Raw genomic sequence first — 144179 nt, 5'->3', positions numbered from 1 at the left:
ACTTGAAAAAAAATATGTACCACCAAAACCTCACTTCCTATTACAAGAGTGAGTGCCTGTGTCCAAATTACTAATCCTTCTCAGTTTGATGAATTTGAACAAATAAAATAGTTTCAAGAAAAGCTATCAGAACTTTTCCCTGTTCACTTCATCAAGAAAGGACAAAGAGACCAAAATCACACCACAAGACTGAAGATTCAAGAGGTCTGTTCTAACACAGACATCCCTTGGAGGCCATACTGGGATTTGGCCTCCCTCCCACCTTCCCTCTGGACATGCTGACTGTAGATGAGCTGCAGGATGGACTGCAGAGGAGGTGGAGAAGACAATTAGTAGCAGTCTTTGAAGGACCATGCAGAAATGGGATTTTTTGACCATCCTCACAGCTCAGGATACACCCCAAGATACAGCCTGGTCTGGTGCTGAGCTACAGTGCACAGACTCCATGGGATTCCTTTGGATTGGTTTGGTTTTGTTCTGTTTCCAGAGCTAACAGCAAAAACCTTCACAGGGCTTACATATAACAATGCTTAGAGACAAATTCTATATGTAGAAATCCCAAGAGCTCAGTTTTAGGAAAAAAAAATCTATTTTAGCTGAGAAGTAACTCATATCAGTTCTTATGTTACATTGAATAAAGTTGGTCCTTGGTCCCCAGCTTTCCTTTTGGAATGTACTTCATTATCTCCACTTCCTTCTCCTTCCAACTCCTTTCCAGCCACCACCTTCCCTTTCCTCCCTCCCCTTCACCACATTGCTTCTTGCCACTGCCTGATGCTCTCCTTGTCTTCCATCCTTTGTTCTCCTGACCCCTGCTGCTCCCTCCCTCTTCATCCAGCTGCCCAATCTGGCAGTGTCAGCACAGGGCCCAGCCTAATAAGCCTGAAAGAGCTTATTAATTTAGGCTCCATGCCATGCCTCCACACTACTGGTGTATCCCTGGTATCTGGGAACCAAAACATACAGTGAAGCTCAAAACTCGAGTGTCAAACTCAAACACTTCAGAATTAAAAACTGAATTGGCAATTCCTAAGATATTGATTCTGCAGGCAGGCAAAATTTGAGTGCCAATCTCTGCATTTCTCCAAGGCATCTGAAATAACAACAGTTCCTATTCCCCCAAATCATAGGAATTCAAATGCTTGATTATCCTACCCATGTTCAAGATGTTTCATCTTCACATTGTGTGGGTTTCACGTAGCTTAGCTCACCAACTCCCCAGCTATTTCAGGTCTACCTACAAAAGGATTTCTGTATGTGTGAAAAGCATCACAATTTCACTGCACAGAAAAGGTTCCAGGGAAGCCTTGATATGCACAAAAAAGGGATTTTTTTGAAAGAAAGAGAAAATATTTTTCCTTTTCCTTTAATGTTGTATGGACACAAAAGAAAAGATTTTTTTCTAGACCATATTATAAAAATGGAAACCATGAATGACTTGACACCACATATTAAGCAGCAAATTAAATATCAGTTTGTACTGGCAAACCTGATACTGTTTATGTATTTTATATACCTTATTTTAACAACATAATTTGCTCTTCATTAGCACTTCTTTATTAATTCTTAACATCATTTTGATATCATAAAAAAAAATCACCACTACTGGCAGTGTCAAAAATAAATACTAAATACAATGCTAATATGATAGAATGGAAAATTGCTAAACAATAAGATGGGCCTCTAAGAAAATTTGATATAGATTTCCTGTAGTTTCCCTGCACTATTTTCAACCCTTCTCACAAGGGATAGAGCAAAATGGCAATGAAAAGTGAATTTCCTGCTGTTACAGCTACTTTGGATGCTCATGCTTCTGTTCCTGTGGAGCCAGCTTGGATCAATTTCAAGAAAATAGCCTTTATCTACACTTTTGCACGGAAAACACATTTCTGTTTTGAGGAGATGCAGTATTTGTCTGTGGTCAGTATTTTAATCTACAGCATAACATTGTTGTAACTTGCATAAAATTAAAGCATCACATGTTATCAGAGAAAGATTTACAAAGCCACTGAAGAAAAATTTCCTTGCATTATATAAAAGAGGTAAAGAAATATCTAGTTCAGAATATTTAATATTGTTTATGCACTGTACATACACTGTTACATACACCTAGTAAAGTTTTATCTGTCCAAGGAGAAGCTGAAAATTAACTGAAAATTACTATTGTCACAATATTGGGCCTAAAGATGCTTTCACTGTCATTTGTAGATCATCCATGTCTTCTGAGCTGGTCAGGATTGAGAGACTGTGGACTTAATCCTAATCCAGTGACCAGATGTGATAATACTCACTCATTAGCATTATACTGGAGGTTGTGGCCCACTCTTGGCACGAGGAAGACAATTGATTTGTTTTGGGATGCAGGAAAAATTGGTTTGTTTTGGGATGCAGACACACAAGCAAACTAATGCATGAAGCAGCAGCACACCAATCTATTTACTACTCTTTTACTGAAGAGTTTGTTATTATTGATGGGCTATAAAGACACATGTACACATTGTGCCATGGTTAACCTCATCATAGCCTAAATTTAAATATCCTTAATAAAAAAATAAAATCCCACAGACTTCAAGGGTGCAGACACAGGTCAGTTTGAAAAAACACCAAACAAGGTATCAGTGACATTTGAATAAGACCACATTTCATCCTGCTCAGGGGTAGTCAATACATGCATTATCTGACTTGTACTGCTTCAAATTTGTTGCATAAACATGGAAAGGCATTATATAAACTCTATGTTCTAAATGGGCACATCTGTTCTATAATTAAACAAATCACAGCATTTCTGCAAGAAGAAACACTCTAAAAGAATCATCAAATCAGAATTTGAGCTCAGACTTTCTTACGTGACTCTAGATAATTAAGACTTGATCAACAGTAGCCAAGCGAGGTCCTTGTTTCAGTGCCAATATAAATTTAAAAGTGCACGTGGACAGACAGACGAATTCCTGAATTATAAGGCAGCATTTCTTATCTGTTGTACATGACTACCAAAAGCATTGCTCCCATTTTGAATGCCAGCTTTCTGGAGCAGCAAAAATGACCACACAATGTGGCATCATTCTCAGTTCTAGAGCACACAGCAATAGCTGTAACACAGAAATGCAGCAAAGCAAGCAACTTCTTCAGCCCGCTTCATACAATTTCACACCAATTTCCAGATATTTAAAAGGAAAAATTGTAGCAAATAATTGCTTTTATCATTTTTAAAACTTAGATGTGGCTCCTGATAAAGAGTTCAAGTACAAAGTATAGTAGGTATAGTTTCCTCTCTGTACGCTCCATAAATCTGCTTCTTCAATATACAATTCAAAAAAGCCCCAAATTGCTATTGCTATCATGATAAACATTGGAAAGTTCTGCTTGACCTTTTATTAACATTTTTCTATACCAATATGGTTCTTGTGCTACAAGCACCCTAAGGAATTATGAAAAATACTTTTTTCTCTAGTTTAGCCCATGTGCACTTAATAGGCTCACAAATATAATACCATTATAAAAAAGAAAAACTGCCAACACTGCTAAAAAAATTGTCATAACACTAAATTATTATATAAATATAAAAGGAGTATGTCTGTAAAATATTCACTCAATGAACATCCCAAGGTGATGATTTTGCTATGTTGTTTTTATTCCTGGGAGATCCATAACACATTTGGATATGCCACATGTCACCACATGAATCAGGCAGTTAATGCATGTGCTTTTTAGAAGCAGAGATGTCTTCCCAATAGAACGTGCTATAAAAAAAAGAATGTTGAGATTCTGCTGCTTTGTCTGATAGGCATAATTTAATGTCTTGCTTATAATGCTGCATCTTAAGGAAAAATGTGCACTGTCCCATGTAGTTATTTACAATATATTACTAAATCTATGCAAATATATTTCCCTGAGCTTGGTATTATATAACAAAGGTCAACAATGTTTGAAATATTTTGAAACGCATTCCCAATATATTTTGTATATAGCACTAATGTCCCATGTACAAGCATATATCTTAATATATTTTCAGATATTTCTATTCATTTTATTTTGTTGTAGATTATTACAATAGATATGTGGGGGGTTTTGCTTTCAGACCACAGAATTTGGATACTTTTGTTAACAATGTGTCATTTCAATTATCCCATGCCAGCACTACTTAAAATGAATTTTAATAGTCAGTGTTCAATATCATTCAATAATAAACAGATACTCATTGAAGAAAAATTAACAGAAGAAAGCTATCAGACTTATGCTTCTCATGCAGTTTATTTCACAATTTCTTGCATTCACATTTGTTTCCACTAACATTTGAACAGAAGATCCCCAAATGCTATTTATCTGTCCCATTTTAGGATAAATACTTCTGCCTTTTGTGAAAACTCCAGACATACGATTCCATTTACATATCCTTTTGTCACTTCTACCTTTACACCCACATTAACATTGAGGTTTTTCCTACAAGGGAAATTGTATCAAAAACAAGCAGATGATAAAAACTTGTGCATCTCAGAAAGCAGGTGTAGGAGTTATAAAGGGAACATGATTCTCTCTCCCCCCAAAAACACGTGTTTGGGACAGCATTCATTTTCCCTGAAGAAACTTTTTTTTTTTTTAATTAAGGATTTACAAGTTGAAATACAAAGTGTTCCTATGTAGGTACAATGCACTGAAATGCTGCACAATTTGTATGTTGCCCTGTCAAGTAACTGACATATTTCCAAACTTTACACACCTGTGATTTCAAAATAAAGGTTCTAAAAATTGAACATAGCCAAGTTGTAAAAAATTCATTAATACAGATATCTTTCCCAAGTGAAAGCTCTATCATGTAATTCTAGCAGAGCACTGGATGAATTTTAACATTCATTAGTGGTGTTACAGAGCAGCACAACTGAAAAAGATTCACAGGTTTTCAAGGCTGAAAGGAATTTCGGCTTTTACCTGCTCCTACTTACTTTTGCCAAACACTTCACCAAGAAATTCCTAGATCACATCTAACAAGCTGTATTACTTTAGGCAGTGAGTAAAACCAGGTTAAAACTAGCCCATGTTACTGCACAATTGGGATACTGCAGTATTTTTTTGATCATGTTTCCATTTCTAATGAATTTCTGGCGGTCACCTCTGTGGGAGAGCAAGACAACATTGTATAAAGCACATTTTTAAGTGCAAAGCGTATCCTGGGTCAGCATTTCCTCTTGAGTTTAGCATGGACTGGTTGCCTTACCCACTCACTCCTAACTCCCAGACCATGTCGTTGGACCATTAAATCCTAAACATAGCACTTAGCTCAGTGAACACCAAGCAAAATGTAGCCATATTCAGAAATCAAACTGGGGGACCCAGCAGCGTTGCTAGGCTGTTTGTACAGTCATACAGCAGGGCCATATCTCAACTCCATCCCTAAAAGACAGGCCAGATACAGCACAAGTCACTGTGGTCATCAGTGAGTAACAACTTTGTGTCCTGTGTCCAGCAATGGGTGTAAGAAGAGGGTAAGAAGAAAACAGGACCAGTTTGAGATACTTCCCCCTAATCTTTTCCCTGCCTTCAGTTTTTCTCAGGTCAGAATTTCCTGTGTATCTACATTTCCACTGAAGCCCTCTACTGCCACTCTATCTTTTCAAAGTATTGCCAGGCTTCTTATAAAATATTTAAGGCATGTCATGTCATTACTCTGTTGATGTTTTCATTCTCTGTGTGCAGTGCTAGTTATTATTAAAATTAATATTTTAATTTCTAGCATGTTTCTGTCATCTCTGATGGGTTTTTACTCTACTGGTTCACAACAGTTCTTACCTATTTCATTTATTTCAATATTAACCACTTTAACACTACCCAGTTTTATTCTTCAACTGGCAACAAAATAATTTCAAAAACTAATTATATAGTTGAATTTTAATTCTAATTCCACCAAAGTGTAAGAACTGGAAATCTATTCAGGGCCGTATTTTCCATAGAACAGTCACTTATTTTTGTGCATGTGGTAGAGGTTGCATTTGCAAATCAAATAGTATAGTATGCATGTAATTACTTAATCAAAACTACATACACAGCCACTGTGCCTGGGAATACAATGAAACTTAACCCTGTTTTCAGCATAGGTATTTCTCACAATGTCTGCAAGTCTTCCCATTTTGCCTTAACATGCTCACAAGTACTTTCCATTTCTCTCTCCTACATTTCCACTCATCTGAATTAGAAAATAACACAATCATTTGAATTGATAATATACACTCAAAACTGTGTTTAGATCTAGAATAGTCCTGGTCAATCAAGCATTGTGATTAACTGCCACTGGACTTTTAAATATACCAGAACTGTGCCATAACACTGATAAAGAAAGTTGATGTTTAAAACTGTGGTACTATTGAGCAGTATCAAAAAGAAACCTCTCAAAAGCTAAAGCATACTCTTACAAAAAAAACAACAAACAAACAAAACAGACAAAAACTAAAGCAGTAAAAAGCTATTGATATTGCCTTCAACTGGCAGAAATTTATTATGAAATTGTTTCTGGGAAAATATTTTACATTGTGCCCATGATATTTGCTTAGAAGATCAAGATCTTTGTTCAAGGATTGGAGTTGGTTTCTCAGCACTATCTTTCTCTCACCTGTACATCACCACAAAATTCCACAGGGCTCACTGTCCCCACTTAACAAAGGTCAGTACTTTCTTTGGATGTCAGGGAGACTTGCTAACAACACTATCTCTAATTCCAATAAATATTGACAACTCTTCTGTTCCACTTCACACTGTCCCCTCATGAATACACACACAAGACTTGGGAGGAACACTTGATTCATTAAGATCACCTTACAGAAACCATCTGCACCCCAAAAGGACTACACCCCCAATAATAAAGCCTTTTTGCCTTGATTTTCTCTTTGATGTGCTATTTCAGAAGAGGTGCAAAGGCAGATGGATCTTTGAGGTTTGGGACAACTGCTTCCCTTCTCCTTCCATACCAAACCTCCCCTACCTATTCTGACACTTTCACACTGCTTGCTGTCTTTCAAGGGTGCACAAAATTTGCAGATTCCAAAAGTCCATTCAATAAAGACAATCAACAAACCTAAACATTAGATGTTTTTGTAGAGGGTTTGGACGAACATCATCACAAGCAACAGATTGCCTTAACATAGGAAAGTATAATTTTCATAGTCTAAGAATAAATCAGCCAAAAATTAACTTTCTGTTGCAACATTTGTTGGTGAAGGTATGGTGACCAGAACCTATTGGTATATTTAAATAGTGAGTCACTTTGATATCATACTTCAAGAGTAAACTAATTTAGTCAACTAATCTTGTTTATTTCCTAAATATTGTTAGTTTCTATCAGTCAGATGATTTTTCCAGACACTTACATAACAAGCATTAAAAAGATACATTTAGCAGCTACAATTGTTAACATAACAAAGGCTACAGAATCCAGAGGTTATTGCATTCTCCCAAAAGTACTTAAATAATAGCCTAAAATCTGAAGAATTACTTTAATACTTCAATAAAAATAACCCAATTCAAAACATTTTCAAGGAAACAGAGCTCCTTGCTCTAGGCTACCGAATAATGGCTGAAAGAAAGTATATAGCTTGTCACTTCTGATTAGAGAACTGTGCCTCTGTGCTTTGAATGAGAGGCATGTCTGGTAATAGGAAGTGCAGATATTAAATTTAATAAAATAACGTGGAATACGATATATATGAAACTTGACCAAGTATAGCACAAAATGTAACATACATTACCCTGCTCAGTCAACTACTGTGGCCTAGCATCTAATGACTGACTTAATTTCTATTTTCCAAGGAGAGTACTACAAAAAAATATAATTTTCAGATTATACAAATATTTTATCAGACTACACAAAAAGTGTAACCAAAATTGCCTTACAAATCTGTGTGAATACATAACAGCAGCAGAAATTTGTTAAGAACTACAAAATATTCAGCCCTAAGAATCCACAGAAAGGCATTAGGTCTTGTACATAATTAGTTACAGAGACCCTGATGATAATACATTACAGCATCATATTACTCACAGCATATTTCTTTATTTCCAGGTTTAAGGATTCCTTCTGTTTTGGGGTTTATTTGCTGGGTCTTTTTTTGTTGTGTTTTTTAATGCACAATCAGGATACAGCATTTCCATACTACTTATGAAGAAGGAAGTGTCTTATCTCTGTTTATGTCTTAATTCTGGCATTCCAATGCAAATTCAAACAGCTTTGTCTTTCAATACATTAACCCTCAGCATGTTTTTTCACAATTAAATAACAAGCTCCACACAGTATTTTCCATTCCCTTTCTAAGACAGAACTATGCTACCTGTGATATGACACATAAGGGATTTTAAAGCAATTCCAAGAGCTAATCCCAGTAAACCCAGAATTAAAGTTCTTGTTTTCATATTTCACTTTCAAAATATTTAGAACTTTGACAGATATGACATTATGTTTTCATTAAAACAGTTGATTTCAAAATGCTGCACTGTGCAAAAACACCATAAACAGTTTATGATGAACTGCCACACTCTTAATTAAAACAATAAATCCAGTGCACAATATTTGTGCAGCCTCTGGTTTGACCTTTGCCTCTTGCTATCCACTACCAAAGCTGCTGCCTCATTCTGTGCACCAGATGTAGAAGGTTTTAAACCATGATCTGAAAGGCAGTAAAGATAAAATAAGAGAAAATGTGCCATTACTCTTTGCAGTTATGATTAATTCAGTTCATATTTTACAATCTGGTTATGGAGTAAAACTGCAGACTTTACATCAAGCATTTGCCATTCAATATACCAAATGTATAAAAATGCCTGATACTTTAGAAAATGGCACAAAGCTAATTCACAACCACCACATGAAGGACAGAAATAGGAATAATAAAAAAAGGACAGTAATTAGCTATCCATCTAAAATAATGAAGCTATCTCAGCCACTTGGTCAGTCTTGGCAAGAAATGCATCTGTTACAACAAAAACTAATGCTCTCCCTTATCTCTCTACTACTTGATTTTAAATTAAAATATCTTTTAAAAACTATCAGGTCTGCTCCACAAAGAGAAACCAAAGGTTATTAATTACTATGACATGCTGTAATGATCACAGATTTGTTGTGTGTTCCTGGAAACAAAGTCGAATGCAGAAACAACTCAAAGACCCAAGTACAGGAAATGAGCTTGGATCCTGGAGTACAAGCTGGTGTAGGCAGAAATCTTACAGAAAAGAAGATAAATTGGAAAGTCATCATTCTGCAAACCCTCATGGACTTATCAGTTCGTTACTTTAATCCACTACCTTTGTATACAGCAAAGCCTGCAGGAGTAAACATCTGCTTGGTAGATTCATATGTGACATTATTCATTGCATACTTAATATTTTCCTTTTCTGTCAAAAGAAATCAATTGACCAAATGAAGGTAATGCAGTTCATGATCACATTTATGAGAAATCGGCATGGATTTTTTTTTCCTTAGGATGAAAGAGGAAAAACACTGTATGTTGCCAAATTACCAAATTCCAAATTCAAATCCCTCCATGCCCAAAGTAGTTAAGGCCTCTTTTCTCTTAATTCCCCACACAGTGCTCTAGAGAGTGAGAACCTTTTCTTGCTAGTTCTTTGATTTGTCCACAGTCAGAAAAAATCTCTCCCCATGGTTAACTTACAGAGATAGTCATTCTGCAGTTGGCAAGACACTGGGTGTTTGAGGAGGTGCTGGAGGGGTGATCAGGAGTCTGGTTTTGTTTCGAATATTTTTATTATTTTTTACTCCTAGATTTCATTTACAAATCAAGAAAAAAAAATTGAAAAAAATTATAGGAAAACACACATGTAGGACTTTCCCTGGGTTTGTTTCCTTACACAGTATTCATTATGCATTCAAAATCCAAGTGCATTTCTATATAAACCAACGTACCACTTTTCTGCATCATTCAAAAACAGCACAGAAGCTCAACTTCAATGAATGGGTTCCATCAGGACACAAAAGTGAAACACACATATATCTAGTTTCCTGCCCACTGAGAAACCAGAAAGTATATTTGAAAAGGCAAGACATACCAAAAAAAAAAAAAAAAACAACACACCACTGCCTTAAGAACTCCACTATCTTTGTTAGTGTTGGTAACTATTCCTTGGATTTTTATTTTTTTTTGGTAAAAGGAAACACAAAATAATTAGATGATAATCAATGAGAATTAGATGAGCAGAGGAAAAACCAAACAAGCCCAACACAGACAATTTCAACTCCTCAGAAACAGCATCTAAACATTTCTTTAACAAAAAAAAAATAGGAAACATGCAGTTAATGCAGACTTTAATGTTTGTGTCTTTTTGTGAATCTTCCCACCTATACTTGGGCAGAAGACTATAAAAAGAGTTCACAATGAATGAGAGCTTTTAAATTCAATGTGAATTAAGCTTAGAAAGAGGTATTTTATTTTCAGAGCTTCACTTGTTTTATTTGTGTTATCAGAGGTCCCACAAAAGTGACTAAAAACACAAGTAAAAAAATATTAACATGAATTAAAAAAACAAACAACAAAATCTTTTAATTTTAAACCTAACTCAAGTGAGTTATTCTTCCAGCAACTTTTCCAGACCAAAATTTTCATGGTTTCCATATTTTTACAGGGACAGTGGAGAAAGCTACAATGTTTGAAGTTGTTAGCTAATTTCTGAAAAGCACAAAATACTATCACAGACTAAGTAAGCAACAGGAGAAGTGTTACAGACTTTGTGACACACACAAGGCTATATTTCTCAAAAATAGTAACCAAGGAGGAAAGTATTTGCACACTTTTACATTTACCTGAATTCTACTGCATAAATACGTAGTCTACTTTAAAGTGGTGAAAATCCCTCTTCCCTTTTCTTTGGTTGCTTCACATGAATATATACCTTGTTTTAATCAGGCATTACTAGCAAAAGATTTGACATTCTTGCCAGCTCATTGCTTTAAAAATACACAAATTCTGAGTACTGCAGATCCCTCTGCCATAGCTTTCATGGAAACTTCCAAAGATAAGGAAAAGTCTAACTCGTCACCAAATAACCCCTATTGTATCAAACAACCCTTTCGAAATCTCTCACACAAAAGACATGAATTTTACACCAGCTATACATAGTCATAAACTCTGCACACATACCTCTTCTGTCACAAAGGACTGGATGTTTTCCACGAGCAGGTAGGAAAACAGGAGCACAAAGGACTCACCAGAACTGCTATAACTGCAGAAGTGAGACACGCCCATATAAATAACTTCCCCCAGGTGCTCTCACTCAGCCTAATGAGGTTCTGGAGCAGGTGTTGGAACGGGTGAGGAAGGGAGAAATGCTGGGCAAGGGGGAGTTGATGTAAGTGAAGGTTCAGGCTTTTGTCTTAGTATTAAACAAACAAACATCAAACATAAAAACCCAACAGAAAAATTCCAAAGGCGTCACAGAGTTGGTGTTCTCTTCAAAGCAAGAAAGACTCTGTGAGTGTGGTTTGGGCCCGGGTTGCTGTTATTTCACCTGGAACCTTTCAACTGCCCCACCTGACACAGCAGGATCCCATCAACCACCTTGGCTACACAAACCCATGTCAGAGGAGCAGAGCTCCTGCAATCACTGAGCCAGTTAGGAACCTGGAGCCAGAGTAATACACAGCTGCTGGGACAACTTCCAAATAACTAATTAATCCTTAATGCTTTCACAATCCTGGAATTATTCCTACATTGTATCAACCATGATGCTTCATGAACAAATATTAAACTTGCAGGACAGCACTTTCAAGATGTAATTACATTCGAATGCAGCATTTTCCAAAGCAGAAATCTTGACCCTGACAAATTTATCTGCCAAGTTAAAACTTTCTAATCGACACCTATAAACATGCCCAAGTCATGACTGTTGTTTCTAATGTGGTCACCAAAATGCAAAACAAACAAATGTGTCCTCCTGCTATGGGTCTATTGCAAAGAGTGAAGGTTAAAACTTCCAAAAAACAGGTGCAAGAGATTTGAATGTTCTCCAATAGCACATTTCCTATAATCTAATTCTCAAACACACTTTAGTTGAAAACTAAAACTTTTTAGTTGAAACATACAAATTTCAGGAACTTCCAAGTTTTAGGTGCAAAAAAAATATAAAAGTTTCAAGACACTGAAAACAATTTTGTTTAACTGGAAAGACTGGGCAAACTTAAATTAAGGGTGATGCATAGGTTGCTATAACAAAATTTGCGTGCCTACAGCAGAAGAGTTCATCCTTTTAGAAAACATGGTTCAATAGAGTACGTCACATAGGGCAAAAAAATTAATAAGCTTTAAATAGGAATTTTGCCTCAAGATCCATTCCACTCCAGCCTCTGGTAGATGCTTTTCTGAAGTATATCTTTATTTATTTTGTGCAACAATTAATTTGTCTTCCTTTTCCTTCCTGGAGGAAGGAGTTGGTCAATTGTGATAAGATTCCCAGTGTAGGTACCCTCACATGAAATGGCTTTGCACTGCCAATTAAAGTTGTGGAGCTCTGATTTGGAAGGAGCACTGAATACATAACAGAAATTAATCCTGGCACATCTATATACAGCATACAGATTAATATAGGAAAGTAAAAAAGCAAGCAGCAAAACCTTCCCCATCCTCCTTTTCAACCATGAAATATCTGCATTAGTTATCTCCTGCTTGATCACATTAACAGTGCATACATGTGCAAAGAAAAGTCATGCCCAGAAGGATAAAAGAAGTGAGACCAGTCCTTGGCAGCTCAGCTGTAGGACAAACACAGACCCAACCACGACTGCTCCAAACTTACAGCCCAACCACCTGAAAAGCTGCATCAAGTCAGGCAAGGGGTATAAAGTAACATCAGTCAGTACAGGGAATTTCCATTGGGTCAACTGACAGTCAACCAGCTGGAAATGATAGTTAAAGACTCAGCATGATGCAAGACCACATTCTTGCAACCCTTTTAATGATCCCTTAAAAAGAAGGAAATGCATGGAAAGAAAAAAAAAAATCACTTTCCTGTTCAAAATACCTTACTTTTCTCCTCAGTACTATCTTTCCCACAGAACATTATTCTAACACTTCAACACATCAACAAAGTAATCCGTGAACTGCCCAAAATATTTAAAGTTTCAATTTTCATAACTGCCCATCTCTTCAGTGGAACCTGCAGATGCTCAGAGCCCTAGAGCAAGCATGCTCCTTTCTCCATGTGACATTGGAATTAGAGGTGTAGTCTGGACTCCAGTGCCTGACTTTCCCTCTAAATGGAGAAGCCTTGAAAGTTATCACTCACAGATTACTACATTTAGAATAGTCATGACCCCAGCTGGCTGAATAAAACAGTTCACAAATGTTACTTCAGTCCATAGATTCAGAAAGATGACATCTGTTGGTCTTCAGCAGAGAGACATTCTGTGCTTTAAAAGGAAATATATACAGTGTACTATTAACACTGCCAGAAACAAATCAATAACAACAGGTCTGTGTTTTCAAAGTTCTCCTGGAACTAAAAAGATTAGGCATTTTTCTTTAAAATAATTTCTGAGGGTAAAACATATTAGCAATTATATAAAACTAGTGGAAAGATATTAAATGTGCTCAATAGCATAAAAATTCTGAGTTATGTATTTCCAAAGTTCTTCTATAAGCCAAACATTCCTATTACCTTCTTTATCCTGACTTGAATAGCAAATATTTAAAGAATTGGAGGAGAGTAGATTAAGAAAAATAAAATATAAGCTTGAGTCACAATGTTCTTTAACCTTCGATCAGAGACCCTGCAAGAAAACTGGGCATGTGAAGATCAGCAAGTGAATGATAGTACCCATTAAGGTTTATGCTGCAAGGGCTTCAGGGTTCATGAATAACAAAAAATGAGCTCAGTGAAGAAAAGTGGTTGAATAAAACTGAGAAGAAATACAGTATCCAGACAAGGCCTAAGAAGTCCACCTTCCTGTGAAGTCAGGTAATGCTGTTTTCCTATTACAAAAGTAAGAAAGTAGTATTTGTTTAATTTTAAAGCAGAGAAGAGAGGGAAATCTACATTTTCCAGACTATTGTAGTGAGGTAACAAGCCTTTTCTTATTGTGAAATGTCTTTCAGGCATGGAATGGAGGAAATTCAATGAATTCTAACTCAGTAAACACACAAATATCTGTAGAGTTAAGGAATTTGTATTGCAACAAATGAATAGGAAGGAATAAAGCTGAAATTTCTCACAGCCTATATAACCAAGTGTTTCTTTTACACTCAATAGACAAACACCAACTTCTAATGAATGTAAACAGCATAAATGTTCCCTGAAGAGCTGGCCATCCAAAACAGTAAGTAGTAAATGAGTAGTATAACCCTGTCTGCCTTCCTGCTCAATTGTCAGCTTTAGGAATACTCCTGGATCAACTAAGACTTGCTGAGTAAATCTGCAGACCTGTGGGAAATCTTCAGGGGTCCCAAGCATCAAATCTACACTTGGATTCATAGAAGTTGGTAGGTGATTACTTTGGTAGATGTAGGTGACTGATTTAAAAACCCAGCTCTGAGGAGACCATGTGAATAACCTTGACTTACTTCACAGTGGCAGCCACAAGTCTTTGTAAAAGAAAAAGATGTGCTTTTCTGATAATGTCAGAATGTAATCTTCCTTTTTAAGACTATGGAAAAGGACTCCTGTTTGCCAAGATGACTTAACTAAATAATGAACTGTTTTCCTAGTGTTTTGTTTTTTTTTTTTTGAAAATATACATCACAATCTGAAGCTACAGCAGTTATACATTAAAAGACAAGAATCTTGCAATAAGATTGTGACTAAAATTCTCCCTGAATGAACAATCAATATCTTTATGATGCTGACCCAGGAAATCCCAAATGCTACGCTCAGAACTACAGAAAACCATTAATAAATACATTATCTTTGTAGATTAAAGGAAACAGTTTCTGTAACTCATGTGGAAGGGGTTGATCCCACTCAGTATTTATATGTCATCATAGAGAATCACAATGAAGTATATGAATTTCACTCTGAATCCTGTTATTTTCTTCTTTAAGAGCTCATTTTTTTCGATCTGATTTGAAATTCTTTGCATCAGTTTGTAAAGTGGAAATGCAGAGCTTTCACCCAAAAGAATTATACAGAAACTGTTTAAAATAAAGACAATTGGCTAAAGGAAACCTAAGACACTAAATCACTTTGATTGTGAGTCTTAATTTGTACTGCAGCACACATAAGCAGTGCCAAAGGTGAACAATTCAATACAAGGCACATTCAACTTCTGAAAATTCTGAATTCTGGTTTGAATTCTGTGGGCATTATTCAAGAAAAAATATCCATATTTCATGAGGAATTCTTCTTGAGTTATCCCTGAAAATAAACATTGTTGTAGTTTTTTTTTAATTAACAGAGACTCTAAGACATTTCTCCTAGAGTAAATATCCTGAAAAATCAGTGCACCTACACATGGAAAAACTCTGTTTTTAAAAATCACAGACAATGAGCTATATTTCATCTTTTAAATATGTCTTACTCAGTTCCACCACTGTGACAGTAGAAAAAAATAATAGTGATACCCCTCTATCTAATTTTTTATGTCTTTCTCAGTCCATTATAGTACTAACATATCCTCCCTCTCAACTTTTTTTTTTTTTTTTTTTAATTTGTGGTAGCACCACTGGGAGCAGGTGCCTTGAAGTGGGGGCACATACCAAGCCTGACCTCCCTATGAACAGCTCTGAATTCCCTGATCTTGTTATGAATATTTTTTTCTTCAAATGCAAAGCTGCAAAATGCATGAAAGCTAAAGTAATTCAATTAAGTATCTATTCTGAGCTGGAAAAGACCATTTTGTTAGAACCAGTGGAGCACTAGTTTAACCCTGGTGCTCAGAATTCCCAAGCAAGTCAGCACATTAAGCCAGCTCTTCAACTTAAGAACAATTACTGTCATTTATCAGCCTGAATAGCAATAATGCACAAATCGACAGCTTTCAAGAGGCAAAGACCGAGGTAGGTGTAATGATATGCAAAGCCACAGCACTCCACATTTTGAACTGTCTTCAGCCCATCAATACATCTCCAAGTACCTACAATTTATCAATACAAATGTGGTACCCTATGAAGGCAGGACCAAAAAGATAAATATGAGCAGGGTGGAATAAAAGGTTCAAGAATGTTTGAATTTTATAATGGTGAAGTGCAGATCACATTCTTACAGCATTTTACATGCAGTGACCTGATCACATCACATTTCCTTCAGCAAGAGGGAACTAGGATAAGAGATAATCTTTCTTTCAGGTAGTTGTAAGCAGCAGCTTTGCTGCTTTATTTTCTCTTTTTTTTTTTTTTTTTTTTTTTTTGTGGGTGGTTTTTTTGTTTGTTTTTGGTTTTTTTTTTGTTGTTGTTTTTTTGTCCTTTTCTTTCTATTCTTCTTTTTTTCCCTTGCCATTTCTATTTCAGTCATGCCTCTATTGAATAGTTACACAGACGTGGTTACTTTTATTGAAATTTATAATTAACATATCATTATTTTTTTCTTAAGAAAGCACAATATATACAGAAGGCATCATTTGAGTCTTATTACCTTATAAACTGATTTTAGTAACATCTGAAGTATTAACAGAATGCTTGAAATTATCTAATAGCATATATACCAAATGGCATTCTGTTCATGAAAGTCTCTGAAGACTATAGAACTGAATTCCCCTGTACCTGATTTAATTGGGGTGGGTGGTGTCTTTTTGACTTTTTTGGCATTTTTAACATACACAGCTTCTTTGTGAATGGGACCTTTCAACAACAAGAGCCATTGCAATGGTCAGGCATTCAGATTCCCTTTGTCATGCAGGCAGGTATGGGCATTTGGATTAGCAGCTCACATGTAAAGAGAATAAAGGCATTTCTATGTTTTACCATGAGAAAAAAAAAATCAAGATTATAATTATTTCATCTGCCAGTCTGGCAGTTCTACCTCGAAACATCTGGTTTTATAATATCTTTTCATTTTCTAGTCCTTACTTTCCAATTTATACACCATGCAAACTGTTTCATGTAGTCCTACCCTAATTCAAGATTTCAAGGTGCTCACTTGATTTAAAAGTCTGCTTTGAAATGTGTTTTGTACAGGGATCTCACTATGCAAGTTATTTTTCCTAAACTACTTCTATCTTTAAAAACTTAACCGTGTTACAGACAATGCTAACACATCCAGATGGATAAAGTGAGGAGTGAGGAAAACTGCGAGAGGGCTTTGCCACAGAGAGAACAGTAGAAAAAAGTCTTGTAGTTAAAGAACAGAGTTCAGGAGCTTTGGGGTTTATTCCAAGCTCTGCTACGAACTTCTCACATAATCTTGAACACATCACTAAAAGCTGTGCTTCCTCAGCTCCCCCAGAGACAGGGCAGAGCTTTTCTAAACACAGGGTAAAGCTTCTTCAGGGGACAGATGACAGTTATTGATCAGTGGAAAACACAAGATCATGATCCATGAACATTTGTGTGGTATTCCTCAGCAGGGGTCTGGAGCAATATTGTCTTCAGTTCAGCCTTCATGAGTCAGAATTTGCACAGAGATACAATTCATCATATGGTAAAGCTCAGAGTTGAGAGGATTTAACAGGAGCTTTCATATTATTTAAAATACAAATTTTAAAAAGCAATACAATTTCCTCATGGTTTACTGTCTTTCTAGAATTCATTCATCTTCCTCTGACTGTTGGGGGCAGGAGTATATCCAAATGCTTTGAGTTTATTTTTCACATCCTTTTTGCTCCTGACAGCTTCTTTCACCTATTTTTACCTTCTCACTAGGTAGGCTTATTACATGTTCCTAAGCACAGGAGTCTTTCAGACAGCCCAGACTGCCAGCTGCTGGAAAGGGGGCACATGGAGAGGACATCAGCTCCTTGGGAATGCCTTAGAGACCACCAAGATGTCTCAAATGGCAGAATATGCCAAAGTGTGGGATGAATTGAGCCTAAGACATCCTTTTCCTGTAGCCCTTTGTCATACTGCTGATTTCAATTGTTCACCAGTTTAGTAGACTTGCTAGTTAGTAATAGGAATATACACTCAGAAGTAATTCACTATCAAAACCCCCAATGAACAACAAAAAAAATAATAATATGTAGGGTCATCTCAGCAAAACCAGAAGAGAAACCTACAACTGATAAGGACAGCACAGCTTTGAGAACTTGAGAACTGCTGTTTTGTAGCAAATGACTTCTATATTTGCTCTACTATTCTGCTTTCAGCTCAGTTACCACTGCATATGGAAGGATCCACCAGAATGGAAACATAACAGTATTATTTTCCAAGAAGGTGAATGGGAAACTGTCTAAACACAACACAATGAATGCTTATTTTGATTTATATCTCTCTTACTTATTACTGGGTTGGTAACACTCATGATTTTTCATGAGTCTTCTGTTACTTGGTATCCCTTCTCATCTAACCACTCCCATGGTGGTATTATGATATTTTAAAAATCTCATTTCTATTTTTTAAAATTATGTTTCTAACATTCTGTAATTCCAAGAAAATGCTGCAAGTTCACAGCGAAAAGTTTCAGAATACTAAAGGAAAGGAAACAAACCGAACTTAAAGCAAATAGTTTTACAAATTGTTTAAACCAATGTCACTTTTTATCTGAAATGTAGTAGTTGTTGGTCTGGAATGTTCCTGTAAGTAATGGCTCTAAACCTACAGTGATAGACAACTTTCATCCCTGGAACTTTTCCTTCTAACACATCTGTGTCCAACCTTGCAACTGTTATCAAGCTCTATTGCTCTGGTCTAATAGGAGCATCAGAAATGCAAATTTACTATAAAAATCCAAGGCATAGAACATTACATTGATTAAAAAAATTAATTATTCAGAAGAAGAGGAGAATATTCTCAAATAAATGTGTAACCTGAACAACCTAAATGACATGTTATTGTGTCAAATCCCTTTGTTCATTTCTTATGTTTAAACTGACTGAGAGTTTGATCTTGCTTCTTCTGAATTCAAAACAAAACTTCCATCTTTTTCTTTGAAAAAGTACAGAAAGATCTTCTGGAGTGAGGTGATATTTTCCACTGAAAAAATTTCAGATTTGTCTATTCCTTGGCTGACCTAATAAGCAGAAACAAAACAGTGAGAAAAATTGCTAATAGTTACAGTTTTAAAGACCAATTTACTTTAAAAAACCTACAGTGTACTTGCTGGGTTCTGCTTGGAAAAGTCCAGTATCACATTTTGGCTAATTATCTAATTAAACTGCAGGTTACTCTGAGTTCTCAGGACTCATAATGGTTTGAAGGGACTTGGAGGTCTGGGAACTTTTCAAGGCTTCTGACACCACTGTAGAAATAAGAAGAGGGGACAAGGATCTACCACATCTGCTTTCTTCCTCCTTTCACTGAGATCTCTGGAAAGTTTACACTCTGAGAGCCAAACAGGGGCTCCTTAACACAGGGCAGACATGGAGCCAAAATTCCTCACTGCACAGCCCACAGCTACAAGGAATCTCTTTTGAAGTAACCCAACGTGATTTGCCACACAGACAAGCAATAACCTCTACACCCATTTTCTCTGTAGGTACAGCAAAGGACTGACAGATCAGCAGCTGCTTTGCAGACCCAGTAACACAATGAAAAAGATGCAGGTTGGCACCCAATTTGTAATAAAAAGGGGAACGAGCTCTGAGAATTATTCCAGGATCAATGGGAATTAGGTATGTCTATACTTTTAGAAGATGCCTATCCACACCTTTATATAAAAGTGTATTATTAAAAATCTTGTCCCAGCTGTGGTTTACTACCCACCAACTTAATTAAAATGTGAATTATGGGGAACGTTATCTACCAATTTTTTAGTAAAATCAAATGAAATACTGATATTAATGATTGGTTAATGATCACAACTCTGTAAATAAATGTATTACGTACTTAGTACATAACAAAGACAGTGGGGAAGCTCTGCACATGACAAGACCTGTGCTCTGTCTATTCACAGGACAGAGCTGAGAGTACTTGAGGTCACACTAAGGTGTAGCACAGAGCCCTGAAGAGCACCTGGTTCTTTTTGACAGAGTCAGGATTTCTTACTTGTTTCAAGGTTTTTAAAAATCAGTAAAGCCACAGGATACTCAAGGAACCAGAGGAAGAACACCTCTAAACACTAAGTCCAGCTTAGCCATGTTTTGGTTGCCTTGAAGACAGCATAGAGGAAACCTGGCCATCAGCATGGCTTGAGTTCCTAAAGATGGTTTAACCCTACTCTTAATTCCATCAGTAACACAGAGGGAGTATGTTAGGAGTAAGGCAGAAAAGAGGAATTTTGGCAGCAGAAGTCCAGCCAATCTCCTCCCAAATAATGGCCACAAAGGACACAGTCAGTCAAACACAGCTGGATCATCCTTGGAGTTACCTTAATTTATGCTAAAATTTGATGCCAACTTATTGTAGAATTTTTCAAAAGGGGATTGCAGCATCAACTGTTTCAAAGTACCATGAAGACTGATTTTATTTAATAAAAAAGAGCTCAGCTAACCATTGTAATTTCTAATGGGCCTTCCAGCACAATGCTCTTCATTGGAAATGTGGATTTCCTTTTAAAAGAAAGTATTCCAAAATATGGATATTTAATATAAAATCTCATACTGACATCTGGGCTTAAATTGGCAGGAAAGATGTTACAGCCATTTTATCCTTTTTTTTTCTTTTTTTCTATTAACTGTATAACAAGTATGAAATATATACAGAAGATGACATGGAAGACAAAGCAAGCAATAAAAAGGGAGCCAAACACTCTCAACCTGAAGAAAAACTTCTTGACTCTTGTTACTCTTCTCTTTGAAGTATCCATGCAGTAATTTATAAGAACTGCAAACTCACAGACTGAAAAGAATAGAGGGCAAATCAGGGCTAATTCAAGGATTCGGATCCAGTGATGATATATTTAAACATGCTCTAACCCAAAGAGGAGGGTTTTCTTCAATGTCATCTTATTACACTGCAAGGGAGGAAAACAGACAGTTCAATCACAAAATCATAATGCTTAAGCAGCATGAAATCATAAAGCTAGCAACAAAACAGGTGAAGCATGCTACATTTATGATTCATATGCTTCCTTTCACCCTAGCACAGTATTGGTTTACTGATGGCCCTAAATGGCCAGTCCCTGCTGGTCCCCCCAGCACAAGAGGAGGGAGCAGTATTATCCTTTTGGGTGTACTTACTGTGCTGCACTCCATCATATAAAAGTAATGCACATGAATACTTAAACTGTTTATCCAACTGTACACATAGGTTACAAGATACCATAAATAGGATTGTTGTTTAGACATGTACATAAAGCTCAATGCATACAAATAATCTTTACTGTCACATTCTAGATCCACTGAAATTCATATGCTGCTATAATATAATTTGGTAGGTTTACTTTGCTACAGACATCCAAATTCCCTTAAAAATTGAGGTGAACTAAGATAAAATATTTGCAAAATCATATCTAGAAAAGAAAGTCTAAATGGGAACTCTCTTTGATCATTTAGTTGTCTCATAATTTTTTAAAATCTTGTGTGATTTTGAGATCATCAGTGTTGATATTCTCAAGAACTTGGAGAGCAAGCACAGCTTGCAAGAGGTGTCTCCTTCAGATTTACTTGAGTATAATTCCAGAGTAGAAAACTCAACTTTATCTTGTGCCTCCAGATGGTTAAATAAGCATTTCCAACTAAGATACTAAACTGAAATTAGATCACAAAATAAACTGGGACATTTCCTTTCTGCACTAAAGCTGAACTCAACACAGAGGTGAGGGAATGGAAAGGACAGCTCTGATGGGCTGGAAGCTTCTTCAGTCTCTGCAGCAACTCGTGTCGGTGAGTAAGGAATTAACTTGGAGAATTCAGTCCATCTTTTATTAACCCACATCTTCCTGATACGAGTCAATTCCTAACAAAAGGATAGTATTTTCTGGAGCTATTCATAAAATAGCTGAACTGGGCTCCCAAATGCCTTTTCACAAATTTTAACCATGTCTCATATACTGACGTTTGTTCATTACCAGGTAAATAACACCTGCTATACTGCCATCTGTTGTCAATCAATAATCCACAGTCTCAAAGCAATTTCTAAATTGACTTCAAGATAACACCATTGTTCTCAAAAATTATTTGAAACAACTTTTCCTATTTAACATGAGTGTAAAAAGTTTTTTTGAGACGTCCTTACAATATGCTTTAGTATAGGAACTAATGGAATATTTATTTGCTACTGATATTTGCATATCATTTTCAGAATGCTAATTCTGAGACACCTTTTAGTATTTTCTACCTTTGTCCTCAAGTAAAACTCAATGAAAAATTCTTCAATTTCTCTTTTCAGCCAGAAGACAGAGTCACTGATCCTTAGAAAGATCCTTCTCACACATACTGCTTAGTTCCCAGAGCTATGTCAGCTTCCAACCAAGTAAATGTTAATAACCAAGATTAAAGTTATAAGTTATTCAGAATTTTGAGACATTGATTTTTGCACAGTACAATGCTGTTGTCTCAGTTGAAAGTCTAATCCATCAGCTTATGACAAATCTTTCTAGAACATATCGAGGGTGGAGTGTTTATGAATGACTTCTGTCATTGTAGTCAGTATCTTTCCAGTCTTCACCTCAGTGAAACTTCCACAGAAACAGGGGCAGTCTTCACATACAGTTTACTGATCACTCTTCCTGAGAAGTGATTTCACCACAGTTCATCAGAGGACTGGCAATTCTGGAACAGGAGCTTGCTTACTAATGTGAGATCTATTGCAAATTCACATCAAAGAGTACGTCACCCAAGAAGCAGTGTTAAAAAAAGCAGATAACTCATGGTTACATGTTCTCCACCTACAGGTGTTCCAAGGAAATGAACATGCTGCTATCAAACAGCTTGAAAACAAGACTGAAGATCAACATGAGAGTCACCAGCTATGATTATAATTAAGCCATCAATTAGCAACATACTACTGAACTTCCTGGAATGACTGAGCAGTAGTAAAAATCTGGTTCATGAACTACAGATATCCCAAAAAGACAAATTGAAGAGGCAAATGCAATAAAGATTAGGAGTAGCTGACGCTCTTGGAGTTCTGCATGCACACAGGGACCTAAAAGTTCTGTTTTAAAAGGCTGAACGTGAAAAGCAACTTATCAGCCATACCACGAAATTTGGCTTCCACAGCACTCTAAGCAGATTACAGGTATTCTAAATTATTAATTCTAAATTATTAATCACAAGCAAGTATTTCAGCAGTCCTATCTGACTATACCTGTAGCTGACATAACAGCATTCCCTGGCTATTTACAGACGAATTTGGGCCCTGTCTGGCATCAACAAAATAGAGAAATCTAAAAAATCAGAGTTATCTTTACCTTCTGGAATAGCTGTAAAGGTGGAATATAGCTTTTTTTCTTGCTTTAAAGCACAGAAAGCAAATCACCACCCAGAATTCAAACAAATGTGTCAATGAGCACAGACACCCATGTTGTCATTATGAGGAAAACATTTTGCAGTTACCCTGTGAATAAGTCTGATCACTTGTGAGTTCCAAAAAGTAGATGTAAGGGAAAAATGATTATATTTCATTTCATCAAGATTTTAACTTAGACTTGTTTGCAGAACATTTTTGCATAATAAGACATGAAATGCTATAACTGAATACATTCTGCTCTCTCAACTTTTTTCTTAAAAATACAATGCAATAACCTCTTACACACATACCAAAATGTATTTTCTCAGTTATCAGGTATTTGTTTATAAAGTTTTCACAGTTACCTAACAGGTATAAGTTTCATTCACAAAACATTAATAATTTAGGTTCTAAAACTTTGTGTTACTTCCCATAAAAGACATTCACCCACATTAACAGTTCAGAAGGTTTAATCTGTTATTGCAGCATTACCAAGGGTTGTGATGGTAACTCCAGACAAGTTAGGAAAACTGCACTGCTATTAATTATTACTTACATGACATAGTAGTAAATTAATTGGGTAATAAAAGGTACTGCTATGATTTATCAGAGTATTAAAAACTCATTCAATGCATTTATTTCCTACTGAACTACTGAATGCAGTATTATAAAGCAAGGATTTTTACCTTTTGATTTTAATTAGGTGATCTGGTTCTGGAGAAAGTTAAATGGAATTCTTGTGAATATAAGTGAGAAGAGAGCATCAGTTATCATCAGAAAAACAAAAATTGAGGGTAAATATGTTAAAAAGACATCATCCTCATCTCAAATTTATGCAGCTGCAGAAAATGCACCAAAAAAAAAGATACTTCAGGAAGTCCAGCATCTAAGAAACTCAAAAAAATCCTGCACAAATGACAAAAAATATAAACAAAAGGAAAACAACTGCTAACCAGATAGGTTTTTCTCATCATTATTTTTCCTAATTTATGAAAAAGTAGTAACTAACCATGATATTGCATTTGAGTGTCAAAAATCAAGCTTATTTCTGCTTCATCACCACTCCTTTAGAGATTTTTTCAGACATTAGCCATCTCTATAAAAATACAAAAATGTAACTGATATTTGCAAACTTTTAGGTAATAACATGCTCGCTATTGTTGTACAAAAAATTAATGAACTATTTTATAATTCTTATCATTAATACTGGTTTTTAAACTACTACTTTTGTGCTAAAAGTGCAGAAGCAGCCAATATGGTATAGAATGTAAAGACTCGAAATACTGAGCTCAGCACTTTTGCCTGCCTGTAAAATGCTCACAAATACATTATGTGTAAGAAAAACAATGTATTATTGCATAACATACTTAATTGCATCTCTCCCTGCAGGACTCCATCGAAACACGGCATGTTGTATCTTAATAAAAAATATTTTGTAGAAGGAATTTGGAAAAGCAGAGACCTAGTAAACAGATAGCCATTGCACATAAAGTTACAATGCATTATGTATTTAATAACCTGAATTTTTCAGTTGACAGTGCAATTTTTAGCCAACCTGAATGGACAGTAACTCCACATGCTTATTTGTAGTTCTATCTTTACCTGCTCTTATAAAGAAATAAGCTATTAGCCCAAATGGCAAGATACTGTTTCCATGCTCACAAATACTGTCTAAATATTTCTTCACTTACAGACATATTTACAGTTCATTGCTTTCCAGGTTTGAATTTATATAAAAGTTGGAGAAGAGGGAGGTTTTCTGAACTAGACTTTCAGGGGAAGTGGGTGACTTTGTTCTCCAAAAGCACATTATCAGTGTGGAGGAGAGGAACAAAAGAACACAGCATGGGAGGACATCTCAAGGAGTGGCTTCCCAAGGCTGCTGTGGGGACAGCATCTCTCATTCAGTAATTTGATAACAGTCTATGCTATTTAGGTCTATTGTCTTCTGAGAGACAAACTTTTCTATCCCCTACGGTCTACCAGAAAAACTGTGAAGTTTTCCTTTAATTTCCATAACAGCAATTGGGAACCAGCTCTTGTTCAATGGTACAGGAGGATTACCTCCCAGTTTTCCTGTCACCATTTTCTTCATTACTTGAAACGGGCAGGGACAATCCAAGCAGCACCTTTGCAGTGGTCAGAATGGTGTGCTGTGAATTTTGGACTGCTGTGAATTTTGGACTGCTGTGAACAGTTCCTTCAAGCATTACAATATCAAATACTATCAAAGTTGGTTTCCCTTTGAACACCCCAGCTTGGGCAGAAGGGCAAGATGGGGAAGAAGAGACCAGAATAGGGATGCTGGTGGGTTGGATTTGTATTGGTGCTCCCAGGGTTTCTACTCAGTGGAAGCCTTTTCACCATACTCTGTACTTACCCATCAGCTGTCCTTAATACAGGGTACTTCTGCAGTATTTCAGAGGGAGAGAGCTTGGGAAAGCATCTGATGTTGTCACAGTCAATGCAGAAAAAAGCCCTCACTCTCACTGTGCTTACCTAGAACAAAGTATGTCAGTCTTGTTAAGAATCTCACAGAATCTTTAAAAAGTCACTGCATCCTTACAGACAAAGCCCAAGCCTGTTAACATCGGCAGCATTCTTACACAAATAAATAAATTAAGAGGTGATAAGTATAAAGCTAATCAGTGCATTGTGTTGGGTGGCAGCCCAGGGGTCAGCACTGGGGGTGCAGGGGGAGGGTCTGTGAGGAGAGGAAAGTTCCAGACAGGTCCAGATGGTTCCACAGCCACCCCAGCCCAGGGCACAGCTGAGGCCCTCAGTGACACCGGTGGCACCTCTGTGGGAACAAGTTTGAGAACGGGAAAAACTGCCCAGCAGTGATGGGGAGGTGTGAGGAAAAGCATGAGGGAAAGTGGGAGGAGCAGCTCTACAAGCACTGAGCTTGGAAAAGTCCCTGGCTGGGGCTGGAGTGGGTAGAGGAGTTGAGAAGGAAAGAGTGAAATTGCACCTTGGAAGAAGAGGAGGGGAAGGTAGGAAGGTGTTGTTTTAATTTTGTCTCTGTTTCTCACTGTCCGAATCTATTTTATTTGGCAATAAATTAAATTAATTTTCCCCAAGTCAGGTCTAATTTGCCCCTCCAGTAACTGGTAAGACATCTCCCAGTCCTTACCTTGACCCATCTCATTTTCTCCCCGTTCCATGGAGGAGAGAAATGAGAGAGCAGCTGGGTGCACAACTGGCTGCAGGACAAGATCAATCCACCACATCCCCAAGCTGATGAACATCACCACTGGCTGCCAGTTGAAGGGGCAATATGACAAAGAATGAGGGAAAACTAAAGGTGGTAAACATAAAGGGAATACTAGATTTATTTGAAATGTTATCCTTACCTGGGTTATTACTGACTGTAAGTTCTGCAGTCAGTCTCTGACATATTTGGATATTTGATCACACATCCATACTGCCAATATTTATTTCAGGGACACATTTGGGCCTCTGTACTCATTTAGCTCTATTCTCAGCACACAACCAGAACCCTAAATATAGTCCTAGTCTGTCTGTGGGTATCATGCTGTGTAGCTACAACAAGCCCACTTTACTGTAGTAACCCTTTCTTCTACCCCTGAATTGTGTAAGCACTTGGAAGGATCTATATCTAAAAATGCTCAATTTCTTTTATTGTATCAAATCCTATATATATATCTATTTGGAGGGGAAAATGTGAATAAAACTGTATGGATATCCATAAAGAAACAAGCTTTTAACTAATATTGTATTAATCTGACAGGGATTGTATATATACAAGGAACAAAACCAGAAACAAAATACTTCTAAAAACATATTTTCAGGAGATATATGCTGAATACACATTATGACACCTCCAGTATGCTATATTTTAATATATTTTTTCATGAGATGCATTGAGTATTCTTGAAATCTACTATCAGCTAGCCTTCATTTCCACTAAATTTCTTCCGGTATCACACAGTTATTTTATTTTATTTCCAAACTCTGCTGATGCTGCCTTTACTGCCAAGCCCACCATCTTCCCTCATATATTGAAAGTGATTTTTTTTCCCCCTAGTTTCCTCCCTTCCCCACCAATTTCACACTTCGATGTCTCCTTTCCTTAAGAAACCATAAAATTCTACCGAGAATATTCAGGAAAATTCTTGTCTTGCAATGACCCTCCTGGCTCCTGAAGAGCACCAGTCTCATTCTGACACGCTCCAGTTGTGTAGCAGTTGTGATACTGATCTACCAGTCCCCAAAAACACGGCTCTCGATGGTTAACATAATTGAGCAAAACACGTCCACTCTGAAATTATTAATACTATCACAGGGAGATTAATTTCCTTTTGATGTTCTTCTATCAGGAACTCTACTTTGATTCATTGATGTCACAGAACAAATTAGTGCAGTACATAGCCAACAGTATGATATTAAAATCGGACATTATTCTGCTGCTGATATCAAACAATAAAGTAGCAGATGGCTTTTTTTCCAGCCATGGCTTTCATGGCAGAGTAAAAGCTGCACAAACCAAAATGATATTTTTCTGGAAGTTGTTCTTGTTTGGTTGCATACCTGGATCAAAATCTTCAATATATGAAAAGACTACATTATATGACAAAAGGTCAAACATCCAACAGGTATAGAGAAGATAAGAGTTGTCATAACCTTCTATGTTTTGGCTCTTTAGCTTCAAAATGGCAACAAATCACCACACTTCGTGAAAAAAAACAAATGCTGAACAACTTGTGTTTACTTTTAGACAAAAGTAAAACATTCCAAGCATTCAATTTTAGTAACGTTGTCTTTTTACACACAAAACTTATTTATAGCACATGCTACACTTGTTCTGAAAGAAATTATTCCTTGATAATTAATTGAAAGCAATTATATTTACACTACCATCAACACTGGAATTGTCAATGCAAGCATTACTGTTCCAATGTAGAACATGATGTGGTTTGTTTGGCTTGGAAACAGTCAGTGAAAATGAGTGTGAGCTTTCAAAACACAGAGAAGTACAACTTAGTGCTCCTTCCCCATAAAGCTGCAGAATGCAGGTCCCTTTCAGCTGTTAAAAGATTGAAGAATGACTTGGAGTAGAACAATAATGTCAGAAGAACAGTGAAGTGCACACCAGACAGCCATAAGAACTTCATTTGACTTGTATTGGCAATTGATTTAAATGGAATTGCAACTACCCATCAAGGTCAAGAGTGCTTTCTTGACATTAGGGACCTCTGTGTCAACTGGAAATGTACTATGGTCATCTATTTTTCACAAGCATGTTCAAATCATTAGAAATCATGTTTTGGAATTATTGTTTTAATGTTCTAGGTAATGTGATTTTGCCAAACAGAAGTATTGCTAGCTGAATAGTTTGCAATGTGTTATTTGCTATATAAATTATTCCACAAAATAAAATACCTTTTTATCAGATACTATACAGCTTAACCAAAAGAGATGGATCACACCAGGTACTTTCCATTTCAGTTTAAGAATAGTACTTTTAAGACAGCAATGTTCTGATTTCAGGACAACAAGATCTTGCTTAACATTAGTGCAGAACATTAGGAAAATGTTATACTAACACTTGAATAAATCCTAAAATACAGGCTCCGAGTCAAAATCCCTGGAATATCCTGCAACATCTATAGCAGATTGTCCTCCCACTGAATTTGAGGACAACCTGTGCCAGGGCCTCACCACTCTCACAGGGAAGAATTTGTTCACAATATCTAATCTAAACCTACTCTCTGTCAGTTTAAAACCATTCCCCCTTGTCCTGTCACTACATGCCATTGTAAAAAGTCACTCTCCATCTTTCTTCAGGTACTGGAATCATATAAATTAGTTCAAGAAGCAGTGAAGCGTGACAAAGAGAAAATGACAGTACAGATCAGAAGTAAAAGACCAGATCTATGTCTTAGTGAAGTAATAGTATTTGTATTGGCTTCAGTAACCACTGGCACAGCCCAAACAGCATTTGTGAGTTGTAGTCTCTGTTGGCTTGTGGTTTGTGATTCTCTATTTTTTAAACCTAATAACACGTCATTCTGGAGCTATAATTCAACTTGTATTTTTGTTTATATACTTCTATACTTGTTTATATTTAATATTTCTATTTAATGCCTTGAAAAAGCTGTCAACAAACAAAACAAGTGAAACATGGGTAAAGAATATGAGGTTAAACAGGTCTAAATGTCATATCCTAGACAAACATAAAACTATAAAGACTGAATAAACCCAAAACTTAAATAATCAATATAATCTTATTTTTCATTGAATTATACTGATTTATTCTAACTATTACATAAGCAATCTTTAAGCAGTTATTATGGCTCCTTTAGCATCAGCCACATAAAGAGATCCCTTCAAACCATTTTTTAACTGATGTATAAACACATCATTACCATTATTTTTCTGCATTTGTTAGGGAAACTGCTTTTGACTATTGCTGCTTCGCCATCATTACACTGGATAACAGACCCCTCTTTTGACTTCAAGCCCAGACTCGGGTTAGTCTTGCAGAACAGCAGCTCCTGAGCAGCAACGCAACCCACCCAGCAGGATCACTGGGGAGTACCTCAACAGGCTTCCCAGCCAGAAGTTGTTCTAAAAGTTTGCAAAAACCTTTTCTTCTAGTGCCTCCCATTTGGACTAATTAGCTAACAATAATTTGGTAACCTAATAGTAATTGACAATGTAGAAATGCATAATAACCATGTCCTGAAAACTGACATGAGCTGCACTACATCACCCAGCACACTGCCTTTCATACAACTATTTCATTACCTGGAAGCCTCTTGGTAATGAATATGCCATTAAAAGGGTTTTTTAATTTTCCTGTTTCTCATGTTGTAATACTCCAATAAATTTCTCTGACTTCCAACATAAATAAGTTTCATTATTCCTCATTATTAAAAGAAACAAACACATTCTCCTTCACTGAAAGGGTGTCATATAATTAGATGACCTTCTTACATAAAATCATAAATGAAAAAGGACCTGACAACTTGCATAAAAATATTTAATCAGACATTAGGACATTAAATATAGTTAGTCAAAACACAAGACATTATTGTACTAACAAATGCTTTCAGAAATAGTCTTTTACAATACAAGAGATCAAAACAGATTTTAGTTTTACTACACCATTAGACAAGTCCCAGATTTTCAACAATTTATCACCAGTTTCTTCATTTGGTTCCTTTAAACATGCTTTTAAAACATAGTTGATAACTAGTAAAAATTGTATACAATGCAAATGACATTTCAGATAAGTTTTATTGACTTAATGCTCTGGTAATAAAATTATAACAATCAGTATTATTTTGATTTATTGTAAATTTTACTTTCACCTTTAATGGACTGGGTGCGTGGCAGAATTGAATGTAATGCTGCTGCCACCTCAAGGTCACTACAGAAAATTGTGATGGTTCTTTTCGGTCTACTTGTATCTAATGAACAGAAGCAAGATTTAATAACTAAGAATGAACAGACTCCTTTGTTTTCATCAAGTTGTTTGATGCTCACTGTGTGCAGGTTGCACACAAGTATTTTGATGAAAAACTGAATTTTCTCTCTGTGTACATGGAAGTGCACACACACACACACGCACAGGCACCTGCAGGCACACACAGTGCTAATGGCTGGAGAAAGAAATCTTTGGATGTCAAGGAATGTTCATGAAGTGAGCCAAACCATGCAGTCCTCATTTCACACAAACTTCTCAACAAGAATTTGGCTTAGAAAAATAGAAAAGGGAATTCAAAATTCAGTCTGTTACTTTTCCAGGGTATTTGTTTGCTTGCTTGTTGCTTTTTTAAGCTTTCAGATGAAAATCACAATAGGATGGACAACTCCAGCTTTGTCACACTCATGTTAGCATTTTAATACAGATTCTGAGGGGACAAGGGCACAGTAAGTTCTGCAGCACAGATAGGAAAGTTGTGTCAAATGAAGAAAATTAGAGCCATGTATTTACTGTGAAATACCTGCAGTGTTGTGTGTTTGGATGGATGCTCAGAAATGATAGAAGTTTGTACTCCTGAAAGTTCTACAGGAACATAACAAAAGCCTCATATCATCACACACATTTAGCAAAATTTATCAAGGTTAGGTTAACCTGACTGCTACACTGAAAAATGTCACACTCTAAAATGACAATCTACTTCTTAAAACCCACCTCAAGCACCTCTGTGCTTGATTAAAAAACTCTATCTAATCCCATTTGGCAAAAAAAAAAAATATTGCAATTCAAGTGAAAAAGTCTGGAGGAGATCAATCTATGGAATTTAAGGAAAGTTGCCAGGACTAGCCAAGACCATTCACTGAAGGACGGGCCCACAACTCCCTTTAATGATATGAGAAGTACCCAAAGGCACTTCTTTCTTTAGTTGACTTAGGTTATCCAGTGCCATGCTGAGCAGGAAGTCTTAATACCTTTATTCTGGCCTGCACTCTTAATTGATACTGAAATTAAGTCATGGATATACCAGAGTTTCACACCTGACAAATTTTTGGAGGTATTTTATCCTAGCATGTAGTTCAACGCTAGAAGTTCTTTCTCGCACCAGAAAATAGTGTATTTTAATCTACACTCCCTGATTTAACAAGGAGGAAAAGTAATGCGTTTTAACTGCAAATGTAAAAAAAAAAATAGCAATTTAATCAATTTTCGTAATAGTAGCTATATTGGAACTCCAGGGAGTCCAAATCTTTTTAGGGGATCTCCTTTTACACACGAAATATTAATTTATGTAATGTATGATCTGATTCCAGGCTTACTGCAGCTTATCATTCACAACTGAATTCTGTTGAATGTGTAAATACACACTGAGGACAGTCACTGGGGCACATATGAATGGCAAATGTAGCAACTGGGATCAGTATGTACCTGCTATAATGCAGCACTTCACGTACAATAATTTCTCTTAAGAATGCAAAGGACACTTCTGTATTTCCACTGTCTGTAACAAAAAAGAAAGACTGGTAGTTTGCTGTTGTTGTTGTTGGAGGCTTTTGTGCATATGACTCCCCTTGCTACAACTGCCAGCAATAAATCACCTTCTGCACTCCCTTAGCTGGATTACGTACCTAAGAAAGCACTACTTGGAGCAAGAGCTGGCAAAAATATCAGTATCAATGCAAAGGAACATAAAGGCAAAATAATAATGGCCATTACAATGCAGTACATCATGGGGCAAGTCTCTATGAACTGCCTTGATATTTTCTGTATAGTTAAATAATTTTTGTCTCTATTTTAAGCAGAGTTCCATGACCAATTCAGCAGCAAACTCCAGTCCAAAATTTCTTTAGATTTTCACTGATTTAAAACAGATCTGTCCTCTGTACATGCACACAGACCACACTGCATATTAAGAGATGTAAGAAAACTGCACATTCTGAGGGCTACAGAGAAACACCTCTTCAGAATCACACCTGCAAACGCATCATTTTGCACACAAACAGACAAAATGGCAGGAAGGTCCTTCCTCCTCCCCACTCAGCTACAGCCCAGGTTTATCCTCTTCTGCTTTACGCTCACTGCAGACCTTGCAACCAGAGACAAATGTGCCCATTGCGGCACTTTGGCCGAGTCAGTAAAAATCATCTGCTAACATACTAATAGTAGTTAGGGATGTGATTTTGGGTGACATTTTTATGTAAGATTTAATATAGAATGCAGTTCTAATTATGTTTTGCCAATATCACTGACAGAAATAAGCTTTCACTTACTTCACAGATGAAACCGGCAGATACAGCAGTTGTGAAAAGCATTGCTGTGCCAGTGCAACTTCTGTATAAATTCTAAGTTATGTAAGTTGCTGTTGGTATAGCTGTATTGGAAAAATAACTTTATTTATTGTAGAGAACATTTCAGCCCCTTGATTTGAGCCAATGTGAAGTTTTCCATAATGCCTCACTGTTTTCAGCTCATCTGGTTGTCTCTTCTCCTCAATACCAAGTCTGTGTGTTGAAGATAGTACAATATATTCCACAGAATGGCACGAGGAGAATTTTGCAAAAAAATTATATTCTCTTATTCCTGAGAAAAAGTTGTAAATACAAGTGAAGAAGCCCATGAGAAAGAAATATAGAAATTTTTTTTTCCGTAAAAAGCAATTCCAAATAAGTGACTTATGGTCAAATAACTAAGATTCAAGGGAATGAAAGTAAGTTTGCAAATAATAGGACAGATGCTGTTAAATCATCTCTAAATTGCAATTACGTATTTTACGTATACACTTACTTGCACACATAAAATTAGATTTACACAGAGCTTAGAGGTGGCCCTGAATCACAGGGTTTAAATCTGGAGTCAAGCCTATGTCTACACTCCCATAAAGCTGGGGGAAGCAGGGGATTGAATACAGGGATTTTAGGTTTCATTTCCTGTACAAAATAAAGTAGATGTGATTCTAGGAGACAGAGTGAGTCATATAAGAAAGCAGAGGCAAAGAGATTTCCCTTTAATTCACAGAAAAGTGTACCTAAAGTATAGAGTGAAAAAATTTCATCATTTGATAGCATGCCATGAAAAAACACAACGTCCAAAGGAATGAGAGATTCACTGATTTGCAGTGTTAGCAGTACTAAAATAATTAAAAGACAGATCAAAGGGAAACAAAAGACAAAAAAAATAAGTTAAAAGTGTCATGGCTATTCTCTGAATATATGACATATATCAGATTCACAGCTTTTTAGCAAATACTAATAATTTAGATTTAGTAAACATATTATGAACCATCTTCTTAAAAATAGGAGATGCATATCTAAATTAAATTATTATAAATCAGCCCCTAGATGTCATTGTTGCAGCTGAAATATCACTTAATACAGAACTTTCCTAATTCTCTAACAGAAAAGGCTGTGTAAAGCAAAATAAACCATCTAAGTAATATAAATTCTGCGGGGTTTTAATGCCTCGATGCCAAAGCACAAAGAGCTCTGAGGCTACAGCAAAGAAGATAACTAACTCTAACCAGACAAGAGGATTGCATACCAGACTTGGGTTCTGTCAGCAGGTGAGCATAATCACCCCAAAGGATATTACATCTCAGCCTCAGAGTAAAACCTCACATAGCCCTTCCACAAGGGAAGATTCTTTGTAACTCCAATCAATGCTTGTCTCAATACTAAAAACATTGTCATTTCATATTGTTAACACATTTCTGATTGTATCTGGAACAGCTGTACATGTTCTCTCTCTATATATATAAAAACTCGGGTTTTTAAAAAATGAGTTTTAAATCTTGAACAGTTTTGGTTTTCTACAATATCTTGTAGCAATACATTCCAGAGGTTAATTACACATATACAGAAAGAAAAAAAAAAAAAAAAGAAATCTAAAACTCCCTGTACCTGTCTTGAAAGTGCAACCATTTGAGTTCACTGAATATCTAATTAGTCTAATAATAGGAGAGGCATATTTAAAGTGTAATTTATTTTCTCTGTACTATTTATTATCCTTATATATCCATCATGCTCTATTGTATTGTCTCTCAAAATTAGGCAATACAATGTTTGTTCTTCCCTGCATAACTTCTCAGTACTAACAATTCTCAACCCACCTCCAATATTTTCTCTAAAAACACAATGTAGTCCTATTTCATAACCAAATAACACAATAGCATTTTTCCTATTCAGTGTTCTTCCCATTCTTTTCTCACTCTCTGCATTTTCCTAGATTATATATCACATTTGCAAACTTCTGCATTTAGAAGGTCAAGATGTCCTGTGTAAGGCTCCATTTCACAGTCAGGGCTCCCACAATGCCAATCTGATAAATCAAAGTAGCCAATACATGTACACCTTTGTAAATATGTGCAAATTCTTCCAACATTTTCTGAGAAACCTAACATTTCATTTTTCATGTGCTAATGAACTGTATTTTATGCACTCTAAATGTTTTTTTCCAGAAACAGGACAGCTATGGGCAGATAAATCTAGAATGCAGATACAGACAATATAAAACACATTATGTCATCCAAAAAGAATGAAAAAAACCCCCAAGTCTAGGGTTAGGTGTTGCAATTAGTCTATTAAAAAAGCAGAAAAATTCTTAGTGGCCAACAGTGTTGCAGTGCTGCTGCAAATTTCACCTTTTTATGGTGGACCTACCTCATGATAAGGTCACCCCCAGGCTGCCTGCAACTGTAATGAAATATCAATATAAAAACCTACTTCTCTAAGTGGCTCTCCAAGTGCTCACACAATACTGATGGCACTGCTCACCCAGGTAGGGATGTACAAGGCAAAGCCTCTGATCCAGCCAGTGCTCTGTGCAAGATTCACTTCTGTTGTACACAGAGCTATGAAACACCTTATTTAATGTCCACTCAGTAAATTCAGGGACCCCATTGATATAATTCATTATAATAATATGAAAATTATAAAGCTTTTGGAATGGTTTTGGAAGAGCCAGGCATGAAAGTGCAGAAAACTCATGGGCTAAATTGAATTTTTCATTGACAAGTATGTAACTCATTGCTGGTACAGGTCATTAACGAAAATAAGCCTAATTGTTAACCTTGATGATTAAAAAGAGTTTGAGGAAATAAGGAATAAAGAGGCACTGTACAGGTTAAGTTTCTACATGTAGATTTCTCTTACTGTAAAAATGCACACAAAAACCTGTCTACACTTTGCATGGATTTACTTCAAGATTGTATCTTTGCTGATGTAGCTTGAAATCCACTTGGTGTTTCTGGACTGTGTTACTATTTTAAATTAAGCTTATAATGTTTACCATAAAGCTCATGCCACTGACAGTCTGTACATATTTACAGTACTTAGGAAGCAATTTTGTATAAACTTTTACCAAGAAAATCAACATTCTGAAGGTATTATACTCAACAGAAGGGTTTCATCTCTATTGCTCAGGGAGAGTTGCCTTATTCAAATTTCATTTGGTTTCAAGTCTCCTTCAGCTTGAATGCAATGAAAATGAAAAATAGGAAAATAACTTTGTGAATTAAGAAACCTTTCAAATTAATGTAAAGGTGTAAAACCTAAATCTGTCTTTTTGTACAATCATACCTACACAGAGAATGAAATCTTTAACTTAGTCCAGGTTTAATTATAACAGAGAAGAATAACAGAGTGTATGGAGATGATTACTCATTATCAACCCAGTATTTTTAATCCAGACATATCAGATCCTAGCATATTCTGATTGGAAAAAGGAGGGTGAGAGTTCTGTATCTACAAGAGTGATTCAATTCAGGTAACTGGTTAATTAAACTATGACAAATACAGAAGTGGAAACAAAGCTTTTAAAAGAGCAAGGTCCATGAAAAATAATGACTTTTCCATGAAAAGACTCTACTTACTATGGCAGAAAAAGCTGAAACAAACTGCCATTGTTATTACTACTGTCCTTGACATGGTGAACACTATACAGCTTTAATTTTTTCCCTTTAATTAAATGCAAGAATATTAAGAAGATAGGTTGTGTCCTTGCATTTTCCTGAGAGCAATTTATTTTTTTAAAAAGTCTTATCAAAATCTTACCAAAGTTATCTTACCAAGTCAGAGATTGTAAGATAATGTTTGGAATGTCTTAAAACTTCACATAATTAAACGGAGCTTCATAAGTCAAGGAATCTAAGAAGTAAAGTAAAATTAGAGATACTGATTGAAAGGATGGCCAAATCCATCTCTTGAATAATACCTGATTTGCCAGTATTTCAAAAAGATCATATCTTTATGAAACAATATAAAACCATTCACAAGACTCCAGATGTATGAAGAAGTGAACTTTCTACAAGTTCCTGCAATTTTACCAGATCCCTCCAAATCCAAGGGTAGACCCATCCACATCAATACACTTTGAGCCTCTTTCTGGAAATGAACATTTGATTTTACTTGCCATCACCCAACAAGCCACTTCTGAAGCTCCTTATTCTCCTGGCTTTTTTATATGAAGTATCTCAAAAACCCACAGCAAGTAACATTTCTGGCATGTAGCTTCCAAGGTTGCCCCTGACAAGCAGTGTGTGCTCAGAACTCTGTATTTCTGCACACTTAAAGATACTAAACTTTCTCGACAGTTTTCTGCAGTCTGTGCTTGGAAACATTTGCACTGATTTGCCATTTTAGACCCAAAATGTGGGGGTGGTTGTTTTTTTAACTATAGGTGTTGACCATCCAAAGCTGTGCTGAAAGAGAACACCTTTTGAGAGACTGTGCCATTTCTTGAGTGGCACCGTGCTGCCCAGCTTGGCCCTGGGTATGGGAACGCCATGGGACTGCTGGCCAAGGAAAGCCAGGAGATCACCAAAGCACTGGGGCTGCAGGGCGAGCACCTGTCACCCTGACACCAGTCACCCTGACACCAGTCACCCTGACACCAGTCACCCTGACACCTGTCACCCTGAGACTGACTCAAGCCTGAGTGGCTCTGCCATTGCTGCAGTGTCAGCGGCACCGTGTCACACACGGGCTCTGTGCATCACACACTGGCACTGTGTCACACTGCCACACACGTGGCCATTGTGTATCCCGCACGGGCACTGCCACGCACGCCAGGGCTGTGACACTGCGGTGGCTGCAGTGACACCCTGGCAGTGTCCCACACACTAGGGCTGTTGCACGCACTGGCACCGTGTCCCACACGGGCACTGGGTGTCCCACACGGGCACTGGGTAGGCACACACGGGCACTGTCCCACGCCGTGTCCCACACGGGCACTGGGTGTCCCACACCGTGTCCCACACGGGCACTGGGTGTCCCACACGGGCACTGTCCCACGCCGTGTCCCCCCGTGCCGCTGTCCCCACGCCGGGGCAGTGACAGCCCGGTTCCCATGGCAACGGGAGGCGGCGCTGACGCGGCAGCAGCGCCCACCCGCCGGTCACCTGACGCGGGCCCGCGGGTCACGTGATCCGGTCTCCATCGTCGCCATCTTGAAGCGGCGGCCGGAGGTGAGGAAAAACGGGATTTTCCCCCATTATTCCCGGTCAGAGCCAGGCGGGACCAGCCCGCTCCGGCGGGCGGCGGCGGCGGGCGGGCGGCGGCGAGCGGGCGGCAGGCAGGGCGCGATGCGCGGCGGCGGGCGAGCCGGCCCCGGGGCGACGCGGCGCTGCCCATGTGCGGAGCCGCGGGCGGCAGCGGCTCCCGGCGGAACCTCCCGGGCCGGGGCTGCCTCCGTTCCCTCCCCTCCCCTTCCCGCCCTGCCCTCCTCACCGCCTCGCCTCTCCTGCGGCCAGCTCCCCGCTGCTGCGCTGATGGAGCCGCGGCGGCGGCACCTGCGCGCTGTAACGCGGGGCCGCTTTATGCGGATCCTCCCGGAGGGGAGGGCGGGGGTCGGGCCGGGCCGGCCCGCGGGAGGGTGGCCCGGCCGGGGCGGTTTCCCTGCCCTCGGGAGCCGCGATGCGATCGGAGCGGCCACTCCGGGTCAGGTGGTTGTGCAAAGCGTGGTTTGGCTTTTCCAGCCCCGGAGGCGTCTTGCCCTGCCTCGGTCCTGCTGCCCGAGTGGGTGTTCCCTCCGGTCTGGATCCTGCCCTCCAGGACCCTTTGTCAGCCCCAGACCCCCCGTTTTAGTTCCCGTGTAGGTCGTGTCAAGGGTGCGTGCTGGTACAGGCACTTGCCAGGCTGAAGTTTTGTGCCCTGGGAGGTGGAATCATCTGTACTGAAAACACTGAATTCCACATAATTTGTGTACAGATCTTATCGTCCCTCTGAAAAGTCTGCAGCAGTAAGCATTAAACTCAGTCCAAACAAATAGTGATGGAACATATATATGTGTTATATATCCGTATATACCATAATTGTGCATCTGATACCTTTGATTAGTCTCAGAGCATCCCAAACCAATGCATCTCTTTCTTTGCATTTTTGACATAGCAACACTGTATGGCAGCATATTCCTTTTATGGTTTGTCTAGCATTTTTCCTCTTAGTTTTTATGCTGTTTTCAGATGAAAAGGCTAGGGGAAATACTTGCCTATTTAGCATCACTTAGCAAAGTTTTAAAAGTACCAAGTGTAATTTAAAGTAGTAGTATAAAGTCCTTATAATTTTCCTTAACTTGTTGTCAAAGTATTTCAAGAAGACATTATTCCTTTGAGCACTTCATTCAATCTGCTTTCAGAGGACAAAGCACATTTATTCACTTTTCATAATGGTTTCCAAACATGTTACAGCCAGTATGAAACAAAAAGCAAAGTGGTTTTGTGTAAATGAATAGGGTGATTTCCAAATGATAGTTCTCAACTTGAAATACTTAACATGAGGTGCAGATGACACTAAAAATCTAACATGGGTTATATCCATAGTCCTGATGATAACCTGACTTCTGAGTTGAACAGCAAATAAAGGTAACTTGAGTAGTTCTCCCTGGAATTCTTCTGTAGTGGAAAACATACAAGACAACCCACTCTCATATGTCTGTGCATTATATTGCTGTATAGTAAATCCATAAGTAGAAAAGAGTGGATTTTATGGGTCTGTAGGACCAGTTCTGGAAGTTCTGGTTTGGCCTTTACCTTTCTTGCAAAAAAAAAAAAAAAAAAATCACATGAAAGAATTAGGCATAAATTTTCAAGGATGACTGATAAAGATCTGTAATTTTTATGTTCTCAGTTTTATATATAGTATATAAAAAGTATATAAATATATAAAATACATATATGTGTGTGTGTAGTGGATCTTGAATAGGTTATTTGTATACATTTTTTCAGGAGTAAATTTTAATGTAAGACTTTCTGTCCGGCTTCTTCACATCCCACCCCCTGCTCTGCCCACATCACAAGATATGTTTTCATGTAAATTTATATATATTGGCTTCTAATTTAACCTCCAACAGTACCACATTATTGCCTGTGGTTTATGGTTTGATATGTTTAAAGGAAGTGTAAGTGGAAATAGTTACTGCCTACAGCTTTCTGTCCAAACAGAAGAGAATTGCTCTTTTCAACTTCAGTACCAGTTTATTTTCCTACAATTAAGGAATTGTAGAAAAAGCTACAATTAGTAGGTTTTCTAGAAAATTACATTTATAATGAGTTGTATGATCTGACATTTGAACGCTCTTTAAAATAGTCACAGTTAAATGACTAATGCAAGTAAATGCCAGAATTGCTTTATTCTCCTAACATTTGAAGGGAAAAAAATTGCTTATTTTTGTAAATTACATTTAGGAGACATCAGTGTATCAGAGTTAGGAATACATTTTTATATCATACCATGGTTTTTAGATATAAACATGCCAGTGACTGTTGATTGGTATTTAAGTGTTTAACATTCAAATGTGTAGGCCTTGTAAAGAAAAAGGGAATAGCTGTAACACTGTTAATCATCAGCTTATACTTGAAAATAGTTATCTTGCCCTTGTACAACTTGGAGGCAGGCTGTTAGAGGCTCTCTTGGAATTATTCTGTCAGCTGTATTGAATAGTATCCATGAAATGTCCTCAGCATCCTTGGCCTATTTCTGTAGCCATCCTGAAAGTTTTCCTTAAGTTGGTGGCATTAGGCTTCAATATTTAGTAGAGAGAGAAATCTACATAGTACTAGGTTGCCTTTTTATTACTGTGCATGTATAAATCCTAATTTTTCACAAACCCTTTCTCCCAGGTATTATGGAAGAAGGAAGCAGTGTTGCAGTCTTGGTGCCAAATATTGGGGAGCAGGAAGCTGTGCTGATTTCGGAGACGGTCATTGGCCCAACACTTCAGAACAGCGAAGATCAGAGAAAATGTAAAACTGATCCACTCATCCACGTTATCCAGAAACTGAGCAAAATAGTTGAAAGTGAGAAGTCACAAAGATGCCTTCTAATAGGGAAGAAACGTTCCCATCCTGATGCTTCTGCGCAGTCTTTGGACGCAGAGGATCTTTGTGAAATCCCAGCTAAAGCAATTGAGCTGTCAGTGATTGCTACTAAAAAGACTGAAGAGTTACAAGCAGATTATTTTGTGACTGAATGTCTTCCGCAAAGCAAAAAAAAGGTGACGTGCTACCAGTGTAGTCTCTGTAAGTTTCTATCACCTTCGCTCTTAACACTACAAGAACATATAAAACAACACGGGCAGAAAAATGAGGTGATATTAATGTGCTCAGAATGTCATTTTGCTTCCAAAAGCCAAGAAGAGCTTGAATCCCACTTCAAAAATTACCATGAGAATTGTGGTAAAAACAGCATCCAGACAAAATCGCAGCAGTGCGTAAACGTCGCCAGTTCATTCCTGCAAGGGCCAGTGGAAGGGAGTGTCAAATCAGGGACTGACCAGACAGGAAATGTGGACTGTAAAGATGTAAGACAGTCTGCTCCTGTGCCCGAGGTGGGCAGGAGGAAGTGGTACACGTACGAGCAGTATGGCATGTACCGGTGTCTCATCTGCCGCTACACGTGTGGCCAGCAAAGGATGCTCAAAACGCATGCCTGGAAACACGCCGGGGAGGTCGACTGCTCCTACCCCATCTTCGAGGAGGAAAATGAAACTGCCAGCTTGTCAGAGACAGTTGTAACTCCCACACCTCACAGCGTGGATACAGTTGTCCTTTCTTTGGAAAACAGTGAACTTGATATCCATAGCGAACCTTCTCTTCAGCTTCAGATTTGCAATTCGGAGCAACTGTCGTGTAAGTCACCCATAGGAACAAATGTAAAAGAGGAGGAGATATTAACTGAGTCTGTGGTGAATTCTCCTACTACAGAGGTTGTAGAGGAGACTGTATCCGACACAGAACCGGACAATATGATAACTGACAGCCTGCTGTCATCAGCACAGAAAATCATCAATTGTAGTCCGAACAAAAAGGGTCACGTTAATGTAATAGTAGAGCGTTTGCCAGGTGCTGAAGAAAGTGTCTTGCAAAAGCCATTCTTGATGAACACTGACATTGACACAGAAAAAAAATTAATCTCTGAGGAGACCCACATTACCTGTGAAGAACCTGAAGTTTATCGTACAGATGAAATTCAAGAAGTAATAATCGGATGGAATAATACTGACAAGAAAGATAATGAATTAAGCCCTAATAAAAATGTAACAACTGATGAAAATGTGCCTCCCGCACGAAGGAGGACAAACTCAGAGTCTTTACGACTGCACTCCTTAGCAGCAGAAGCTCTTGTTACAATGCCCATCAGAGCTGCAGAACTGACACGGTCCAGCTTCAGGGCTCTGACTGGGGAAGATGCTGTGGATGCAGGTGCAGGACAGGGAGGAGCTGATGGCCCATGCGTGGCTCATTCTAAAGTGGTATCCTCGCTTAAGGATCCTTCAGAGGAGTATAGTGGCTTAAACCAAAGTGAATGTGCAATAGTGGAGATAAAGAAAGAGAGGCCAGAGTTATCAGAAGCCCCAATTAAAATGGGCATCAGTATGTCACTGCTCACCGTCATCGAAAAGCTGAAGGAGAGGACAGACCAGAACGCTTCTGATGACGACATTCTGAAAGAACTACAAGACAATGCACAATGCCAAAACGCCAGTGATGCAAATATCCCTGGCAGTAACCTGGTGGAATACATCCCCAACGTGGAGCGGCCCTACCGCTGCCGCCTGTGCCACTACAGCAGCGGCAACAAGGGCTACATCAAACAGCACCTGCGGGTGCACCGCCAGCGCCAGCCCTACCAGTGCCCCATCTGCGAGCACATCGCGGACAACAGCAAGGACCTGGAGAGCCACATGATCAACCACTGCAAAACCAGGATGTACCAGTGCAAGCAGTGTGAGGAATCCTTCCATTACAAGGTAAAGTTCTTTCCTGTGCCTGCCTGGAATAGCTAAATAACCTAATTTGCCACTTTTTTTAATAACTGGTGATCCCTCTCTAACTTAATTCAGTCTGACATCCTGGCTTTGTTGTAATTACAATTAGGGATTACTGCCAGCAATATACAATTCAGCTATAATTATTCTGGATTACCCACTGAAATAAACTTGCTTCCTCACTTATTTTCCTGAGAATCATCTTATGGACATAATAACATCATGTTGTTTCTCTGCCCACATGTAACAACTACAGGAGGAAATGAAACTATCAAAGAACTTTATAGCTGAAACTTTAAAAGAATGCTCAAACATGCCTGCCAGTTGTGTGCAAATGTAATCATGGCATTTGGGAGTACCATGACACGCACTGAAGCAGAAACCATTTTCTTTTCTCCTCTGTTGTTTTGTTGGTCTGGATGTTCTACAGAACTTTGGTTTGAAGGATTATGTACTAGAGCAGAATAATATACTTCTGCCATTTTCCTAATTGCTATTTTAAGCATTAATGCTGGGGAGTGTGTCCCTGTGTACTCAGCTCAGTATTCAGGAATACAAAATAGATTGCATCAGTATAGAGCTCTACAGCTGAAACTCCTCTAGGCAATCCTATCCCACATTTACTCTAGTCTGAAAAAATATACAGGTAGGGTAGCAAAAGGCTCTCTCTTCCCTCCCTTCCCCAAGCAAGTAGAAACAGGACCAATGTATTAAGTCACAAGGCAATACAAAAATTGAGTTAATTTTCACATAAGTCCCAACCTCTAATCTAATACTGCTTTGGGAGTATAATAATTTTGGAGGAAGAACAGTGGCCAGTTGTCTGGGGGAATGAGGGAAGAAGGAAATCTGTTTTCTAAATAAACACAAATCATAGAATGCTCTTGGTCATTGTCATCAATCCTGTTATGTTCCTAATCCATGATACTTGTTTTATTCCTAGTAAAATTACCTAAGGGATAATCTGTATATATGTTAATGCATATTTTGTAACAGTTGTCATTAAAACGTGAGTAACAATGTCACAGATCATTGCAGTATTTCAAGTGGTCACTGTATGTTTGTAGTGTACATTTAAACATGGGAAACGCTTTTTTTCAGAGCCAACTGCGAAATCACGAAAGAGAACAACACAGTCTTCCAGAAATCTTTTCAACAGCTACATCTAACAAGCTCATAGTTTCCAATGAAGTAGATGACAGAGAAGGTACTGTGTATATTTACACCTGAAATTGCAAAAGGTCACTCATAGCATTACTTCTGTTTGCTGTATTTGTATAACTGGTTTCAAGGTCTCCTTCATGACGAAATGTTTTCATTCCTGATCATAACCTTCAGTGTGTGTCCTTTTCAGTGTAAAAAATTTACCATAGTCAGATTTGGGGTGGCATTTGTTGTTAGGTAAGATGTTTTTAGCCCCTATAATTGACCCTTTTATTTCTTGTGAAACACAAGTGATACAGAGCATTACTCTGAATTTTCTCCTTCCTTCAGCAGCTACAGTATTTTCCAAATCACCTACAGTAAACAATAGAAAGCCTTTTTTTTTTAAAGTCACCATGGTAATGTAGTTTGCTGTCAGCATATACATACAATTCCATCCCTTCTGTGTTTAGAAATTTCTGGTAATGTCCAAAATGAGTAATATTTTTAGCCCTAGAGAGGGAAATGTAAAGCATCCTAAACGTGCAACCTGTGTCTGTAATAGTTGCCAGGGTAACAGTAGGTATGGATTTTCACAGAATCACAGAATATTAAGGGTTGGAAGGGACTTTAAAGCTCATCTTATTCCAACCCTGCCATGGGCAGGGACACCTTCACTAGACCATGTTGCTCAGATGTTTGTTTAACTGTGTATCTGCTTATAATTCAGTAGTGTTTGTTTTAAAAACAACAGCAATAAAAAAAAAAACAAACCCTTGATGAAAAAACCTTAACCCTTGTTAAGATAATCAGGGGAAAAAAATAACCAAATTCTGTAGGAGAAAATGTGTCCTAAAAATCCTGTGAGTATCCTGAAGACCCAATATTTATCACTGCAATGTAAATGCATTCTCTGGTGAGTTACCCTTACTGAAAATATTTACAGCATTTTTATTTTGAAGGCAACACTGTAATTATTAACACTTTGAAATTTTAGAGCACTGTGGAAAAATACTGGTAATTATATAGCCTCTGAACAACTGTGAGCTGAAGTGTTTCCATTTTGTACACATAGCTCTTTTCTGTCCTAACTGTGCTCTCTTGTTTGTTTAGACAGCAAAATGTGCACTGTAATAGTACTTAGGTTGCAGTAGAAATTTCTGGGTCACACTCTCTCCTCTACAGCTGGTCAGTGAGTGCAAAAGCTATTGAAATTGATGCAACTCCTTGTGAGAAAAGGGACTAACCAGCATGAACCAGCAATGCTTTTCCAAAGCAACATGGTCCATGTCAGAATAGAATGAGATCCACAACTTTTGCCTTCTGTTCTCTTAGCTCTCACTCTTTTTCTGGCTTTCAGTATACAAATTAGAAATTTAAAAGCTAATTACCTTATCAGCCTCAGGTAGAATGACCCATCCCAGCTCCTTTCTGCTCTCATCAGTGCAGAAGGCATTTACATTCAGGAAGTTGATCTGTAGTGCTTCGTATACCTGAGCCTGAGAGAGCCATCTGAAGTCAGGAGAAGATGGGAAAATGGCTGGGGAGGGTCTGCTCAGTAGTGGGTACAATTTAGTAGTGAGAACATTTCCCATTAAGTACTGGGGTTTTTTTTCTTCAGAAGCAATAATATAAATATTGTAATGGAAGTGATAAGAAATAAAACGTGGTTAGTGTAGCTAGTTACAGCTTGGACTATTACTTCTGACAATGTTTTTTTTGCTATAAACCAGTGTTCTTAAAGATGTCATGATACAGGAATATAACTATCATGCAATGCCTGAAATATGTCAGATTTTATGAAATACTGTACCTTTATAGCTAAAGTCCTGTTAATGTGACTGAAAATCAAAAGGATTATCTGCTTTTGAAATTAGTGTGTTTTAATGAGGTTGTTTTACAGTTTATATCCTGATTCTGTAACTAAACTTCCATGAAAGAAGAGCTCCTGTTCAAGAAATCTGCCTGCTTTTAATGTAATTACTTCAGAGATTTTTTAAAAATATTTTTTACTCATTATTATCTTATCCAAGTGTTACAACCAAGCACTTGAATTGATTGTTTACCCTACATGAAACTTAGTAATGTGGCTTGAATGAAAACAGCTCTCCTTTTAAACTTTTATTAACTCATACTGTGGAATGCTTAAATTATTTCAGAACCAATTTATAATCAAATTGCAACACCACTGCAGTACAGCAATCTCTTGTCAAACAGATGTCATCCCTATAAAGCGACACAAAACAAAGAAGTTTATGGCATAGCATCTGTTTATGTGAAAGATGCCTGAGCTGGAACAGTTTCATTTCTTGTTTATGAAATAGTTAGTCCTAAAAGTCTCTTTATTCATCATGGTTGTACAATAAATTAAAGGGGAGCATTATGACACTGGATATGATCAGATTGTAAATGTCTAATAATGAAGGAATAGGGTAATAAGCAGCATTACAGGAGCACCTGTTACTGCTGCTACAACAAAGATCTGTCATTTCCACGTTCATTTTAAGAGACCTGATATTCTCTATCCAGAAAGCAAAAGAGGCCCCAAACCCACAAGAAATAAACCCGTGAAGGGGATGAGGGACATGACTGCTATTTTGTAACAGCAAGGGATTATTTGATGTATTATAATTTATGTGCATCTCGTTGAAGGAATAAATACAAAGTAGTGATTGGTATAAATAATTGCTCCTAAGAGTGTGCTACTGGGTGTGAGCCACACAGAACTATGCCATAGCTAATTTGTTTGCATAATGCTTTAAAAATCTCATTAGGCACTGTTAAAGCTGCCTGCCCAATAAAATACCAAATTCATAACAGAAAATGGATTTGGAAGCAGTTTATTCTAAAACTGCAGCATTTAAGATGGAAAACCCATTCAAGTGGAGCATGGAATAGCTTCACACAGCCCCTGCTCTCCCATGGATCTGCAGCCCAGTGAGTGACCTCGATTCATTTGAGGTCTTCTACATAAATGTGCTTTCATAAAAAATTAATTGTAGAAATTTAAGTTCCAAGCATATAATTAAGATTGTTTCTGTAATTTACATTAAAGGAAAACCAAAACTAATAAATTTTACTAGATGAGCATATTGTAGGAAAAAAATCCGATATATTTTGCCCTGAGGTTGGCTTGCAAAGAGTGCCTGTTATATATTCTTTCCATATTATTTTGTATAAGAATGCCAGAAGAGTGAGCACTGTGTCATGCTTTAAAGTAAAAATAGGAAATATATTTTCTGTTATTGTGATACACACAGAATTATTCAAATTTTATTTCAGACTGTCTTTGTATTCAGATTGCTATTTTATTTTATATGGTATACTATATATTCTTCATAATAATCCTCTGGGTTTATCATCCCTACCTAATTACTTGGCATCTTGAACCAAAAGTACTGAATTTTGTAGGGCAAGTTTAATTAGTGGTCACTTTTCCTTTCTGCTTCAGTTAGCTGTGTGACTATATCCCTCAGAACAATATTTCTAAAACTTTTTTTGACATAATTCAGTGCCTACCTGGGGAGAAAAAGAAATGTCTCCTTAAAAGAGTTTTACTGTAAAGATTCTCAGTTGTTGTTTTGATAACGAAAAGATTCAGTTAAAAAAATGTTTAAAAAATAAAAAGTGCTGCATGATGGGCTGGAATGGGAAAATTACCTGCATAAAAAATACCATCCCTCTTCCCAAATGTTAATACCTTAACCCAAACCAGTTCCATTATTCAGTGAGGGAGCAGGAACAGGGCTCTTTAAGTCTACACACTTACGTCTCAAAAATATTCCAGCTGTGCACTTGTGGGCACACATTTTCCTATGCTAAAGGAGTCATTAGCCTTTGTCTCTGCAACCATTAATTTTTCAAGAGTCTTTTTCATTCTAGAAAGAAAAAATGATTTTTGTTACAATTGCTTTTTAGTAATTTGGAGAAGTTCCAAATTATTTATTAAGACATCTGGTCATTATCTAATTTTTTTATCATCTCATATCCCTTGGAAAGTGTAAGTGTATGTAGATGATAAACAGGATTTAGAGGTTTTTGGGAGGCCTTTTGCTTTGGTTTTCTGTGTTTGACAGTTTGAAACTCTTCCTTTCTCAATCCCCATCTTTTCCTTTGATTTGATGCATTCTGCAAAGCAGTGAAACTGCCGGGTTCAGCAGTTCCCACATTTCATCACCTTTTGCTGTAAGACAGGATTTTACCCAACTGCAGGAAGAAGGGAAGTGTCCACATAAAGAATGTGTTTTCCTAAAATTTTAATAATTCCAGTAAATGGCAGAGCTAATGCAGAACAGCATGGTAAAATAAACCATACCTTTATTATCTCTATGTCCGTTGCCTGTTTAATACTTTAAAAGCATTAAATATTCATAGATATTCAAAACTATTACTCTAAAACGTTAATTCATGTTTCATAATTCAATTGTGATGAAATTCTCATCTGAGAACTCCTTACAATGCAGCTCTCTAAAATGATGGATTTTGTTTCATATAGGCAATAAGTCTTCAGTTCAGAAACTGTACAGATGTGATGTGTGTGACTACACAAGCACAACCTACGTTGGTGTACGAAATCACAGACGAATTCATAACTCTGATAAGCCATACAGGTAAGTGTCTCAATTACTGCCAACCTCTGACAAGGTTACTGAATTGCTCATGCAATTCTGAAGACATTGCTAAAGAAGTGCAATTACATCATTTTACTGCAAATTTGAAGGAGCCACACTTGCTGGTTGACTCAAACCGTGTAATTAAGATTTGCTAATTTTTCCAGACTGTACCTTTTGCTGCAGCAGTCTATGGCTTGTTTTCAGTTTGAAGCATTCACATGTGGAAAGGGAAATAATTACATTGTAATATTGGACTTTGGCCAACAGTAATAAGACATTTCTCAAAATCCTTGCATGCTTAAGTTCATTTTGGATTTGCTTTGTTGCAAAATGTTCTTCTTTGTCATATTGCTGCTTTACACACTGGCTACTACAGAGTGTGGCAAAATTCTGCCCTTTATCTTGTCACCAGACCCCTCATCTTTTTCACAGGTTCAAACAATATTAACACACTCACTTAGGGTGAGATTTTATGAATTTTATGAATTTTCTATAAGAGATTTATATAGAAACTTGGATATCTAAAATAATGTGTAATATTATAGCTCAGGTCCCCAGCAAAAAACTAAATCCTGCACTTTGCTGTTGGTTGCTGCATAAATTCCTGCAAATTCAATCTGTGCTCATTCAGTGTGGATCTCTGTCCCTCTCTAGTGGCTAGAAAATAGATCAGACTTAATAGACCTTTTGAGTTGATATACTTCTATCTTTTTAAGACAAGTTCTGGAAGCTCAAGACCTTGAAATGCTGAGTTCAGCCAGGGACTTTCTCTTTTGGAGAAGCAAACCCAGAAAACATGTCGTATTTTGATTTGTGCATTACAACGATATCCCAGATCACCAGCAAAAATTTGCAAGATGTTTGCTCAGAGAGCAAATGTGGAATACAAAGAGATTGTTTTTCTCCTCAGAATCTTCCCTATTGCCATTATTTATGACTTGGTGAGGTTGGAACAGCAGATGCTGTAGAGTGTCTTATACATGGTAGTTTTTGAGTTGGTGTTAGTTGGGCTGTTTTGATTTAGGAACCCTTGGAAATTTTCCATTGGTGATACAGACTGCTGCATACTAAATATAAACTACTGATGTGGCTTGCTTTCCTTCCTATTTTTTCATAAACCCCTTAAGACAAATATGAAAAACTGGCAGGGTATTCAAGCAACAGCCTAAAATATATAATGATCAAGTATTTATGGTATTTGTCCTTCTGAAACATGTATTCCTCAAGCCCTCCATAGTATCAAATAGCAACCTACTATACTGATGCCATTTTTAGAGCTGTAAACATATTTTATAATTTGTTTGAAAAAAATCGCTGGAAATTAAGCTGCACAGCCTCAAATGATGTGTTTTTGTAGATTTGATACCTTCTGGATTGTAATAGTGCACAATTAAATCCTTTAAAAAATAAAGTGAGTATTCTCAGTATCCTGCAGTCTCAAACTGTTCCACACTATAGACCAGACTTTATAAATGTTAGACATTTTACCATTTCAAAAAAACCCAAACAGCTATAGTCCTAACAAATACATAAGAGTTTTAGCTGAGCTTGATGGTTGCCACTTAAATATGTTCTACACAGGAAGGTTGTGTGGTACTATATTGATATTCATGAATAGCATAGAATTTGTGCAATACTTTGAGATCCAAATCTGTGGATCTAAATCTAAATTCAGAACTGGTTTATGTATTGTTTTTATACAAAGATATTGCATCAGAAGTAAGAAGAAAAGCAACATAATTTGGACAGTGTGATGAGACACTTGTCTGAGGGCACTTGAATCTAAATGTGTTGATCTTGTCCCTGATTTCTATTTCAGCTATAATGCCCTGAAACTTAGCCATTTCATTACTAATTATATAGTTTGACTTTTAAAATGGCATGAGAAACATTGCTGTTGCATTAAGTAAACCACAGACTCTGGAGTAACAAGGCTCATGTCTAAATACAGTGTCCCCTGTAGCTCTTACAGTCACATTGTGCCTTTGCTCAACACAGCCAGGTAACCCGGATCAGGGCTGCATCCAGCCACTGCATCCTCATCCCACTTACACTGCGTGGTGCTTGCCCACATCAGGAGGGGTGCACAAGACAGATGTCAGGAAGGAACATAGTCCACATGCCCAGGGATTCCTGCTGAAAGGTGGAGGCTTTTTTGGGCTGCATAAGATTCTCACTGCCCAACAATTACAGGTCAGCGTCATCACTTGGACTTCTGTAAATATTGTTAGCCTTGAACTGTAATCTTTCTAGGTACCTTTGCTTTCTCGTGTTTTCAGAACAGTGTTAGCAGTTAATTGTCAGATTAGTTCACTTCTTGTTGTCTCTTCAGGTGTCGAGTCTGTGACTTCGCCACCACAAATATGAATAGCTTGAAATGCCATATGAGGCGGCACCCCCAGGAGCATCAGGCAGTGCAGCTAATGGAACAGTACAAGTATGTAACGGCTCTCGTTTGGCAAAAAGCTGTCATAGTACTCATTTTGTTATGTTAAGAAACAAAGCAGGGTTTAGATTCTATTATCCTCCCTCCTAGGCTCATTCTTTGTTCCAGAATGTTTTTTGGGGTTGGCTTTCTTTTGAGGGAGAGATTTGCCACGACATTCCCAGGCAGTGTTTATGCTGGTTGGTTAAACATGTCCACGACTTCCCTCTGCTACAGTAATCAGCTTTTTCTCCCCAGAATGTGGTGGATGCATATAAACTGCCTATTGCAAGTAGTTTCTGGACCATGTTAATTACCAAAGCATGCCTGGAATTGTTTGGGAGGATGCACGTGCCAAAACCATGTCGTGGCACTTCTAATGTTTAACATTATAGATGGGTAAATTCCAGTATCCAGGAATGTTCTCTGGCTTTGTTTAATACCCTAGTCTAAGCACAGCCTTTGCATATACATGTGAGTTAGAATCCAGGTTGGCATTACCTAGTTAAGAATTAGCATGAATAGTCATTATGTTTAAATCATTATGTTAAGTGATGAGTGTCCTTTACAGTTTGTTCGTAGCTATGTGTGGTTTGTATATATATGAGAAAGTTGGCATAAATATGTGTAATTGTCTACTACTAATTTGCAACAAAAAAGCTGGGAAAGAAAATTGGGAATATTCTGAACACTTCTTAGTGAAAGATTTTTAAAGGCAATAGGGAGAATGCAAATAAAGCACATTCACATCAAGGTTTCTTCTCAAGAAAAGCTGCTTCTACAACTTAAAAATCCTTCCACTGCCTTTTCCCCTAAAATGGTCCAAGAAGCATTAAGTCCTATTTGTTCTGCTGTCATACTATGCACAGTATTGCTGAGTGCTCTTACTGTTACCAGAGATCACTGAAAACCTCCACACTTTGGTCCGTGAATCCCCAAGGAATTAGTCTATCAAAAGCTGTGAGATAATTGTTTCCTTGGTAGATCAATTTAGGATACACTTGAATAGTAAAGTTTAATAATTCAGCATAAGTCAACCTGTAGGGTAGATCATGCTATGGAACTGAAAGGCTTCTACTACTAAACTCAAGGTAAATAATTTTGTTTCTCTGAGAATGTGTTGCATATACTTTAACTATATATTTTAAGTACATGATCATTAACTGGAGTGCATCATGCTAAAATTGTTGGAGTTTCCGTGTCTCATTTGAACTGTACACTAAAGTAGTCAACAGTATTTGGCAATATTCTCACAGTATTCTCAGCAAAGTAAATCTTATTAGTAAATTAATAAGTGTAAATTAATGAGTAAATTAATTAACTGAGTAAATTAACGTACTTCAAAAAATGAGAGAGTAATTAAAAGGAGATAAAAACAAACACTGGACTGCAGCTTCATTCACTGTGTTACCAACCCACTGACCAAGCTGTGTTAGTGGCACAGAAAAATCATAGGTATGATAAGACTAGTGGATACATATGCATGTAGAATGGAATTAAGATTATTTGTTGAACTTTGTGTTTTGCAAAAAAAAATTATTTTGGCCTAATTTTATCTGTAAATTAACTATAAGATCTGCCTTCTATCTTATTTTTAATGATTTATTTTTGTAACAGCCTCATTAGGGACAGTAAGATTGTCAATCTGAGAATGAACTGGCCTATCTTTGAAAGCATCCATTTTCTTTGTAAGGCTTCAAATTAGAAGGAAAAGAGAAAAATAGGATATTACATTCCAAACCAAGTCACAGAAAAAAGTGAGCTAGAAGGACATGCCTGTTGTTCCCCAGCAGGACAGAATTATCTTGCTACATAAGCAAGGTAATGTACCGTGCCTTCACCCAACTTGGGAGATTTTTGCAGTTCTCTGCAATCTTCTGCTGAGCAGAAATAGTTTCCAATATATATGATTATTTGCAGGGCATTTTAGGAGTATATCCTACTGTCATTAAGAGAAGTCATAAAACCTTATTGAACTGTAGTGTATAACATGTTTTTGTGTAAGCCTTCTTGTGTTTCCAGGTTATATTTCTGAAAAGGTCTGAAAAGTTTACAAAATCTGACTAGTATGATAGTGATTTTAACAGACTCATCATAGTGTACCTACTGTGTTCTTGCTTGAGCAGAAAACATCTTACTCCTCACTGAGGAATGAAATCCTTTCCTAGCTATAATTTATTAGCTCAAGGTCACCTTTGATTGCTTCTGGCCTTTTCCATGTGATTTGGGAAACTAAAAGCTTCCAAAGTAGCAGGGAGCTGAGCAAAGGAAGAGCTACATCATCCTGACTATGTGTGAGGTTCTGCTGTGGAGTGTTGTCATGCATTCATCTCCTTTTTGCTGAGGTGATTTATTTATCATCTTAGGAAATGTGTAAAAAAACTCCTCTGTTGTACATTCATATATGAAAAAATTCATGTGGGATTTGATCAGTCTTGGGTTATTTGTGGCCATAAATATACACTACATCTCCCTGTAAATAGGACTTACTCTTCAAGGTTTTGTTCTTTATTGTATGAGACAGTGTTTTGCAGGGAAATAGATAATTTAGTCTGGTGGTACCAAGCTGATGGAAAACTCTACAGAGAAAATGGTCACCTGTCTGACTCTTGATCTGTGAATATGTTCAGAATCTGACCAGACATTGATCTCAAGAGGTCCCTTCCAACTGCAACAGTTCTATGATCCTTAAATAAACTAATACATGCTGCAGCAGCAAAGACTTTATTAACTGCAGTTGACATTATCAGTGTTAATTACACAGCTCCTGCTTGGTTCAGAGCAATGGCAAAGAGAACTCACTACCTGCCCGCCACATCCCACACACCAATGCATGCCTGGTGTCTGCAGTCATCAGAAATACTGCATTTTTGCAGTGCTTAAACAGTTTTACCAGGCCAAGGAGATAAGATTTTAAGCTGTTTAAGAAATCAGAAGAATCAGACTTAAAAATTCTCAGACCCTAAAAACAGTCTTATATTTCAGGATGAAACTTTGCAAAATAATGTGGCCTAGTTATAAAACTGAAAAGGGGCACCAGGAAGAAGATTCACATGGATCTCTCTCTACTCATCCTTTTGAAAGAACTAATCCATTACTAAACTAATAAAAGTTAACTTTTAAATGTTTCTCTTTTTCCTTCTCCATTTTTCCCCTAGATGTTCTCTCTGTGGATATGTATGTAGCCATCCTCCATCCCTGAAGTCCCACATGTGGAAACATGCAAGTGACCAAAATTATAACTATGAACAAGTGAACAAGGCTATTAATGATGCAATTTCACAAAGCAGTAGGTATGTTTGATTTACTGTCAAGCCCTATCATCTAAAATTTTCGTAAGACCCAACCCTCATCCAAAATAAAGTTCCTAACAAAAAGCAACAACTGGTACATTTTGATACCTGTTTCATTTTTTACTATTATTCCAGGTTTCAAGGACAACTCACTGACAAAACCTTATTAGAAGGCACAGAAGAAAGTACAGTACCTATAATAGGAAGTTCAGACAACTTGGTGTCTTTTACAGAGTCTATCAACCAGACTACAAATGAAATTTCAGGTTCTGATGAGAATGAAAAACCTAACTTGATGACTACCTCATGCAGTTTAGAAAAGAACTCCACTCTACCCCATCTTGGCACAGAATACTGTGTTCTTCTCTTCTGCTGCTGCATTTGTGGTTTTGAGTCTACCAACAAAGAAAACCTGCTGGATCACATGAAAGAACATGAGGGTGAAATCATAAACATCATCCTAAATAAGGACCACACCACGACTCAAAATACAAACTAGGTGAAGCAGTAAGTTAAGAGAGGATTTTCTAGAGTGAATATTTTCCTGCTTTGCTACTTTTTGCCTGAGAAACTTGCTAAAGAGAAGAATTGCTAGCAAAACTTGATTTCCCATCCTGAGTCCTTGTTTCAGTAGGAGTACAATATTTTAACCAGGGACTGATGAATCATTTAAGAGATAAATATAATGAGTGGTGAATAGAATGATCCATTTGAACCTGTTATTTCTTTATATGGTGCCAAGAATGTAGGATTGTTGGTTTTTCTTCTTCTCAGTTACTCATCAGTAATAACGCATTAGTACAGTACATTAAGACCCAAAGATGTGAAAGCTTTGTATCAGTTGAAAAGCTTTTCTCTTCCTCCCTCTTTGTTGTTTTCCAAGTAATTCAGCAAAGAACTTTCTTACCCTTTTTTGAAACTGGCAACAGACCAGATAAATATTTTTCAATATAATCTCACAAACCCCACTGGATTCTGGAAGGTAGAGCAGCAGGAGTTGAAGGGCCTAGAAGCATTTTGCTAATAATTTGATTGGATCCTCACTAAAAAACCTGGTATCTTTCCAACTCATATTGTGTAAAAGATCCTTTATAATAACAACCTGTTGTTTCATCATGGTTTTCTTGACACATTCAGCAGAACTGTTTAAAAAAACCAACCTTATAATGTCACTTTCCGTTTGTGGTGATTACTTTGCAGTATGTATGAGCAATGTTTTTAATGAGAACAAGATATGAATAATAATTGCCACTAAGTGATGTAGGTTCCAGAAGATGTAGGTGAGCACAAACTGGGATTTTGAGAAATGCCTACATGCTTTGGCAATCTTTGAAATCCCACTGGGTGGCTAAGTGTCTGTCAGAGCTATAAATGTAGAAATAATGAGCTGAAATATAACCTTCCTGTAAAAAACCTTATTAAAAAAAAAAACAAAACAAAACAATTAAGCCAAAACTGTATCCAGCCACTTACAGAATAAAATTTACCAGTGCATCTAGCATGGATTCAGAAAGGGAATTAGAGATTACTTTGTTTTCTAAGAAACACATAGAAATCTCTCCCTCTTAAAACCTTTAGCTTCTAAAATTACAGTGTGGGGGGTTTTTTGGTTTGTTGTTGTTTTCATAGTTACAGCAGTTTGCAGTCCAAGGCATTCATCTGTGTATCAGTTTGGGATATTATTACACTGGTTAGTTACCTGGCAACTTTGCTGAGGTTGTTTATAAAGTTGGCTACTTCACTTGTTTGAAATATACATTTCAATCAAGTGAAGTAGTAGCACTTCCAGAGAAGCCCTTTAGCAGCCAGATCTAAACTTTCTAATTCAGGCAGGTATTGCTGCCTTTAATGAATGGCAGATGCCCAGCAACGTGCCCAGTTCCTGACATGGGGGTGCCCTTGCCTGATTTTTAGTAGCTCATTACGCAAAAAGTTACTTACTCTTAGCAAATCAGTGGTTTATGGTTCCTTTATTTATACATTTCTGCTCTCAGAAATCGGCTCCAGCTGTAAATCTGAGAGGGTGGCAACATGTACTGTCTGTCTGTTGTGTTATCACTGACTGAAGTGGCAACCAGGAAGAGAAAACAAAAGGTCTTTGTACAGCCTCATGAAGCAGCACAAGATGTAAAGGCCAGGGTAAAAGACCTCAAGTACATTTAATGATATTTGTTTTCACGGGATTTCCTCAATTTGACCTGTTCTTAAGGTTAAATAGGTATTATTATTTTGTTTATAAATTAGAAAGGAGAAAGTACATATTTTACTTTAAATATTGGTCAGGATATAAGGTCAAAGCATTTCTGTGTTCACATATTTGAGACATTTTACATACATATGTGAAGTACACAGTATTTTTAAAGTTATTTTTCATATTCCTACAGGTGGATTTTACATTTGAAAAAGCACGATTCATTTACACTATCTCAAACTCAATCAGAGATAGTAAACTTTTAGTGGGATACTCATACTGTCTTACATCAATATTTTACCTTCAGTATAGCATTCATGTGAAAATCCTACATTATCTGGAGTACATCTCAACTTTCTCATTCAGAGATCCCATTTGTTGGAAAAATTAAAGAACAACGAGATCCATGGTAATGCTAAACTACCAGTCAGTATTCACAGTAACAATATTTACCATGTTATTTTTGTGGAAAGGGATGATTATTTTAAAGTTGCTCAGCTAGTGAAAGATAAAAGTGAAAAACTTGCACTCATAAGCTAAGAAGGAGATGACAGTGAAGCAAGACTTAAAAAGTGATTAACCTTGAATAAAAACGAACAGCTTTGGTGCCTGGGGAAGCCACACTTGCAGCACTGTGTACAGTGCACCAGGAATCAGTGTCATGGGATTACTGAGTAGGACATGTCTATGCCCAGTTCTTTGCCATCTTGTTGCTTTTTTCTTTTTGCACATGTTCCTATAAAATAGTAGAAAGCTACTTGCCACTAAAACCTGTTTCCTGTCCTAACAAATGCCAACAAAGAACTCTTTCCCCCATACAGAGGTTTATTTTTTTTAGCTGTCTCCACGCTGCTTGCCTTTAGTTACCCACTCAGTTCCCATGGACTCTGTCAGAAGTTCTGCATGTAAAGTAATCATAGGCTTAGTTTTTCTGAAAGCAAATTGTTCCTCAGGTTATCTGCTTTTGAGCCCGTGCTTGGCTTGGCTGCATGTTTGGGAAGGGGGTTTAAGCGCATTTCAAAGTCACAAAAACTGCAGTTTTCCCCTTTCTTTTTTAAGCTTTTAAAATATTCTTGGATCTTTTGTCACAGCACTATCAGGTGATCAGCTACTCACGTGCTGTTTGTTTAAATTAAATTTTATTCTGTGATATGAACTGTAACTTGCAGCTTTGTTTTAAATGCCTGTACTACCACTGAAGAGCAAACTTCATTCAGACTGGGCTGTACTGAAAAATGGTTGCATATTTCATCTTCCTGATTTAAGCTTGGAAAAATAAGAGTGGGATTCAGTCAGAGTTATTGTATTTTCCTCTTTCATAAGCACTTATTTAATCATTTGAAGAAATGTACAGTTGGTGCTCAAAGTAACATTTGTTAAGATATATTTAATAGAAATTTACATTTGCATTTGATATTCATGGACATGGGTACATGTATTTTTTTAAGAAAAGGTATTGTAACACTATGGCACTGCTTTTATAGCCAAAGTATAAAAAAATTTAGAAAACTGACATGTAAAGACTGCAGTTAATTCTGATACTGTATCTTATTAAATAGGATGAGTTTTGTTTTATAAAGTTATCCAGCACATTAAGCTGCATGCCTTAAGCTCTCTCTAGGATTGTGTTCCTGATAGACAACTGTTCGGAACTATGAAGCAAAGTCTGTAGTACTACTTTAACTACCTTCTGGAATACTGTACAATGTTAGAATAATTTATTTTGCTTTACAGGAGTTTGTCATGTATTGACTTTAATATTGTATTTTGGTAATAAACTTTTTTTTGTTAAACACTTTAGTCACTTTTATTTGATCTGTATGAAATATGAATGTGGAAAATTCAAACACTGAGCCAGTGTTTGGAGAGAAGGGAATCTGTTTAAATCAAAAAGTATTTGAAATACTTTACTCCCATTTCTCACCCTTATGTCAACTTATTACAGTTTTAATACTGTTAATACAAGTAACTGTGGTGATGAAATAAGAGACTGTTAAGCCAAAATACTTCCAAGTCTGCTTGCAGTGAGGAGGGGACAATGCTGAAGGACATAACTGGAATTTCAGAATTCACAATGAAGCTACTGTGAGTTTTTTCCCCTAATTGAAATAGAGTGAAAACCTTGCACAACTTTTTTCAGGTAAGTGATTGATCTTTGCTTATCCATCACATAAGCTAAGACATATATTGCAACCTAATTTTAAATATACAGCATATTTCTTGGCCTTGCTGGAGCTTTTCCTCCCATCTTTTTCAGGGGGATAAAAAAAGTCTAATTCAGTTGCAATTTCTGGAGAGAAAAGAGAGAGTATGGTCAGAGTACCCATTGCTGTATCAGCATGGTTTATATTAACAGTCAAGCTTTTCTTGTTATTGTCATATTCTTGTTATTGTTATTATTATTATTATTATGGCCCTGGGCCAAATGTGTTGAAATAAAAGCTGGAAAACTGCAAATGGGTTTGGATGCAATGCTACAGATGCTGTGTCAGGCAGTTTTGTCACATTTTCTCTAATGCAAAACCTGGGAAAAAAGGTGTCTGTAGCAGGATGTGCATCCAGGGATTATCCTGTTGACTGTGCTAAAATACCTTCCTCACTTCAGCTTAATAAAGCACGAGAGCCCCATCAGAAGTTTCTCCCCCCATAAATAACCTGGTTGTGTGTGATCACAAATGGAACTGGACACAGGTTGTTGGGACAGAGCAGCACTGACTGAACCTTTGATGATTGTGACACTCCCAGGAAATTGGAGAAAATGGGCAAGAGCCCACATCAGTGGGATTTGAATGACTCTGTCCTATGTCTTTGGCAACTAGTTATGGTTGGAACTGCTGCAGAAAAGTTAATGCACCACACTACTGAGGGGTTTTTTGCAGCCCCTTCTAGGCATAATTGGAAAAGAGCCGTCACACCGAGCCACTCAGGAAGTGAAACACCATGAGAACTGACCTGACCTAAGAGTAGCTTGGTAACAAAATTCAGAACTGGTAAAACTAAGATTCTTTTACCCAAAAGCAAAACTTCAGAACGCTGACAAACAGTAAAAGTTGGAAAAAAAGAGAGAAAACCTAGAAATTTGGTGTGTTTGCCACACACCACATGGCTGCTGAACAGCAACTAAAAACATTGCAGGTTTAGACTCAAAATTTACTTTGAGCAGAATCTGAGTCTTGTGTTTCACAGTAGCTCTTTCTACAGTATTGAACATGACGAGCTAAGAGAAAACACGTAAATAGTATACACAAATGGAATTTAAAGTTTCATTAATTCCCTGTACACTATGGTTTGTAGATGTCTGGCATTTGTTGAGATTATGGGTAACCTGGTGCTAACATGAAGACTTTGCTACTTTGATCTAATTGGAACAGGATGAGCAAACAGAATATTGTTAAATATCCTTTTGCTCTAAAAAGGCAGCATTACAACAGTATTATAACAGTATTGTAATGGTATAATAATAATCAGTATTACTGATTGCTTGCTGCAGTTCGGTGAATTTTAATTTACATTTTATTATACAGTTTTCAGATACTAATATCAATCTGGAAGCTCTTTAGTTCTTCTGTATTTTCACAACTTGAAACATTAAATTTCTTATCAGCGGACATGTTGCCTAATGCATTGTTTCAGTGAGAATATAAATAACTCCCATTTTTTTCTAGTGCTGCACTCAAGCACTTATTGCAACAGGAAATGACTTGTTAAAATATACAGAATTGAGGAATAATGTGGTTTTTGTTTTCCCTACAATCTAATCTTCTGCTCTTTGAAACTTGAACAATAGGTGTTAGTATTTCAAAATTAAGGTGATAGCTGATTAGTTATTCTAAAATGACTTAAAAGTAACATTTACTCTTAGATACATTAACAACTATGTAAGGCTGTTCAATGCTTTTCTATAACACAAACTTTTCAGCTCTAATAACACTCTTTTGCAGTGTAGATTGTGTTATTAGTTCAGGAACCTCAGTGGGATTTGTACTGCTGGTCCTGTGCAATCATTTTCACAAAATGGAAAACTTCTCCACCTGACCATAGTAACTTACCACATAAAAATCCATTACAGCCATGCACAATGTCACAAAATACCACAGAATTCAGACAACTTCCCCCTTCTCAGGGATTTCTAAAGCTCTTCACTGGTTATGTTTTCTAACCAACTCTGCAACTTTTTGTTGATTTACTTTGCGTTGGCCTCTTTACAGGTAGTGGATAAGCAGAACTTCCATTCAAGGAAACATCTTCCACACCTTTCTTAGAAATTTAAGTACATTATCTGACCTCCTTTACACAAAACCCTACAGACATGTCCCAAAAATGTACCACCTACCTTATTGTTCTAAATAAATAAATAAAAACAAAGTATGGCTGGTCTGTTTACTGTAAATTGATTTATAATAGAATTTTAAACTATTTTGAGAGCTTAATCAGAGGAAGAAATTCATTGTTTGTCCTAAAATACTTGTAAAACATTCTAAGTGTGCAAAGCAAGTACTGAAAAATGTCAGTGCCTTCAAAGCTCTGAGTTACCAGAATGATTACTACTTACAGTTTTCTTGGCATCTCTGAGTATGCTTCCTATGAATTTCATGCCTCTTTTTGCTCAACGACTTTTTCACTCAGCCAAGGTTGTGGAATGCAAAAGAAAAGAAAAAAACAACACAACTCAGTATTGCAGTACTGTAAAGCGGTGATGGAAAATAAACTAAATACTGTCCTGAAGAAGAGAGCTCTACCCCTGTCTGATCCACACAATTTGCACGGATTATTGGGAAATCAGCTTTCTCTGATAGGATCTGGGAGGTCGGCACGTTGGTTATGGCTTAATGGGGGAGGTTTTTTGAAGACTCTACAAGTAACAGTTACAGTAAAAACATATTGCAAAGGGAGGTTGTAGAACAAATGTTAAGTAGAACAAATGTTAAGTAGAACAAATGTTTGTGTTGCCATTACCTTCCTACTACGAAAGGTCTTTCCCCCCTCCCTTAAATGTTTACGGTGCAATTAACCAAGACACACAATAGAGCGTATAACGAGTCGAATACAGGGCGCCCCTCCTTAGGATTCTAATTTCAATTTTAAAGTCAGGTATATGGGATACTATACTATATATATATGGGGCGAAAGTGGGGGTAGGAAAAATAAAATAAATTCTAGGGCCCTATTTTAGCACGGGCGCTCCCCGCGGGGCGAGGCCCGGCGGGACAGCACGACCCTCGGCGGGGAGCGCACCCCGCTCCCGGCTCCCGCTCGCCGCTCCCGGCGGGATCTCCGCCGCTCTCCCGCCTCGGGAATTCAAACCGGCGCTGGAAGCCGCGCCGGGGCGGGCAGGGCCGGGCCTGTGACGGGGCTGTGCCCGCCCCGCGGCCGCCCCGCCCGGCTGGGCCGAGCGCTCGGCGCCGCGCCCGCCCTTTCCCTTCTCCTGCCTTCGCCTTCCCCTTCCCTGCCCGCCGCGGGGCCCGGGCGGTCCCGCAGCAGCAGCAGCAGCAGCATCAGCGCCGGCCGGAGCGGCAGCAGCGGCCGCGGAGCCCCCGCAGGTACCGGGCGCGGGGCGGGGGTGCGGGAGGAGCGGCCATCGGGCCGCGGAGGCCGCGGGGAGCGCCGGGCCCGGCCCCGCTCCGGTCCCCCCGCGCTGCCCCGGGCACGGCTCACCTGGGCTGGGGCGGGACGGGACCTGCCCTCCGGCACGGCGTGGGGAGACCCGGCCGAGGCGGGGCGGGGACGGGCGTCTCGCCTTTATTAATTAATTAATTGTCAGGTGCTCTAAGAAACAGCTGTTTCAAACCGCCTAACATACGCGCTCGCACAGTTTACCCCCCCGGGTGGTTTCCCAGGTGCTTTCCCCAGATAACCCGCTGCTAAAGCTTTAAACGAAGTTGTGTGGTTACCAGCCCAGTCTCACCGGCGGTGACACAAACACCGGCTGCCGCTCGCCGGGGATGGAGCGGAGTGTTGCAGGGTGGGATGGCACTGATTTCCAGGTGTGGAATGGCAGGATGAAGCAGTTCTATGGATTGGAGCATCCCCGGATTGCTTGAGGGCACCTGGGAGTTGACAGGGGAATGACTGCCTGCGCTTTTTGCCTTTCTTGTAATGTTTCAAAAATCTTGTGGTGCTTTAGCAGCATGAAACATCAAGTATGTTTTTCATGCTGTCTCCTGTTTTTTTATAACACGTGTTCCCCTGGTATCTTATGCCCCCCCTTCCTTGGGATTTCCTGAATGCCAGGATTTAAAGAGCAGGGTTTATATTTTACCACAGCTAAAATACCCTGAAAGGACTAATTTTCCTATGAAAGGCCTACACTTTTTTAAAAAGGGGAACCTTGAGTGTGTTTTGAGTCAAGGGCTAAAAGTGAGGGCAGTCAAAATAATAAAATCATTCTGAAAGCCTGTTCAAGAGTATGTAAAATTGTGAACTTTGGTCATTACAAATGTTTGCATTACTTTCATTTGCACTGAGTGGTACAGATTATAAAAAAAGCCCCTTGCATTTCTGTAAGATACACTTCAATACAGTAGAATTCTGTAAGTCTGTGATGTCAGTAAGATGTGGTTCTGTTTTCACATATTTCATGCAGTGTTAAATGAATGTTTTGGTAGGAAGATGCATTGCTTGTATGTGTCCATTTAGGAGTCAGGCTGAAGAATAATGAATTAAAGTGACTGACATCATGACAACTGTAAGACAGAGGAGGGTTGGAAAAGGCACAGAAGCAGCTGAAGATCAGCCTTCAGAGGAGACAAATGTGAAGCCTGATGGGAAAATTCCATCTGGTGGGTAACAAAAAGAATTGTAACTTTATGGCTTTTTTAATAGTGTTTAGCTTTTGATACCTGTCCTAAGCACAGGTTAGAACTGGGTATGTACCAAATGCATTGTCATACTTAAGTATCACCAAAATCAATTGGATTGGACAGAGATGTGCAGATTGATGTCAATGTCATCTCTGTTTTAAAATCCTGATGTAAATTAGTGAGAACAATTTCAGACTTTATGTGCCATTGTAGGTTCTTAAAAGAATCACAGTTCAAATCATTGGTAACCTAAAAGGATTTGAAGACAACTGATGAGATGTACTTAAATACAAGCAGATTGCACATAAAATCTGAACTTAACTGCAAACTTTTTAATTTATAGGACACTAGGTAGGTAACTTAGACGTTAAATGTCTGAATGCCGGGGTCTGTTTGAGTAAAGAAATTCTGACTTTTTTTATGGAATTCTAGCTTTAGAGCTGACACAGTTTGTTGGTTTTTTGTTTGTTTGTTTAAGTTATTTTAAGGGATGTTTCTGTATATGCAGTTTGGGCAGAGGAAAGGAAAGTTACCTTGTCGTTTCCACACAAACACACTTAGGGTAAATATACAAAGAGAAGGTGATCCTAGTTCTTATCTAGTCCAGCCCTCAGTTCCATGGAATTGCATAGCTGGACCTTGCTATGGAGATGTCACACAGAGTATGAAATAGCCATTTCAAAGATCAAATTCCAGATAACTAAATCCTTATTAAACCTTACATGAAGTTAAAAAAAAAAATACAAAACCTCAGCAAACTAAAACCCGGGAATGTAAGTGTACAGTAAATGGCCTACCTAGAAACACATCCTCTCTTTCCTGTGATTCCATCCCTAATCTTATTCCAGTGTCAGCAGGAGGCCATCTGCAATTCAAAGCAGGACACCATTATCAAAGGCTGCTTTGGCTGCTGTTCAGTCTCTTTGTGGGTATTTAGTGAGACTTCTGAACCTTCAGTCCTGTATTTTACAAAAAACAAGCAAACCCCAAAAAAACAGGGAGCCGTTTTAGACATGTGAAAAAGATGTTAATTTCTCACTTTGTGTTCTAACAGTCATCCTGTGTTGCTTGAATTGAAAATGTTCTCCTGGAGGATATTTCAATTTAGAATTACAAATTTGGTATGGCATTGATCTAAACTTGAATAGGATCGTGGTGTTCTGAAATTGTGACTACATTTTACCAGTTAAGGCACCCTCTATTTCATTTTGCATGTAAATAAAATACTCTGAGTTTGCTGTATGAGAAAGTAAAAAACACATCTCCATAAACACGTGTTAAAGCCAAGTGTCCTGTTACCTGCAGACTGTAAAACTGTACTAGGAAAGGCAATGTATAAATGACTTTCCAAAATTCCTGTAGGTTCATTTGTGTGTTTCACAGTTACAGACCGAATTATTTTTCTTCCAAGATCATACAGGTGGAAAGCTATGGAACATACTCTCAATAACTGTTGGTGGAATTGTTGCCATCTCCCTTGGACTTCTTACTTCTGTTTATGTTGCTACCCTGCATGAAAATGACCTGTGGTTTTCCAATATTAAGGTAACAGTCATTTCCGTAGAGCGTTAATTGAAATTTCATTTCTTTATGTATTTGTCATAACTTGCTCAAAAAGGTAGAATATTTCATTTTTAAAAATTCAATTTTAAAAAAAGCTGTGCTCTCCTTCCCACCATTTTTTCAATACTTCATCAGTTCTATAAATACCTGTCCCCAATTTTTCTCTAAAAATATTGCTACACAGCTCCTGTCTGAGTTGTAGCTATGGTTCTTCCAACCATCGATCTTTATCTGGAATAGAATTTCAGCATTCTGCTCAATGTTTCTCTGCAGTCATCTTTCTTTTATCCAAAGCAGTCCAAAATTGAAAAAAACCCACATAAAAACAGTTAAAATAAACACTATGCAAAATCCTGGCAGATCGTTCTTTAATTGTATTTATACTGTGACATTGTAATACAGTTTAGGGACAGTCTTTTACCAGCCAATACTACTTTTATATAATGTTATCCTAAATGTGCAAACCTCAAAACGTATTTCAGCCATTCACCAGTGTAAAACCAACCATTCCCAAGATCCAGGACTGACTAGTTTTTTCCTATAATCATTGCACAGAAAATAATGCTGCTGTACCCACAGCTAAATTTAACCAGAGAAAAGAACAGGTGAGTCATTTTCCTTTCAAATGCCTAAAATTCATTCTGCCAGGTCTGTGTATTATGTTATTCAAAGAGTACATCTATTTAACTGAAATACTTGCATTGCAATATGTCTTTCCTGTACTACACAGTTTTTCCGTCCCAGAAACATTTATATTCCCCTTATAAAAATAATTCGCACTTGCTGAAACAACTCCTGTTGTATTAAACATTTTGTACCCGCCTTCATCTTTCTTTGAATGTATAGATAGATGGTATACAATATCTTGAAAATACACCTCAGGTTTGCCTTTTGCTTCCAAGAGCACATATTGAATAATTTCAGGGTGTTGTATATTTTGAAGCACAAACAGACATGGGTTTGTGGCAATGTGTGGACATAACAGATACAGTGTTTTTATTCTGTCAAACTAATCCAAGGAGCATAGGGTTCACTGAGATAAGCAATTCTGTATTGTAATGAAATTGTCCCCCCTCATGTCATTTGATAATTAATTGTTTTCATTTTAAGTGCAGTTACTAGAATTCTAGCCATTAGATATCACAACTGAAGTAAAACCCTCTCGTTATTTTCAGTCTGGATTCTCTCTCTGTAGCTCTCATTTCATCCCATGGAGTTGATTGATAACAAGTAACACTGGAACATGAGCAATTTCAGCCAATTTGATGGAAAGATTATAAAAAGCATGAAGTTCATCTGCCAGCAGGTTAAAGGAGAAAGAGATGCAGATACTCTCTGGTCTCACAGTGTCCCTTCTCCACCAGAGAACGCACATGGCTGCAGTGCTAATTTTAAACCTGGTGTTGGTTTATGAGTAGTATGGGAAGAGAAGATTTCAAATGAGGAGTCTGTAAAATTCCCTGCAAAGCTGGGATAGGAAGGCTCATCCCACCATCTGTAAAACAGTGTATGGACACCTCTGTGCCTCTGTGTGTGAGTTGACAGTGTAGTCTCTCTGGGAGTTTGTATTTTTTCCAGCACTTCTGAATTGGCTAATCTTGTTATTGCAGCACATACTATATACTAATAAAGACATGAATAAACTATTCATGGAACAATTGTGGAGCAATCTGAGACCCTCAAAAATTACATGGAAAATAAATGGAAAATTTGTTACTGAAAGATGATACAAAAACTGTGTAACAGTATGTTATCCCATGAACTGTATTCCTTTCAATAAGCTACAATTAGTCAGATAATAAGAATTCATACACAAAAGGGTCTGTGTGGCAACTAAATTAACATAGTGAGATGTAGCAGGAGACCTGTTTTGCCATATTTTCTTTTACTCCTCTCTTTGTACAGCAGTAGAAGGTCTGCAGCGTTTATGTGACACTTTTGCACTAGGCAGATGTTTTTACATACACTATTTAGGTACAAAAGGTGGAATATTTGTTCTGAAGACCCTATTAATACATGAACACCACAGTTGCATACTTACAAAATCATACAGTTTGCCAATTGTACTCAACCCTGAAAACTGGAAGTAAAAAGAGTTCATTATGTGAAGTCATGATTCTTAACTCCTACGTCATTGAAGTGAGAACTTGCACACACACTTGCAGTGATTGCCTTTCTGTAATTTCAACTGCAATTCATCCAAAGCCAGTTCAGTTTTGGGTGTCTTTCAGCAATGGTTGACCCAACCAGAAAAACTATTTGGTAGTTGTTAAACTGTTTTGTTCTGTTTTGAATCTGGCTTTCAACAGTGCCTTGATTCCAGCTGCTGCAGTGTGTGTCTTGTTCTTATTTGCTAATAAATACACCTGCTACTATCAATTTGCCGTGGTCATTGGAGAAAGATGTAAAATTGTTTTCTTACCAGAAAAACTGAAAGTGCACATCTTGAGGAGTGATTTATGCTATGAAGGAGATACATGATTGCTGCTTTTTTCTTGCCTTATTTAAAGCCTTCCTGAAAGAATGACAAAAATAAAAAAAAAAAAAAAAAACAGAAAAGAATGCAACATACCATGTCACACAGTCAGAAGTCATGTTTGTGTCCCCTATCAGCAGGAAATAATCACTTATATATATGATGAATATCTCAGGTTATAATCACTTATCTTGACCAAACAATTTTGAAGAAAAAAGTTTGAATCCCTTCTCGGAGATGTTAAACCAACAAAGATTTCTGTTTATGATGGTGAAAGTCAAAACAAATTTCTTATCCAAAAATCCTTTCTCAGTTTTCTGAAAATGTTCTGGCATAACACATCTGAAGTGGCTTGTCTATTTTCAGTGATTTTCAATAGCAGTTTAGTGACTGCTCCTCCAGTGTAGTATCTTTTGGAGCAGAATCTGCTATGAGAATAACAAAATGAGGGGCCACCTCTCCCATCAGCTGTTGCACTGCTTGTTCAAACATAAATCCTGAAGAAACTTTGAGCAGGAATGAGCCAAGGCCACAGAGCAAATTAATACTCTAAAACAAACAGATAAACTTCAAAACATTCATTTGTTCTTCATCCCTGCTGAGTAAACATTTAAACAACTATTATTGAATTTCTCTTTAATAAAATGGCTGCTTCCAAGAAGCCAGGTGTAAAAATATAAAATTTTAAATTTTTCAGACATGCAGGATAAGAATCCTGGGATTTAGTTTATGAAGTACTCCTATTTTTACATTTTGAATGCAAACCAAAGATGTTTGCCCAGAGAAACTGAGGCTGCCCCATCCCTGGAAGTGCTCAAGGCCAGGTTGGACAGGGTTTGGAGCAACCTGGGATAGTGGAAGGTGTCCCTGCCCATGTCAGGGGGTGGCAAGAGATGAGCTTTTAGGTTCCTTCCAACCCAAACCATTCCATGATTCTGTGAGAAAAAGGTGGGGAAACAGGAGGCCAACTAATTAAAACTGTATAAAGTGAGATGTGTAAGGCACGAAGAGAAGGGCAAGTCCAGAACTTTGGTGGTACTTTTCCACAGAAGTACCTGTTGAGTTGTTATGGGTACTTTTACTCTGGATCATAAGTCTGATCTGAGTAGGAACATGGCATCCTAACAGATGGGCTGGGGGTTAACCAGCCAGAGACCATGTCCAAGGATTAAATACCTTTGCTGAAGGTGTGTTCTCAACTGGGAACATTGACAGCAGCTGTCTGGGTTCACTGTCCACCTGTACTGACAATTTTCAAATATTCCTGGTCTTAAATTGAGCAACTAAAAAACAGTTTCAATTACAAAAGTTTTGCTTTAGCTATTTCAAAAAAGAAAAGTAATTATTGCCTTATTTATGCTCTTTATTTATTATTTATACTCAACTCAGACTTTGGCTGCTTGCTCAGCATTCTGAATGACTTCTTTAAGCCAAGTTCTAGAACTCTGCACTGCCCATGAAAGAAAGTCCTTTGTATTTTGCTGTAAGTGCTTAATATTATTAGGATACAAGTGCATAAATTGGAATAATATGTAACTGTGTGTGTATTCTGGAGGACAGTGGTCTTTTTTTTCCCTTGGAAGACAGATTTGTTAAAACCTCACTAAGTGAATATACAGAATATACTAGAAAGATAAGTGTGTACTCTTACAATGCTTACCCATAAGTCTGTATGTTTTTATTGACTTGGAACACAAGGAAAAGTATAAATTGCTGTAGAACTGGAAAAGTATTGTGGGTGAATAAAGCAGATGTTATCTTAGCATGAAACAGATGTAAAACTCACTAGTGTTTGTCTCATAAAGTATAGCATTTGGTTGAATACAGCTGGTGCCAGGATTACAAATTAATCATGTTTGAATGCATTTTTGCTAATTAGATCCCCCTCTGTGACTCCTCTCTCCCTCTTAATAAATTCCAAATGTTAACATTCCTTTTTTTTTTCCCTTCTCTCTCTTTTTTTTTTTTTTTTTTTTATGGACACTTAAGAGTCAGCCACTTTTTGGCATTAGGAAACTTTTTAGTAGTGATGACTTTAGAACTTGTTCAAAATCCAGCATTCTCGTCTTGCTGAGTGTGTGGCTATTTGGTTATTTGGTGCCAATGTCAGTTCCTTCTGCTGGTATGATGATGACTTGTGTGTCCTGGGGCAGCTGGAGAGTTTAATTGGGAACTTAGATTGAATCAGTTGTGGTTTTATCTGTTGACGTTTCTCAGACCAGAACTAATCCTGGTTTGTCAACAGTTGACTTCAATAAAACACGTGTTTTGAGATAAGATTCTATACTAGGCAGTAAAAAATAGAGGAACATGATTTTTTTTATCCAGCTTTGTATTAGCTCTGAAATAGTATTGATTCTGTTCCAGCAAAAGAGATGGGACTGTATAAGAGAGATGAAAGTCCTGGGATTCTGTGCAAGGTTGCATTAACCAGAGTGGCATTCATAAAAGTCTTCAAAAACAGTAACTTTTTGTTACTTCAGAAATGTCCTTTTGTAAAGAAAGATGAACTAATAGGATTATTTTTAGAAATCTCACGTAAATTTCTTAATGACTTGCATACACCACATGCAGGAATTTCATTGGATTTTCAGATCTCAATATAAGCTTTTTCTAACTGGATATAAATGTTTTCTAGCCCACTGCTTATGAGATATGTTTGCTGGGATGTTTTTATATAAACTACTAAAAAGCTCACTAATAATAGAACACTTTTGTATCAGATGCCTATCAGGTCTCTTCAGATTGGTTGTTCATGCAGTCTTTGTTTAAATGTGGTTGCTGAAGGCCCAAGGCTTGTTGAGTTTCACTGGGTCTTCACAACTAATGAGTTAACAAAAGGAAGTGAATTCCAAAGCAAAGAGCTTTCAGATCTCACTGGACTCCATCTGCTGCCATATCAGCCAAGAAAGAGCCACAGTTTGAAGTGTACCTGGTTTCGATGATCTGAACATTTTAAAATTAAAAATAACAAGTTCACCTAGACCTAAAGCCGAGTCAAGAGTCCCTTTTCCTTTAACCTGTAATTTAAGAATGAGAGTGATGACAGCTGGCTTCCTGCAAGAGCCAGCACTGAACAAGTGGGCAGCAGCATCCTCTGCCAGCTGAAATATCCTTGGCATTTTGGTGCAGCCCCAATAGAGCACACTGGATTAGTTGAGCCTTAGGCTGGCAAAGGCATGGAACACTGTGGGATAACTACATCTGAAAGAAAAGGTTAAATCACAGAGCAAGCATATGCAGCTTTGAAGTCCAGCTGTTGGCCACTGCACCTATCTAAACATTAATATTACCAAAAAACGAAGATACCAAAAATCTTTCCAAGCAGCACATCAGAATCACAAAAGCCATATACAGTTCCCCAGTCAACAGAGTCATTTATGCCTCAGCCCTTTGCCTCTCACCCCAATTTTCCATGTATTTTACCTTTGGGTGAACTAAGTTGCGTGGAATCCCCAAAGCCTCTGTGTAGGTGAATTTCTCTGGTGCAGCAAGAATTTGAGTTGAAGGCAGCTTCAAATGACTGTGAAAAGCAAATGGAAAGTGAATTTACTCTTGAACTTTCACTTGCAGGAAGTGGAAAGAGAAATTTCATTCAGGACCGAATGTGGACTGTATTATTCCTACTACAAACAGATGATTCAGGCTGCTTCCATACAGCAAGGTATTGTAAACTGTAAAGTAAGTTATTAAGGAACACCATAACTATGAGATAGTGTAACAATTGTACTAGAGACAGATTTATTCTGTTTGTATGCCAGGGAGCCACTAAGCTATGGACATAATAATTTTCACAATGATACACTGGTTTCTGTGCCACACCTTCACATGCTGATGAAGGCAGTCACTCTGAGGGACACTTTTTATACCTATTGAGGTTTCAGCCTTGCTGGTTTATTTGGTATATTACTTTCATTTTTATTTTTCTCTTGTTTAATTTGAACTATTAGCTGTTTATGGGAAGGGACAATGGTTTTTTGCTGTATGCCTGGGCAGTAAGCGACACAATGAACAGCTTCCAAGGAAATCATACAGTGATGGGGCTTTCTGTGACAGTCTCGTGTTTTCTAGATACTTAACTGTTGTTCCCTAGCAATTTTGCTTATTCTACACATTTGTCAATATTAACCTCACCTGTGATCAAAGTAGGGACAAGAAAGTTCTCAAGATCCAGTGCCACAGATTCTATGCTAGGGATGGAAGTATAAAAATAAATGTTTTATACACTACTAAATATATAGTACTTGAATTAGCACTGTGAGTCACATTTGAAGTGGGGAAGCTGAAGACCTCAGAAGGTCATGTTGATTCAGAGGTAATGTGTTCTGAATCACTGACTCAAAGTTTGCAGTTTCTGATGAGAGATCCTAAAATACCTTTGAAAAAGTTATTCACTGTTCAAATGAAGATGGAGGAGGAAAATGACAATCTCCTATTTCAATTTCTCTTTATCATTAAGGTTTACATGGTTTAGTATATGACAATAAAACTGAATCTGTGAGGACAATTAACATACTTGAAAGAATGAATGTTTACCAGGAGGTGTTTCTCAGCATTCTGTATAGGATTCTTCCAATTCAGGTAGGCATTTATTTATGGCTTTAGATTGTAAGTGCATTATGAAGATTTCGCAGTGAATCATAGCTCCCCTTTGTAGTTATTTTCCAATTAGAAATATTCCTGATTCCTTTTTAATTTGTAAAAGCAAAACCTAATTCATACTAAGTATAATTCCCCCCCCACACGAGTGTTTTAATGTCAACATCAGTATTCTTGTGTTTTACAGCAATACCTAGAGCCTGTTTATTTTTATATCTACACTTTGTTTGGACTTCAGGCAGTTTATGTCATTGCTCTGTATGTAACAAGCTGGCTTCTTAGTGGAACATGGCTTTCAGGGTTGTTGGCAGCTTGCTGGTATATTACAAACAGGTAAGTGAGATTAAACATTCACTCTTTCTAAAACTGTACCTCATTTCAAAGGTAAGGCAGTAAAGCTTTAACTGTATGATTAATTGGACAAAAAAATGAAACTGTAAGGCCTCTCTCTGATAAGCCAGAAAATGGAAAAAAATATTTGTTAGAAAATAATCAGAAATGAGCTGACAATTGCACACTGGGTTTTTTAACTTTCATGAAGTTAGAATAGAAAATTTTGGCTTAAATTGGTCTCTGAAAGTGGACTGCATCTACCAGATGTGTCTGGAGCTCCAGATGATGTGCCTTATCATCTCCAGCCTAGGAGCTCTTAGGTGCGACAGAGATCTGCACGTGTGCCCTTCAGGTCTCTCCTCACTGCCCCACACCCAACCTCCAGGGATTCCTTCAACAACCTCAGCTCATCAGAAGTTCAGCTTCTCCCTTCCCTTATTCCTGTATACATCTCCTGCAATAAACCTCACAGAAAAAAAAAGATGGTAATTGAGCTGTTCTGGTGCTTTATCCCTCAAAGAATTCTCAGTTTGGAGATAAAAGCTTAAGAACTGGCTTTATGCCAGAAATAAGCTGCTGGCATGAAGCTGAGACTGGTGACACGGGCTGTTATCTGCAAATTAATCAAGACAATAAAAGTGCAGTGTTGGTTCTACCAAAATTGTTTGATATGTTAATCAGCAGCTCTGAAGGAAGTTTATCTGCAAGCACGTCCATTACAGAATAATTGTAGGTGTGTAGGGGCAAAATGTTTCTTTCTCCAAATACAAAAGCAATGAAAAAAATAAATGCAGTGTACAGTATCTCACATGTTTCTTTGATGAGGTCATCTTTGCCATTTGCAGAGTATTTGGAGCAAATTTGTTTTATTCCACTTTCTGATAATGCATGAAAAATGAAAGCTTGTTATCCTTTACACAAATAGAATAAATACATGGAATTGATTTGGATAAAGACTTTCTGTCCAAATAAAGCATATCTGAGGCTAATAAGTAACTCCATTTAGACACTTCTTTCATCCAGCTAAGCATGTCTCAGATGTCTTGCTTACTTTCCTTTTTAGCAAACATTTTCTCTACACAAGAAAAAAGAAAATTAGTTTTTGTTTTTAACTTTTCATTCAGGATTTGTAAATAACTGCTCTTTGGGGAACTTTTACTAACTTCACATCCTGTTGGTGTTCAGAAGTTTCAAAAAATGACCAGAAGGTCTTAACCAGTTTAGCTATATTCAAATTCATTGCATTGGGATCACAGTGAAGAAACTGATACCTGTTTATAGTATTATATGTGTTTGCAAACCAAAAAATGAAGTAAAATAACCTGTGGTGTGAAAATCCACGAGCTGGATTTTGGATTTTAGTTTGGGGTTTTGGTTTTTTCATTTTTAAGTTACCCAAACAGTTCTCCTTAAGTGTTAATTCATGGTATATTTTTTTGACAGTACGTGCTGGTAAAGTACAGCATTTGAGTTACAGATACAATGGATGACTGACAGAACCTTCATAATGATTTTTTTTTTGGAGCCAAGCATGTTGAAGGAACTAAAGTATAGAGCCTCCCTTTTTATAAATTAGTAGTTTAAATACCACAGAGATGCCTGTCATTGCAACTTCTCTGTCACTGAGCTGGTGTTTTCTTTATTTTAAATTTGTGAAACTCTTTGTTTTGTACAGGGTAGATACCACAAGGGTAGAATTCACCATTCCTTTAAGAGAGAACTGGGCACTACCATTCTTTGCTGTTCAGATAGCAGCCATCACATACCTACTCAGGACTCATTTACAGCCTGTTCAAGAAGTGAGTATTTCTGACGAGTATGACACAGTAAAATTAGTCACAGAAAACTGTCCTGGTCTGCAAGAATAAAAGCAACTGGGTGATGCAGTTTCTTAGACAAGCAGTTGTTAAGTCATTGCTCCTCAGTTTGATCAAGGAACTGCTATTTATTGCACAGTAAAACATGAATTGCATGTTAATCTAGGGGCTGAAACTGTTTGAGATCTCACTGTTTTCTTGCAAGTGGTATTGCAGGGATAAAATACAGGCATAAATCAAGAATTCATAACTCTAATAAATGTTCATTATCCTCCAAGCAGTTATTGCAGTTATAAAACTCATAGTAACATTTTAAAAGTAGATTTAAAATGAAACCAAATTAAGGTGGGTTTTGTTGGAGTTTTTGTTTTGCGTTTTAGTGAAGGAAACTATAAAGTTAAATAAAACCTCACTCCCTCCTTCCAGAGACTGACACTTATGGCTGTGTTCATAGCAACGTTTCTCTTTAGCCTGACTTGGCAATTTAACCAGTTCATGATGCTGATACAAGCATTGGCATTATTCATACTGGACTGCTTGGACATGCTGCCCACAGCAAAGGTAACTTTATGTTTGGAAATAACCAGTTTTTGTTTCTTTACTGTCATAAAACTAAGTTTTGGAGGTTTTTTACTAACCAGTAGCCTGGACACCCAGATTAGGCATTGTGCTTTTTTACTTTAAGTGTAAAAATTAATAAACTCTTCTCTGCAGATGTAAGCCAAAGTTAACAGTTAATGTGACAAATCAGCTACATTAAAAGTTGGCAAATTATCATCTTCATCTGGAATTCTTCCAAAATTGACTTACCACACCACTCTTATTCATATTAGTTTTCAAAAAAGTGCTGCTTATAACTGTTGGAGTTTGTTGGGCTCTTTGATGCTCATTTACAGCACTGCACTAATGCAAGACTGATCTTTGCATTGGGTAAAATATGCATTTTGGTACCCCTGTATCAGAAAATCAGCAGTTTAGTGTTTGCATTCAGCTGAACATTGGCAGTAGTTTTGCACAGCTCAGAAAGGACTATACTGAACTATTATTACAAAAGGTGATGTTTGATTGCTGAACTGCCCTGAGCCTCAGCTTTGAGTCACAAAGACATCAGAGAGGCTACAGAAACACTTCTTTAACTAAAGAAACTACAGAGCATCTTCCAAAGTATATTAAGTAATTAATGATTTCCTCATTCTGCAGGTACTTAATGTATCTGCTTGATTATAGGATCAGGCTTCCTTAGTTCCAACATGGGCATAAAACATTAACCTTGCTAGTTCAGGAGATAAAGAGAATATAATAATGGCTTTAAATGTAATGATTTAGTGCAATATGATGCATTTTTTGCAAAAATAATAGGCATTGAAATAAATCATAAAACATTAATAGAAAACTGTTAAGTTTTGTAGACATAAAATCTCATTATTGTTCCAGGTTACGTGGCTCTATGTCATTCAGATTTCTGCATTACTGCTCGTCTGTGTCCTACAGTTCTTTAATTCTATGATTCTGGGATCATTACTTATAAGTTTTAACGCTTCTGTCTTGATAGCAAGAACTATCCAGGTAGGTACTGAAATATTTTGTGGTACTAAATAAAGAGTGGATAGATGTCTGTATATACATAGATATGTATATATGTAAATGAGTAATTTTTATGCATTATAACTTTCAATTACTAATACTAATTAGAGGAATTATATAGTGTAAAGCAGCAAAAACATTGCCTGATCAAATAATGACTTCAATTACAGTAACTGCAGCATAACCAAACACATCAGACATCAGACACCATAATTCTGTGATTGCTATTAACATTCATGATTGTGCAAGCAGCAGTTTGGATCCTGCAAACTATTGCATAAATGGACTTTACACCTGTTTCAGCAGGACTTGGCTTGAATTTATGGATCTGCCTCCAACAAATATTCTGAGAGAACTGGGCACACATTGAATTCAGTTTACTGAAATCTCTTTTCTTTCGGAGATTGGGGTTTTTTACTGCATTTACAGTTCTCTTTTTTCTGATACTTACATCAAAGACAGTCTCTGACCAAAATGTCTGAACTTACAGGGACATTCCTGTTGTCTCTCATTTCTGACCACCTAAAATCAGGACTGTATTTTTTATGTTAAAGACAATGTCTGTGCCTATTCCCAGTTGCCTGTGAGCAGCTCATCTGGATCCGGAGCTTTTAACTGGAAAATTGCTCAAAACCCTATCAGCTGCCAGAAGATCCCTTTGCCATGTTTAGGTGGAAGATCTATCTAATGAAGAGGTGTTTCATAAGGCACATGATACTATTGAAATTAAGGAAATTAATTATATAAATATAATAGGGCCACTGCCAAAGGAAGGTTTGTTGGCTTCTTCCAAAACTGCCACATCAAGAGTCTGGGGAGCTTTTATGATGTTTTCCCTTTGGTTTTATGGAAGAAATGTATCTTTATACTTGATTCTGTGTACATTTTTGCTTACATGAAGCTAATACAATTTGATGCTGATCAGGCCTAGCAGACCGGCTGTTTCAAACAGCCTGTGATGTTTTTGTTCCAAATACGTACAAAAAAAGTACTGAAATACTAATATTTTCTTCTTTGTAGAAAAACCTAAAAAAGGGTGGCTTGCTTAATAGGCTTGGGAAACTTATCCTCCATGTTCTGTTAGTCTTGTGCTTGACTCTCCTGATAAATAAATTCATCAAGGTAAGCAAATATTTTTTTATGTAGAAAGTTGCAAAATGTGTTATGTTAAGAGCTATTTGTTAACCATCTATAGTAATGTCATTAAATAAAAATTGCAGTGAGATTTCACTGCATGTCAGAGACTGTATCCTAGAAATTAAAGATTGTTTTGCTAACCTTCTTCATATATATGGATTTGAAAACCTCATAAACTAACACCAAATAATTGGTGTCAACTTGAAGCTCACCTGTAATTTCATAACAAGTGTAGACTTATATTGCATTCTGATACTGCTGAGCATTTGCAAAGTTTTTCATTGAATTTACTTTTCCATTAATGCAGTTAAAACTGAATGCTTATTTGATTGCAAAACACCCTTCTCAGTAAGCCTGTGGTGCTTCACAGTTTCATTTAAATGATGAAAAAAAGCTGTTTACCTGTGTGACATTTTTGACACTTAAAATATAATTCCCTTTCTTTTTCCTTACTTTATAGAAAATTCTTAATCTTGAGTCAGATGAACATATATTCAAATTTCTGAAAGCAAAATTTGGATTTGGAGCAACAAGGTAATGATTTAGCTGCAATTCTGCTTTTTACTTTGACTTCATTAATTGAAGCCTGCAGGTTGTTTCCATTTAAAACCTGTGTGATAAATCTTGAATTTGTACCTCATGTTTATGTCGTATTTTCCCTTACAATAATCTGCACAACTGCGGCTTTGTAATTTCCTGTGAGAAAAGCAAGCTGTGGTCCTTTTTGACATCAAATTACGGAATACCTGTTGACAAGGATTATTCTCTTTTCTTTAGAGATTTTGATGCTAACCTGTATCTTTGTGAAGAAGCTTTTGGTTTATTACCATTAAACACCTTTTCAAGACTCTCGGATACGTTACTTTTTTACGTCTACGTTTTGTTCTCTTCCTTATGGCAGTGGCAGCTGTAGTTGTTGCCTTTAGGAACCTCAGGTAAAATTCACATTTTTATCAATTTTCTCTTCTTGAAATGGCTCAGGAAGTGACAGCAGCTACCAGTATTACTTCCACAGGGTACTGAGGAAACAGTAGAATGTCTGATAGAGAGATCAGGCAGAATAAGTAACTTCCTGTTAAAGCTAAAAATGTAAAACTAAACATTCTTCCCTAGATTCCTGTAAGCTCTATGGATTGCTGTTAAGGTTTTGCAGTATGTGTAGGGTTAGTTGGGTTTGGGAGGGGAAGCAGGATAAAGGTGCAGAGCACTCCCAGCTGTGCATCACTGCTGGCAGTTCCCATAGCTGACCTGTAGGATTTGAGGTATTTAGAGATCACTAGGAGAAAGTTGGAATTACTATTAAAAAAAAAAAAAAAAGTAAAAAAGTAAATGATTCATTATAAATCTCTCAGTTTTATAGGTACAATCTGGGCTACAGTTAGAAGGGATGATATAAAACTTGATTAAGCAAAAATTCAAGGAGTGTCATGTAACTAGTGCCAGTCATCATAGATTTTAGGGAAGACAGGGTAAAAGGAAGAGGAAGGAGGTGGGAGAGAGGGAAAGTATCTAAGACATTCTGAAACTATTTTATGACAATTGTGAAGTGAGTCATCTGTAAATCATTTTGATACTATTCAACCAGCCTCTTAAAAAACTTTCTGCACCAATTTTAAATTTTAGAAACAAAGAAAATACTCTGCAGCTCTTGTTTTCTGTAATCCTGGATGTAATCACAAACATCACTCTAGTTTTTAACACTGCCCAGTTATCTCAGTTATCCCCTGCCTGAAAAAAAACCAGGAAAAAGCCTCACACATTTAGGCATCAGTACTTTTTTTTCTTTTAATGGGCCCTACCCATACACTCACAAGACCAGCCACCTCAAGCAATAACCAGTCCTTTCAAAACTGATTTTCTCTAAGTCTACTTCCAATCTATGGCTTTAATAGCATCCAGATATACCAGCACAACCCCACAAATCACAGTTAAGTGCTTCACTCTCATCTAAGCCCTGTGAACCCCATGGGAGTAGCTACTTCAAGCAAGAAACCAAAATGGCCTTTCTGAAAACAATTTTATCTCACTCTAATCCAGCTCATTTAAACCCACTGCATTTCCAGAAATCTAGACATGAAAAGAAATACTTGCTGCTACATCAAGTTGGTGGTATCAGGTTTAATTATATCACAGGTACAGTAGAAGATTAGGGACTGATAGCAGTAATATTGCTTTCTAGCATCAGAAGGATTCAATGCTTTTTAAAATGCAGATAACTATATGAAGTATGTTTGAGAACTTAATATAACACTGTTTATTTCTTCAATTAGTGGTTCAAATCAAGTCAAAGTAATGGAAAAGATGGAAGAGTGCACAATAACACTGAAGCCTGATGCTGCTTACAGCTTAGTTCACACAGTCCTTTTTGGATGTCTGGCATTAAGCACTATGAGGTATGTATTTTTTTAAGTTCTACCTGGGGCTTGTTTAGATGATTGAGTGGATTTTTATAAGAGTGTAAAATATGTTGACCACAAACTGATAGGATCATGAACCTCCTTTCTCTCCCTGGTGTGTTTATACTTGTAGACTCGAGCATTTCCCAGAATTCTGCCAGAAAGAATGTTTGGAAGTTTAGGAACAGATATGTTCTCAAGAGCACATAAAGCGCCAAAGTCAGCCATGTACTCAGTTATTGCAGAGTCCTGAAAGTCCAAGGAAATTGTCTTCAGAATTTCTCTGGACATTAACTGCCCTCACCAAGCAGCTTTAGCAGAGCTCCAGATGATCATGAAAAACTCGTGTTTTTGCAGAATGAAGTACCTCTGGACATCCCACATGTGTGTGTTTGCATCCTTTGGCCTGTGCAGTACAGAAGTTTGGAAACTTATCCTGAAGTGCGTCCATCTCTACACATCCCAGAGGGTATTTACAGCCTCTCATCCAATGGGGTTTGGTTCATATCTAAACCAAATCAAGGCTCACACTTCAATATTGTTTGTAGTTCTCTTAAGCTAGATATCTCTGATGTACATTTGTATAAATTTAGTAAGTAAAATGTATTTTCTGCTGGTTTCTGTATTAAACAATTCCATTTGAATACACTAGATGGCAATATAGATGTGGCTATGAAAAATAACCACAATTTTACTAAAAAAGCCACTATATTAAGAAATTCTCAGCAGTCTGAGAAGACCTTTTCAGTCAATTATATTGAATGACAGTGTTTTTCCACTTTATAGATTTGAATATAGAGATATAAATGCATCACTTGGGATGGGTCTGTAATTAGAGTTTTACTCGAAAACAAAATCAGAATATGGTCTTAAAATTCAAACTCTAAATTCCACTGCATGTTAAATATTTTACATATCAATACATTAAAAAGTAAGTCTATTCAAATAAATGTATCATCAGAATAACCAATTGTTTTTTTTCAATTTCTCTTAGGCACAGGTGATTAAATATTCTATACCAATAATTACATTACTGTACATTTCATATAAGGTAAGAAATTTTTTTCCTCAATGTTTCGGCATTTTTTAAGTTGCATGGAATTTCCCTTTCTCGCAAAAGGATGTTTTATTAGTTTATTATATTTATTAGTTACTACATGCAAGATTTTAACTGAATGGGGATAGACTGCCTGAGGTGCAAGTACCTTTCTGTGTATGGCACTGTATGTAAAGGATCAGTTGGGCTCATTTGATCCAGAGCAGTTGTTTGTGGATACAAATGTTTGTCTAATTGTATCTATGTAAGTCAGCAGGTGTTATTTAAATGCATAATTTTATGGAAATGGGAGTTGTCTGTTTGGGTTCTAATTAAGTTGTGGCTAATATGCAGATTGTTAAATTGTGTAATGATTCATTTCAGGAGCAAAAATAATCATTCTATACTGCTGTGCCTCATGTTGTATGTTTTAAAGTACAGAATTGTTAAGTGTTCAAGTACCTGTCTGTCCAAGAAACAAAATATTATTGTCAAATGTTTAAATATAAATACAGAAAAAAATATTTAAATTAATAACATATACAAGGTTATCAGTCTGTCAGTGTGTCATAGCAGTGAGATTTAGAACATTGATTTAATGGGCAAACCATTTTTTTAATCTGTGTTCAAAAAGACAAAAAATATCAGATGCTACTTTGATGGAGAAGCTGTTTCTGCAATAAGTAGTCTGAGTTGAGACTATTTCTGTTAAATAATTCCCTTCAGAGAAAATCAAGATTAATTTAATTATTAAAGTTAGGAAGTAGTGTAAAGCATAACAGTTAGGAAAGCTGCTAGTAAACCTCACTCCAGTAGTATGTTTGCCCCTTTAAAACTGAAACAAAAAGTCAAAAAATGCCATTTTCCATTTAAATTGTCTTATTATTCTCCTAGAAAACTCTTAAAGACTTTTTTTTTTCCCCATTGGTATGCTGGTTAGGGAAGTCATTTACCATTTTCATCATCTCTGAATATGACAGAAATAATGCCATTTCTTTTGACATGGGGGATACCAAGAGCATGACATTCTGATAGTCCAATGTGACAGGTAACTAGAAATAATTTTTCTCCCACTCTTCATGAGCAGATGTGAAGTTCCTGAATCCTGTCAGATTCAATTCAGAAGCCAACAGAAATCACTGATTTCATAGGCTTTAGGTCAGTCCTTAGTTGTGCTCAGTCTGCCTGAAAAGCGTAATTTTGTGTTTTTTCTAAATAAAGGAAATAATTTTTATGGACATGAAAAACACTGTTTTTCAAAATTCTCAGTGGGAATGAAAAACTCATCACTTTTCAGTGTTTTTGTCCTAAGTTAGTTCTTGCAGTTCAGCTACCAGAGGTGTGGATATTTTTGTGTGTTTTCTCTGCAAAGCTGAAGGAGTTTATGAGAAGCCTGGTGGGCAAAACCTGTCGCAGGTTCCCTGGCAATGGTCAGAATAAAAATTCTTACGGAGAGATTCAGAAAGCATCCATTTCTTCTGTGAGAACATCTTTATATATTCTCTCTTTAAAACCTTATAAACAGTGGAAGGAGATTTCTGTAACAGAGTTTTAATTATCTTTCTCTTTTCCAGACAAGAATTTGTCTTTTCACACACTGACTGCTCAGATTGCAGGAGCAGTTTCAATGTACACCACAAAATTAACTGGTCATCATGACTAGTTTTCTGGAATTACTAGTAGGGCAGTTCTGTGTTTCACTACTTGTTATAGTTACATTTCTCAGAAGAGCTATGCTTCAGGGCTATTCCTCAAAATAGGAGTTTTATGGGATTATTAACCTAATCCCAAATAAGATAATAAAGCCTCTTTTGAGGCATGTGGTTACTGCAGTCCCAAATACATCACTTGACCAATAATTTATCAAGATAAAAATGCAGCTGTAACTCCACCCATCTTTCAGATTTCAGGTACAGCATGTTTTGAGACCTGTAAGACATCTGTGTTTCTGTTTTCATGTGTTCTTCATTAACAGAGTACAAACATCTTTTAGATAAAGTGAACTTGCTGAAATATTTCTATGTGCTGTATAACAGCTGTGCTGTAGATAACACAACACATATAATGCAGTACCAAGTATTATTCATATAATTCAGCTTTATCTGTGTTGTATTTAAAACTTCACAGTAATAATCATCAATTTGTGTTTGTATGCCAGTCATTCCTAAATACATTGTTGGTACTTAAGGTTAGCACCTGAGTTTCAGCATTCTAATACCAGGGTTTGCCAAATAATCTTGGTTTCTCTTTACTAGTAAACTATCCATTCATATATCATCTCTAACTGCATTTTTATCTCCATCGTGGCCAAGTCTTTTTGCTCCAAACACATGCATTTATGGCAGCACATAGTGCAACATGCCCATGATATGAGCAGTCCTTGGCTGTACTGAACAAATCCCTGTGTGTACTGTGTGTATTTATCCTTCAAACCTAAAGTCTGTAGAAGAAATTACAAAAGAAAATGTTGTGTTTATTTCTATTCTTAATATCTTTTGCTTTTTCTCTAAGGAGTTCTTAATTTCCATTGTTAGGCCAATGGTAGCTATAAGGAATGCAGTAGTACTTGCTTTTCACTTACATTCAGAGGCCAAAGAGTGAATATCCTTTTTAAATTCAAAATAAGTGTCCTTGTATTTGAGAAGTACTGAACTCCCACGATCATCAGTGGACTGTTGAGCACCTCCAGGTTTTTGGCCAGCAAAGAAGTCTCTTTTTCAATTCAGTAATAGCAAGCCTTACTACCAAAATTTTCCTCCAGTGAGAACTGCTTGTACTCACTCAAAAATTGCAGTAGTGTGACACTGTGACTTATAAAACCTCTACAGATGAGTGAATGAATGCCAAGTAATAGCCCCAGCACTCAGTAGAGAGCAGTGTCCCAGGCTTATTTCCTTCTGTGCCCACCCTGAAGGATCCAAGCTCTCAGAATGTTTAGCTATCCTGGCTAGTTTAGTAATGGAGGGAGGAAATTTTGATCCATTATGAGACTCTACAGTTCCATAACAGTGTAATTTATTTTCTAATCTCCTGAGAGAGCTGCCGAAAAGCAGAAATACGTCTGTGATACAACTTCCATACTTGCCAAAGCTGCAGGGTTGTGATGCTGCCATAACTATGTTGGTTGTTTCTCAATCTACCAGCCAGTAGTACTTGAACAAATGTAAATGTATCAGGTAAAGAGGTAAACTAGTAAGTATCTAAATTGGCCCAGTTATATCTTCTGCCCCCCAGTCCTCCCACATAACTACAGTTTTAGTGAAAGAATGCATGTTTTTGCAAAGGAGCTCAGCAGCACCACATTCAAATTCCTTCTGAACTCCTAGATGAGCATTATATAAATTGGATGATTTATGGCTCTTTAGATTATCAGGTGGGTTTTTTACACTTTTTCCTGTAGCATTTCAATTTTCAAGCCTGCAATCCATACTATCTGAAGAAAGCAGGTTTGGAATAGGTTTCACTGTAACATCCTCTGTAGTAAAGACTGAAGCACAACAATCTGTCATTAGCATTGTCGTTATCTCCCTCAATGCTCCCTTCTTCCCTTGACTATTCACTAGCTTAAACAAGAAGCCCTTAAATAAATCTTTGTTCCCTTAGCTTTTTTTTGGGAGGGAGGGTTAAGCTTTACAGAATCAGTTTCAATCTTTTTTTTTTTTTCTGCTTCAGATTTGATTTATGTATTCTTTGTCTGCAGTAAATTTTGAAATGTTTTACCCTGATAGTCTTTTGGTTGGATCACTTGCCAGCTAAGAGGGAATAATGTGTTTCAGCATCCAGAACTTGTTTTACTTATTCTGTCTTGAGTTTGTTCTGTTTTGTTTCCATTATAGTTCTGGCCAGGAATAATGGATGAACTATCAGAGCTGAGAGAATTCTATGACCCAGACACTGTGGAGCTGATGAACTGGATTAAGTAAGAGGATTTTTTCTCTATTTAAGTTAAATGCTATTTGTGTAGATCTAATGTTCTTAGTTATAGTGTTCTCCCTTATTTGTCACAGCTCAGCAGTGAACTCTGGTGACCCATGGAGATAGTTAGGATGAGTGGGTTACCGAGAGGTTGGGATATCAGGAGCTGTGGAGAACAGATTCACACAGAGCCCCCCAGACCACTCTGGTTCAGCATCACTGCTGTGTTTCATGTGCCTCAGGGAACCATCTGATTCCATTTGCTCCCATAAGGACACATGGTTTTTCCAGCTAAAAGAGGTAAACTGGGATGTGTCAAGCCTCTTTCATCATATTTTAGCTACCTCTGTACATTAATAGACCTTTACAGTGAAATAATTTTATTTTTGTCCTGCCAACCTGGTGTCCTTCTCAACTTTATAATGGTAAAAAGCATGGATGTACAGTGGGAGGACTGGAAAATTTGTACTCTGCAGTGTGTTTCTTGGGCTTTAAAACAGTCTTAAATTATTTATACTTGTTAGCATTAATCCCAGCAAGCCTCCTAAACTGTAAACAAAATATTTGTAATTGAACTTGAACTCGTCACAGCTAAGCATAGGTGCAAAGTCTTTTTCAGGAATTTATCATTCCCACCTCACCTCATCACTTCTGCTTTCTGACAGAGCACAGGAAGGTATTTTTAGGTGCAAATAGTTTGTAATACTGCATGTGGAAGGGCTGAGAAAAGAGGCCAAGTAGGATGTTCTCTGGAGGGCTGTGAATTCAAGGGGTGTGTTCTCTATTAACACACAGCAACTTGCAGGTTAAGTTCTTAACAGGGAGATTCCTGGGACTTGTATTTGTTTGGAACTCTGACAAAGATTTTTTTTGAAAAGAAAATCAGTTTCATATTCCAGAGGAAAACATTCTGAAAGTAAATCTAAATATACAACATTTAACACAGAGCTGTTTGGAGTATTTCCTTCACGTGCAATGAACTTCAGTGAAACCAGTCACCCAGCCCATTCTATCCACAGCAACATATTTACCCTCCATAATGTTGTATTTCTTTAATTCATAAACTAGAAGGAGTAATTCAGAAGTAAAATATATTACAAGCCTTCACTGACTTATTTTGAAAGCAGGCCATGTTTTTTTGCATCATTTAGAATCTTTGCAGCCTTATTGACATGTTTTTGTGACAAATGTTTACCAGCCAGTTCCATTTAGCACTACTGTTTTATTAAAAGATGGTAAATGTCTGATAGTTCAGGTCTCCTGTGTACAATATATAGAGTTATATATAGATTTATACATAAAATATGCATGTGGAGTTATTCCCAGCCATGAACTGGATTTGACTGGCTCCGATGAGAATAATTTTTCATGTGTTCTTAGTGCTGAGAATGCTAAACTGGTGTTTGTCCTCTCTTCATTTTAAGTCATGACAGATAATCACAGAGGGATTTTTTTTTTACTTAGAATTTATTGTGTTTAGAAATATTATGCCTGTAAAGAAGAGTTAATTATCTGTGCTTTAAATACCAGCCAACAAAATTTATGATAAATTTCTCAAAGTGAGAGAGATTTTCTTAAGTTTTGATGTGTAAGAGAAATATGTTATGATACCAACACTTGATAGTTGTGCTGTAGTTAATGACCTGTCAAGGCTGGTGTCAGGAGCTAATCATTCATTATTAAAACTCAGTATGAAAGTCTCTTAATTTTCATGTATAGCAGTGATTTAGGAATAACTCATCTGTCTTGCAATCTCTCCACAACAAGAAAACCCTTCTGTCTGCTTAGCTCTAAATGCATATTAACTTGTCCAAGTACACAGTCTGAATAATGACCAACTATTAGTCTGTCCACTCTGAAGTGTCTGCAGATGTAGTTCTTACTCTTCCCCTTACTGACCTTGCCAAAGCATTTTCAGGAAGATCTAGTGGTTTATATCTGTGCAATTGCAGAGCACAGGTTTTTTTACATAATTATCTTTCATATCCCAGTCTCTGCTTTTTCCTACCCACCACCTCATTTTCTTAGCTTTTTTTTTTTGGGAAAAAAAAAAAAAGTCAAGAAGGTCCTGCCAATGCCCCAGGGATGGTTCACAGCTCTGTTCCCTGCTGGGAGGTACATTAAAATTCTTAGTTTTGGTCTTTCTCCCTAAGACAACAGGAACAACATGCTCATTTGTGAGATGGGGAAGAATATCAGTAGAATGAGCAAATCAATAGCGTGAACTTCCCTACTCTGTTTACTTCTGGTAAGTGTTAAAGAAGCAATGTCTTCTGCCTTTAAAGGGGAAATCTGTCTAGAATTGGGGAATATTTCCTAAGCAGTTGCCAAAAATCACAGAAAAACTTCTTAGAAATCTCAGGCCACAGCCAAAACAGTGGAAAAGTTGCCTGAGCCTGAGATTCGGCAGAGCGTAGTTGGATGTCAACTGTACTTGAACCAGGTGTGGGGGACAAGCAGGCAAATTTTTACATTAGTGGAAACCCCACAAAGTTCTAAAAGTCTCTTCAGCCTATGGAAATGAAATACCTGTGTTTCAGTGGTGGTTCCTTTTATTTAGTACTTTTTATTAATTTATATTAGTGGCTATATTTTAATTTCAAGCCAGTTAAAAATTTTAGTTCATCTCTGTTATTTACATGCCTAATTTTCAAGGGTAATGACACTGAAATCAACACATATTCCAGACTTTAAAGGCAATATTACACCTTTTTTTTTTTTTTTAATTGTTATTCTTAAATTCTTGGGCTTATCCTTTGTCATTGACTGATTTGTCAGTAAAATTTAGGCATAAACTTGGCAGTGCCTAAGAACTAGGTTTCCACCAACTGTGTAGGTGCATTCCTTTATGTGAGCAAAATCTGCATGCATAAAATTGAGACTGGGACTAACAAAAATGCATCTTGTTGCTCTTTCTTTGTGGCTGTCTTTTTCCATTTTTGCAATTTTCAATCTCTCCAAACCAGAGGGAAAAAAAAGAACCATGACAGTATGACTGAATATGCTTTACTGCCTATCATCTGCAGCTAAACCTGTGATATTTTAATACAGCACTCTGCAAATAAAAATACTTTCTTTTAAAGAAAAAGAAAAATCTATCATGGTGTATCTATTTAAGAACCCCTCCTCAGAATCTCCTTTTCTCAAAGCCTTTTACTTTGTAGAATCATATCAGACTCTAGTCTGGTGATGCAGATCAGAGCACTAGCAAAGGAACAATCTGAGGTTGGTCAGATTTTATGGCTTTGAAAGCCAACTATAGGGTTCATCTCTGGAGGACTTTTAATAGAAATTCATATTTTATTTCTAATCATGCAACCTGTTGGCCATTTCTCCCTTAGTGCTTCCTTAAAACCAGCTCACAATAATTTCAGAGCTCACAATAGTTTAAGAGAAAGAATTACTACTACTTTCAGGGTCTGTGCAAGTACTTCCTGTAAAACCTTTTTATTTTTAATGAGTTATTCTTTAGTATTTATATAATTCTCTAAATTCTTAACTGTAGGTAAAGAAAAGCTTCCTACAATATAATATAGTGCTTAGTTTACCCATTAGTTCAGCTGTAATTAACTTGTTGAAAGCTTAGAGCTTCAGAAATAAATGAGATTATTTGTTCAAAATGCCATCAGGTCTGCTTGGAATGGCATTTAAATTATATAATGTAAATCAGTTTGACCTGTAAGTCCTTGTCATTATTTAGTGACATTTCCTAGAGAATAAATTGTTTGCAAGTTGGGCAGTGTGGTATGGAGCTTGGCAGAGAGCTATAAAACAAATTATCCTTTCATTTTATACATCATTTGCTCAGACAGTTGTAAAAATTGCTTCGTTTTTGTGTAATAGAGAAGTGTCACTCAGTGGTTTGCAGCACAAGAGGTGCCCTGGGTGCAGAGCACTGCAGTTCGTGCCTGGCTCAGACAAGGCCATAGGGAAAGAGCTTCCCTGGAATGTGGAAGTCATCCTGTCCCTGGGAAGCATTCCTTAGGGTCTCTCCAGCAGCTCCAGTAGTAGCAGCAGTTGGTCTGGAAACATCTGAGCTGGCCCAGTAAAATATGGAGAGTGATGTGTTTGAAGGAGTATTATTTTCTAGGACTTCAAACATCTAAATCTGAGTCTCAGGGAAACGTCGGCCTTCACCTGGAACACCAGATTTTAAACTTCATCCAGGACTGGAGCACATAAGGCAGTTGTTAGAAAAGGGAGGGTCACTAGATGGCTTTTAGGATACAGGGAGAGGAAGGAGTGCTGGCAAAACTCTTACTATGTGGTAAATAAAGGATGCACTCAGCCCTTCAGGGCAGGAGTGAATGCTTTTGGAAAGGGGAGGAATGGAGCCCTGCATCTTCTACATGATCCATCCTCCGAGGAGAGACCTCATCAGGGTCTGCAGCTTCCTCACCAGGGCAGCACCAACCTCTGCTCTCTGTGAGCAGGGACAGCACCCAGGGAATGGCTGGAGCTGTGCCAGGGGATGTTTAGGCTGAATCTCAGGAGAAGGTTCTTCCCCCAGAGGGTGGTTGGCACTGAACAGGCTCCCCAGGGCAGTGGGCACAGCCCCAAGGCTGCCAGAGCTCCAGGAGCGTTTGGACAACGCTCTCAGGGACAGAGTGGGATTGTTGGGGTGTCTGTGCAGGGCCACAAGTTGGACTGGATGATCCTGGTGGGTCCCTTCCAACTCAGGATATTCTGTGATTCTACATTTTTGACAAGCATTTTTACAAGTTACGGATAAGGGGCACTGTCACCATTTCATTTAGCCTTCTTTTTAAATAGAAGAGGCTGCAGGCTGGTTTGGCTTTTTTGTTGTTGTTTGCTTGTTTTCTTGTGGTTTTGCCTTTGGTACTTGTTGGGGGGCTGTGTGAGAGTGTTTAAGAAAGTTTGAGTCTGCAAGAGAGACCATTAAAATGCAAATTTACAATCTGAGGTGCAGGGTTGCCTTGGATAGGTCAAGGCAGGAGATAAGTACTGCAGAGCATTTTAAAATTTGAACTAATCTTGAACAAACACAGAAACCATTTTATGACACTAGAAGTTGCCTGGCCAAGGCATCAACACAGAAACATGTTGAAGGTGCTTTGAGAATCATAATTTTTTTTCAGAGGTCTAAGCTGTACCCAGCCCATCTGAGTTTAGCCCATGTCCTTTGCAGCTTAGCCTAAAGACTTGTGCTTTCCTGCAGATTCAGGGATGAGTCCTGGCTGACAGCCTCTCAGGGCCATTACATTAGCATAGTGCTACATTCTAACAGGAATTCATTTCTTTTAGTGAAACATTAACTTCATGACACTTGTAACTTTGAATATTTTAAGTAAAACAAATTTTTTTAAAGAGATTAAATATTTTCAGACTTTATAATGAAACTGGTTTTCTAAAGTGCTGAAGAACTAGTCGATCAGTAAAGTTAAACTGGCCTATTAAAAATACTATATCTGGCCTTCCTAGATGAGATTAATGTGCCAGTGCAAGAATTCCTTGGAAGGGTTTGTAATTATTCATTCATTTGCTAAGCATAATCTCTCGAAAGGCGATAATAAAATTTAATACTTGTCTCTCAACATTCCCAAGCCGATTGTGGAGCTTAAAGAGGACTGACTGTAGAGCTGCAGTTTCCAAAGGCTCCCCAAAGTGCACCCAAAGTGTCACAGTTACCTGAGTACTGTAGGTGCCATATATGCATGCACAGGGATGTTAGGCAACTATTCACACTCTAATTTCATTTTACTGCATTTAATGTGTGCTTCTTTCTGTTGTTTTAGTCTTCATAGACCTTTCCACGGTAATGTGCCTACCAAGGACTAGAAACCACTGAAGCAAACTATGGCCAGTTTTAATTAGCCTGATTATAGGAGTGTCTATTGCCTGGAATTTTTACTTTTCTTTCTGCTATGCCCTTCTCTTGTGTCTTTAGATGCATTTTAGATTGTAAACTTGTTGGGGAGAAGATGAGCAAAACCAGTTTTTTCATTATGGGTATTGAAACAATCCTAAAATACCAAGGCTGCTATTTAGATAACAATTCTAGACATTGGCTTGGAATTCCAGAGATCACAGTACCAGTAAGCGCCAGCATTTCTATCTGGCATCTTCTGCATCCTCCCCTGCCCCAAGCCCCAGCATAACAGTTTTCTTTCCAAGTGAATAGGGAATGCCAGCAGAAGAACAGGAAATTTTACCATTCAGATTAAATAATCCATTTTATGTAAAGTACTTCTATATATCACACAGAAATCTAAGTCACAGTAAGTTTCATGAAATATTAAAAGAATTAGAATATAGAAATTTATCAATATTCAGAGGCTTTATGAACCTATGAAATACAGAAATAATTTGAAATTTTCAGGATCACGTTTTCCTTAAATTTCCTCATCATGCTTAGTGAATTTTTTATTTGCAGTTAGAGTATTATCATGATTTATCCACTTTATCCCCTATATTTGAACAAAACACAGTTGCTTGAACAGATTACTCCCTGAATAGAGGCAGAAAAATATTTTGCAGTCTTTTTTTTCCTTCTGATCTGTCACAAGCATTGCAAAAATGCCCCTACAGAGACTTCCTCAGACTTATCAACGTTTGTTTAGGTCAAACACCCCAAACACAGCAGTGTTTGCTGGGAGCATGCAGCTATTAGCAGGAGTCAAACTGTGCACTGGACGGACCTTAACTAACCATCCCCATTATGAGGATAAGAATCTGAGGGAGAGAACAAAGCAGGTAAGAGTGTTCTGCTTGTTTAAGCTAATTCTTGTCCCTGGCAGTGGCTCCACTCCAGAAAACAAATGACCTCTCTAATAGCACAGTACAAATGGACTCAGGTGCTTTACTCACTGAGGTAATTCACTGTCAGACAGGCCCAGGATTCACCTGCTTCTGTGAAACTCTTACTTTGGGCTTCTGCTGACTCGCCTCTGGCAGCTGCAGTGTGTCTGAACTGCTGTGCCTGGGTACTCAGATAGTCCTGAGGGGACTGGTTTGGGTTCTGTTGGCATCAGTAGATCCTGGTGCCCAGCTGACCTCTTAAACCCACATGGAGCATTTCCTGATTTGCCTGATCCTCCCTTCAGTTCCCAGACCAGCACTAAACATTTGAGATAGAAACCACCCTGAGAGACTCCACACAAAGCTGTGGGAGCCTGTTTTCACCTACCCTTTCCTGTAACTTGGACATTCTGCAAGTCTGACAGCACCATCCAGTGTTGTGTAGGCAGCAGCAGTTCTGCTGTGCATCACAGTAGCCATAACACACAAACTCCCAGTGGCTGCTGAATAAAGCATTTATATATTGGTTTTATAACAGTTAATTCAAATCAAATGGTTTCTCAGCCTCAGTCCTTTCTGAGCAAACAAAGAAATAGTGGCAGTGTCATGTGTCTTAGAGCTTAGAGTTCTTGTTCTCTAAGATTTATCAGATCTATGCCAAGCGATCTCCTGAGGATGTGCACGGAATCCTGCGGTCCTTTGGCACGGACTACGTGATCCTGGAGGACAGCATTTGTTATGAGAGGAGGCACAGCAGAGGCTGCCGCTTACGGGACCTGCTTGATGTAGCCAATGGCCATGTAAGTGTTGCAGACAAGATTTAGAAACAAAATTCGCTTTGCTTGACTTCTTTTTGAAATGCAGTTACTATTTGAGGTAGCTCTGTGGGAAGGAAAATCTAATAATGCCTTTAGACATTGTCAAAATGGCCACACTGAACGTTGTTTGTAATGGTATTTGAGAATAAAAAAGGCAGAATTCAGCCTGGGCAGAATAAGTAATCACTTCCTGATGAGCTTCAGGTTTGCAGTACACAAGCTGTGTTTCCTTCCAGAGTGTAAATCACTCCAGAGCTCCAGTTCCCTCAGGAGCAGTGGGTGGTTGTGTTACTGTTCTGTGTCAAGGGAGTTCTCAAGGTGAAACCAGAGCAGACTGAACAAGTCAAAGCAGATACAGACTTCTGACAAACCAGCTTTATCCATGCAGAGATGATACTATAAATCTTACTGGTTTAAAGCTCTTTCCTTCCTCCCACTTGTTTCATATTGATAACAAACCTGGCCAGCCTGACCCTCTGAGTGTATTGTAAAGGTTGTTTTTAACTTGTTACTGCCTGTAACTGTGAACTGGCTAAAGACACTTCACACATCTGTTCCATTTCATTGCAGATCATGGATGGTTTGGGGGAGAACGAAGCCGATTTGAAACCTTCGTTGTATCCTCGTTTCTGTGAGGAAATTAAGAAAAACCTTCCTTCTTACACCACACACTTCACCAGAGTGTTTCAAAACAAAACATTCCATGTTTACAAACTTGCCAAGCATAAATAACATTTCCACCATGGCTTCCAAGTTCAGTATTTTACTGCTAGGACCCACATTAGGCATTGCAGATGAAGCTTACCAACGAACAGGTTACATTTTTAAGACATTTTACATTGTTGGTTTCTTGTTTAATTACTGTGATTTTTTTTTTTTTAAACAGATTAGTTTTGATAACATTCCTCATGTTGCCAAATTCTTCACAGATTCATAAATAAATGCTAGCAAGGGATCATTTCAGTTATGAATTCTGACCCTCAGAATACTTGTTTTCCAGTTTTAACTGACTGGAAGACAAAGGCAGCAGTGTGTGGGAGCACTGCCCAGTGCCAGCCTGCAAATCTGTTCAGCAATTCAGATTTTTACTATAAAATAATAGAAATTTAGTGAAAGCAGCCCATGTTACTCCTATTTTGAGTATGCATTATCTTTGTGAATCCTGAAAATGGTCACAGAATTAAGTTTTGTCTCACAGTCTGATCCTCTTTGACAGATCCTTTTGCTCTTTCAGTGCCTCTTTTTTGAATTCTTTGGGAATGTGTGCAGATATGAGTTTCCAAGCTTGAGAGTGTGATTGCAGAATCAGTGAGTGCAGATTCCGCCACACAAGTTTGAAGAGTAAAACTTTAATCCTTTGTCCAGCATTTTTAGTGATCAGAGACATACTGTTTTATAAGATTAAGTGTTAAATGATGGACTGTTACGTATTTCTAGTGAGACTAAAGGCTGGAGCATGCTTGATACATGTTGCATGTTTGTATCCTCATAAAGTGCTCAGAACAGACAAAAGCCCAAATTTCTCAATTTGCATTCTCACACCACTATTTTCTGTATATACTTTCTGAACTCCAGGGGATCCTTTTTCTCCCCACGAGAATCCCAGTAGGATATCAAAATTGAACACTGCCAACCATACAAAAGAAAAACTCCTCCCTAAATCAGCAGGAAAATCTGGTATTTAAAATAGGTTCAGCTACTGGAGCTTTGCTTTATGTTATTTCAGACACAAAGCTCTGTATTTTAGCACAAAATCATTGCATCCTTGCTCTTTATCCTAAAACAAGAGACTACCAGTATTTTAAAATACTTGGAAGATTAAGTGAAGCCAGTCCTCAATGCTGAGAACTTTGTGATTTGTTTGTATCCGTTGTCTTTTTACCAGCAAGAACTTTGTGAATTGTATTGAATTTAAAAATGCTATGGGGGTACATGGCTTTTGCTGTGTTTTACCACTTCTTTGGTTTTAGACTGAAATTAGAGATTAAATCTGGAAGTCTCTCCATCTTGAATTGGACATCCACCAGGATCATTTGTTTCTTGTGAAGAACACAATTGTAATAATCAAGTGCCTCTAGACCCAGGTTGAATTAACATTTGAACACCTATAAGAGTGTTTGTGGCCTTGCAAATAACTCAGTTATAGTAATTACCACTGCAATTAATTTCTAATGATGGGAAACTGAAAGTGCTACAGATAGCAAACTCCACATTTAATTCAATCAAGATGTGTAATGAGATTAGCTTTCACAACTGAGCTGGGCTCCAATTCCAAGTGATTTAAGTGTTTTTCCTTTTCAGTTGTACCAAGGTAAATTACCAGAGAGATGGAAATGGTTATGTCACATGCTCAAACAATTTTATATTCAGTAAATACTCATTAAACAATGTTCAACATCTTCCTGCATTTCTCGCTGACACAAAAGGCGAGTGTGCTGTAGTCAGGGTGTGTTAAATCACACACTGACAGGAGCTGGGCTGTTAAACTCAGCAGCTGAAACTCCCGAGTAATTCCTAGCCTGTATCCCTTAATGAGGTTGGAGACCACTGCAGTTTAACATAATACAATAATAAAACATTTTAATCAGTATTAAAACTTTAATTAGGCCTGTAATGATGCATGGCTGTTCTTGCTGCAAGCCCGGGTCAGTGAATCCCTCAATGAGCGCCTTCAGGAATTGAAAACAAGCACAGGAAGGATAAAGTTATGTCTGGGCTGTGCTGCCTTGTTCCAAAATGCAATTGGATCTTTCTGGAACAGGGCAGTAACTTTCCTCTGATGGAGGTGAGGGACTCCCAGGCCCAGTGGTACCCTGTGCTTTTCAGAATTTACTTATAGGTAACAACGGAGATTAAGAAGTCCTGACTGTAACAATAATTATTTTTAAACAGACTTGGTTCAAAACTGCCATCTCTAATGTTGCCAAAGGAGAAATTTAACCTTTTCATAGAAACTACCAAGTGCACATTGGTTTGGTTTTTAAACAGAAAGACCGATTATCAGAAAGGTTTAACACCAAGGGATATTCCAGGGACTGTAGCGCAGCATTCAGACACCAACCTCCCTGAAACAGTAAATCCAAGAATGCCAAGGAACAAAAGCACTTACCAGAGCTCAGAGGAGCAGGAGGACACCAAGCCAGCCCTGGGGGAGAGGGCACAGCACTTCCCTGCCCCTGTTTAAGGCTGGCTGGTGGGGCAGAGCCAGCTGGGAGGGGTCAGGGATGCAGTGAGAGGGGCTGTACCTCCCACTGCCACAGGTGGGTGGTGTTTTAATTGATAATTATTTTATCTACTTCCCGTGTCTTGCTGTGATCTGTATTCACTGCATTAAGAATGTGCAGGTTTTGTTAAAATAACTCTTATGTATGCCTGAATGACACCACTCTGATGCACCTTATTTCCAAGTGGTTGCCCTACATCACTGTCCCAGTCAATTAGGGATGATCCACCCCCAGGAACAACCCTCCTGGCAGTGCATGTGCCAAGTCTTACCAGCAGTGGGAATGGCAGGGACATGACATGTGTGTTCTTGGTGTCCTCGAGGACTTTCAAGCTGCACATTATCAGTGGGACTGATACTTTTTTTAGATTGCAGAGACAAAATGTTATCAAGGGGCCAGAATGTTTTTAGGGGAGAAAAGCCTTTGAGATCCATAAGTGTATTTTCATTTTTTGTTTCAGTGTTCTGCTGGTGAGATCTAACATAGTTATTTTATAATACGTTGTTGTAAAGAGATGTAATGACTATTGTATACTAAATAAATTGTGTAATTTGAAAATCACTTTTTGCTTGTCTTTGTATTGGGATGGATTGAGAAGGGCCTGGTTAGGGAATCATCTCTGTTTCAGTCCATATTGAGGAAAGCAAAATATTTTTCAGCAGGAAGTTTTGACTTTTCTTGAGCTCATTACATCGTGTTTATCACTGACTTTTGGAATCACCTTTATGTTTAACAGCTTGGGCTTCCTTTCTCTGGTACAAGTTAAAGGTGCCAGCCTTGATTTTCACTAGTCATCACCCAACACACATTAACTCCAGCAAGGTCAGGAGGCTGAGGCAGTTTCTCCAGTTAAATAAGTACAACTCGCTTTGACCACGATGTAGGTCAAGTTTAGTGTTCTTAATGAAGAGAAACATGAATTTTTTGGGAGTGAAAAAGCACATTATCAAGGGCTTTACGTGAAATGGGATGTCCTGATGTAGGAGTCTTGTGGCAGGAGCAGTGGGATGTGCAGAGCTGGAGGTGCAATTGCTTGGAATGGCTTTGTCTCACCTGTGGTGCCTGAGGGCAGTCACAGCCTCCCACATGCAGGACTCTAAAGGGGGCTTGGGGGAGTTTGTCACCAGTGTTAATTAGGTAGAGACTGGACTACTGTGAGATTTATTTAATTTATGGGATGTGATCCACATGTCCCATTGTGTGTGCTTGCATAGAAGGGATTTTGGCTCCAGAGAACCTCATTTAAATCCCTAAGCATGGGTTTTATCATTCCTGTAATTAACAAAATGCTCACCTTTCTTCTGCTCACCTAATCCTGCTCCTTTGCAGCCATGTTTTCCCTTCTAAACCTGCTGGTCAGTCGGTCAGACCTAAGGACAATCAGCTTTCACATGGCTTGGGTCCATGTTATACTTGGAACATTATTTTAACAGAGGAATACTACAAAGATTAATGTATTTGACAGGCAGACAGATTAAATACTAATATCCACATGATTATTTAAATTTCAGACCTTAACAAATACTTTATACTAAATAAAATGTTCTTACAACATGTTTAAAGTCTGTAAAGAACATGGAAGAAGATTAATAAAAGTACCAGATTACTGAAAATCCCAGTACCTAGGGACCCAGTGATTTTTTTTTATTCCATGTTTTTTCATCCCCCCTGACCCATTGCACAGCTTTCCATGGGCAGCCAGCTGTTCTCTCCAGGAGCCATGGCAGTGCTGGGATAAGCCTTTCTGTAGAGGCACTGACATATTTGTGTGTGTCTGTGTAAATGCAGAACAAGTGAGGATATGATTTCAGCAATTGCACTGTAATTAAAAGAGCAGCATGCAAATTAAAACAGATAAATTAAGTGAATTAATTAGTAGTCTCTGGAAAGAGGAAGAGTAGGCTTTAATAGGGCATGACAGCTGCAAATGAGTGTGTCCTATTACTGAGATCGTATCGACATAAGTTTCTAGAGCAGCTTTGAAATGTTTCCTGCCCTTTTGTTTTATATTCTGGCTGGCTGTGATTACAGAGGCAGCTCCGAGGCTGGGGGTGTTATTATTAATGTTTGGTTACAAATTAGGGCCACAGCTGTAATGGGGGAGGAAGCAGCAACATTTGGGAACAGCGCTAAGACATCTCAACCTCAGCAGCTCTGCAGCTGCTCTGCGTGACCCATCTGCCCGTGGGTTTCTCAGGCACCCTGAGACAGAGTTGTGCTGGGGCTTGTTTTCAGTCTCACCCAGGGACCAGTCCAGTATTTCAGGGCTGGAGTAACAGCTGGGACCAGGATCTCCTCACCGCAGCCTCTGGGAGCAGGGTGGGCTGTGGCCCCCTGGAGAAAACTCCGATGTGGTGACATCCTTTGAGTGTGTAACCAGAGCCTGAGTCCAGACATCAGTTAGAGGCTTTTCAGGCAGCACAGCACCCATGACTCACAGCTGTGGAACTATCTGATCAAAACTGAGAAATAATTCCAGAGTCCACACTTCAGTCGACCTTAAATACAAGCGAGGCAGAGACACCCTGCACAGAAGGCTGTTTTATTATTTATATGGTGCCTCAGACAAGCAGGATACTTCACAAGCAAGTGAAGTCAGTCTTGGCCCCAGCCAAAGCAACAGCATGTCCATAGGTAGGGGAAGAACACAAGGTATGCAGACAAAATTACTGCTGTTGGGGGAAAGAATAGATTTTTGTGCATAATATAGATTTACTTATTTCCCATATCCTGTTTGTGACTGCTGAGATCACGAAATACAGGAGCTGGCACACCAGATTTATGAACACTGGAAAATGTTTCAGCCAAGGTCTCCTCACAGGCAAACGTGTCAGTAAAATTACAAAATCGAAGGCTCTGTACCTGCTGTGAACTGGAACCACTGGGCACAGGTAAAACTGGGATTTAGCTCTTCCAGACGAAAATGCCCACCCTGTGCAGTGTGTAACCAGTGGTTAATGGTGTGCTCAGGATTTTCCAGTGTGTCACAAATGCACAAGAGAACAAGGTACTGTGTGAACATGTCTCTCTTGGGAAACGTGCAAGTTAAGGCAGCCTGCAGACAGCATTCACCTGTTTATGGTTTTCAATACAGTATAAAAATAAAAACAAAGCCTCCCAAAACACACTACTGATGCAACTGTGAGCAAAGCAGCTTTAATATCTTTTGCAATACATTGTTTCATGATTTGTTTCAATGAAACATTATTAGAATTATTAGAATCCAGGATATATCCATATTATCATCTGATAATATATAATGTACATATTATATATAGTTTACATATTATAACAGAATTCACATATAATACATAAACAGCACAGCTTAAGATTTTGATCTTGCTGCACTGTACTCCATTTAGCTGTACGAGTGGTCTTGAAAAAAAAAATCAAAATTAATTTCTGGTATCTTCTCTCTGCCCAGTATTGTCAAGTTTAAGAAAAATCTAGCATAGTAGCTGGACATTAAATGGTCTGAAAAAGGGACTGGTAATTCAGAGCATAATATTCCATCCCCTGCTACTGCTGTTAGTTTTTACCTGTGTTTCTCTGGTCCCAGACTTTTGTTTATCACAGGACTTTATTTTTCAGAAGTCCCAGTGCTGTGTGAAGTTCTTTTTGGATACAGGACAGACCTTCATTCTTCTGACATCCTAAAGACAGGACAGTTCCAAGGGATGCAGATTTTTTTCTTCACCAGAAATGCATCTGTGTCCCCAGTCAGCTCCTCCTGGCACAGCATTACTTGGCTACAACTGTAGCTGGTCAGTGTTTCTATACAACAGGCAGTGTCAGCCTCTCAAACCTAATCCTTGCAATGCTTCTGTCAAAGGAGGTTTAGAAAAACGTGAGGGACATGATTGCAGATGCATAATGCACAGTTCACGCTGCTCTTTAGTTCAGGCTCAGTTCAGTAGCCTATTAGTACTGAGAGATCATGGTGAACTGCAGTGTTTGCTACTGAAATTCCCACCTGGCCTTTTCCTTAGGAAAAGTATTTAGTTGTAGGCAGCTGGCTGGATGTGTTGTGCCTAAATGCAGCTTCTGTATTTGTATGACAGGATAAAGAAATTTCACAACGTTATAACTGAAGTTCAAACCACCATCCATCTGTCCACTCCTTTACCTGGATCCGTGGACTCACCTGCAGGATGTTCAGTGAGCGGGAGCTGTCACTGGGCTCACTCCGAGAAACAAGAGGGATACAACACAACCTGATCTGCACAACAAAAAGACAAGGTGGTTTTTTCTTCAAATAACTGCCAAAGCACCGACTGAAGCACACTCAGCACACTTCCCTCGGGCTCTGAGCACACCTCAGGCATTGTATGCTGGCATCTCTGAGTCCTGTGGTGCTTCAGTGACAGAAAAAAATTCTATACCACTGTATGTGAATGATTAAGTACCCCAACTCCTCCTTTATTCTTCCCAGTAAGTTTACATCAAAAAAGCATAAATGTTCAAAGTGTCCCAAGATTAGGTCCTTCACACTTTTGAACTGGCTGCCAAGTGAGGCTCTTGAGAGAATCTGAATCCCTGTTGTAACAAGTCAAAAGGAGGGTAGGGGTAGTACAGAGCAACAGCATGAAAAACATCACCCTTGCTTCCAAAACTGAAAATAGGAGACTTGTGATCTACTGGTCTCCTGCATCTCTCTGTGAGTACAGTTCACTCAGCTTCTCAAACTTTGGTCCCCACTCTTTGATGTCATCATAGACTGTTCCTTCCTCCAGCCCCGCGGAGCTCAGGGAGCTCAGGCTGCCGGCTCCCGATCCGGCTCCCTCCGTGCAGAACACCCGGAGCGAGTCCTGGGGCAGGGCCTGGCTGTGCCAGTCGGCTTCTCTGAGCACTCCTGACAGGTACTGACCAAAGTCTGTGCTGGTTTGAAAAGCGGCTCCTGCAGTGGCTGCTGCTCGGGGCTGGCCCTGCGAGCTGGGGGACGCGGCGCCGAGGACACCTTTCCGCTGGATTCGGGTTTCTTTCCTCCTGCAGAGGGAATAGGCTGGGCTGGCCTGGAGGGACACCTGCAGCTCTGCCATGTTGTAGGCGTCCTGCAGTGAGAAACCAGGCACAGCAAATTATTATCACCTATAGGTCCCAAAAGTTCATGTTCTAATGGAAATAAAGCAGGAATGATCCTGAGCCAGCCCATTCAGTGTGAGCACCTGGAGGACTGAGTGTTCAACTGATGCTGCCACCTGCAATGCACCTAAGGCAGCCAAAACCCAGGAACACCTGTGCAGTCTGCACTGCTAGGGTTGGGCAAAATCAAGTCTGATTTCATATCAGAAGCTAAATAAACATGACAGAAACGCCCCAATTTTTGTTCTGAAATTCGGATCTGAGTATCTTACCATTATGTAAACATTGATACCAAGTCTGGCAGAAGAGGTGAGACAGAATATTCACCAATAGCACGTTAAAGAAATACTTCTGCAGCAGTAGTTCAAACAATACTGCTGTGATTTCTGATAGAATTCTCTCAGTCTGTGGAATAATGGCTGGTTATGTTATATGGACGAGGCACGACTGTAAAAGTCAAGTAAAACTACCTAGTCCCAAAAAAGTAAATAATTCCCTTCTGGCACAGCCTCAATAAATGCTGTCTGGGAATTATAGTGTAACTTCTGGCACTAAAGCTGCCAATGCCAACAATTACTTGTGTTCACCGATCAGAATCTTTGTGTCACCTTAAAGAAATAAATCAGTCCTGTCTCACATCATCCTTCACCTTCCTACAGCTCAAAGTTGTGGCCCTGGACGAACATACAGGCCAAATTAAAATGGCAGGCTGTGTGAGACAGAGCCCATTACAGCAAACATGTCATTATTTGTGTTGCTAACACTGTTCATGAATAATCAGTGACAGAGTTATGGAATCAGACTTCCCAAAGATTCCTTTTGTTCTCCCACATGTGGAATTGTGCATAACCATTTTGTGAGAGATTATCCTAAGTAATCTCAGTGGTCTTCACAGAATTTCAACTGGACACAGAATGGTCTCAAAAAACCCACCTGCAATCAAGAAGTCATGTAAGCGGCAAGATGGGCATTTGGGACAGGAGCTGCTTATTTCCAATCATCAAGAAACTAAATACTGCTGGTGATGAACAGTGAGCCCTACAGTACAGATCCCTGTCTTGGGCACATTCTAAATAAGCTCAGCTTCCAGGGGAATCCACAACAGGGCAACTTGTCATTGTACACAATTTAAATGGGAATTTGTTCCAGGACAGACCTGAGGATCATCCCTTCAGTGAACTGGATGATATTAAAATCATCCTTCACTGCTATTAGTTGTTCATTAAAATGACACATTTCTTCTGACAGTAAACCCTTCTTAGCTGGCCATCTACAAACCCAACTCAACCCTTGCCTGTGGGTCCAGAGCCGGCTTTTAACAACGTGTTGAGTTCAGTGTGTTCTCAACAGTGCACTGACCTCCTGCAATTTTTATGAGGGAATTTCTCTGAGGGACAGTTTTATTTATTTCAGATGCAGAAACTCCTTTGTAAGACAGCCTTTTGTCCCCACAGCCCTACCCTCTGCTAACTTTACAAAAACAAAACTCTCTTGTCCAAATGCCCTCATGATCCTTTTGTTAAGGTAACATTAGAACACAACTAAGGTGGTGTAATTCTGGGTATTTTGGGGGCTGGGGTTTTTTATCCAGACAATCAATTAGGTTTTAGCTTGAAAAGTTTTATCTTGCAATCCCAGCAACTGTTAAATCTGAAGAATTTAGGAAGAGTATACAGAACCCAGAGAGGCTTCACTCCAAGCATTATTTCTTCAGGCAGAGTAATAACCTCAGATGAAGATCACCAATCACAAATTTGATTCTTCTCCTTCAAACAAGGAGTGTATTTTAAGAACTCTCCAAAAGTAATTAAACATGTCATACAGTAACTGTGGATTTCCTCAAAGAGACCTTCTGGGTGTAAAATTGCAAAATCTTGCAGAGGAAGTTAATCTGATTAAGGAAAACAGGATTTATAGCTGCCTATGTTATCACATGGAAAATGTCTCTGTGTTTATTACTTTCTCACTAATTCACCAAGAAAATAAGGATACTCTACAAGTAAGAGTATTTTCCCAGGTGGCCTTGCAAAACACTCTCTATATTTTATAACTCAAAATTCTTTAAAATATTTGGAATTTTGGGACAGGTCAAATTTAATACTTTTTAAAAATCACTGGCTTTTTTTGACCCCTCACACATTGGTGCCGTTCACTGGTGCATTTCTGTCCAGAACAGAAAAATGCAGAAATGTTCTTCCACAACCACCACCTGCTTCAGGGCATACGAGGAGCAAATGCAGCACATCCCCTTCCTAAAGTCAGGTGTGAATACCTGCTGTCAGGAGCAGACTACAGAAAGAGCCTGTCCATGAGGAACACCAGGTTCTTTGAAGCTCTCAGAGCTACCCCAGTGATGACCCCTGAGCAGCTCGGGGTGTCCTGAGCTGTGAAACCAAACCCACCAGCTGACAGTTCCCTGCTGCTAAACTCGCTCTCCAGGCTCCTTTCAATATGCACACAGGATCACTTGCTTTCAGACAGATTAAAAATGAATAGGCACTTATCTCTGCTTAGGAAACACACACCCTCATGTACAGAACCCTACAAATAATTCATCTGCCAATTGCAGGAGTGAATCAGCAGAACAAAGGCTGAGGACACACCACAAAATGTATTTTCCTCAGCATGGTGAGCCACCAGTCCCCTCTTAATTGTAACCTGACAGTGATCCTTACTTCGTCTTGCTCCCCACCCCCTTCTTCGTTGTAGTTGAGGATGTTTTCTCTGATGTCCTCCAGATCCTCGGGATGTGCAGATCCGTGGTAGACACCTCCGTGCAGCCCCTTGCGTGTGTTCCAGTGAGCCCACAGGAATCCAGCACTGAGCAGAGCTGTGGGGACACAGGAGCAGAGCAGAGCATGATACAGACCCCAGCAAACCCCCAGTGCACAGCAGGGCCAGCACTGCTGCAGTGGGGCTTTCTCAGCACGTGGCTGGTGTTTGCACTCCTCAGTGAGTTACACGTGAACATCAAACACAGAGGAAAAGCTTTTAAAGAGCATTTTGCAACACCCTTTGAAGCACAACTCGAAGTTGTTAAAGACCTGAATGACCCAAGTGGTGTCTCTGAACTGTCTCTACTCTGTGTGGAGTTAAAACTGTGTCACAGAAAATGCATTACAGAGGGAGAGCACTAAAGGAACAACATGGTGACAGTAACAGACACAATTACACAGAAATGAAACACAAGAAGACACAAGACAAAAGAGGAGATCACTTTTAGATGTTTTACTAGAAAAAAAAAGATCAGGCACATTTTGCCTTAGCTTCCATGAATTTAAACATTTTTCTTAAATGCTGAGGTGCATTTTACACACTGACAAGCTTCAACATCAGATACTGAACATAATATAAATTGAAAATTGTGTATCACAGTGTTACCAACTCTATAAAAACTGATAAATGCTCATAGTAAGACCTCAAAGCATTGAATACCATAAAATAACAATGCAGTGAATAAAGAAACTAGAATCTCTTAAATATCCACATGGCAGAAGGTCTGTGGAGCAGCATCTAAATGACCTTGGGACTGAAACTGGGGTACAGAGGTCCATGCCCTCTAACAATGATCTGTTATCAACCTCAGCTATCTGGGATTCCAAAAGCTGTGATACCACCTAGCTTCCCACAAATTTGCTGCTCATATTTGCACGGCAAACATAGTATCTAGCAGAGTTGGGGGAACATGATGGCATTTCAGGTAGCTACACAGATGGATTCCAAAGAGTCCACAATACATTTCCATACTCTTACTACAACTTCTGAATGAAACTGCATTAACACTGCAATAGCCATTAGAAAAATCCTGTGTCCTGACTCAGGCAAGCTTCCATGACATTTGAATAAACAAGAAAGGCTCAAAGGCGTAATCCCTCCTCACTATTAATATCCTTCTCTTTTTCCTCTTTTTGAGATTCAAATGCCTAAGCCTGAAAATGGCTGAGGAAGACAAAAGCAGCTGTTTAGGAGCTGGGACACAACTGGAAAGATGCAAAGTCTGCTCCTGCCTGATGGAGTGTATTCCTATTGCACTGAACGTCTCTCCTACATTGAAAAATCTGTTTCATGCTCAGCAGTATTTTAAACAATGCTTATCTGGTAGCAATTTCCACTCTTGCTGTTCAATTGCATTTCCTTCCAATTATGCATCTGAACAGTTCCTCAGCAGTGAAGTGCAAATGTGCAGAAAACAAAACTGCAGAGACTTCCCACAGCTCACAAACGTCGATTCACTTAGCGATGGGTGCACATGGGGATGGAACAATCGGTTACTGCCAGGGCTGGGACCATGGCAAAGAAATGAAGGCAGTCAAGTCTCCATGAGGAAATGGGAGTTCTCCAGCAGGAGGATGAGATGACAAGTGCTCAGGGCAAGACGGACACCAAAGGTGAGCTCACCAAAGGTAATACAAGACGTAGTTGCCGTAACTACCTAAGAGCGCCAGGAAGCAGATGCAGATGGCGAAGAGGGAGCTGAAGCTGAGGCCCGTGTCCTTGTGGAAGATGGCCAGGGTGACCTCGCAGTGGCGCCCGGTGTACCCGTCGGGGCAGTGGCACTGGAACTCTGCCGGCGAGCGCGCGGTGCAGGTGCCGGAGTGGCAGGGCCGCTCCGCACACGCCGTGCGCACGCACTGCCGGCCTGACGCGTTCTCCACCACCATGTGCCCCCGGGGGCAGCTGGGGACAACAAGGGGAAGTCACACCATTACACTCTGAGAAAAGCAGCTCTGAAGATTTCACAACAGGTGTTGATACTCTATGTACGGTTTCTGAAGTAGGTACTGGGAGTGAGTTCTGTGAAACGATTACAGGATTATTGTGTTTCCTGGAGCAGCCATGCAATAATGAGCTCCACAACTTCCAACCCTTTTGTCTGGGGCTTTCAGAACTTAAGTAGTTCCATTGGTTTCTACAAGATTATCCTTGTGAGAAACAGCTGGATCAGGGTCTGCAGCTCTGGCCAGGCAGGACAAGCCATGCCACGTTCTTTGTGTTCCCAAAGCAAGAAAACTCCATTTGTGTGGACAGTGGCAGTCAGGAATGCGTGTAAGCACTGAAGTGTGTATGTAAGAAAAGGGTACATCTGCACAGCACAACTAACTTGAATTAGGGTCCTGACCCCAGCCCCAGCCACACACAAGAATCTGAGCTTAATGGTGCAACATTTCTAACACAGCCCAAGTGGCTTGGAAGGGAACAGAGGTGACAGCCTGAGACAGTGTAAGATGTCAGACACTAACAAAAGAGGCAGGAAGCCAAAGCTGTTACAGAATCCCTGGAGCCAGGCTGATTCACATCAGCTGAGGGTGGTGCCTGTTAAGGACAGAGTAACCTGCTGTCCGTGCAGGCGTCCAGCTTTGTGTGCCACCGATCTGATGAGATTGCTAATGGCAGCCTCCGAGCTGCACTTCAGCACCCACCCTTTCCCACCTCTGTCTGGAGGGTTTTGTGCTTGTATTTCCACCAGTTACCTGCATTCATGCATCATCCACAAATCAATACAAATAAATTCCTGGTTACAAGGGTTATTCCTACAGGCCTCCGAAGAACAGCCTTCTCTGACACCTTGGGCACTCAATACTGACACCAGCTCCTTCCCCTGAGTGTCCAGAGGGATTCTGTAGTTGTTAAATCTGACATCCTTCATACATCCTGGAGTAAGGCAAAAAGAGATGGTTTTAGAAGACATTCAGCAAGAAAGATGTGAAGCAGCTGTAAGATTTGGCAGCTTATGTTTAACAAAGGACCCAGGCTACCAAAGTTTAAATTCGAGACTGAATTTACCTTAACTTTCATAGCATTTTTCTTAATTTTTTGACTGAATTTGCTGAAGTTTTGATTCAATTTACAGGCTGAAAACTGATTTGTTTTTAACATACACCGTGACTTTGTCCACTCAGTTGCTAAAAATTCAGATTGTTATCTTTAATTCAATAAACCATTTCTAATTTTATTTAATGCTTTGACTACGTGTAAAATCCAGTAATGCAAGGTAATAAACTACAGTTTGGAGTGTGCAGCCAAGTGAAGAGGTGACCATCTCTGTTCCAAGTCCATAGCTGACCATATGTGCATGCTGTACATCCCTGCTGTACCTTTTCTTAGTCAGAACAGCTTATTTGTCCCTTTTGCAAAGTGTCATGCATGAAAATCTGTGTCCTTTGGGCCCTACATAAACAAGAAAGCTTCCTGCAAAATGGCCACGCTTCATTTTTGAAGGTCCATATTCTGAACAGTCAGATCAAGAATTCCTACCTTGAAAACTCCTGTTTTGATTGAATGGATAGGTGTTTCCAAGGACCAAGCTGCTGGGGTCAATCACAATCTCTTTGTATACCCCTTCTGCTTTCATAATCTCTCTCTTCCCACCTCCTTCATAAAGGCGAAGAGTAAATTCATTTTCATTTCTCTCCAGTGTGATATGATGCCATTCACCATTATCAATGTGGTAGGAGGGAAGGCTTACAGAATAGTCTCCATCACCCAGGTTGTATGAGACCACTAAGAGTCCCTGGACAAGCTTGTGGATAATTAACAAATAGCAAGAAAGAAAAGTCATTCCTTGGTATTGACTTGTAACTTCAATCTGAAAGCATTTGCTTAAATTTAGAGTATGTTTACATTGCACATACAGGTGTAATATAAAAATACTTTAGGTGCTACTGAACTAGACAACCTAAATACAGGTAGCAGTGAACTGACAGTAGTATCTAAGTCACTCAGAATAATTTTACCCTGCATCTGTCTTGCACAAATTTATGGGGTTCTTCAAATGGCTGTATCACAGCTACACTGACAGCTCAAACTAACTTAGCTGAAGAGGTGACTCATTCAGTGGTGTGTGTAAAATGAAAAGGTTGTCATTTTGAGAGCCTGCCAGCATTAGAACTGCTACAGGCACTTGGCTTGGCAGAGTCTGAACCACACAGAATCGGCCACATGGTTCAGTGGGACACCAGGGGACAACACCCTACTCACCCTGGTGTGCATAGAAACTGTATTTCACTGCGTCTGGCAATAAATTCCTTCGGTATCCAATGGGATACCACAGTTGTGTGATCAGTATCTCAAGCAAAGGATCAGATCCGTGTGTATCCATGAAACAAATTCCAAAGTGTCTGTGCTTAGCGTAAGGGCTTTTTGTTCCGTTTCCAACTCCTAAGCTAATGTTTGTCTGAGCTAACTGTGACTGGCACTGATGTAACTCCCTGCTATCGCTGTCTCAGATGCCTGGCTCACCTGCAGGGTGATGTGCTCGTCCTTCCTCCGAGACAACATGCTGGTGATGACACTGTCGGGCTGCCGAGTCCGGACCATGGCCTGGAACAGCGTCCTGCGGGCAGAGACGCTCACCGGGAGCTGGTACCGAACGTGAGCCCCTGGCTCAAAGGTGTATTCTTGGGCAGCTAAAAGGGATAAAAACCTTTAGCCCCTTTTGTGAAAAGAGGAAAACATTACTGTTTCCCTTATTGTCATAATAAGTGTTGAAAGTAAAAGGGAACAATTGCAGTGCCTGGATCCATGATATAGTTTGTCTTTCGGGACATTTCTTTCCATAGCTTCCCCAGTCACCCTCCCACTTCATCTTCCTCTGTAAAGAGGTGTTCTCCTGCCTGACTTGATCCTGCTAAGGCTCCTCCTTAAAATGCTCACATGGGATGACAGCAGGAAAGCAGCAGCTCTGACCAAGACAGGAGACTGCAGACCAAGTATTAAGTACACAATCAAATTTCATAAACTGCTACTTTATAGTTGTCTTTCTGCTGCAAACTTTGGCTTCATGAGAGCTAAAGGTCCTACTATTCCCAAAGCACAGATCCTTAAGCCAGCAGAGTGACTTCCTGACACCAACAGTGCAGTGATTTCTACTTCCAATTGTACAGCTCTAATTCTGCACAAGAAGTGATAGTGGCACACTCACGTTTGTAGGTTATTACACACTTCTGACAGTAAAAACAGATGCAAATCAAAAAACTGGTATAAAATCAAATAGGTTTTTCCCACTTTTTTTGTCATGCAGTCTCCATTATGCAGTTATTCCACAAACACCCTCAGGATTAAAGAAATAACCCAATAGAGAAAAATTATTTCCCAAAGGGAATTAGAAATTTTTAACTATCACAGGCAACAACTACACTGAAACATGGCTTTACACAGTCTAATCATAAGGAACCGCCTCAGCAACCATTACCTTCAGATATCTGAAGTTCTATGTACTGTAAAATTTAGCAGCCTATCAATAATGAAACAGGAAAAGAGGCTTCACCTTTGTCACACCGATAACCGTGGTAACCCGGCAGGCAGTGACACGCGAACGAGCCCCAGTCACCAAGACACCTCCCGTGAATGCCGCAGGAAGAGGAGCCCATGGTCTCACAGCTCTCATCCGTGAGTGTGCAGCCAGGGAAGCTATTCAGGGACTCTGCAGGAGACTGAAGGTCATACACCTTCAAGAGAAAACTGTGTGACACCAAAATATTCCTCAAGAAACACAACTTCATTTTTTAAACAGAAATAGCTGCACCGCTTGGCCGCCTGCTCCTCATCTGCACTGCTCAAAACTTGCTACGTTCGCTTTTTGACATTCAGACTTCAACTTATTTTATCAAGAGCATCTTTTGCCTTTGAATAAACCCAACTGACTATGAAAGCCAAAACCCTTAATACTTCCTAACAAAGCAGGCAGCTGGCATAAATATACCCTTATACAACTGCCATTCAGAAGTTCCCTGAAAGTGCAAAGAAGCTTGGAGAACAGCTGCATGAAGCAGGGGATAAACAAACACACAGTTCCTGACTCATTAATACATCTGCTTGTAATTGAGAAGTAAATTTTAAAGATAGTTTATTCTATTTATTCTATTTTATAATTTATTCTATTTGTGACAGAAAAATCCAGAATTTTCTTGTATTTTACAATGATGCACGTGGGCATTGAACAGATTAATGGAAGCAGAAGTTTCAGGAATAACACAAATCTCCCAAAAATTTAATAAAGAGGTTTGCTCCTTTGCCTAAGCAAATGTTACACTGCTCTTACCTGAGTATCCAGTATGAAATTGCGTAAGCAACCAGAGAAATGTTTGTGTTGCAGTTGTGGGTAGGAATAGGGCAACGATTCTTTTACACCACCCAGCTGCAGAACATGGTTCACATTCAAATACCTTTGAAAATCACATAAATAATAAAAATAGATGTACATCTACCTTCAAACATAAGCATTATACAATAAGGCAGATAAATAAATACCTACACTGCTTTATAATGTGCTTAAATACCACATGCTTTATAAAATCACAGCAGAATGCAACTACTTTATCTTCCTCTTTCTCTGAAATAGTCAGTGAGTAGAATTTGGGCCTTTAAAATAAAGGGTATTTTTTTAAACATGACTGCTGGAAGTTGTACTGTGGGACACTTACAATTTGGGTATGTTTGTGTTCACATCAGAAAAAGCTGTGATATTCCAGACATCATAATCTCCCTGAAGTGCTGTGTGTGCACAGTCATCCTACGCTGTAGAAATACTACCAAAAAGACTGTTCTGTGTGTGATAAAGGTCAAAACCCCAAAAGTTGGGTCCATGTAGTCTAAAAGGTATGATACACGTGTCTGAGCTCTGCAGTGTCTTCCAATCAGCTCTCTGAGCCAAAGAATTCCATATATTTTAGTCCTCACAGTTTCTTTTTTTCCCTGAGTTATCACCTTGAGTTTTTTCTTCATTTTTTCTTATATTTTTCCCTTTTTTGTGTGCTCCTCTCATGACCAGGAGGGCTCCATACAGCTTCTGACAAGGCTTAATCCCACTGCTAATCAGAACACTTGCTGGACTATCTATTCCACGGCTCAAGTATCTTTGTTTGTACAAAAGTTTCCCTAAAATATAACCTGAATATTCCTCACTGTAACTTTAAAGCCCTGTACTGAAGAGCTTGTCTAAATCCTCTTTGTACCACTCTTTTATATACACTGAGACTTACCATATCTCTCCTCAGTTTTCCCCTCTTTCAGTTAACTGACCTCAATTCCTTCATTCTCAATAGGTTTTACTCTCAAGACAAGCTGTTTACAGTCATTGCTCTTCTCTGGACCATTCCCAGCTGGTCCATGTCCACCCTGCACCCAAACCACTCTGCAATTCTGTGACTGAATTACACTTTGAATGTAATAACTGCTTTTTAAATCAAATTTTCCAACTTTTTCAGTTCTAACTGAGGCTAAGTGTTGACCCAACAACACAAGCAATTTAAACCATCCCAGTCACTATTGCACCTTGGCTGAACTACTTCCCTGGAAAACAAACACAGGTGGGTTTTGTTTCAGTACAAGACCACGAGATACATCAGCAGCAGCCTTGAATTAGCAGTTTGTGCAAGTGCACCAGGCTGGGAACAGCATGGATACATGTGCACTTCCTCTGGCTCTGCTATACAGGCAGGAACCTTGGATCAGCTGGGGACCCTGATGTGTTGGTCTGCCTTAAGGTGTTCACTCAAGGCTGTCAGCAGGAGCCCTCAGACTTATCCCAGTCAGACAGTAAGACTGGCTGAGGATGCAGTTATTGCCATTACAAAGCCAACTGGCCTAAATTCATGAAGTTTTCAAGAGCAGGCTCACAGTGACTTGATAAACAGAGAGAAGTTCTGCAGGCAAAGGATGGTACACAAGAGCTCCAGCACTAATCCCACAGTGTTCTGGGGATGTCACTTAGTACTGCAACACTACTCAGGGGGAGGTTGGTTTCTTAAAATTTATTTAGTGCTTTAAGGTCCAGGCTCGACCTAGAGGGTCCTAGAGAAAAGGAAATGGTTTTAGGCTCCTGGTGATTAACAACTTGGGCTTCAATTTGATAGGTAGAATGTTCACAGGCCTTAGAACCAAGTGCCTTCCAGGGAGTCTCTGGAAACGTACCTTGCTCTTCGTGGGACAGACCCGAACACTTCACAGTTTGTACGATCCTCAGTGGACAACCACCTGCCAACCCCTTCTATCTCCGAGACAACAGCTGCACTGCACTGGTCCAGAGTGAACCGAACATCCTGTGCCAAAACAGGGTTACTGAATCAACCATTTCCGCAAAATTCAATAAACAAGGGTTAGGTTTTTCCCCCCTGTTCTGTTTACCATCCTGCAGTAACCAGTAAAGCCAAAATGGAACCATTTAGCAAAAGAAGGAACTCAACCCTGCATTTTATTTATGCTTTTGAGCAGTTTAACCACTTACACGAGACATGTAACTGCATTTGCAAATCAAGTAATGGTTGCTTTTTGTGCATGGGTAATCGATTCCAGTGTCCAAATGTGTACATGGAATGTGCAAATCACAACAGAGTTTTTATGCACATTCCACATGTGCTGCTGCAGAGCTCAAAAAAGGCAAAAAGATTCTTCTGATCACAGAATATGGATTACAACATAGGTAGATTTGGAACTGGTCTTCCCAAAATTTCTATTATTCATCAAATCTACAAGGTCAGGGAGAACAATATATAAGATTATCCAGTCTGTTCTTTCTACCCTCCTGTTCCCACACAGGGAAATGCTGTTGGACATATTAATATCCTGATGTGGAATAAAAAACACAAACAAACTGACCTGACCATTGGTTCTGACTTCCAGCCGATGCCACTTCTTGTCTGCTACATTCAAATGGCTTGGAAACTGCAGCACCACAAAGCCTGAGCCATGGCTCATCTTCAGCACAGGAATACCACTGGAGAGTTCTAACACAACATGGGCAAGAAATTAAACTCAGCTTTAAACAAGAATCCTTCCATTTCGGATATGTCAGCAGTTAGTGACTGTACTGATTTAATGGTTATTGCTGGTTACACAGAGTGGGTTCACTACAGAAATAACTACAATTATATCCCAGGACTTCCACTATGCAGAAATACTCATTCAGTATATTATTTATTTTTATACTTTAGATTACACCACTTCTGTCAAAACACTAATTCCTGATAAGCAATCTGCAATTTTATGATGTTCTAAAACAACACATGCAGGTTTAACTCCCATCTTCAACTCAAGTTTACAAGGACCTGCAAAGCAAGGCAAAAAAAAGGTAAATGATTAACAATATTACCTTTCCATTAATTAGGAAAATAAAAAATGCCAACCACACTGTGCATCTTGTATAATTAATCCACAAAAAATAATCAGTAGTAACCTTTTAAATATATGTCAACATAAAGCATTGAATTCTACTTGTGTAGCATGTGGGGTTGGATTCATGCATTAAATCATTGCCTGTTTAAAGAAAAGTGCAAAACTGCCCCAAAACTGACAGGTTAAGTGGATTTATTTTCTCACTAAACTAGATAAGAATGACATGCGACTAAATCTGCATTAATCATGTAATACCTGTCTTCAAAGTACCTAAATTCCTTTACAGCACTACACTTTTTCTAGGTGGATTATTTTTTTACATATGTATCAATCTGTTTTGCTTTCCCCTACAACTCTGCTGTGGACCTAAAGCCATAGGTGCAGGCTACAAAAATAGACATCAAAGGAGAAAAACCCTACCAGGAAATGTTTCAAAGTATTTTCAAACCAGAAAATAAGTTATCTCGTTAAATGAAAAGACAGAATTCACAGATTAACTATTACACTGCTCACAGGAAACCCATTCTCAGAGACATTTCATTTTTCCACACACTTTTGCACAAGTACCTATTGCAATGAAGTTTTCTGTACTCCCAGGTTCTGGATTTGCTAAAGGACCACTATATAGTAAAAGTCCATCTGGAACCACTGTTATAAACTCCAGAGACAGTGAGCTTTCAAAACAAGGTCTGATGGGACGAAACCATGCATATCCATTTCCATGGAAACTGTGCTTAGTCTGCTGGCACTCTGGTCCATGAAAGGAAGCAGGACAAAGACATCTGAAAGACCAAAACCAAAAGAAATAGTAAAAATTCCCCCAAGTTCAACTTTTTTTTAAATTTTATTTTACAGGCAACAAAAGCAGCATTTAAGTCACAGTAAAAAAATATCAGTGAAAAAGATTTTTAGCAGAATCTCAGGGCTGCTTGGCAATTATTAAAATACTCCAAGAGTACAAAGCATATTTATTCCCTATACTATCTCCCTCAAAAAAAAAAAAAAGTATTATTGAGGCCATGTGTTTGAGAATAATGAACTATTTCCCTAAATGAGTAACACAGAACACCAAGCATCAATTTAAAAACTCAGGGGGGTTAATTCCTAGCTAGAATAAACCAATATAATTTCACTGAGGGAATATGCTGCATGCTAGGTAATGCTATACTACAAGAAGTTTCCTATCTAATGTTGTCTGAGCTCCTTATTACCCACTGCTTAAACTGCATTTCACTCTTACATCCACTGTTATTCACCCTTATTATTACTCTTTTGGAAAACAAAAAATCCAAGGCACACATTCCCTCATACTGAATGAGGTGCTTTTAAAAAATGACATGTGTTAATTACACTAATGTGTCTTCCTCAGGGTTTTCTTTCTTACTCACACACTATTTCCACTGCTTTGGGGACTACAGCATCATCATGGCTCATTAGGAAAGACCCTGTTTAGACCCCAGGGTGAGTGTGGGGTTTTTTTGTCTCTCCTTCAGTCAGAAGTACATTTATAACTACTTTAGACCTGTATCCTGTAAGCTCCACTCGACACTTTAAAAATAGGAGGAAATAGACAATGTGCAATACAGGTGTGCTGACCTGTACCCGTTCAGGGTGTCAGTGCAGATGCCCCCGTTGAGACAGGGGCTCCGAGGGTAGGAGGAGCAGGGCTGGTGGAGCCGCTCCCGGGCGGAGCAGCCGCAGATTGCCTGGATGGTGGCTGTGAGAGAGACAAAGGACACGCTCCCAGTGTCCATCACGGTGGGAATGTCGCCCACCCTGAGGTGGTTTGTACAGCCCTCGCTGCAGTTTGCACTCCTGCATTCGTCCACATCGACCTGGGAGATGTTCAGCTGCAAAGCTGACTGGATCTAAGAGGAAATACAGTTTAACACATCACCACTCTCATCCCAGTGAAGGCTTTTACTCGCTCAACTTCTGAAAACAATAAGCCATCAGAGACTTAATGGAATGCTTTAGTTTGTTGTTTCTTAATAACATCCCTGGCTGTACACACAAGCAAAATTACCCAAAAAATACAGGAAAAAAATGGTAAAAAAATTACAGCAGCATTTCCCAAAAACTGAATTGTTGACATGACTGACTGAGAACATGTTAAATCTGTACTGGCCTACTAACACTATTTCCAAGGACCAAAGCTCTGGGAGCAGTGATATTCCACCTTCTGAGCTGTGTCATTTGTGTCACATCCCTCTGCAGCCTGATGGCAACAGGCAAATTTCAGCTCAAGCCAGGATAAATTCCTCGGGAGTAACACCCAGATACTGCTTCCGACATTCTCTCACACACAGGCACACAGACATGGGAATATGTAGGGCTGAGCTGCTTTCAATAATCATGTCCACAGACAGTGACCTGAAAAGACAACTCTATAGCACCTCTGATTCAGTCTAATGATTTGTGCCCCATAAATTTACATTTAATGCCAAACTGTCTGAAACAAAACACTGTCAGTTCAGCATCCTGGATGCTGCATTCTTTGCTACATTAAACTTTGCTATTCGTCATTTTTATCACTAATTGGGGTTGCACCTGAGAGCCCAAGTGTTCAATAAAGAGTAGAGCTTCAGTGTACACAGGTCTGTAATGCAGAAGTAGTGAGTGTCTCCACAGTTCCCATCTTCTAATCCAAACAGACCAAGGAAGGCCCAGCAGAGCACATGGAAGTGAAGTAGCTGTTCATGGGGTGCCTGAGGCAGGAACAGAGATGCTGCTATTCCTGGCTTCTTGTCCTTCAGCCTTAGCTGGACTAAGTTATGACAAAGTTTGTTCCCTGGCACAGATTTCTTCCTTCTACTTGCTTGGGGATTTTGCACAGGTGCCTATTAGAAAGTTTCAGAATTTGATTTGTGTTTGGTGGTTAAAATACATTAAAGTGATGTTTCTGTAGTGCCCAAACCTGAATGCAGGAGACCTCACTACTCCCACAGTGGCACCCACCATGGTATACAAAAGTAAAACTAACATGAGGTCTTTATATACTTAATATGTTTTTTTTCCAAATGATAAAATGTATGGCAAATTTATTACAAATAAGTTTTGAAAAGATCAAAACAAATATGTAAGTAAAGCACTTCTGTTGTTTTTTCACTAATGCAGGCATCTCAGTTCACACTGTAGGAACTCTGACCTTTACAATCAATTGTCCATCTGTTCTCAAATATAGTAACATGTATTGATGATCACAGCCCCACGGGCAGAAGGTTACTTTATAATGACATGATGCATCCTGTCAATGCAGTTCTGTGTCTGCTGCCCACGTTTATAACCATTAGTGGAGGGTCTGTAATGCACATTTAGACATCTCTGCAATACTATTACAGAAAAATTGTATACAAACAACCTTGGCTCCTTAAAAGTATTAGGATGGATTATTTTCCTGCTAAATAAAAATAGCTGTTGTAAAAGTAGATCCCAAAGAGGTAATACAAACATATTATTTATGTAGCAATTCAACAAATAATTCCAGTGCTAATTACTTATTTTCTGTATTTATAGTTAGTATGTACAAAAACTACTGGAGAAATTCACCAGCTATGATTGTTTTCCTGTAAACTATTTGTGATTGCTCACTAAAGCTATTCATTAAATATTGAGAGGTGATACATAATTAATACAAACAGATTTTTCATTAAAATATGTGAAGCAATCCCCTTGTTACTACTTTGAGGAATACACATGTCATATACTGTGGCACAGAATATTTGAAATCTATGCTGTTTTCTATATTATTGTTGCAGTAATTCAATAAATATGCAAAAGAAGCAGTGGTTACCCTTCCTGAATACTCCCTCTCTCTGGCATGTCCTACTTGGTCACTCTGAACAGTCTCCTAATCTACACAGCTATTTAAGATACAGCAAGATGTAGGCAGGTGGTAAGTTCAGACAGCCCTGTTCTGTTCCCAGACTCAGGCAAACTCCACTACATTCACACAAATGGCAAGTGCTGTTTTCTCTTTGAGAAAAATCCTCCATAAGATGTACCTATTTAAACCAAACATGGCCCCAGAGCCACAAACAGCACACCAGGAATTCTCTCTTATAACAGGAAAAGAAGTTAGAGGAGGGTGTCACTTTGTATTTAAATACATGCAGCTAAATGCAATCACAGAATCTGTTGTCTCCATCTCACTTATCTGTTGTAACTACTCTTCTAACTGCATATTCCTCCCAGCAGGGCTTTTTTCTATGAAGTATCATCTCTTTGTACAGTAGAATTTCCATCTGGGTGGCATCAAGCCTCTACTCTGAGTGTCTAAACACAGGCTGATGATTTGGGGACTTCCATCAGCACCTCAAATGTCCAAAAAGCTGCCATTTCCAAGACATCATCTGTACTACAGTACCACTTCGGCTTCTAGGGATTCTTCTTATTTCATATTCAAAAGTCTTGACAGATTACACAATTAAACACTAAGTGGAGAAAACACAGGCATCTGTCCCATGATGGAAATGGAGACCCATCTTCCTGCAGCTGTAAAGGGCTTATATTCTGGTTATGAATCAGAAGTCAGTAAAGCCATACAGTAATTGCAGATATGGGACTAAAAAGAAGGGAGGAAGCTTGAATGAAGAATTTATTTGACAAGTGCTTTTGTCCTGAGCGAAGCAATAAAAATCTTATCTGCAGATCTAGAATATTTTTCCACTGAGGTCTGGGATATACACCCCCCAAACTCAGAGTCTGGGTGAATTCCATAGATGCACAACAACCCCAGAGAACAAACCTCATTTTTAAATGCTGCCACCTCAGCATGCAGTTTCTCAGGTCTGTAATACGCTGAGCCACCACGGACTGCAAATCTGACATCTGTCTGTTTTCCACCCCTGTTCATCACACTGAAGACAATGACATCACTCAGCTTAGCAGGCAACATTTTTGCAAGTAACTCCTTGAACTCTCCGTGTCTCGTTCTGCCGCGTTCATCTCTCCTGATGAACTCCTCTGCTGTCATATCTGAGTTTGGGATTCAAAAACAGATAAACATGAGATACTGGGACATCACAGGCTGATTTCTCAATTTTTTTTTGGTATTTAACAATATGGAAATAGACCAGAAAGTGCCCTACAGTGATCAGTACATCAAGTATTGATATAACAACACCTACACCACAAAATCATTCAGTTAGAGGAGCAGCTGATCTAAACTCACCAGCAAATAAAACCAACCTGACAGACGCACAGTGGCTGAGTTTTGTATGGCTTCATTTTCCAGCTCTTTGACATGGATTTGTACTGTAGATATAACATCAGGACAAACTCCATCAGAAACTCTAACCTTTAAGTTGTATATTCCCTGAGGAGTGTTATCCACCATCAGCAAAGACCCGGTCCTCTGATTTAATCTGAAAGAACTAGACAGAAACCTTCAATTAGGAAACCTTAATAAATCAAAACTGAGCACTTATTTTATTCATTAATATGTTTCAGAAGGCCTTAAATGTTACTGTGAATGTTATAGGATCAAAACCGATGGGAATTAGCCAACAACCTCACAAAAGCATCAGAAACACCTTAGTTCAGAAATTACAATCTGCAGAGCTTATAAAAAGATGTTTGTGCCACTCAGACTTTCCCAAATTTGACTAGAAACAGTGTGCAGTTGAACCAGGGGTTCAGGTCACCATGAGCTCAGGTAAGAAATAGGAAGTGACAAACCACACAAATCATTCCAGATTATCACATTTCTGTCTGAAACAGGGTAAGGTCTGTAAGAAATCTCTGACAGCACCTTCATTTGACACCTCAAAAGCCCAGTCATCAGCAAATATGGAAATATTCCAGTATTATGGAACAGTAACCTCTTAACAGGGAAATAGGCCCTGGGGCTGCTGATGGACAGAAAGCCAGTCTTTAATGTTTGGATACATACAGCTTTTAAATTTTGAGTCACAGCATAGAGAAAAAATTCACATCCACTTTCACATCCATTTCTTCCCCTTCCAACAGCATTCAGTTCTGCCATCAGCCACCTCGCTTTATGATATGAACAAATAATGTCTAAGTAGGAATTAAGAGTCCAATTCAACATTTCAATTAACAGAAAAAACTCCACTAATCTGAGTTATGGTTTTCACATGCAATTGTAAATTTAGACATCAAAGGAGATCACCAAATTCCCTTCCACTCTGGGTGAAATGATTCTATTCTGTACTTTTAAATTTGGGATTTGTATTCCATCAGCTCTCATATCTGAGAGCAAGTATTAAAAACTCTGCCTATTTTTAAACTGGATCTTACAGAATGCACATTTTAAAATAAATTAACAGTGACATCTGACTAAAAATCAACATCATGGTGTGATCCTGCATTCTCCTGGAAAAAATATTTTATGCATTACTTTTCTTAATACTTCTCTACCCAAAGAAAAAAGAGCATTGAGAAGGTACATCCCTTAGTACACTCAATAACCCTGGCTTTATGCAATCCTGAACACAGAGAAATACACGGTAAAATAATTACAGAAGCATAAATATTACTCATTTTGACAGAAATACAATCCTCACTTGAGCAGTTTTCCTTCAGAGAGAAATGTTTTATTGTCCCAGTCATCTTGATCTGGTGCAAACACTTCCCCAAGCACTGTTGTTGACCATTTTCCTGGTGAGATAAATTAGAATAAATCTGCATTTAATTTTTGCTTTTCAGTACATTTCATGTTCTGCCACATTCATTACTGCATTTATTATTTATTTATTATTTTCAGATTGGTGATAGTTCTGATCGAAGATTCTTAAAACAATGCATAGCCTGTCATATGATTTCTGCCAGCTCTGGAAATGTGAATATACTACAGATGTCACATGAAAGAAGAGCTGAAAACAGAACAGAATAATACATAAAATACAAGTCTCTATGAAATTCTAAGACAGAAAAAAAAAAAAATCACCACATCAGGAGTTAATTCCCAAATGTTTCACTGCTTGTCTATTATTTTAAACAGCATACAAGTGAAATACAGCAAAAAAGGGAGAGATCTTGTGGGGTGCAGCTGGGAGAGAAGGACTTGACTGAGAAAAGGTAATGGGCAAAAAGCCACCAAGGTGGGCCAGGTCTTGGTCCTTTTTTCAGGCCCCTGTGGGCTGCCACAGGAGTGGGACATCCAAGCAGCTCTTCTAAAACAGCAAAAGGAGCAACTCCAGGGTTGGAGACCCCTGAATTCAACAGCCAAGATTCAGCAACATGGGAAATTTTTAAGGTTCAAATCAGGACCCAACCCACCCTAGAAACTTCATTCTCTCATTTCTACAGTGTGATCTGGCCACACCTCTTTCTAATTTAGGTGTACTGAATCCAACAAATGTTACTCATTGCAATGTACCTTCTGTAGATTCATCTTCTCTAATATTTATCAGAAATTCTACTATTGCAATGATAGCTGAGATATAGCCAAGTCTATCTAGAATGGACTAACTGGGGAAAGGTGTAATAAACTGCTTAGTAAGGGTCACCAGAACTAGTGTAAGGTAAAGTTTTAGAGGTAAACTTCAGGAAAAAACACAGTAATAGAAATTAAAGACAAATGTTAGGAAGTATTATTAAACTGTTCATGCTCTGTCAGATACTTTCTGAATCATGTGTGCACACAAAAAACTCTGTGTAGGTGAAAACTCACAAATGGAAAATAGATTTTATTAGTTTATAAAAACACTGCAAGTGCAATGTATCCATGTTTTCAGCTAACAGTTTCTTGGTAGATAAGTTTTACACACTAGGGTCTGAGCTTAATGTAGTTTATTTATTCCACTTTATTTAGTAGTTCACAGAATGGAACCTGCCGTTTTGAAACACGTAAACCATTCAAGAGATAGATTAACAAACTGCAAGGAGAAAAAATTATGTGTAAAACTCTGCTATATTCATGAACCTGATACAACACCCAGAATCTGATATAACATCCAGATAGCACTTACCTTTGTAACTGTACACATAGACTTCCTTATGGCCGGACTCGTGGCAGTTGTCGTTTTCATCACCAACCGTTATCGTCAGGGTGTTTGTAGAGCTCATGGGTGGAATCCCACTATCTGTGATAACTACCGGCAGATGAAACACCTTCTGCTTTTCTCTGTCAAAGGACCTCAAAGCAGTTACAGTTGCTGTGCTATTCCCGTTGTCAGTAAGAGAAAAATCCAAAGAGTTCTGATAATCTGGTGGCAATGAAAACGTGAAGGGCGGCCCGTTTTCCTCACTGTCCGGATCAAACGCGTGAAGCAGCTTTGATGTGCGGTTCATGTAAACTATTTCAGGCCTCAGCCTGTTCTCCCAAACTACAGGCATGTATGGTGCCTCAAACCTTGGCCCATTGTCATTAATATCAAGCAAGTTAATCAAAACTGTAACGCTCCCAGTGCGGGCAGGCGTCCCTTGGTCTGCAGCCTGTACAATTAAACTGTATTTATCAACGACTTCACGGTCCAGGGTCTTTGCCACAACCACGTGACCATACTGGTCAACCACAAACTGCCTCATAGGATCTGAATCTGACTTTATAGAATAGACAATCTTCCCATTCAAATCAGAATCCTTGTCTGTAGCTCTCACTGTGGTCACTGTGGTACCTGCAGGTATGTTTTCAAATAAAGGGTTTGTTTGAATAGACTGAGAAAGGAAAGCTGGGCTGTGGTCATTGGAGTCTTCAACCTCAATCAGGCACACTGCAACGCTGGAAAAATCCATATCTTCCACTGTAACAGTAAGATTAAACTTTCTTTCACGTGCGTTCTCAAAATCCAATTTTTTTTTCAGTCGGATTGTGCCACACTGCCATTCTTTGTCATTCTCAATGTAAAACTTCTGATCTGGGTCTCCCCCAATGATACTGAATGTTAAGTCTGCATTTTCCCCAATGTCTGCATCTGTAGCACACACCTGCAAAACCTCTGAGTCGATGGCTCTGTTCTCAGGAATTGCTGCCTGCCACATCTTTTTTGTGAACACAGGTACATTATCATTGATGTCTGCAACCCAGACAGTGGCAGTGCCAGTTCCTGTTAACCCTCCCCCATCTCTTGCTTCCACAGTAAGAAAGTAATTTTCAGTCCTTTCTCTGTCTAGCATTCCCCCTGCAACGTGGATTGTACCGGTACTGGGATTGATATTAAACATGTCAGTACCAAACTCATTTTTCACATTCTCCGTTATCCTGTAAGTCAGGACAGCATTAAGACCTACATTTGGATCATCACGATCAACTGCACCCATTTCCATGACTAAAGTGTCCACAGGAGAATTCTCAAACACATTCCCATTGCAGTCATCGGGCATGCACATGAACGTGGGTGCATTGTCATTTATATCCCACACGTTGATAATCACATCAGCAAACCCTGTGAGTCCTCCTCCACCTTCATCAGTAGCCAACACAATAAATCTCCACAGCGCTCTCTCCTCCCTGTCCAGTGTCTTGTGTGAGTAAATGCTGCCTGTTTTCTCATCTATTGTGAAAATATCAGCTGCACCATACCCATGCAATGAGTATCTCAAGTCTCCTTCATCCACATCACTGTCAGGATCACTTGCCATGACCTACAAAAGTTTTGAAAAGAAGACATAGAAAGTATGAAATATACCATGATTGCATCACATCCTGTACGTTGCTACAGTCTAAAGGAGCCCAAGCAAAAGCATGACAGGGTATTAATATGTGCATGCCAGGGAATAGCAAATTAGGGACAATTCAGCGTGACAAACATGCTTTGTACTACAACAACAATGTAGATATTCTAGTACCAAAAAAATATTATATTTTTCATATGCATAGAAGTAATTTAAACATGCTATTCTGATAGCTACTTTAAAATGCTAATTATTTGCTCTTCAGGATCACAGATGATCCATCTTGTTTCTCCTACTATCTTTGTAATTGTTTTTTTCTTAAAAGTCCACTTCTCCTCTTCCAGTGACAAAAAAACCTCAGTAAAACTAAATACCATTAATATATATTTGCTAGATTATTGTCCCATAACTGTCCCACAGTAATCTGTGCTCTTTCATTGAAATATCACAGTCTCTGAAACCGAATACACTACCTGAAGTACAAAGACTGGTAACGCATCCATTTCCTCAATTATACTTCCATAGTATTCATTGATAGAGAAAACTGGAGCCTCATCATTTTTATTCATGACACTGATGATGATAACTGCATAATCTTCCCATTTCCCATCAGAGGCCAACAAGTGAATCTCATACATTTTTGTTTCTTCATAGTCCAGTGGTTGGGCAATAAAAATGGCTCCTGTTTCTGGATCGACATCAAGGACTCCTCCCGTGTTTCCAGCTGTGATCTGATACCGTAATTTAGCATTTGTTCCTGTCAATTACCAACAGGGTCAGAAAACACATGTTTCTGGAAGCAGGCTGAAGCACGGCACGTTGAGATGAAGTACAAACCATACAACAGCTGATTTGTGTTATTATGGTTTTGTGGTCTTTTAAAACACGCAGTTATGTCAGATTACTTATCAGCATTTTCAACCCGAGTATGTCCAACTGTAGTTTGTCTCTAATTGTAAAATGTGTCTTTGCCATGAGGTAATAATTCTGCTTTTACTTTATTAAGAGGATAGAAATAAAGTGCAATATATTCATCACATCAGGTCCCCTGTCCAGTACTATAGAGCAGATTTACAGACAGCCTAAGTAACAAACCAGAAGTTCCTCGAGTAGGTAAATCCTTTTTTAGTACATCTTTGCCACATTTGCCTCAGCCTCCTACACAATGGGTGAGGAATCCAATGCAGTCAGGATTTACTTCTACTTCACAAACATACTGACAGAACAGTCCTTTGGGACTTGTGCATGAAAAAAACATAGGGCTTTACCATACAGGGAAGTCTAATGAGGAATGCACCAGAGCCAAAAGATGCAAGTCTGTACTGTTCCCTCTCTCATTTATGAGCACTGGCTGTGTACTTACTTTTACATGACCTGTGGCTGAAGTTCTGATTGATTTGTGGATAAAACAATATAGCTAAGACTCATCACATGCATTTAGGAAGTCAGATTCAAATAAGAGATTGTTTAGAAGAAAAAGTAAAAGAACTACACTGCCCATAGAGAAAACAAATGAATCTCACTGAAATCCAGTCTGATTTATTTAGTTAATCAGGACATTTATACTGGAACCCATTTGTAAGAAAATGATATGATCTGTAATGAATGTGTCTTTTCTGGCACAGAAATTATTCCATATCATCCCACATTAATGCATGTCTCCTGAAATAAGAGATTACACCTCACAGCTCCATTATGAACTGATATTCATGCCTGATCAGCTCACACTTAAAATAAGTTTTAAAATGTGGGACAGAAAGACATTTCCTTCCTAACACCACTAAATATGTCTTGGTGTGCTGAAATTAACTCATGAATATTTCAGACACAGCTGTGGGGAATTCCAATAGTTTACCTTCATCTTCATCGTTAGCACTGACTGTGACAACAGTGGAGCCCACATCCTGGTCTTCATCCACATTTACCTCATAGACACTCTGAGCAAAGACAGGCTCGTTGTCATTCACATCACTGATGGAAACACGCACATAGGCCGTGTCTAGAGAGACGAGGAACGAGAGATTAAAACCCTCAGCTGTGCCACTTCTGTCAGCTACAATTCCTTAACCTGTCTCGCTGCACGTTAAATGAAGACAAATATGCAGACAATACAGAAACAAACCCTTAGGGTTGTGGACCATATATATACCAACATTACTCAAAAGCACTTGGATATCAAATGAATGTCACATCCAATTTGTTTAAACAGATAATACATGAATAATTGATGCCTAATACGGCCGTTGTACAGTTTTTAGTCATAACTTTTTGTCTGGAAGCCACAAAATTTTAAGTCGTTATTTAAGCAGGAAGATCAATCAAGAAAGGGATTCTCTATCTTGAATATTCCTACTTCATAATTACTTTTGACTGAATACAGTAACACACGCAGTGCTTTGAGAAACACTTCCACTGCCCAAAGATCTGAACTGTACAGGTGCATCTTTATTAGCCAGGAAATTCTCTCTAAAGTCTAAATATGAAGCTCTAGTTTTCTCTTAATTTCAGAACAAAAAACTTGCTTGATGATGATATAAAATTTATCTTCCACCTGTGACACAACTGTTGCACAAACAGTAAAAAATCCATCCCGGAAACCAAACCAACTGACACTCTTTCACATGCAGATTTGAAAAAAACACTTAAATCTTGCATTTCAGAGACCGATCCAGGTAACATCATGCTTGTTGCAGACATGTCTCTTACCAGAGTTTGGCTTCCCATGTTTTCCAGGTCGGGCTGATTCAGAGCCATCCACTGACTTGACTTCCAGAAGGTAGGAGCCCTTCTTCTCTCTGTCAAACACCGAGGCCGTGTATATTGAGCCTGTCTGGGAGTCCAAGCGGAAATGGGCGTAGTCTCTGCCACTGTCATGTAACAGGGAGTAAGTTATCTAAAGGATTAAACAGAAGTTGTTAATCTATACTTTTCCTTTTGTTGGAAAGTTCACAGCCAAATAAGTACTTAGGGAGAGGAAGAACAGTCTTGTGCCTGAGAACTCAACAAGGGCCAAGAAAGCCTGGTTCCAGTCTCTATTATACATATGTTTCTGTGATTGACCTCAGATTGCACTCTTGTTCTAAGGATATACCTACTTTCAGTTTTTTAAATCAGCAAGGAATACTTCCACTTTGGGCGTTAACTTGCCATATTTTGTAAGGATTCAGTTTGCAATACCCCCAGTGGTTTACAACTCATAGAAGTTTTTAACATGGTTTTTCTCCCATTAATTTATCCAATCTCATTTTAGGCCTAAGTAGACCTTTCCAAAACAGAGCATTCTACAGCAAATATTTCACCTAAACTCCAGGCTGTATAAATATTTCCTCTTTGCTTTCTGTCTCACACCTACCAGTTTTAGTTTCATTTTTCACATGACAACACAGAGAAGCTTGTAATAAACTACTTTATTTCATTCTACATTTCCCTATTAGTCCTCCCTTTTCTAGGCTGAAGACTCCCAGACTATTTAGCCATTGTTCACACAATGTTATTGCTCACACAGAAGTTATTCCCCACCCTTCATCAGAGCAGATGTAGGTCCCCCTCCTCACCTCCCCATTCTGACCAAGGTCGAGGTCGGTGGCAGACACTTGAATGACAAACGTCCCAACATCAGCTCCCTCCATTACTGAGGCTTCATAGATGGATGAAGTGAAGAATGGGACATTGTCATTGACATCTGAAACATCAAAAGAGCACAGAGAGAGAAAACCATAAAGCCTTAAAGAAAAAACATGCACGATTCTGCTGTAACATCCCTGGACAGCCGACGCACCTGTGACATTAATGTAGACCGTGGCAAACGCTGCCAGAGGAACTGCAGCAACGTTCTGTGCTCGAACCCTCAGCAGAAAGCTCTTTGTTGTTTCATAGTCCAGGGGCTCAGCTACCAGGATTGAAGCAGAACCATCGTGTCTGTTTGGAGTCAGGTAGAAGCGAACAGGCATGTTGGTCTCCGGAACGAGTCCCTCTTCCAGGTTGTAAGTCACACGGGGATCGCCAAGGGGAGAAGTTGCTTTGATTGTCTGCACAGTTCATGAAGTGTTTAATCGACACTTGTGCAAGGACAGCAACATTTCCCAAAGCTTTTGTGTTTTGACTCCCCCAGACACTCAGCTACAAATCACAAAACTTATAAAAGCTCACCACCTCTAAGCAAACAAAAAACATTCAGTTACTGTACAGCCTTAGAGCTTACACACAGACAAACAAATCTGTCCAATCTTACCAAAACTGAGGCATCTCGTGTAATATTCTCTGGAATAACAACTTCATAGCTGTCTCTTTCCCACTGTGGAGGCTGGTTTTTTGCACTGGTAACAGTTACAGCAAGTTCAACTTTAGTGCTCCTATTACCTCCATCTGTAGCAATAACCTCTCGAATTATAGATGATCTCTGAAGAGTACAAAAGGTTTCATTACAGAAGGTTTTGAACAGGGCTCCAAAATAAACTGATGCATAAAATAAAAGGCACAGAAGAAAACCTACACAGAAGAAAAATATTTGCAATTGAACTTAAAATATTAAACAGGTGCAAAGTTGATGAAAATTCTGCTCTTTGCTTTACTGAAGATTGTTGGAAAATTTTGATATGTGTCTCAATAAACCTTAGTACATTTCCCACAAAATCCTAAACAGAGTCAAAATAGCCTACTTTGTGAAGCCCCTGAGTTCATAAGCTTACCTACAAGAAGTTTTTATTAGGTCTACAGGGTTCTTGGATTCACTAAAGAAAACATACTAAAAGGACACATCTTCACCAAATGGTGTGTTAGTAACTTAGAAGTTAAATTTCAGTATTAAAAATATCTGTTAGGTATTTAAAAACTGGCATCTACAATAACATTTTCATTTTAACACAAATTACTTCAGAACTCTGAAAACTTCGAACTGTTCGTGCAGATGTTTAGAAATGGCCAAAGTAATCGATCTTTCATGCAACAATTTTATTCATTATGCTTTCATCTTCCTGAGGGATAGCTACACTTAGTCCACCATAACTAACATAAATCAGGTAGGGAATCCGTATCAGGAGCACTCAGGTCTGTGTCTGAAATTGTTGCCTGTTAACACAGTGAAATCCTACACTTGGGTTCCTGCTCTCCTGCTTATGATCTCAGCCCTCCAGCCCTTGGAATTAGCATGCCAAAACCAGGGAAATGGGAATAGCCGATTCTCAGAGGCAGTGCTGCTTTCCAGCTGAAAGCAAGGTTTGCTTATATGCAGTTTACAGTCAATGAACTCATGAGCTAAAAGCCTTAGACTCACGTTTAATTTAAACACCGTGTATTGATCCTCTAACATGACGGGGTAACACAAACTCATGGCCTCAGTCCCTCCTGGGGATATACTGAGATAATCAGCTTAGAAAGGAAAGCAAGCCCCATACCTGAGATATGGGTTGGTTCACAAACACCCAGCCTGTAGCAGGATTAATCTGAAAGTAATTTGGTTCTTCGTTGGCTATGGAATATGTGATGGCAGCATTTGAGCTGTAGTCATCATCCCGGGCCGCAACACGCAGGAAGCTGGTCCCAACCCTTGTGTCCTCTCGTAAGAAATCTAATGTAAGGAAAGGAGATTTCAAACACATCATTCATTCACTGAAGTACCATGGACATCTTAGTAAGTCATGCAGAAATACTAAAGTAATAACGTATGGAAGCTGTAACTTGATCTTCCTTGGAACAATGGCCATACACATTGCACTGAGTATTTTAAAGGGCTGCTATCACTCCAGAGCTGTGGATCACACCTGAACTTCATGTTATCACATTGATAAACTGGAATTCTTATTGTTTACAATTATTTGAATTGTATTTTAATAAAGGACTAATTGCTCTGTATTATACTTAAATTGAATTTTAATTTATTGCATAAAAGTAGAAGAAAAGGACCACATTGTCAGAAACTACTTTCTAGGATTTGCACTGTATAACTAATGGAGAATTGTCAGTCTTCATTTTTTTCTTAATATTACACATGTCTCGGGTTGCTTCCATAAACAGGAAGGGTTTTTTTGAAGAACCAACAAGGAAAGGTAAAACAACAGACAACGAAGAATTACAAAATTCAAATGGGAAAAGGAAAACTATGCAATCAAAACCTATGAGAGAAATCTACTAATCTGAAAACAAAGGATACAGTTAATGCTCAGCACTGCACACCCACACTGTTATTGCAGCTTCCCCATCCCTGTGCAGTACCAGACACTGCCATGGCTATTGCTTCAAGGAATTCTCCCATAAGGAAGAACCAAGACTGTACTTGTTACATCACATGACACAGAGTACCAGTTCTGCAACTAGTTAAGGTAAGAGCATCTCTGGCTGCAATCACCTAATTTGTCACATATTCTACTGCCAGGAAGAAAACAAACACCCCAAAATCGGAGACATCAGGCAAGCTCACACTCAGGGCACCGAAACTCTATCCAATGACTCTCAATTACATTCATAGTGGGTGTTTTCAAATCTGGGGTCATTGTCATTTTGGTCCAGGATGACAACATTTATCTGACATATTCCAATGAGTGGTTCCGCTGCCTGATCTGTTGCTGTCACAGTGATGGGATATTCCCTCTGCTTTTCTCGATCAAATACCTGAACAGTTGTCAGAACTCCTGAAAACAAAGTAAATACCAGACAGTTAAGATATTAGGCATTTGACAATATTCTACACATAGATGTTTACTGGGCTGTCAATACACTGAGATACAAAGCAATAGATCAAATACACCTTTAACATGAACTTCAGGTCCAAGGATCCAATGACAAGATTTAACAATTGCAGCAGTAGACACGAAATTCAGTTACATCTACACACAACTGGACTTAAATTTAGAAAATGGAGATAAGTACCAAACTAACTTTAGGAGAATGAGTTTATTAAAGAAATATTTCCTTTGAAGAGCAGTAAGTACAGGGTAGAGGAATGTTTCATGCCTTCTCTCCTCCAGAAGTTCAGTCTGAACTTATTTTCAATCTTCCAAGACTAAATTCCTTTGCTGTTTGTAAGACTACTGTCACTTGGATAAATCATTTATATGCCACTAGCAATGTTGCAAGATAATGTTTGGGGTTTTTTTTAAATCCAGTTACAAAAACACACAAGTTACTTCACACAGCAGAATTTCCACATTTCAGGGAAAACATCAGTTTTAGTTCATTACTGGGCATGTATGAAACTTAGTTCCATGGAATACTTGTTCATGTAGTTAATACAGTTTATATTTTATCTGCTGTCAAAAAAACTAAATAAAAAAGCATGAAGTCTGATTTTATTTAAGCCTTTTTTCCATCAGTGTTACAAAGTGGTTTCTAAATGTTCTGACATTTGTTTTACCTGTGTCAGGATGAATAGTAAATGCTGGTAGGACACCATCTCTGTGCATCAAGCCATATTTCACTATACCATTGGCTCCTTCATCAGCATCAGTGGCTTCAACCTGCAGTACAACTGTCCCTGAAGGTTGGTTTTCCAAGACAGAAGCATGTTCCCGATAATACTGGCACTAAGATAGGAGAGAAGATAAAAAACCAACAGAAACATCAAGAACTTACCATGCAATTACTGTAAAAAAGATACACCAGAGGAGGAAAAAAAAGGAAAACCAATACAGCAACACTTCATTCCCATGCACTGCTGTTAATGTTTTATCTGTATCATCACTAATTTACAGACTTCACCTGCTATTTTGTGGTTATATGAACCACACTCAACATGAGGCCACTGAGCACCTCCAACAAACAAAAATATTTGGAGAAAAAGCTGCAGTTACTTCCAAATGCAAAATTTTTCTAAATTAGCAAAAGTCTAATAAAAAAGAGGGCGTACACTTGCCCAAACTGCAGAATTGCTTTGGTCAAAAAGAGATTTTACACAAAGTAACTTGGTCAAGGAAAGGTTACTGAGAATTTCCAAGACTGACATATGAATAGTTGCTGACTTTTCAAAATATCCAACATTGTCCAGCAACATTTGAGTCATCAGCATCAGACTTGAAATTTTTAGACAACAGACCTTTAATACGAATTAGCATTCTGAAAACAAATGACAGCATTTATTTTTTAAAGTACTTTACTATTTAAGCTAAAACACTCATTCTTCTCTCTTTCACTGGTTCCAGCCCATGAGAGGAAGCCTATGCAATTAAGAGAGGCATTTTGGAAGATTCTGGAACAGTTCCACTGCACAGACAGCCATCCCTGTTGATTCCTGCTCTTATGTCACATGAAAACTCCAAAAGTGTGTCACAGCCTCATGTTGTGGAATGCCAGAGATGAGGTGTGGTTCAGGGAGCACAGGGCTCACAGGAGCTGTCCTGCCACAAGAAGAAGACAAATCCTGCTATTCTTAGGGAGGGATGGAAAAGATGGAGAAGACAGATACACCAGGACTCTAAAGGAGAGAGGGAAGCAGAGCAACCCCACTGAGTAGCTCCCCTGCTGCACATTTGCAGTGACAACACAGTGCTAAACAAACAATTACACACAGTACAACACAAACCAACGAGCCTCAAATATTTACCTTCTGAAAGACAGGTTTGTTATTGTTGACATCATCAATTTTCACAACAACCTGGGCAGTACTTGTAAGGGGGTGGGGTCCTCCAGAGGCATTATCATCAGTAGCTGTGATATTAAGTACATACTCTGTCCCCTGCAGCTTAGGAAACGGGCTCGAACGAAGTCTAACTAGCCCTGTAAAAACAACAGGTTGTGGGGGTTTTTTCTACATCAACCAATTACCATTATTATTCTCATTAGTAGGAGTGACAACAAGCCACTCTGGTTTGCCTATTCACCAATAAACCATAAGGTTGCTGCAGTTTAATTTAACTATGGTGTTTTTACTGCAGTGTGATATTAAAACAAAATTAAGACATCACAACAGGTATGTCTGCAGGTATGGCTACAGAGCTAAACGAGACAACAGTTACACCTCAGCTGACCCACACAGAACAGCTTTTATCTACCTGCTACAGAAAAAAAGCAAAATAAACCAAAAAAGACACAGAAGCAATGTGGTAGACTGGTGTTTTACCTGCACCTGCCCCACCAGCGAGCCTGGCTCTGTTCCTGTATCATTACTGCAATGACACACGTGTCACACATCTACTGCTGCAGCTGCCATCGACAGCTCAGCTGAAACTACTTCAACTTTGCCTTCCTGCAGCACAATCACAGCAGCATTTACTTGTAGAGGCACAGCCTCAGAAACCCTTATTTTGCTACCCTGATAATTCCCCCAAATGCTACACCCTGCTGGGTGGGACACAAAGGCACTGTCAGGGAGAGATGTGCTACAAAAACAGAGACCATGCAGTGAGGAGCTGTCATCCTTTTGCTCCATCATCCATCCATCACTTCTGTTATTCATCAGGAATAATAGCAATTGTCATTACAACAGAGGATTGTCACAGCATCAATGTCACTCAGTTTGCCTGCAGATGTATTGTTTTAGCTGCAGTGCTTATCTTTGACACATCTCCACTTTACCTCCACATTTCTGCCAAGGGGGTACAGACTATTCCCCTGACATCGTCCCTGAAAAGGAACTGCTGCAAATCACTGCATAAACCTTTAATGGTTTATTCAGCAACTAAAGCCCAAAAGTGTTTTGGAAAAAATGCTCATGTTCCTAAAATAAAGTTTCAAAGACTATAAAATTAATTGGTAAAAAAGTATAAACGTACCTATATGCGATTATCTATATTCAAACTATGGAGCTAATCCCAAGAGATGCCAACAATCAAATGCTTGGAGCACTTTAAAAAACGATTTTCAGAAGTGTCAGATATCTTAATGCTGTGGCAATTAGACACTTTCAAAACCATTGTTCCTCTTCAGGTGACAAAGCATCTTTAGAAATTTAACTCTTGGAACCTGACACTCTCTTTGTAAGTAAGAAAGGAGCTCACAATAAATTCAGGATTACACTTCAACACTTCCAAGTTACCTGCACACTGTATTTTTGGGAACATTTCAGAATCTACACATTAATATTGCAAAACCATGATTGCATTGAAATTAAAATTTCATGTTAAGTGAACTCCATGAAATAAAGAGAAGGAATAACTTAGGGCAGTTTATGCCTTCCTATATATTCCATGCTTATGCTGTGAAAACTCTAAGTTCAAAATACAAAGTAGTTTAACTGAAGTTAATTAAGTTAATTCAATCCTTCAATGGGATTTCAGTTTGTTTGCCTGCTTCAATATCAAAACATCCTCTTTCGTTTTTTCAGGCAATCAACAGCAAATAAATCCTATTAACTTAAAGGGATATGCCAACCTACTTGTATGTTGGGTGTGCATTTTCTTATTTATTTTTTTCTAATGAGGACACCAATGTGGTGGTTTCTTTTTTCCCCTGTTCATGTTTTAAAAACATGTGACTGCTGAAAAGAACTTTAAAAGATGTAAAAATTGGTATTTCAGAACAAATGCCTTAAACTGAAAAGTATTCTCCACACATTTTTTTTTTTCACATGCATGAAGTGTTCTTGGCTAAATAACACTGGTCATGGGAATTATTTTGTCTTTAAATTAAAAATACACTTTTTTAGTTCAGATTTTATATAATTTTGCCTTCACTGAAATAAAACAGTGGTAGAGTCATTCCACCTACAAATGCATCGTTTTGTGTCAGTACAACACAAGTAAACTTGGCTAAAAAGTGTTTGCTCACACATGTAATCAGGACAGACATAATAGCACAGTGAGGGAAAGCCTCATCTAAAAACCAAAATGTCCAGTTTCCAATATTAAATGCTATTCAGATCCTTGTCTGACATTTTGGGATATCACACTGTTATCAATAATAACATACTCCATAAAGTTACTGTCTATTAAGCTCCCTGTTACCTATAACAATGCTCTATTAAGTTAAAAGACTGAAAGCAAACACTGAATAAGTAAAGAAGGTCAATTATACAGAACTTTTAAGAAATTATATCTTTTTTTAACATTAAACAAGAGTTTAATGCATCCTTCCCCTGCACCTTTTAAAATTAAGTTTCAAAGATAGCACATGCTATTCAGTTTTATAATAGCTACCTAATTAAGACCAAAAGGGAATGGCTGGAGCTGTGTCAGAGCAGGGGCAGGGTGGATCTCAGGAGAAGGTGGATCTCAGGAGAAGGTTCTTCCCCCAGAGGGTGGTGGGCACTGAACAGGCTCCCCAGGGCAGTGGGCACAGCCCCAAGGCTGCCAGAGCTGCAGGAGCATTTGGACAACGCTCTGAGGGACAGGGTGGGGTTGTTGGGGTGTCTGTGCAGGGCCAGGAGTTGGACTGGATGACCCTTGTGGGTCCCTCCCAACTCAAGAATATTCTGTGGTTCTGTTCCGTGATTGTGTGAAATTCAAGGTGCATCACAACAGAATCAACATTACTGCAGCAGCAAAGAGCTAATATATCATTACCTTTCTTAGGGTCAATAACAAAGTTTCCCTTCTCATTCCCAGACAGGATCTCGTATGTCACACCATCTCCATCAGGGTCGACAGCATTAACTGTAGCAATCAGGGTGTTTGAGCCTGCATCTTCAGAAACAAAACTCCTGTAGCTGTTAAAAAAGAAAGAAAAAAAAAAAAAACCCAGAACCCAAATGGTAGCGCTTTATAAATTTAGACAGGAAACAATGTACAGAGGACTAAGCTTTAAAACATCTACTGATTACCTGTTCAGAGGGCAGGCACTGCAGAGATCTGTAAGTACTAATACAATTACAGTGGTACCATGCTTCTTTGTTAAGCAGTGAAATAGTAGTATTGATGATCTGTCCAACCATCCATGTCTTTCTGACATTAAACCCCACAGATTTTCACTGCAAATTTCCACTAGTACCATGGCTTTGAAGCTCAGACTTGTTGAAGACTTGTGTGCACTGCAGAAGTCACTTGGGTTTTTCAATTTAAAAAGATGAGCTTCACAGACCCACAGCAAACATCTGGTAAGTTAAAGCAGTGCCTGTTACAGCACACTTTGAGACAAGCCCCCAAAATGCCTTCAGTGTAGTCTTTGCCCCAGCATGACTAAGATGAGAATCAAATCTGGAGGATATGTGCATAATGTCACTTTTACAAAAATCTCTTCTCAAGTCCAGACACATCACTGACATTTTAAGCTTTTAAGAGGCATTATCAGCCTAAGCTTAAAGCTCTCTGGAGTAGAAAAGCCCCCTGCTTTAGCAAAGTCCCAAATATTTATTATTTTATCTGACTAGATTGAGCATAGGTCAGACTAAGCACACCACAGACCTGTCCACAGCAGAAATCCCAAAGAACGAACTACAGCTCCTGTATCCAACCAAACACATGAGCACCACTGGGTTCAGAGTGCTTATGGACACACTGGCCATATGCTGAGAACAGCAAAATATTTAAAGAAAAAGAAAAATGGATGCAAAGAAAACCTCTCCCTTAGTTTTAGTTGTCAAGATACATGTGTTTGCAGTGAAACCTTCAGAGAAACAGTTTCTTTTCTTCCCCTGGTTTTATATTCAACCAAGTAAGAGAAGCAAATTATTCTGCTTTAGCTCAGGCACAACCCTCAAGACACTGTCTTAACTCTGCATCTGGAAAGCAAATGAACAGTAATGCTGATAATTTTTAACATGAAATACAGGGACAGAAGAGTTCAGAGGAGGTCTCTTAAAAAAGAGAAAGTAAAAACTGACAAAATGAAACGGAGTGGTAGCCTAAAGCATTTCATAACTGAGATAAAGAATAACTGCGACGAAAGAAAGCTCGTGGCAAGGAATCATGGGTTTATACTGGACTGTAAATCTATTTAAACAAAGGGCTAGAAGGACAACATCATCATCTAGATTTGTATTAGCCTGCCACAGAGCATAACATTAACTGCAGACTAGTCTCTCAGCAGGCCCTAATTTACGTGTGCTCACGATGATTCTATTTCATTGAAAACGTCAACAAAGTTGTACCTGAAATTCACCTCTGGGTTCAAGATTTTTTTTTCATGACAGAAAGACAGAGTAAAATCAAAGCCTAGTTAACCAAACACGTGAGGTAATTTGAGTCCCAGGAGCTGAATTCACCAATCTACACAATACACACAACAGCAGTTTCCCTGCTACTGCACAAAGAACAGAAAAGTTTCTTGTAAATGTTTGGTCATTTAAAACAATGTTAATTTTAATCACATTCTTCAGTAAACTTTAAATACTAATTTGCAGGGTTTGGGGTTTTTTTCTTAAACTATATTTTCTGATACCAATTTGCTAGAGATGTTTACAGCACGTTTAATGGCATCACTCACTTGTGATAAAATATTAGGAACAGATATAGATAAATATTTGTTGACTCTGAATATTAAAACACATAAATAAATGAAAAACAGGCATCAGCTGAAGAGTGAGAAACTTAACTTGGTTTAGTGTTTGAAAATATAGAGAGATCCAATAAGAAATTACAAAAGATCAAATTTTCCAAGCTGTATCTCCAAAGCAATGCTGAGAAAAGAAAAGAGGGCACAAGATTTTGAAGACTGAGGTCATCTTTACATAAAACAAGCACTGTCAGAAAGCTTTGATGTTTTGTTCAGCTAAACCTCAAGCTTAACATCACTGAAATCTCTGCCTCGGTTTTGTTCTGAGCAACTTCTAAGAGTAGAAGGCTGATGCAGAAGCTGATTGGAAATTCCATTACTAAGTCTTTAACATGAATGCAAGTTTACACTACTTTTGGCATTGCTTCAGATGTTTCTGAGCCCCAGCTATGGAAGAAAAGCGCTTATGGATGTTTTAGAAGGAAAAAAAAATACATATATACTGTTTGTAGGGCATAGGACTAAGTGAAATTAAGTGAACTCCACTTATTGGCATTTATCTTGTGTGTTTTATAATTCATTGGTCATTTAGGATTCTGTCACCTAAGCATTTTTCTTTAACAACTATAAACCAGAAATGCACATTGCTGATTCTAAGTTTAAATTGCCTAATTAAAAGGCAAAATTCCCCCATGTCTCTGGATGAGGGAAACACTGTGTTGCCTGTTTTTTCTGCCTGATTTCCTTTGGTGGTGGAGGGGTCCTCTTGAAATGTAGTCTGAAACTACTGCACCCTACCCTTCAGTACACATTGGAAGAAATATAAGTGCAAGATCTGTCAAAAGGGATTGTCCATATACTGCCTTTTTTTATTTTTCCTGCTAGTAAGAGAGTCTCAGAGTGAAAATATCATCCCCATTTGTCAGTCCAGCTCTCAGATTTGACTCAACCAAAGCCAGCCACCACCCTGGGATCAACCAAAATACAAAAAGCAACAGTAAATGACAAAGATAACAGAGTTTGAAGAATATGTATTTACATTGCCTGGGAAAACTCGGGTGCTTCATCATTCACATTTGAGATGTGGATCCTGACAGTTGCTGTCCCAGTCTTTGGCTCTTGCCCTTGATCTACAGCCATAACGATGAACTCATAAAGGTGGTTGGGTCTCTCGTAGTCCAGCCGTGTTGCTGGGAAAATGGTGCCATGAGAAGTGATGCCAAAGTCTTGACTCAGAGTGTAATACAGCAACTGGGCATTCTCTCCAGAATCACAGTCAGTGGCTGTCACTATTGAAAGAAAGGGACATTGTGTAGATCAAAGTCAGTGAATTGGAATGCAAGTGCTATAACTACTACTGCAGTAGGCCCTGCCTTGGCACATGATGCTTGAAATCGTTTATAAAACTGTGCTCTCCCCTGTGCTTTTTACTGAACTAGCCCTTACCTGAAAACAAGCCATTTAGAAATAAACAAAAGTGAAGTCCCCAGTTGAATTCAGCCACTAGTCATGCCTTTGTCTGGTGGATTTAAAGAGCCCTGTGCTATCAAGAACACATTCCCACACAGAGATGTGTATTCTCGTGTCCACCTGATCCACAGTGCTGACTTCAGATCACTCAAACAGATCCCACGCTGTGTAACTAAAGATGGAATATTTACATACATTATTCAACTGATGCACCTTATGTGCTTGTCAGTTCCTATCCAAGAACCTGTAAAAATCCATGCTAAAAGCACAGTTACCAGAACAGTAACTAACTACCATCAGTACAGGATAAATCACTAAACAGAACAGTAGGAGGTTATAAAATCCTGTTTACTAGGAAAAGGCAATTTTCCTGTCATTTAATTTCCTTTTCCCCCCTCAAGATTTAGAAAAAAGTTTATGTAAGGGTTAAAGACTAATACAAGGTCCTTGTACAACTGCTTAGTTGACAAAAATTTGCATTATTGCTACATTTTACAGAGCACCATCACTTTAAGCTTAAGTTATTGGTTCCGCTGGGAAGAAGCAAAGTCTTTTTGTCAAGCATCCAAACAAAACCTCACACAGAACAGTTAAACTGTATATAAAGCTTTTAATGCAAGAGAGTAGAATTCCTACATCAAGCCCACAAAGCACTCTCAGAGATGGGTAGAGAAGGTGAGCTGAAGTGTCTCTAATTTCTGATCCAATATCACTCTCTTCCCTCAAGAAATGCAGCAAGATTGCTACTCTGAGCCTGCTGATATAATACCAACCACAACCGAAGTTCTGTTACTTCAAAATCCTACAGAGAACATCTCTTTCCTTCGTCTCCCCCTCCCCCAGAACTGTTTGGGCTGTGGCAGTAATAAATAACTCTGACACAATTCTACAAGGTGCCATTTGCCTTCAGAGAGCTGCAACCACCCATGCTGGGACAGGTAATTTTGGCCTCTGAACTGAATTCTAACTAGGGGGAGGGGAAAAAAAATACGCTCAATGTAACAAATGGTTTCAGGATTACTGACCTTGCAGAAGCGCAGTTGTCATAGGAACTGTTTCAGGAACACCGACTTTGCTGTAAATAGACTGATGAAATTCGGGGGCACAATCATTCACATCTGTGATTACAACCAAAACCTTAGTGGAGAAGAGGGAAATGTTAAACAGGGAAGTGAATTAAGGGAACAGCTTCAGTATTCTAGACATATCATGTAGAAGAATTTCCCAAAAACATCCTTGAGGTCTTCAACAGCTACAGCACACAGGATAAACCATTTTTCTTACACTGTTCTTTTTCTGCAGAGATATTACATTCCAAGATACCAGGAATTGCCAAGTCCCAGCCCCTGCAGCAATGTTTCTTACTCACCCTTCATCTCCATTGGTTATTCCCCATTACTAATTTAAAGGAAAAAGGACCATCTGCTAGCCAAGCACACTCCTTCCATTATCTTATCTTACACCACTTCTGTGATTCGTAACACTAAAAACTCTGCTGCCAAGCATATTACATTTTAGCAGTAAAATTCCCCAAGACCAAGTTCTGAATTCAATTAGAGCAGCACAAATCAGATGTAAACTGATCCTCAGGGACGTGGTCACAGCCCCAAGCCTGACAGAGTTCAGGAAGCATTTGGACAACACTCTCAGGCACATGGTGTGACTCCTGGGGTGTCCTGTGCAGGGCTAAGAGTTGGACTCGATGATCCTTATAGGTCTCTTCCAACTCAGAATATTCTGTGGTTCTGGTAAACCAAGAAAGAAATACAGTTTTGCTTCTAACATATTTAAAAATGCTTTCTTGTTCCTGTGTCAAGTATGAGTCCACAGTTGCATTGTTTACACTCTGAACAGTAAGGAGGGTGTAAATTAGCCTGTCTGGCCGTTCATCCTGCTGCACTTCAGGCTCTCTGCAGTTGCTTGGGGCATTCTGCATTACAGAGCAACAGGTGGAGCTGTATTCCACCCAGCCTTACAGAGCAGATATGCACAAACTAGAGTTGCTCTCTCTCAGTGTTGAGGTTGTATCAGTGTAAAGTAGGTACAAGTCAAACTACATTCAGGCTAAATGTATTTGTAAAATCATCTCATAATCCTCGTTCAAGTCATATTCTGCCACCCTCCACCTTGTAGTACATTACAGGGTCAATAGAAACTATTACCTCTGGTGTGCTACAGCCAGTGTTTGTTACACTGACATGCTGCTTCCCTGGCTCTGTGTCCTCACACTTGTCCCTAATAATTCTGTCTCCTGCAAAAGGAACAAACTCATACTGCATGCTTTTCCCAGCTCAGTGAATCCATGAATTCAAACAAGTGTAATAACTATATTTGGAAATATTTTTGCTCTCAAAGAGCTTTCCAAAATACCACAAACCATAATTTTTTAATATCTCTATGAGTTTTTAGTACTTTTCATTTTTACAAGTTCACTTTGTAGTTTTGATACAAAATAAATAATTTTCTGTTGTGTCTTTGTTTTAAACTGAAACAAATCTTAAACATCACATTGTATGAAGGTTTAGAGTAAGACAAAACCTCATGTCTGGATTGGCTGCATCTGTTTCCACATTTTCCCAGATAATGCCTAGGATCTGTGATGGGAGGGAATACTGATGTCCCATAAACAACTTTTAAAGCATCTGCAAGAGTGAACTCTAAGAGTACCTCAACCAGTCCTCAACATCGACCCACAGACAGAAAGACTTCTGAAAAGAACAGCAGAACAGCCAGAAATGGGAGCTCCTGGTGAGTCTGTACAGAAATCAAAAGGATGAGGGAAAATGGAATTGCACACAGGCTGCCAGAGGGGAGCACCTACCTCAGCAGCACTGCTGAACTGTTCCTCACTTTCCTCTGCTCTGACCAAAAGAAGATACTGGTGTGGGTCACTTTCATAATCCACACTCTGAGTTAAACTGATCTCTCCTGTTGCCTGATCAATACTGAATAGACCACCAGGATTAGTGAGTAAACTGTAGCTCAGGGATTTCTTTTGATATGACACAGCAGTGACTGTAAGAAAGCTGCATTAAAAAAAAAAATAAAAAGAGAGAACTCAAGCATATAATACAATATTCTGAGAAATATGACAAAACCCATGCATATCACAAATGATAGTGCAACCCTGTAGGTCTGCTCTGAGCTATCCTCACTGAACTCAGTGACAGCTGTATCTAAACACCAAATTCAAACATTTTGTTACACAGTGGTTCTATCACCTTGGGGTTAAACAGATAAAGACAGGATTCTTGGAAGCAGAACACAGTAAGGATTAAAAACACAGGAGCAGAGGATTTAATTTTTGCTGCAGCTGAATTTGCCTACTCTAACTTCCCTTCTATGGCAGTGATGGTTTTCAGGCAGGAAGCTAAAAGATAAAGCAAGATGAAAAAGATTCATTTTAATATCAGCACAGTAAGTTTGCTGCTGCAGTCATAACCCCCTGAAGATCCAACAGATAACTGCAAAAGGATAAGAGCCAGGCCCTAACAGTGTGGGTGTCACAGCTTACACAGGACATATGTTTTTAGCTCCTGTCTTTTTCCCATTGAAGTCCAATGTGTTTAAAGCCTTCAAGTGGAGACACCCACAGTATGAAGTAAAAGAAGAAATTAAGTACTTTTAAAGACATTTAAACCAGCATATTAACTCTCCAAGTGTCTGTCACCTTATCATGCGGGTTTCTTAGGAAAAAGAATTCCATCTCCCAGGAGAACCCACCACCATGTCTGATCCTGTGACAATTACAGTCAGTAAGACAAGACTCATTTTGTGCAAACTCCTTTCCCCCCCCTTGTATTTCCATGGTGCTGCCTTCTCACTTCCCTCAGGTGCACTACAAACAATGGGAAACATTCCTGTAGGTCATTCTCTCACTGGAGTTTCCTTCTGTATTCTCCAGTGATGTGGTCTCACAGGCAGTTTCAGCCAGTGCACGGCTGCATTCCTGCCACCAGGAATTCTTTTGCCCTCCTTCCAGCTCCCCACCCTGACTTCGAGTTCACGCCATCTCTCCTCTCCTGTCAGCACTGAAAGCCACGAGGCCATGCTGGGAGCACATTTAACAACCCAACTGAAAAGCTTTTTGCCTTTTTTTGGCTTTGTATTCTCTGGGCTCAGCCTGCCCATGCAGCTGGAGCTGATTAGCACCAGTGGCAGACCAAAGGAAGAGGGAGATTTGGTAATGCTCCTCTGCTCAGCCCCAGCCTTAAATCAGCCTGTAATTAGGAAATCCTAAGCCCAGACATCCAGTGCATGACAGCAACTCTGTTCTCCTGCATATTTGGGTGATTGGTCCAATTTAAATATGAGAACTTTGGGATTCTAAATGGATTTTCAGGGATATTTCTGGTCAACACACCACAGAAACCACTTTCATGGGGTGCACTGTGTATATTCAAAGATTTTCTGATGTAAGAACCACACTAAACACTTAATTCCTTTTGGATATTACCAAGCAATGTGACCAACTGACTAATCTGCTATCTTAGGTGTGCAAACCTATTTCTAAATAGTGATAAAAACAGTTATAAAGAATTTATTTATTTTTAATTCCTAAGACTGCAGGTACCTGTTAGATGTTGTAGTATTTTGCAGTTCTTGAACTCCTTTTATGCCTGTGCAATTTAATTTTATTGTAGTTTTAAAGAAAAACCTTATCTACTATTAATATTTTATCTTAACAGTCCTTGGTTATTCAGAACTGTAAAACTAAATGTTGTAGATCGAACAGTTAAAATACAACAGAGATAATGTAATATAAAAAAAAAGTTGAATTGTCACAGAAGGAAGACATTTACTGGACAAAAGTATTTTCAATTCACGTGAAAGAAGAAATATTTGCTGTAACAAAAAAAACAATTCATCAAAGAAGGGACTGAGTATTCAGGTGGATCTACAGGACTAACATTTTCTGTGATATTTCAATCGACATGGTTAGACAAAGGATGGAAAAATAAGATGACAAGCTCTATGACATCTTCATTTTTGCTCAGTTTGTCACTGTGATGAAGACAGGAGAGCAAGTCTTTTGTTTTTTCCAATTTTCACTCTGTAGAACTCAATTCTCCGAATTTGACACATAAAATTATTGTGTTCTTTCACACAGGATACCTTTCTTCACGATGGAACAGTACTAATTTGTACTCTGCATTTTGTTTAAAAATTAGGACACAACCAACATCTTCTAATTGTTTCAGCAGCATTTCAAAAAGCAAGGAACCACAATTCTTCAATACCACTTCTCTCTATAAAAGGATAACTGAAAAAATACAGCATTAAACTGCATCTTGATCACCTCTAATAAGACTAAACTGCTACTCACAGTATCTACTACGGTTCACAATCAGTATGAGGGCTTTGGGGAGATCAAAGAGAAGTTCAAACTTGGAGCACAACCTCACAGCAGTGCTTGAGCTGTTACTTACGGTTCTCCTCGTGGTGTGCTCTCAGGGACATGCACAAAGTATGACATGTTGGTGAACTGTGGTGGTCGAAATCCAGCAAGAACAGAAACAGAGGCTGGAGACCCTCTGCTTCCAAGTTTATCTGCTGCCAGTACAGTCAGCAAATACTCCTTGTCCCTCACCAACGGCAAACCTGTCGTTTTAATCCAGCCAGAGTCCTTCTCAACTTCAAATCTGTCTTCACCACCTAAAAACAGGTCCAAAAGCTGCTCTTAGCAACAGCATTTTTACTTGACTAAAAAGGAGGAAAACATGGTATCAATTCCCCACTTGGCTTTGGCTTAGGATAACCATGCACACTAAAGTTCAAAAGTTTGTTTAGAACTTAGAAATCATTATATTCATGGTTATATTTCTGAATTGTATCTTACTTCTCTGAACAATAGCCACTCTTCTGTACCACAGAATCATAGAATGGTTGGGATTGGAAGGGACCTTAAAGCTCATCTCATTCCACTCCCTGCCATGGGCAGGGACACCTTCCACCAGCCCAGGTTGCTCCAAGCCCCGTCCAACCTGGCCTTGGACACTTCCAGGGATGGGGCAGCCACAGCTTCTCTGGGCAACCTGTGCCAGGGCCTGACCACATTCACAGGAAGAATTTCTTCCTCATATCTAATCTAACCCTGTGCCCTGTCAGTGTGAAGCCATTCCCCCTTGTCCGGTCACTACATGCCCTTGTAAATAAATAGCCTCTCTCCATCCTTCTTTTATCTTCTAATACTTTGCTGTTGTTTGACCCTAAATATCCCACACCCTACTGAAGCCCTGGCCAAGAGGAACAAATCCATCTTTGGAGGGGTATTGCTGCTCCCCTTCTGCTCAGATACTTTTGAACTATTACTAAAGTTTAGGAGACACACAGAAAAAATGATCAATGAGTCTGTCACAGCTCTGCACAACCCAGACCTTCAAAACTTTGTCAGAGATGAACCAGAAGCACGACTGCTGCAAGGGACAGTAACATTAATGCTCCTCTCCACCCAACCTACTGTGCTCCTTCCACATCCTGTCTCATCTCATGAACAGGCAGGCCCCACTGCCACCCCCCACCGAAGCCCTGGGAGCACTGACTGCTCCAGTCACCATCATCCCCCAGGGAAAAACATGGGCAGGAACCCAACTTTGCAAAGAAATCTGTCCATACCCTCAATAAAAGCTGATTTTTCTCACACACAAAGCTGAAGGCTTATGAACCTTTTGCAGGAGGAAGGGAAGGTCTTTCACTAACAAAACTGAGGATAAAAGACAAAAAAGTCACAATAGCAAAGCTTAATACATGGGGAATGGGAGGGTTAAAACCTACCTTCCAGGAGAAAATATTCCACAGTTCCATGGATCCCCTCATCTGCATCCACAGCAAGCAGCTTGTACACTTCAGTACCTCCTGGAGCTTCAGGGGAAACCACAGCCAGGAACGGGAAGGGCTCCATGGCCCACTCGGGGACGTTGTCGTTCACGTCTGTCACAGTGAGGGACACGTGCACCAAGTACCAATCCTTCCCTGGGGGCCACAGAAACACGAAGGAATGATTAGACAGCTACTTAATGGACTCAGAGTAACAAAAACTTAACAATATCTGAGTGATATCCTGCAATATTGTTGGCATTAAATCCAGGAAAAGTCGGGGCTTAAGATTCTTCTGGAATCAACAGCATCCAGACTGTGGGGAACAAATAACCAGCACAAGTACTGATGAACTGCAAGAATGGAGCTGTCCATGTGACATTCTACCAAGATCTCTCTTTAGGAAAGACCATACATTCTTTTATTTTCAAAATTTAAAGACATATTTAAATTTACAAAATTTCACTACAAATAATTTCTAAAAGTTTTCTTTTAAGCTAAAAAAGCATCAGATATGTTTCTATGCAAAGATTACAGCAACTCTGAATTCTGAAATCTAAATAACTGTTGCCAAAAAAATTCTAACCAATCCACTC

The 144179-nt window shown here is 38.7% G+C and overlaps 3 protein-coding genes across 4 annotated transcripts; 2 read left to right on the top strand and 1 right to left on the bottom strand.

Moving 5' to 3' along the window:
- The first annotated feature begins 38259 nt into the window (after positions 1-38259).
- Positions 38260-58572, top strand: ZNF507 (zinc finger protein 507). 2 transcript variants are annotated; one of them, XM_050311616.1, is made up of 7 exons: positions 38260-38308; positions 40961-43089; positions 44209-44314; positions 48746-48860; positions 51196-51300; positions 54447-54581; positions 54717-58572. In XM_050311616.1, exons 2-7 carry the CDS (start codon positions 40966-40968, stop codon positions 55078-55080), a joined length of 2949 nt encoding a protein of 982 aa, XP_050167573.1. In that variant the 5' UTR covers positions 38260-38308; positions 40961-40965; the 3' UTR covers positions 55081-58572. The 2 variants fall into 2 exon arrangements, with proteins under 2 accessions (XP_050167573.1, XP_050167575.1); XM_050311618.1 differs by lacking the exon at positions 51196-51300.
- Positions 58573-62162: 3590 nt separating this feature from the next.
- DPY19L3 (dpy-19 like C-mannosyltransferase 3) lies at positions 62163-95790 on the top strand. The gene is given in 20 exon segments (XM_050311619.1): positions 62163-62312; positions 63409-63551; positions 64984-65117; positions 71185-71275; positions 72071-72192; positions 72398-72543; positions 74219-74342; positions 74787-74921; positions 75795-75926; positions 76965-77066; positions 77542-77615; positions 77859-77956; positions 77959-78016; positions 79352-79474; positions 79835-79946; positions 80472-80528; positions 84350-84432; positions 91010-91142; positions 91829-91987; positions 92576-95790. Coding segments are annotated over 19 exon segments (2148 nt in total). The 5' UTR covers positions 62163-62312; positions 63409-63448; the 3' UTR covers positions 92738-95790.
- Positions 95791-98051: 2261 nt separating this feature from the next.
- On the bottom strand, positions 98052-139623 carry LOC126637957 (neural-cadherin-like). The gene is made up of 31 exons (XM_050311526.1): positions 139589-139623; positions 138930-139018; positions 137793-137904; positions 136337-136586; positions 133431-133573; positions 130535-130707; positions 129350-129518; positions 128457-128627; positions 127395-127567; positions 126233-126400; positions 125780-126029; positions 125556-125683; positions 124708-124894; positions 123857-124000; positions 122475-122758; positions 120357-121971; positions 118950-119043; positions 117613-117797; positions 117170-117399; positions 114019-114290; positions 112990-113204; positions 111907-112034; positions 111223-111350; positions 109352-109475; positions 108578-108758; positions 107551-107717; positions 106567-106831; positions 105783-105963; positions 104744-104988; positions 102987-103141; positions 98052-100280 (listed from the first exon to the last, which is right to left on the bottom strand). Exons 3-31 carry the CDS (start codon positions 137812-137814, stop codon positions 99864-99866), a joined length of 6864 nt encoding a protein of 2287 aa, XP_050167483.1. The 5' UTR covers positions 137815-137904; positions 138930-139018; positions 139589-139623; the 3' UTR covers positions 98052-99863.
- Positions 139624-144179: the final 4556 nt, after the last annotated feature.

This window comes from Myiozetetes cayanensis, unplaced genomic scaffold (assembly GCF_022539395.1).
Source record: "Myiozetetes cayanensis isolate MyiCay16 unplaced genomic scaffold, myiCay2020 scf16, whole genome shotgun sequence".
Classification (NCBI taxonomy): domain Eukaryota; kingdom Metazoa; phylum Chordata; class Aves; order Passeriformes; family Tyrannidae; genus Myiozetetes; species Myiozetetes cayanensis.
The sequence above is the reverse complement of the archived record's forward strand: the minus strand, read 5'-3'. Positions and strand labels throughout refer to the sequence as shown.

Coding starts and splice junctions, on each gene's coding strand:
- ZNF507 (XM_050311616.1), top strand. CDS start 40,966: ATGGAAGAAGGAAGCAGTGTTGCAGTCTTGGTGCCAAATATTGGGGAG. Junction 48,861..51,195: donor AACTCTGATAAGCCATACAG/GTAAGTGTCTCA, acceptor TTGTCTCTTCAG/GTGTCGAGTCTGTGACTTCG. Junction 51,301..54,446: donor CAGCTAATGGAACAGTACAA/GTATGTAACGGC, acceptor TTTTTCCCCTAG/ATGTTCTCTCTGTGGATATG.
- LOC126637957 (XM_050311526.1), bottom strand. CDS start 137,814: ATGACAACTGCGCTTCTGCAAG. Junction 127,568..128,456: donor TGAAAACACCCACTATGAAT/GTAATTGAGAGT, acceptor TCCTTACATTAG/ATTTCTTACGAGAGGACACA. Junction 114,291..117,169: donor TGGCAGCATTTAAAAATGAG/GTTTGTTCTCTG, acceptor ATTTCCTCTTAG/ATCCAGTCAGCTTTGCAGCT.